This window comes from Malania oleifera, chromosome 13, assembly GCF_029873635.1.
Source record: "Malania oleifera isolate guangnan ecotype guangnan chromosome 13, ASM2987363v1, whole genome shotgun sequence".
In the NCBI taxonomy this organism is placed as follows: Eukaryota; Viridiplantae; Streptophyta; class Magnoliopsida; order Santalales; family Ximeniaceae; genus Malania; species Malania oleifera.
Genome location: NC_080429.1, coordinates 74,737,280 through 74,881,458, shown reverse-complemented (window position 1 = coordinate 74,881,458; position 144,179 = coordinate 74,737,280). Strand labels below are relative to the sequence as shown.

Below are 144,179 nucleotides of genomic sequence, written 5' to 3'. Positions count from 1 at the left end.
TTGTGGCTTCAATTGCATGCATGCGCTTGGTGATTTAATATGCTCAATAACGATTTCTGGGATTCTTTTGAGTTGGGGGTTTACCCGGTTTTCTCGCCATGCTTCATAACTTCCTTGGACTGTGGCAATTCCATCATTCAGGTCTATTAGGTTCACATGTTTCCATGCCACCCTAAATTTTCTAATCTGGTTTTGAGTGTCTCCTGTTTCATATGCGAAATCTGAGTCAGCCAATCCGTGAGTCATAGGCACAAACTGAGATGCCCCCAATTGCCTTCTGACCATCAAAGGGGCATATGCTATCCCTCCCCATGGGCCTAGCAATGGGACCCATGGAAGATTTCCATACCGATATATCATGTTAGAGCGGACCATCCATGGCGCCAGCCAAGTTACCCCTGAGTCGATCAAACCACACATTTTTGTGTTCCATTCAGATTTATCTAACTGCTCCTTTAATTGGTTATCCTCAAATTCAGCCAAAGGGATTCGGATCACTGAGAAAATACTACGGAAGCCCCCTTTGTTGGACGATAAGTGACCTACCATCCAAACATATAACAGTTACACACAACATTTTAAACGTTCTCGCCTCCTGATTCTGCAGTTGTTGAGTGATCTGAAGGTTTCTGCCAGGATGCCTTGATCGGGGTTAATCCCGTTTTGTACTTGTGCTACAAACGAAACAGTAGCTTGATCGATCATGTTTAGTTCTTTTGGAAAAATGATCAAACCGTAAATAGCTAATGCCATTATATGTATCTGAACCTCTTCTTTTTCTTCTTTTTCGATTATTTCTTTCAACTGCTTCAAAGAGATTTTCCTTACTTCTGCACCTCCCTTTGAGAATGTTTTCTGGATTTTGACCCCGATAGCATCGTACATCTCCTTCACGAACGAAACACTAGCATCGTGCACATAAGGTTTGTATGGTGTCTGTAACTTGACTAGATGCAAAAGCGAAATATACTCCTCGATGGTTGGTGTCAAGTCGATACCATTCATTGTAAAGCAACGATATGGTGGATTCCAGAACTCGACCAGTGCTTTTATGGCAGGGATATTTACCGATACATGCAACAAGAAACCAATGTGCCCATATGTTTGAGAGAATTTTAAACGGCGTGCCGGGGTCCATTCCTTCCAAATGACTTTTAGCTCATCTAACGGATTGGATCTTATGTTGATGAAAGTTCGAGCTGGTAGTTCGATGATAGATTTCAGAGTAAGACTGTCACCCCACTTGTTCTGTTGACTTTCTGAATATTGTTGTACTGTGGACTCAATCTCATGGTAAGTCATTGTGTTCTCCATGAATGATTCAGATCTCTTATAGAACCTTGATGAAGTAGACGGGATGCCTATGTGAATGCAGCATGTTAGTAAAGGTATCATACAACTCAAAACAATGCATGTAGTCATGACACCAAACTGAAAATAATGAAACTTATATCCCCCACCCGAGGTAGACTTATATAAAAGATTCTCCAAGGCTCTATCTTATGCATGGGGTGTTTATGCATGTGTGTACCTAGTGCACAAATACATAACAATAGGGATATTAACATGTATGCAGCCTATCATGCATGGCTATGCGTGTGAAATTATGCATGAATGCATGGATGCCATGAATGTTTGTGCATGGATGTAACTAGTGCAATTACTCATACAAATAGAGATATGAACATGCATGTGACCTATCGTGCATGATTATTATGCATGAATACATGGATGCAATGTAACCTAACTAACTATTTTGTCAGCATTCTAGAAAAAATCCACTAATGAGGGATTTTAATACAATCATCGATGTGCCACAATTTCAATTCAATTCTTCCCTCAATCATTATTTTCCTTGATGACAGTCCGTGTACCTCAGATTCTATGAAGGGTCAAATTATGATCTGAGGTTGGGGTTGACCCAGGTTAGTCAACCCACTGGATTTGTTCAATACGGGTTTGTGGACTTTAGCGTGCACTTGGGCCTCAAGTATATTAAAATATGGGCTTCAATATATTTCATGATGGGATCAGGCCCTAATTTTAAAAGGACTTGGGCTTGGATTTGCTTAGAAAAATGTTGGCCTATATTTTTAGACAATAGGGTCGAAGCCCACTTTTTTGAAATTTTGGGTTTTTGAAAATCAGGCCTGGGCTAAGTTTTTACTTAGGAAGAGGTCGTGCCTAAGTTTGCTTTTAAAGAGTTGGGCCCGAGTTATTTGAAAAAGGTTGGGCCGACCCATATTTTAAAATACTTGGCCCAAGTGCTTTATTTTTATTTTTTGAAAGGATGGGTCATGGTCTCATTATTGGGCTTTTTCAGAATACTAACTAAGTAGTATGTATGTCTAAATGTATGTCAAATGCATGATATAATACAAAGTATTTCACAACATATATACAATAGACAGCATGGGGATAAGGATGTCCCAACCCAGGGTAGGTATGTATATACAGGGTTCGTCATGACACTATCCTAGTTAGGGAAGACTATAGACAAGTACGTGCGCGTAGGCTCTAACCCTATTGACAAAAGGTTCCCAGTTTGGAATTCCATCCTCCCCCATTGGGGTCCGGATAAAACCTGCACTGAGCGGAGTGGTTCGCGGGTCCCATCAAGCTCTGCCACGAAGGGACTGACGCTATTACACTCCTATCTAGTCCTAGTAAGGAAAGCTCGGGTATAGAGCGTGAGAGTGTGTGAATTTAATTTTTAACCTAATCCCGCTACCCCCACATTTATTCACATGCTATAAACAATATGGAAACAAGATATCTACAATTAATATATATATTCAAAAGATAAAGGAACACAATATATGCAATTAATATGTTTATTCACAAAAAATTTGGAAACAAAAAATAAGGAAACAAAATATCGGTAATTAAGATGCTTATTCAAAATATCTTACAATTAATATGCTTTATTTGGAATATTTGGAAATAAAATATCTACAATTAATATTAACAAAATTAGGAAACAAAATATTTTTACTTAGTTAAGGTTATTTGTAAATTATGGAAGTAAAATATTTACAACTAATCAAAGTTATTTACAGATTACAACATTCACAAAATAAGGAGTAATTAAAAGATTTAATAAATTTAAACTTGGGATAATTTCTAATTAATTAATGGCTTGACTCTCTAAGTTCCCCAGTGAAGTCGCCAAGCTGTCGCGGCGTCCCGGGAACACGTGTGCCCCGGGCGGCGAAATTAAAATCATTTTAATATTTTCATGAAAAAACATAGATATCGGAGTCGCCACTAACCTTTAGTGCGGTTAGAACACATGATTATTACCCCGTTAGGGGTAGAATCGGTCTACATTACCAGAGTTGGGGCCGGGAGTTCGGTTACGCGAGGGGAAGGTACAAGCACCCCCTACGCGCCCGTTCTTACGAACGGTACCTAATTAATTTGAAATTATCCCTAAGTTAATCTAATAATTCTTTAAATTACTCCTTTTATGAGTTTATAAATACATAGGAAAAATAAATAAATAAATAAATATATACATATATTCCCTCAGAGTTTAGGGTACGTGATGCCCAAAGGCTCATACCCCCGTAATAAAATCATAGGGAATATAAAAATCAAAAATATTTAATAAATAATAAAAAATATATATATAATAAAATAAAATAATAATAACCATTATAATAATGAACATAATAATAATAACAATAATAATAATAATAATAATAATAATAAATAACAATAGTAAAAATAATAATAATGGTAATATAATAATAAAAATAGCAAGATGATAAAGTGATAATAATAATATTTTAAAAAAAATAATAAAAATAATAAAATAATAATAATAATAAAATAATAATAATAATATTATAACGATACTAATAATACTAATAATAGTAAAAATAATGATGATAATAAGGTAATAATAATATTTAAAAAAAAAAATAATAATAATATTGAGCCTGGGTAAAAATGAGGTGTCTACAAATTGGATTTTAAAAATTTCTTTTAATTCCTTTGAACACTTTATTTCTTTTATTTCGTTTAACCAATTCTTGACTTGTTTGTTTGATTTACCAATCACACAAGAACTTACTTCTTTTAATCCACAACACTATTGCTTATCCAAACAAGTAATCAACTAATCAATTAAACCAACCAATCAAGCACAATGTTCAAACTAAACAACCAATTGATTTGCCAAGTACAAGTTAACTGCAACACTATTTAGATTGATAAAAATTTTGCAAGATTTAGCACTCTTTGAAATATAAACACATTCCAATCAATATTAAACTTTAAACCATTCAACCATAATACATTAGATTCAAGTTTCAGCTTTTGTTGTCAGCTCTGAGTATATAAATTTGAATCAAGCCCTGTATATATGAAATGGTTTCTTCAATGCAATCCACAACTCAAATTCCAAACAACTCAGAATTTAAATAACCTCTTAGTTAATTTTTCTTTGGGTGTTAACCAACCAACGTACTTCCTTTTGAGGTTTCCGCAAAAGTTTGATCAACCAACGTACTCCCTTTCAGTTTTCGTAATCCCAAGTCAAAATTGAACCTTAAGTTTATTTAACTTCTAAATTACGTATTTTGTATGATTACCAATTAAACCATCCACGCAATTTTAAATATGTACTGAAAATAAAAAGAGTAAGGAAAGAGAGAGTGAGACTAGGATTTTTACGAGGTTCAGCTTATACCCAGCCTACGTCCTCGCCTTTGGCAAACCACCAAAGGATTACTAAATTCAGTTCCTTTGTCGGGCGGAACAATACCATTTACACACTCCTTCAGTAGGCTAGAGCCCGCCTCTTCAAACGAAGTATTCTCGTTTGGTCACTCCTTCAATTAGGTTAGAGCTCGCTCTCTAAGCAATATCCCCTTACTTAGCCAATGATCCAAACAACCCTTGGAATCGTCAATCTACAAGATACAAATCAAATATTTGTGCACAAAGAATTTGCTCCTACAAGAGCTAATTAGTACAACAATTCAGAACTATATACTTCAAAGAAAATAACAATATAGAATTTAACTTGAAACTCAATGAAGTATATCACCGATTAATTCTTTCAATGATTGAAAGATTTAGAATTTGTAGCACAATTCCGGTGGAAGAAGATCAGCAAAAACTCAGTTGAATTCGTACACAATATGTGAGCTTGAGAGCCTTTGAATGATGAGAACAATTGAGTGAGTATTGAGTGTTGAATTTGATTCTTGGTTCTTAGTTAATTAATTCAATGATTTTTGAGGCTTATTTATAGATGTAGACAAGTATTTAACTTGTTCCCCAAGTGACTTGGAGTATTTCCCAAGTTTTCACAAAGTTTGAGCTCCAAGCAATCTCATTTAAAAAATTTGTCCGTTATGAAAATTTCAAAACATCTGCATGACAGTTGACTGTCCATTTTTGGCAGTTGGCTTTCTAGTTAAATTAAAGGGACAGCAAGGTGGTAGTTTCCTGTCTGAACACGGGCAGATGTCTCAAAATGCACAGACAGTCGTCTGTCATGCTGTCAACTTCGAGCACCCTTCAGTATTTTGTCATAACTTTTTTTGTGTACCTCCAAATTTAACGTTCTTGGTGTCAAATGAAAGCTAAGAAAAAATCCTAAAACTTTCATGTTGAACACAGTTTAAAATAAAGATTGTTTGATAGAGAAAAAATTACATCAATGCGGATGTAGAAAAATTGACAGCAATTGGGAAATCCTCTTTTTGGTATTTTTCATTCCAAAAATGATTCTAACATTTTTGAAACAATTTTTGACCTTATAAAAGTATGTTAAAAGGTATCTAGGTCCAATAAATTAACCTAAGAGTTTCATGCATTCATATTGAAATTTTTTGAAGTACTTACATAAAATTTCCTAAACTCTTTCAAATTTTCAATTTTTGAATTCCTTGTGGCTTTTATACTTGTTTCATCTTTCTTTGAGATTTCATCAAGTTCTCTTTAATCCTAATGCTCTCATGATCTTCAAGCTTTATCTTTAAATTCATTTTTAAATCCATGCTTTAAGTTTCATTTTGATCATCCTTCTTTGAAATATAAGCTTTCATGAATTTTTTAACCTTGCATTCGTCATTAAGTCCTAAAAATACATCACTTAAACAAAGCATGTTAAGTTCTACTTGTTTGTTGGCATCAAAATAGGATATTAAGCCTTGTAAGGTCAACAATTCCCTTGAACCTAAAGATTAGTCAATTAACTAAATTTCATGATTCTGCGACCTTGTTTCCTTTTCATTATGTTATTTAGGATCTCTAGACGAAGATGAGGATTTGTGAAGGCCTTAAGAAGGACAACTTGTACTATTGGCATGACCTAGTTGATCCAATTCTTGTCATACTACTTACTCAATTTTTACTCATGGTGTTTCTCTTGATTGGTGGGATGCTTGTTTAGGTCATCCATCCTTTCAAGAACAACAAGAAGTTATCCTGTGCACAAGTCTATTTCTTGTTTTCCTGTGCACAAGTCTATTTCTTGTTTTAAGTGTCTACATGAGTTGGGAAAGTATTTTAGACATATTTTTTTATTTAGAATTGAGTCTCATAGTAAATCGTTGTTTTCTCTTTTTCATTCAAATAGTTGGGATCCTTGTAATGTCAAGAATTTGATTAGTCATCAATATTTTGTCTCCTGTGTAGATGATTTTTCACATATGACCTAAATCTATTTGTTAAAGGATCGGTTTGAATTTTTAATATATTTATTCAATTCTACTAGGAAATAAAAGATAAAATTGACATTGTTATTCAAAATTTTCAACATGATAATGCACTTGAATTTGTTCAGAATATGCTTTAGTCTAGTATTTTTGCTTGGCCAAAGGGATTATTTACCAAACTTCATGCATACATACCCCTTCAAATGGAGTATCTAAAAGAAAAAAATAGACATTTACTTGACATAGCAAGGTCTTTTCTCCTTTATATGTATGTTCCTAAAACCTTACGGACTGATGCTCTTTTTATAACTTGTTTTCAAATCAATAGGATGCCCTCCAATGTTCAAGAGGGACAAATTCCTTTATCTATTGTGTACCTAAAAACATGCATGTTTCTCCATTGTTCCTAATATCTTTTGGGTGCACATGTTTTGTTTATGTTAAACACAATAGTTAGGATAAGTTCTATCTTTGCCTTTTTAAATGTGCCGTTGTGAGGTACTTGATAATTAGAAAGGTTAGAGATTTTATGATCCCAAACTCTTAGGAAATAGGTTAGAGCATATATGACCTTTTTTTTTTTTTTGTTTTGTTTGGGAACACCTTATTTCTTTAGTGTAAGGTTCTTTTTGGATGAGTCTATTTTGAGCCCATCAATGATTTATAATCCCCTTTCTGTCTTAATCTTCTCATTCCTACTATTATCCTTCTCTAAAAATCTTCTGCTCCTCTTCTAAATCCATCAGTTATAGACCCAAAGAAATAATTGAGTGTTTATAAACGATAGAAAGCTAGCATAGACATCAATATCACTATGCAGCCGCCCATTCTATTTTAACTTCTACTTCCAAAGGCCCATCCCACTGTGACTTGGATTTGCCTATTTATTGCTCATCAGAAAGGTACTCAAACATGTCCTTAGCTATCATATTGCTCGTGATGTTTCAATTGCTCACCTTACAAGTCATATGCATTCTTTTTCAATTTCTATTTCCTCTGTTTCTATCTCTTCCTCACATGTTGAAGCGCTTGGTAATGTGCTTGGTAATGTTGGGTGGAAGCATGCAATGGATGTAGAAAATCAATGCTTTAGCCACTCGACAAATATAAGACTTGGTGGATCTACCTCCTAGTAAGAAATTGGTTAGGTGTTGTTGGGTCTACATTATAAAATATCTTCTTGTTTGCCCCATCAAACAAATTATGTCTTGATTGGTTACCAAGGGATACATTGAAACATATGACATTGATTATTTTGAGACCTTCACTTAAATAAATTCTATTAATGTATTAATGATGCCTTTATACCAGTTGGATGTAAAGAATGCCTTCTTGTATGGAGATTTGAAAGAAGAGATATACATGGTGTAATCTCTTGGGTATGTTGATAAGGGGGAGGATGGTAAAGTATGTAGGATACCTAGGGCCATTTTTTGGTCTCAAGAAATCTCCTCAAGTTTGGTTTGACAAATTTAGTATGATGATATCAGAATTTGGATTTATCCAATGGTAGCTTGATCATTTAGTACTCTTTGTTTGCAAAAATAAGATCGGTTTAGTACTCGTAGTAGTTTATGTTGATGATATCATCAAATTGGAAGTTATAAGAGTGGACTGCATATGATAAGTAGTGGCTTCAAGCTAATTTTTAAATCAAGGATTTGGGTATTTTATCTGCTTTCTTGGTATCGAGATTGTATGATGTAGGAAAGGGTTGAATCTATCTTAGCGAAAATACACATTGGGCTTACTAAGTGATGTCTGTGCCCATTTCGTTTGGGTAGATTTTCCACTAGGGAGTAAGGAAATCCAAACCCTGTTGTGTTCTTTGGTGTTTCTTTTGTCTTTATCTTTTCTGCTTTACTTTTGACATTTTTTACTATACCGGGTGAGTTTTGGGATAGTCCAAAATGGTAGAATGGGGTCCGACACTGATTTTGGCCTTAAGCAAGCAAATCAAGACAAAATATCTATCATCTTAGGTTTTTTGCCCTCTTTCTACCAAATATGATTTCACCAAGTGATTCAGAGTTGTTCAAAATGATGAAAAATAGGTAAAATCCTATCATTCTAAACTTTTTTGCCATCTTTTTTGTGAAATTTGACTGCACTTGATGATTTAGAATAGTATAAAATGATAAGAATATGTCTGACAATGATTTTCACTTTAAGCACTAAAATCAAACCCCTATCCTTCTGGGCTTTTCTATTTGTTTTTGGTCAAATCTAACTACACTAGGTGATTTAGAGCATTCTAAAATGGTAAGAAGAGGTTTGATTGTAATTTTGAATTTAGACACACATTTTGAGGCTAAAGTGTGTCATTTCTAACGTTTTTGGTTTTTTTTTTTTTTTTTCTGCCAAATCTAATTGTGTTGGGTAATTCGGAGCAATATGAAATGATAGGATAGTGTTCTTTAGTAATTTTACCCTTCAACACGAAAATCGAAGAGAAAGCTCCATCATTTATGCTTTTTGAGCCCGAATTTTGCCAAATCTAATTGTACCAGATAATTTAGAGTAGTTCGAAATGACTAAGAGGGGTCAAACTGTAATTTGACTTTTACATAAAAATCGAGGTAAAATTTTAGGTTTTCTATAATTTCTTGACTTCTTTGAATACTTTTGAAAATTTTGGCCATTATTAGTGGACCCATGTACATTTTTCTCTATTGTAATAAGATAATTTTTTTTTAAAATAATATAATATTATTTTTTTACATTAAAATATCTTTTAAAATAAAAAATTAATATAATTTTTTGACAAAAGTGAAAGTTAAAAAAATCAGAGTTGACGTGTGGACACATGCGCCAATGCATGGAAGGCCACGTGCACACGCATGCAGGCATGTGCAAGCCCCTCTAAAACAACATTGTTTTGATTTTTCAGAAAATAAAAAAAAAAAATTAAAAATAAGCAGGTGCATGTGTGCACATGCCTGCCATAGGTTGTTCTACAAAGATAGAAGGGGAGGGGGGGGGGGGGGGGGGGAGGGGGCTAAACAATGTCATTTTGGCGTCGTCCCCCTTCTCGTATCCTTCCTTGAACTTTGGTGGGACCCTTAGTCAAAGGCGCCATTTTTAAAGGCAAGGGCCTCTCGATTCCCCTCTCTCTCTCTCTCTCTCTCTCTCTCTCTCTCTCTTACACACTCAATCCCCCTTCCCTCATGCTTCCTATCACCATTAGATCCCTCTAGCCGCATTGGCAGTGCAGCTTTGGCAGCTATGCCAGAGCTACACCTGCGACCTTTTTTTTTTTTTTTTTAATTTTTAATTTTTCTTGGTTTTCCCTCCCCCTCTCTCTCTTGTTTGCCTATAGAAGGACACGAGAAGCCCTCCCCAGCCAGAGGCTCAACCCCAAGCTCTCTCCTTCACTCTGTCTCTCTCAAATACGTTTCTCTCCCCTTGCTCTCTGCCTTTTGTGCCTCTTTCCAACTCTATCTTTTGCTCTCTCTCTCTCTCTCTCTCTCTCTCTCTCTCTCTCTCTCTCTCTCTCTCTCTCTCTCTTTGCTTTTCTCCTATTTTCTTCCCCCTTTTGCATCCTAGAGCTAAGATTTGAATCCCCCCTTACCTCTTTGAGGTTGGTGCGCTCTCTCTCTCTCTCTCTCTCTCTCTCTCTCTCTCTCTCTCTCTCTCATTCTATATATATATATATGTGTGAAACCGAGTACGTATGTGTGTGTGTGGGTGCATGCATGAATGTTATGGTATGTGTATGATGAGAATGCATGCATAACCGTGTGGGTGCATGATTGTATTGTATGCATATGCATGTAAGGGATGATGATGCATGAGTATATGCATGTGAATCATGTGATGAATGATGATACATGGGTATATGCATGTGGATGCATGTGAGTGCATGTGTAAGCAAGTGCATGATATGTTGTATGTGTATGCATGTATATATGATGACAGCGATATGTTGCCTAATGATGCATGATAGATATATATGTATATGGATGTGTATGTGCATGGTAAAGATATGTGTATGCATGTGTACACATGATGATGCATATGGGTATGCATGAATAGATGCATATGAGCATGAGGGTGGATGTGTAGATAGGTATATGATACATGCAAACTTGGTTATGAATATGGATGCATGTATATATGCATGGATGATGATGCATGAATATATAATGATGTATGTATATATGGATGATGGTGCATGGATAAATAATGGTGTATATATATTTGATTAGTATTAGATGAATATATATATATATACTTGTGTTTATGCTATCATATATCTATGATTGTGTATGTGCATTAGTTTTTTGTATATGTATATTTTTTGTATTTATGTTTGTATATATGCATATTTATGTATATATGTGTATATGTGTTTATATCTAATTATATATATATATATATATATATGCGCGCGCGCACGTGTGTAATATGTGTATGATATATATGTAAATAATTATATCTATACATGTACGTATATATGCTTCTAAAATGCATGTATACTTGTGTGCGTGTGTGTGTGTGTGTGTATATATGCATGTATATATCTAATTTGTATATATCCAATATTTATAGGTAGACATTTGCATGTGTATAAATATGTATGTTATAGGTATGTGTATATATTTTCTATATGTATGTAAATTTACATATATGAACATAATATAATATGCATGTATCTTTAAATGTTATGTGCATATTCGTATATAGGTAATTGTATGTGTACTATTATATGTGTCACAATGTCCTTGAGAAGGGTCTGGAATGGCGATGGTAATAATAATAAAGATTCGATTCAGTTGCCACTAACTTGTTATCTACTTAGGTGTGATTGATTCACCTAATTACTACTCATTGTCTAATTGGTCTCTTGACTAATTCTAAGGCCAAGGGACCAGTAGTCTCAATCTACATTTACCAAAGTTAGAATCGAGAATTCAGTTATACGAGAGGAAGGTACTAGCACCCTATGCACACCTGTTCTAATAATGGTACCTAGTTAACTATAAATTATCCCTAAATTGAATCAAATGATCTTAATTAACTCCTTAAAAAAATAAATAATATTAAAATTTTGAAAGAAAACATGAAATAAGGTGCGGTTTAGGAATGTTTAATAAGACCTCCAAAGAAAGGGATTTTATTAGATAAACCCCTTTGAGAACTAATATATGTGTGGTTTGAAATACTTTTTTACCCTTTGTTTAATTATTGGGACGCACTCACATAAAATAAAATATATACAAATATTTAAACATGAACAAATTAATCAAAATCAAGCAAAAATTCTTTAAAACATTCCCAAAAATTTTTAAATCTTTTAAAGAATTTTTATGATTTTTTTAGCATTTTCTTGCAATTTTTTTTGGGATTTTTAAAGAAAAAATTATCATTTTATTTTTTTTTTGGTATCTTTGTTTTCCATTTTTTTGTTATCTGAATCAAAATGGGTTAAATGATTTTATTTTTTTTCTGATTTTTTTTTTTGTGATTTTTCCTGATTTTATACTATTTTTTATATATTTTTTTTAAAATAAATGATTAATTTTTGAATCCAAAAATAAAGTGAGCGGCTTAAGATGAGTCAGACCGATTCAACCGATTTGAACCGAGGTTAGTTGACTCGAGTCAACTGAATTGACCTGGTTCGAAATGGGCTTACCATGTGTCAGCCAACAATGTTGACATGGCACATTATTTTTATTTTTATTTTATTATTTTATTATTTATTGCAGAAAGGTGACGTTAGCGTGACGTCACCCATCACATGGCAGAATGTAATAGACACTATGCTTGTGACACGGATCATTGACATGGTAGTGGTTTGACAGTCTCAAGAAAACACAACTTGAATGGCTAGGATCACGCCATGTCACTCCTCGAGCACAAGGTCTTTGTTGTGCCACATGTCACTGTTTGTACGATGACACGTGTCCCATTTTTTTTTTTTTTTCCTTTTTTTGAACTTAATTTATATTTGTTTTTATTCCTTTCTTTTTCTTTCCTTTTCCTTTTAGATGCAGTACTACGCAGTGTAGCTTAACAGGTTATGACTGATATCGCCAGGAGTTCTAGAGAGCAGGGAGGCTCGTTTACAGGCCATGGGTGCACGATAGAGAAACTCACCAAGATGAATCCTCCAATATTTTCAGGAGGCGTTGATCCTATAGTCGCCAAAAATTGGATGCAGGTGATTGAAAAGGTTTTGGCAGTATTACAGTGTACGGAGGAGCAAAGGGTCCTTTTTGCCACCTATAAACTGACAGAGGAGGCTGAGAGGTGGTGGACTATTGTGAAACTTCTGGAGCAGCAAAGGATGATGCCGATAGTTATGACATGGGATCGATTTAAAGAAGTATTCTTTGACAAATATTTCCTAACCACAGTCAAGGAAGTTAAAGTGGAAGAGTTCCTGAATTTGAAATAGGGACAGAAGTCGGTCCAGCAGTACGCGACGAGATTTATAGAGATATCTCTCTTCGCCCCGTATATTGTTCCTAATGAAGTAAAGAAGGCAAGACAGTTTGAAATAGGATTAAGGCATGAAATATACACGCAGGTAGTAGTGTTGAAGATGCAAGATTTTGCTGAATTGGTTGACAGAGCAGCATTGACTGAGGCTAGTGAGCACATGGATGCAAAGTAGCAAGGACAGAAGAAGAGATCTATGCCTTTAGGCTTTCAGTAGGTATCTAGGCAGGGTCAGTGGAGGAGAGGAAACTATGGTAGAGAACAGAGGCAAGAGACTGGAGGTCGTGAGGTTCAGATAGTGCAGAATTTCCCTGTTTGTCAGACTTGTGGAAAGAGACCTTTGGGAGAGTGTCAAGTGGGAAAAGCTGTCTGTTATCACTGCGGTAGTCAAGGACATCTGATGTGAGATTGCCCTACACCACCTGGTACCGCTCCTGCTCCTAGACCTTACCGGGGAGGCTATTAGGCACCTTGTGGAGGCCAGCAGAGGAATGTAGCTGCTACGAGGGTCTATGCTTTGACGCCTGGAGATGCTGAGACGGCCGGTTATGTGGTGATAGGTATGATTAACATGCTTTTATTTAAAATTATTATATTATTTGATTCAGGAGCCACACACTTGTTCGTGTATATGGGGTGTATTAGATTATGTGGAGGCAGAAACACAGTTTTTAGACACTGAACTGTTAGTAACTACACTGATAGGGTTAGTAGTGAGGAGTAGTAAAGTGCTCCGAAGCTGTCCAATTGATATTTAAGGGAAAGTCTTGCCAGTTGACTTAATAGTATTGGACATGCATAGGTTTGATGTAATTATTGGTATGGACTTGCTAGTAGCTAATTACGCCAATATAGATTGTCATTTGAAAGAAGTAATATTCAAACCTCTAGGAAGATCAAAATTTAGCTTCATAGGGTCGCGTGTGCAATCCCCACCTCAGCAAATATCAGCCATAAAAGCGAGGAGATTACTCTTGGATGGTTGTTAGGGATTTATGGCCTTTGTAAAGGAGGTGTTGGAAAATGAATTGAAGATGGGCAATACACCAGTGGTTAAGGAGTTTCCTGATGTCTTTCTAGAAGATCTATCTGGGTTGCCTCCCGACCGTGAGGTAGATTTCGCTATTAATCTACTTCCTAGGATGGCACCGATCTTTAAAGCCCCTTATCGAATGGCTCCAATAGAATTAGGAGAATTAAAGGACAATTTGCAGGATTTTCTGGATAAAGGTTTTATTTGGCCCAGTGTATCACCGTGGGGAGCTCTAGTCTTATTCGTAAAGAAGAAAGACAGCTCTATGAGGATGTGTATACAGGGAGATAAACAAGTAACCATTAAGAATAGGTATCCTCTACCCCGCATAGATGATTTATTTGATCAGCTTCAGGGCACACGAGTCTATTCCAAGATCGATTTCAGGTCAGGCTATCATTAGGTGAAAGAAAAAGTAGAAGATATCTTGAAGACAATTTTCAGGACCAAGTATGGACATTATGAATTTATAGTTATGCCATTTGATCTAACGAATGCTCCTGCTGTGTTCATGGACTTAATGAATAAAGTTTTTCACCAATATTTAGATCAGTTCATTGTAGTTTTCATTGATGACATATTGGTTTACTCAAAGAGTTTTTAGGAGCATGACACGCACCTACAGCTGGTAGTACAGATGCTCAAGGAAAATAAGTTGTATGCTAAGTTTAGTAAATGTGAACTTTGACTAGAGAAAGTGTCATTTCTGGGGCATGTTATTTTAGGGGATGGTATTTCAGTGGATCCTAGTAAGATTGAGGCAGTGTTAATTGGGTCAGGCCGAAGAACATTCAGGAAATTAGGAATTTCTTGGGACTGACGGGTTATTACCATCGGTTTGTAGAGGGGTTTTCAACTTGATCAGGACCTCTCGCGTGTCTGACCAGGAAGAATGTCAGGTTTGAATGAGATGATGATTGCGAGTAGAGCTTCCAGGAACTGAAACAGAGGCTTGTCACTACACTAGTGTTGATCATTCCATCAGGGGTTGTTGGTTATGTAATTTACAGTGACACGTCTTTAATAGGGCTCGGCTATATATTGATGCAGCATAGTAGGGTTGTAGCTTATGCCTCTTGATAGTTGAAAGAGTATGAAAAGAACTACCCTACCCACGATCTAGAATTGGCTGCAGTGGTACACACGTTAAAGATTTGGAGGCATTACTTGTACGGTGAGAGATGCAAGATATTCTTCGATGACAAAAGTTTGAAGTACTTTTTCACTTAAAAGGAGCTGAACATGAGACAAAGGATGTGGTTAGAACTTATTAAAGATTATGCTTACACTATCAGTTACCACCTAAGGAAAGCAAACGTGGTAGCTAATGCTCTAATCAGGAAATAAGTGGGACCAGCACTGACTGCTATAGAGGTTCAGCATCCAATCCAGATTGATCTAAAGAGACTTGGTGTGGAGTTGGTAGAAAGTGATCCTCAGGAATTTATTGTCAGCCTTGTAGTGCAGCCTACTCTACAGGAAAGGATTAAGACAACTCAAAGAGATGGCGCAGAATTAGCAGAGCTGATAGCTAAGGCGCAAGACGGACGGGGAGATGAATTCAGTATTTCAGATAACAGAACTCTAAGGTTTCACACCAGATTGTGTGTACCTTCAGTTGCTGATATCAGTAGAACCATCCTTGAGAAGGCTCACAGGTCCTTGTACACGGTTCATCCATGTACTACTAAAATGTATAGGGATCTGCGAGAGTCTTACTAGCGGAGCGACATGAAGAGGGAAATTTCTGAGTTCATACAGTAGTGTCTGACGTGCCAGCAAGTAAAGGATGAGCACTAGAGGCCGGTAGGCCAGTTGCAGCCACTTTACATCCTAGAGTGGAAGTAAGATCATGTATCTATGGACTTCATGACGGGTTTACCGCCAGCACCGCATGGTCAAAATACTATTTGGGTGGTCGTTGATAGATTGACGAAAACCGCTCATTTCATTCCTATTATAGTCAACTACTACATAGATAGACTGGCAGAATTATATATTCAGGAGATAGTAAGATCACATGGTGTGCCAGTGTCTATAGTATCATACCAAGATCCACGTTTCACGTCATGGTTTTGGAGGAGCTTGTAAAAGGCTTTGGGGTCTCAGTTATCTTTTAGTACGGCGTTTCATCCTCAGACGGACGACCATACTGAGAGGGTGATTCAGGTATTAAAAGATATGCTGCGGGCATGCGTGTTGGATTTTGGGGGTTGTTGGAGCCAGTATATGCCGCTAGCTTATTCGAGATAGAATCAGTGCAGCTCAAAGTTGGCATAATAGCTACATAGATACTCGCCGCAGGGAATTGGAATTTAAAGTGGGCGACTATGTGTTTTTGAAAATAGCACCATTGAAGGGAGTCATGAGGTTTGGGAGAAAGGGTAAGTTGAGCAGGGTAAGTTGAGCCCTAGATTTATTGGCCCGTTTGAGATACTTGAGAAGGTTGGGTTAGTTGCCTATCAGTTAGCTTTACCACCAACTTTGTTCAGAATACATGACATATTTCATATTCTATCTTAATGAAATACGTCCCAGATCCATGTCATCAGTTATGTAGAATTGGAACTCAGTGATGCTCTAACTTATGAGGAAATTCCAGTACAAATCATAGACAGGAAAGAACATAAATTGTGCAATAAGAAGATTCCTTTAGTAAAAGTCTTGTGGATAAATTATGCGATATAGGAAGATTCATGGGAACTCGAGGATTAGATGCGACAGAAGTACCCGTATCTCTTCAACACGGACCATTAGTAATTAGGAAAAGTTACTAATGAATATGTAAAATTTCTTTTGTGCAGGTTGTTAGAAGTAATAATTTTCTAATAGTAGATAGTATTTTGGTTGTGAGACAATTTTATTTTATGTGTATATGTAATCTTCCAGAACCTTGAATGTAACCACAGTATTCCTCCACCACAAGTGAGGGTAGGTAATAAAATAAGTAGCCTATTTTTCTTTAAAAGATGGTGTCAATACATATAGTAAATTTTTAGGATGAAACTTTTATAAGGAGGGGAGAATGTAGAGATCCTGAAGAATTATAGTAATTAAAAAATAAAAGAAAGGAGAGAAAAAGATTTTTCAAAAAGGGGATTCAACAGGGTCTCGTCAACGAGTGAAGAAGTGCTTGTCAACGAGTAGGGCTCTTTGGCTCGTCGATGGGAACTCGTGCCTCATCGACGAGAAATTGCCAAGAGTTTCTTTTAGAGCCTGAAACTCATCGATGAGAAGAAGGTGTTCATCGACGAGACTACCGCTTGGACTCGTTGACGAGGAAATGTGACTCGTCGACGAGGCCATGTGGAGAACAATTCTATAAAAGGCCAAGACTTCATTTTTCCTGTGAGAAATGTTAAGAAACTCTCTCTCTCTCTCTCTCTCTCTCTCTCTCTCTCTCTCTCTCTCTCTCTCTCTCTCTCTCTCCCTCCCTCCCTCCCTCCCTCCTACGACTCTCTCTCCTTCTCTCTTCGATTTCAACTCCGTATTTCGTCAGTTCAACGATCCAAAGTCACCACATTACTCCTGGGAAGATTCTTTACAAATTTGCTGGAGTGATTCGTTGGTTAGGTCAACTTGGACACCATCTCAAAATTTGGGTAAGTTGATTATTTTAATATTTATTAAGGTATTTGGTATTTCTGGGTTGAGGAAGGTATTAAATGGGTTTATACTGAAGTTTTATTGGGGGAAATGTAATTTCAAGGTGTTGAGTTAGGGAACACATGGTGTTATTTTGGAGTAATTTGTGGGCTTTTCAATAAGTCAAGTAAGGGGATAAACTAAGTCAGTATTTCCATGAAATTATTTATTAATATTCAGTTTTTATTTTTAAGGAAATTATGTATGTTATAGAACTGAGTTTGGAAATACTGTTGATAACAGGAAAATGATTTTAATACCGTTTAGCAGGGAATATGATTTTGTGAAGATTTTATGAATAGAACAATATTCACTTTTGTGTGGCATGAGTATGAAATTATATAACTTTATCTAATATCAGAATATGATGTTTTTAGAATCAGCATATTATTATTGTATTCAAGAAGATATTAAAAACGGTACATAAATTATGTTTAAAGTATGGTATTGAAATAGTACAAGGATTTCAAACTATGTATGTTAAAATATATGCCGGCGTAAGGGTTGTGATTTTACATGTTATGATATGCCACGCATAAAGGCCATTGTTCTACATGATATGCTGGCGTAAAGGTCGTGGTTTTTATATGATATGCTATGTTGGCGGAAGGGTCGTGGTTTTCATGTTTTATTATGTTGGTGTAAGGGCCATGATTTGCATGATACAAAATGTCGGTATAAGGGTCACGGTTTATACGTATGATATGCAAAAATTCATGAAAATATTATTTTGACAAATATTATTGTGAAACAACTATGTATCATTATTTGAGATTTACTATATGTTATTAGAATTCGGATGGTTTGGTTTAGGCTTTCACGAAGCACGGTACCATAGCTATATGTTCACGATCATGTTTACGTTAGTGCTACCACATGTCATAAAGGACTGCGGGAGAACGGTAGTCGATGTGGTTTTATGGTAGTGTAGGCATCCCTTTGGTAGTTTAGATCAGGAGGGGCAAACCCATCATACTTACAGACTTATGTTGATCTAGCATGGTTGGTCAGCCATTGCTAGGTCCCGCCTTTGGACCACACAACCAAGTCATGTGGGGGTAAGACATGACACTAGCCAGCTATCTATCTAGGGTGTTATTTCATGTATAGTTATATAAGATGATTTCATGTATAGAAACTCAATATGTATACCATGCTATGATAAATTATGTTTTATTCAAATATGATACATACAGTTTTGCCAAATATGATTTATGTACTGTTATATGTATAACACGAAAATACTCACATTGCCTTACACTGATATTAGTTTATTTCCTGTACTAAGAGGTGTCTCACCCTAGCTACATAAATATTTTAGGAGACCCAAATAGAAGAGCGGATAGAGCTCCATGACTTTAGAGGTTGATTGTCATACCTTGTCAGAAGGGTAAGTCGTTATGCTAGGGTATGATGGATTTTTTGGTTGTGCCCTTAAGGCACTTTTTGGTCTTTTTAGGATGTGTATATGTATATAAATGTTTTAGTAAAACTTTGGTATTGTGTTGGTTGGATGATTTGGTATGTATATGATTTCATATTTTCCGCTACTTAGGTATTAGAAGTTGTATTTCAGGTATATCCCTGGTACCCATGGGTCCAGGTTGATCATGTTATATCAGTTTAACAAATATCAGGGTTATTATATTAAATGCCATTAGATAAAAAAAATTAAGGTAAAATAAACAGGTCGTTACATGTGTGGTGTTTTAAGTGCGGGAAAAAAGGGTATATCAAATCCGATTGTCCGGAGAGGAAGAAGGGGAATGCTGAAAACAAAGAACGGTCATCAAACATAGCGAATTTAGTAGAAGAAGGAGACTTTGGGAGCGGTGACGGTGATATGCTCTCAGTTTCATCTAGGTTGGATGAGTTTGCGGATTCTTGGATCTTTAACTCAGCATTGTTCTTATCATATGATGCCCAACAAAGACTGGTTCAGTATGTACTTATTGGTGATTTTTGGTTCCGTTCTAATGGGAAATGCTGTTGCATGCAAAGTTGTCAAGATGGAGACTATCATACTCAAGATTTATGATGGCGACGTTATGTGATGTTAGGCACATACTGGAGTTGAGGAAGAATCTGGTTTCATTAGGTACTTACGATTGTAATAGGTTTAGTTACAAATCTGAAGGTGGGATAATAAAGGGGAGTAAGGGCGTTCTGACCTAATGAAGGGGAAGAGAGTACCCGGGAATATATATACACTATTGGGTACTATGGTTGTAAGTGGAGCTACACCCGTAGAATCTGAGTTTGATACTATTGTTTTGTGGCATATGCATTTAAGGCATATGTGTAACGTCCTGACCCTCTAGGTGGGCCCGGAGTGCTACTATACATACATATCATACATATCTCTGATACCATACATATACTACTTGCCCAAATAAGGGAAATAGGGTGTTTCATACTGATCTTCATATTCATGCACAATGGAAGACATAAACATACATACATTTTCTAATAAAACTTACCAGAGTTTCTAACTGTTTCCTCACATACATCCGTTCATACTAAAACGTAACCTGATATTACAAACCCCAAAAAGGTAATCTGGCCAAAGCCCAATACATATACAGGAACTTACATGAACTATCAAAAACCTATACCCAAAATCCCTCTAGTAGTCTAGGACCGATTTCTTGCAGGACCTGAAATAAGATTTGTATATTGGGCTGAGACACTTCTTGGTAAGGTAGATCATATTACATCAGTGTGTGACTACAAGAGTTTATTCCAGTAGAAAACAATTATACATTTAAATCATTCTCAATCCTGTAATATAAAAGATATATATACAATTCCTACAAAAGATAGTTCGATGCATTACAAGCGAGAGTTTTCAAGATTAGGGTAAGGTACATGCCTATACACTGTACAATCCATCTGCTTAGTACTCGTGGCTGTGACTTTGCCCATTTAAGTTTCTAAATTATGTATATGCATATTGAACTCATCCCAACTTTGAAACATCATAACTATGCCATTTACTTCCCCCATGCAAGCGTTGTGCGGTCCATAGATCCTGACTAGCCCTGGCGGCCACCACACTAGTCACGTACTTTTTCTCCAGCTCGATTTGGCCTTCACCATTATGGTACATAACTAGTGGTCCATCGCACCAATCAACTATATAGATACCCACACTCAAGAATAACGTTTGGTTGCACTGTATCTCTCTTTCTAGCAATGGTACCGTGCTCTCTTAGTAAAAAGCTTTCTAAGGCGGTTCATATATCATACATACAATTTATAACATAAGTACCGTAACCTATTTTCATTCCATAAATCATTTAAGCAATTCCAGCATCTTTCACAATCTCTTTCATTCATTCTTTCATTCTTTCATTTACTCTTTGGTATAAACCGGCACACAAAGCTCTCGGTTTAACCCTGTACATAAATCTCTTGGTAATTAACCGGCATCTATTTTATACATTTCCTGATAGCAATTTGGAACTCCAGTTCCTATATCTCATACTCATATTTCTCAGTTCAGTATACTTACATTTAATATCCCATGCCACACTCATTTGGTTTAATATGCAAAAGTATAGTAAATGGTTCGTAAAATATCATTTAAATTGAAAACAAGAGTTTTAAGCATCTCCTACTTTAAGTTTAATACAAATAAAGGAGTTTTGAGAAGATTGGAGACCATACCCCACAACCCTAATTTTTACCAAAATCGTAAAATCAAAAAATCGGCAATTCTACCTGGTGAAACTTTCCAAATAAGCAGTCATATCGTACATATGAACCTAAACTACAGTTCTACCTGTTTAGATTTCGAAAATAATTGATGTAAACAAATCCCCTTACCTATTTCCTAAAAAATGACTTGAAACCCTAGTTTTTTGAATCGGTCGAACAACGAGATCCTAAGAGTTGGGAGAAGGGAGAGAGAACCGAGGAGCACTAGCGGAGAGTTCCTGCGGTTAGAGAGTGAGAGAAAACGAGATCCTATGTTGTAGTTAAACCTCATGATTGTCACACGCTGATTTAATGTATTCCATCCTTATTGAGATGTGTCTCACCCAATAGTTGAATTTCATCTTTTCAGGACCTTCGCAAGATCGAGCTTAGAGAGCTCGGGCTGTTGTAGCATTTTTGAGAGAGAGAGGGGGTATGGACTGATGGATATGTATATTTTTTTTTGGGTATATTTATGTTTTCAGAGTTGTGAATACTGGGTATTGGGTTATGTTTTTGAGATGTATATAGATGTAGAAACTTTGGTATATTATGGAAGAACTGTTATTATTTCCGCTGTGTAATTGATTTAGAGCCAGGTTCAAGTACATGGAACACGTGGCACCCGAGTCCCGCTTGATGGGTTTGAGGCGTCACGAGACGGTAACAAAGGTATATTTCAAATAACACTCCGGACCCTAGTTTTGGATTCGTGGTTTTATAGACTAGATACTTTAATATTCATAAAAATTTTTATAAGGTAAATCATTCAATTATACATAATTTTCTATAATTAAAATAAAATGATCATGTGAATTTAAATAAAAATATTAATAAATTTCTAAAAATTTTGAAAAGAAAAGTCACTTAAAAAATATTGTTATTATTCTGCAACTACCATGGATAATAAGATTATTCTTATTAAAAATTGAGTTTCAAATATAATACTTAAGTAAATAACATAATGATTTTATTTTTTTATTATAATATTTTAAAAGTTGTTCTCTTCTATATTTTTATTATTTTAGTAACATTCTTTTAACTATTATTTGATTCAAAGACAAGAACGAACATTTGTTTAATCAAATTTCTAACTTGTTCTAGTTTGAAAATATTAAGCAAATAGGTTGCTTATTTTTGGTTTTTAGTTTTTGTTTCTAGTTTGTAGTTGTCATTTCTAGTTTTGGTTTTCATAATAATTAATAGTGATATCAAAGAACGCTTTAATTTATGAAACAAATACATTCTTATGGCTTATGTTATTGTTTAGTAAAATCAAAGTACAAGATCAAATCTCTTCTAAGATTAGGCCAACTATTAAAGCTTGGGGCTTTTATGTTGAAAGCCTTAAGTTCAAATCTTGAGAAAGGTGACAAGGGAGTATAGGATTATAGATTGATTACTTCTTGTTGTGTAGTTTTTAGACTTAATGTGAGCCTCAAATGGAATTAAGAGAGAGAGAGAGAGAGAGAGAGAGAGAGAATTACATGAATCGCCTTGTGGTTTAAACAAAAAATAGTAAGCTACCCTTTAGTTTATGAAACAATTACATTATTTCAAATCTTGAGAAGGGTGACAAAGGAGTATGGGATTAGAGATGGAATACTTTTCAATCCTAATGTAAGTCTCAAATGGAACTGAGAGAGAGAGAGAGAGAGAGAGAGAGAGAGAGAGAGAGAGAGAGAGAGAGAGAGAGAGAGAGAGAGAGAGAGAGAGAATTACTTGAAGACCTTGTGGTTTAAACAAAAAAAAAAGTAAGCTATCCTTAGATTTTATTGTGTCCCCTTGTGTCTTTTTTAAATTATAAAAAATTTAACTACGTTAATCTTTGTCAACCTAAATATGTAAAAAAGTACTAAACTACCTCATATAATCAAAAGGCTTTCAAGAGGATTGCTTTCAATTGCAAAGAGAATACAACAAGTTGCATTCACAAGAGAGAAATTTGCAACAAGGTTAATTTTGAGTTCTTCTTCTTCTTCTTCTTAAATGGGGCCAATAGGACTCCAATGGTGAGGAAGCTAACAAAAACACCAAAAAAGAAGATGACTGTTTTATTCTACTTCTTGTGCTCTTGTTCATTAATCTTTTCAAGATTAAGGACTTTATGGTTGACGTGAGGCAAGGACATGCAGCTGCAGAATGTGGGATCTAATTGGAATTCCATACAAACATGCAATGGCCTCACTTCAAATGGAAAGAAAAGAACCAGAAGAATTGGTTCACTCTTATTATAGCAAAGAGACTTGCTTGAAGTGTTATGACATTGTCATTAACCCTATCCCTAACAAACATGATTGGGTGGCTGCTCAAATCGGGCCAATAGGACCTCCAATGGCGACGAAGCAAACAAGAAGACCAAAAAGGAAGGGAATAAGGGGACAAGATGATCCTAAGAACCCATATAGGAAGGGCTAGGAAAACTGTACATGTGGTAAAGAAGAGCATAATTCTGGAGGATGCAAGAATGGAATAATTAGGGAAATAACATGGCAAGATGAGGTTAGCTAAATCCAAACAATCAATGCATGGGGGTGCTCATTCAAGTAAGGTGAACTCTTATATTTGTGGTCTTAACTATTTTTAGGGAGTTAATTTTTTTTCTAATGCTAGTTTTTACTTATAGGCGACACTAGCATACGATGCTACTTCTATATGTTGTACTTTGTTGTATTATCACATATTTTATTACCCAAGTATATACTAATAAATCAAGTCCTTTTTACAGGATTAGGTGCATGTAAGGGCAAGCGGAGATGAAAGTGTCATAAATGGGATAGCAAGAGGAGGATTTCGACATTAGACTTAAAATGATAACAAATTTCCATCTCCATAACACATCTCTATAGTTTTTGCAACATAAAGTAGTTTTTAAATGATGTTTAGGCTTAAGACATATTTTGAATTACAGATTTTGAAATTATGATAGATATGGAGAATTGTGGCCATTTATTACATTTGATGAATTTATAAGCAAATATTTTATCTTTGAAGATAAAACTAGAAGGCCCTTTAGATCTTTATACTTGATAAAGTTATTGTTTGATCTGATTTCTATATTTGAAGAATTGTATTATTCTTAATCAAAATTTATAATGTATGATTTTGGTAATTTCAAACTGTATTTCACTTATTATAACTATTCTATTTAAACAGATAAATAACAATAAGAAACAATAATCGTAGAACCTAAAAATGAGTTTCCACATTTCAAAAAATAAAAGAAAAAAGATAATTAATGATCATCAACCCACATTAGATCAGATGCCATCATAAAAAAATGGATCAAATGATGTTAGTAAGTAGATTAATAGAATAAAATGGACCGGTGATGTCATGGATCATAGGGCCATGTGGTTTGTTTTTGTTACTCAAGGAGTAACTGCAGTCATGGATCCCGGGGGGCATGAGATATGCTAAAGAAGTAGAAGGCATTGGATATTCATGGATGCACCAAAATAAGGAATTAGGCTGCAAGAACTTATACACCTTCTATTACATGAAAAATACTCATTTAAGGGTATTTTTGTCCAAAATATAACATATATATATATATCTGTTGACTTTTTGAGTCCGATCCCTATTTTGATGCTGACAAAGTACCAATATCTTTTGTGTGCATTTAGTATGTGAACAAGTTTTCATTTCAACACGAATATAAGATATCGGAAAATGGAAGCCAAGGCGGAACTTAAAGCGTACACACAAAATTTGTATTACATTTAATTTTTTATTATTTGGTTTGTAATAATGCATGCATCTGCATGATATTGATGAATACTTAGAACGACCTGACCATAGGGAACCAACCAAAAGGTCAACCGACGTTGGATTTTTAGGATCAAATTGAGGGTTAAAATTGTACCTTTGAGTAGCCCCAGTTAACCGAACCATTCCGATAATAACCGGCTTGGTCAATCGAATACATTGTTGGCTGAAAAGACTAAATTGTGGTCGACTAAATCCTTGGTAGTGTAAAAGCCTTGGTCGATTGAACCGGTCAGAAGTCAACAAGTTGACTTCTCACAGTCGACCATTCTAAAATGAACGTATCATCATTAGTCGACCAAACCAGAATGTGTCTGACCCCCAACTGTTCAACCGACAGTTTGTATAGTTCAAATTGACCACGGTCGATTGAACCATATGAGCGGTCAACCAAACCTTAGCCATGATCGACCAAACCTACAAAAGATTCGAAATCGCCCTAAGACGGTCGACCAAATCCTTAGATCAAAATTGCCACGGTCAACCGAACTTATTAAAGTGGTCAATCGAACCTTGTATATGATCGACCGAACCTCTCGGGTTGGATTATTTTTCAACTCTAATTAAGCTTAATTTTTTCATTAAACAATCTGAAAAATACCAAGTGTATCCCCCAAATGGTCATATTTTCAAGAAGTCTATATATACCCCTTCATTTGCCAAAATTAGCAACTTTGAATAGCCAAATTTTCTCTCTAATCTTTTGAGCTAATTTTTATCATAGTTCTCCCAAACTTATTTTTCATTGCAATTTTTTTTTCTTTGGGGCAAACATTTTACACTCCATCAAAATCTCTTTCACTCATGCATTCATTCACTTAAAAAATCATTTATGAAGGAGAGTTTCTATTTAGGGCATTTATTTTCATCATCTGTATGCTTAGGTTTTCTCCCAATTATTTCTTTGATAAATATTTTTGGGAGAAAATTATTTATTACACAAATATTTTTCTTGAGCCTAAACTCTAGATTTTCCAAATGCTTTTATTTGTAAAATGTTTGTTGGAGAACATATTTGTCATTTACATATATTTATATATTTTTATTTGTGCAAAATTTGTTGAAGAGCAGAACCCTAGGTTCTCCTATACTTTTATTAAAATATATTTTTGGAGAAAATTTCTTATTAGGGTTTAAATTTATTTTGAAAACACTCTTACTCTACTGAGCACATTTCATGTCATTTGAAGTGTATGTATTGAGTTTTAATATGTACATTTTGTCCTGTATTTAGAAGCATGTTCATTTGTACACAAAATGTTTTTATTGCATCGATTGGGTTCATCCCGTAAATTGAACTGGGGAGTCTCATCCTCGTAAATGTGACCAGTTCGGTTCAGTACAAAAATTGAACTAAGAAATTTCTGCCTCGTGAGGGAGACAAGTTGGGATCAGCTTTATAATTGAGCTGAGGTTTACCTTACCCCGTAAGGAAATGTTGTAACGGCTTCTACTAACCCTTTAAGTAAGCAGGTTTAGTATAATTTTGGGGAGTATGCTCAAGACGGGGACGTAGACTAGTATGCCTAAACATCGGTAACAAATATCGTGTGTCTCTCTCTCCTTATCTTATTTAAATTTTCATAATTCAATTTTCGCATGTGTATGCTTTCATTTGCAGTTATAATTATTTACATGCACACATTTGAGTTAAATGAGATATATTGCACATGTATATTTAAACATATAGTTTCATCATGTTTCATACACGCTATTACATTGAAGGAGATATTATTTGTGGTGAATCGACAAATGTTAATTTAGTCAAAATATTTTTAAAATCCTATTCACCCCTTTCTTGTGAATACACCAATTTCAATGGTATCTAACATTGTCAAGAAAGCTAATGGAATTATAGTTTTTTCAATAAAGAGGTTTATTGATCACACAAAAATCGCAGGGAAGCTTATTATTTTTTGATTAAACCACAAGAGGGGTTTATGTAAATATATTTTTTTAAAAAAATTGAATATGTTAAAAAGATGTCCCTAGCTTATCGTTCATTAGTAACATTATCTTGTTCCTTGTAGTGGGCAAACCAAATAGGAGATAAGAATTATCACTAGTATATTTCTAGCAACCATTTTGAAGTGTTAAAAAATTGAAGTTAAAATTGTGTCAGTAGTGTTTGAGAAAAGGATGTCCTTCATGGGATAATTTAGTGGTAGCTAGAAAAGTTAATGTTGCATGTCTCATCACTGAATCTTAAAAGCAAGTGAAAATGGGTGCTGGATGAGAGATGATATCTTTTGTTATCTAACTCAAGAATTTAATCACTTATCATAAGTTATATATACTAAGAAAGTACACGACATTAATTAAAGGGAAAAGAACTTTGGAGTCTAATTGAATTATAATCAAGAATTTTGTTTGGGAAAAATAAAGAAAAATAAGAAAGAAATTAAATTTTCATTATATTTTCTCTTTAAATCAAATATTAAAAATAAATAATTATTTTAGTATGATAAAATGATTTAAGAAAAATAAAATGTTAATGCTGTATAATATGAAATATTTGTTCATTAAATTTTTCTTTTTAAAAAAAATTTCTCACTTTCCTTGACAACTAAATATGAAAAATGGAATGTTTCATATTTTACTTTCCTTTTCTCAATGCTTGCCAAGCTCCAAATAGACCATCAGTGAATAAAAATATTTGGAACATAAGAATTCTTACTCATGTTTGGAAACTTAAAATTCAAATAATCTTTTATTAGAATATATGTATATTTGGATAAATTTCATACAAAATTGTATGAGTTTCTTCACAAAAATATCTAAATATAAAGTTTGAAATATATTCTACAAATCTAATCATTTAGTTTCTAGCTTTGTGTTCTCCAAAATTGTGTGCACCAAACTTACACCACTAAAGATAGGTAAAAATAATACATAGAAACATAGAAATTAACCATGTCAAGCCTACTAACATTCATAGGATAGAAAAAAAAAATAGAATATAATTTTCGTACTAGATTAACATGAAAACACAAATAATTGTTTACATAATAATATAATATAATAAAAAATAGCGGCATTAAAAATCAACATATTTGAGCAATAGATTCAAAAGCAGCACGGGTCCGCATTGGACCAGAAAAAACAGAAGTATAAAACATTAAATTGAATTAAAAGATCAAATCAAACCAAAAAAGAATAATTGGTTCAATTTTGGTTTGAAATTTATAATTATTTTTATTTTAATTTGGTTTCTAATCCATTCAACAACCATGGTCAACCGAATCGAAGAGATACTATAAATATATAACTCGAACATGCGGGCTACTTTTTGACAGATTCAAGAGAAAGCAGAAACAAATGAGTTCACATGCGCGGTATGGGAATAAGGATCCTCCAAAATTGGCATAACACTGACATAAACCGCCCAAAATTTTCTCTTGGCTTGCATATTAGAACTTTTTTTTTTCTCAAAAAGGAAGTTTGGATCTAACCGCAAATGGGGTATACAGGCATTTATCTCATAATTCACTCACCAACTGAACCCACGTAGGTCAAAAAAATCAACACACTACGCAGGTCAGCCTGCAGTGAACCCAGGTTGAGCATACAATGAGGGTGGGGGAAGCAGTTCGGATATTACAACCCCCATGGAAAAATTTTGTACTGACCTCATTTCAACCCTATTCTCAAACATCACTGCGAGCCCTGCCATTGCCCTGCAAATAGAAATAAGGGCTCAATACCAGCAGCCGGGAGGAACATCCGCAGAGACTCACCAGCAGCCGCATGACCCCAAAATTGACGCTTGGTACACCGGCACCAATTTCTGACAAAATCTACACTAGCTCTTTTTCTAGTAGTTATGATACTTGATGTAACTTATGAAACAACAGATTGTGTTTTGCAAGACGATAAATGTCTGTAAATTTCGCTTTCACAGCATGTATAAGCATCACAATCATATACGAGGCAATTTACTCTTATTGCCACCATAATGTAGGCTCCCGGGAAGCAAATCTGATCCCATCCTCACACTTGATGTGGTGAGTAGGCAAGATTGCCCCTTTTCATGTGCTTAACCTTTCTCTTTTTCTTTATAATGCGTACAAAGGAAACAAGAGTCATGTCGTCATCATCTTCTAGACCTGAAACCTGGTTAGGACCAGGCTCGTCTCCAGTTATCAACCTTTTGGGCCTATCTTGCTGACAAACACCAGAAGGTTCCTCATTTAAGGAAGCATTGATCATGTCTACTGTTGCCGAGTTCTTTTCACTAACATCAACCTTGCCACATGCCTCAACCTCTCCACTATTCATGGTTGTGGATAATGAGGAATCCCAAAAAGGTGATGAATGATCTTGCACAGGTCTGATGCATTTATTCCTTTTCTTTGATGATGGTTTTGTCATCCTAATATTCTTTAATGTCAAAGCATCTCTACCAATAGTATCAGCCCCTTTAAGTTTGTCTCTTTTGGAATGTCGCTTGTGAGTCTCTTCCTTCTTTGTAAGATCCCCACCAAATGTCTCAACCTCTTCACCATTTGTCATCAACATAGATGAATCTGGACAAGGTGGTGAATGATCTTTTATTGGTTCTGTAGATTCATTCGTTTTAGAACATGAATTGGTTGCAGTTTTCTTCATTAAAATAAAACCATCACCCCCAAGTTTCTCGAGTTCACCACATCTCCTCCTTGAAGTTTGTCTATGAGCCATTTTTTTCCTTCTAGCATCATCCTTGCCACATGCCTCAACCTCTCCACTATTCACAGTTGCTGGTAATGATGAATCCCCACAAGGTGATGAATGCTCTTGCACAGGTCTTGTGCATTTATTCCTCTTCTTTGAAGATGGTTTTCTTATCCTCGTATTCTTTAATGTCAAATCATCTCTACCAATGGTATCAGCTCCTTGAAGTTTGTCTCTTTCAGAATGTTGTTGGCGGGCCTCTTCCTTCTTTGTAATATCCCCATCAAATGCCTCAATGCCCTCAACTTGTTCACCATTGGATATCATTAAAGCTGTAGAGTCTGGACAAAATAAAGGAGGATCGTTCATCTTTGAATGCAATGTAGTTGCACTCTTCTTCATAACATCATAACAAAAAGATGTCCCAGCCTGATCATATTCAGTCACTATTGGGACATACTCAGACCAGAATTGGGCTGCTTTTCTTGGCCTCTTGGATCTGGTCCTCTTTGGAACATTTCTAGAATCCAATCACAGGGCAACAAAAAATAATTAATTAATTAGAAAAAAATTTAGATAATGAACTTTGAAATCACATGCAAGCATAATATTAGGCATTGGCTATCACATGTTCAATAAGGTGCAGAGACTGGAGAAGACAACTTACTCAAAAGCTGTACATTCCGATTTCAGCATTCGTCTGCAGAACAAAATTCAGCAAAAAGCAAAAGAAGCAGTCATCACTAACTAAATTCACAAAAAAAAAATGCTAATAAAAATAAGAATTAAAAAATTAGAGACTTCCAACAACATACAGAGATTTCTTTTTTCGTCTTGCACAAGGATTTGTATTTTCAGGCGGAGAAATTGAATCAAGTGCTGGCAGTGGAAGGAAATCATTAGGACCAAGAGCAGGTCGTTCTGACTCCCGATCTACAAAATTGGATATGAGAGCAGCTTTTCTAATTTTTCTTGCTTGTTGAAGTGAAGTCACTTCATGTGGAAACAGCTTCTTCCATCTCCTGGTCATATGGAAAAGAGGCAGCAGAAATGAAGTTCAACTGAACTAGTTTAGGCAATAAGAACACCACAATGTTATAAAGCATTTAATATTATTAGACAAAATATATTCATTCACACAAATCATTATACCTAAGACACTGACTATCGGTGCGTGGAGGCACACATTTGGCAACCTTAGACCAGCAATGGGCATATTGTGTGCATGCTGCAATTAACCTTGAATCCTCTTCTTCAGTCCAAACTCCATCCACATTCAAAGATGGATTTAAAGTATTGACCCATCTGCGATCAGAAACAGCAACTTATAACCCATACTGCATCAAAAATCAATGCAACAGTAATCTGTGGTACCTTTCTCTACATTGTGGTGGACCTCGACCAGGCACAAATGCAGCAATTTTATTCCAGGTTTTGGGCCCCAAAAGCATCACCGCAATGGTCAAGCATTTGTCTTCATGTTGAGTCCACACCCCCTTCCTTTTTGGATGAAGTGATTTTTTCCATCTTAATTTCAGAAGACCCCAATACAGTATCAATTAGTTAATCAATAAAGCACACAGCCTAAAATAAAGAAGCATCTAAGAACAGGTATCATGCAAATTAGTCCTGAAAAAATAAACAAAAACAAACATAAATAATGAAAATGAAACAGGGAGTAATCCATCAAAGTCTTGCATAATCTGTCAAGATTACCAATCAAAGAAATCATACTCTCAAAAGTAATTAATTCTTCAGGAGCACTAAGAACAGTAGGCATTAGAATGTCCTTGATAAACAAAGAACACTCTAGATATCCTTAATAGATAACAAGTTGAGTTGTACTAGAACAAGAACAAAAGCTGAAGAGAATTGGAAGTTATGAACCATTCAAACCAAACCACTGTCTTGAAGATGAACAACCGATCACATTAAAGTCTCTTCATCCAACATTCAGAAACATATTTTAGATGCAAAAGAAAATTGCCAATTTTACTCGGCCCAAAAAAACCAGATGAAGACAAAACACGAGTATGCACCTGCAATATTCTGGCCTTCAATAGGCAAGTTTCAAGCTATAGAACCCTGCCAGAAAGGACCAATCCAGAAAGGCTAAGAAAGGAAAGTCAAATCCATTAAGGTGTGGATCAAGCGGTGTTCAACTAAAATTTGAACTTCTCAAGCTTTTAGTATTTTTGCATCCAATTAATTTGCAGAAAAAACAAATTCATTTATTGATAGAGACAATAAATGACCACATTATCCTAATGGCTTTGATTTTAGAAAATGGAAGCGTTTCTCCCAGTCTTTTTTTTAGGGAAAAAAAAAAAAAACAAGGCTGGACCACCAGACGTTGACACTACCAGCTTTTTCAAGCTCTAAGAAGGTCATATCCAAGTGTCTCAATATAACAGAAACACAGAATTTCCTTCTTTAACCACAGGAGGCCTCTCTAGCCCTTTGGTCCCTGTCTCCTTTTTGGCAACAAAGGAGGGAATAGAGGGCAGGAAAGGAAACAATATATTTGAACACCATATACATGCCCCTAAGTGCAACTGTACACCCAACGCCAATAATCAAAATGTCCACCAAATGGTCATGCTCACACAGCATATCGGGACCACTCTCTTCTCATTATTATGAACATAGAATATAATACATTAGATTAAGAATGCTTTCCAAAAGGTAGGTCATGCACCACATTTATTTTTTCGAGCAAGAGGAAAACAAATATGTAGCACCTACTTTTGCAATGAATTTATAATGCAGCAATAAGCATTCTCCCAATATATATGTATACACCTTAAACAATGAAATGGGTTTGGTCACTCAAATGATGGCAGCAGAGTCTTTCCATGCTAGGAAATGTCTTCTAATCAAAGCATTTGAAATTCAAAGTAGTGATGACAATTTTATAGATACAATCATACAAATAATAATATGTTTTCACAGGAAAGGTAAACTGAAATTAAAATATTCAATCAGAATATTTCCAGCAAACCCAATCTCACACTACCTAAAAATTTTAACTTCAAAACGATACCCTTCCTGCCCCACCTTCTTCCATTATCCCCAACTTCATCAAGTCAGCAAGGCAACATCCAAAATCTGATGACAACCAGTAAAAACACTCCACACATGAAAAGTTATATCAATCAAAATGCCACTCAACATGTTAAAAAGAACCTAAGTCAAAATTTTGTAACACTAGTAACCAAACTAATAGACTTGAAATCTCTAACCTTAATAGAAGTTATAAAACTAATCTTTCTTAGGCATGTGGGTAATAAATGTACAATTAATGCTCCTTCTGATGAAACCATTCGCCAAAAACTCGTCACACACTTTAATGAGTTCACATTTTGCAATATCCTAGTATCCCTAAAAAAATACCATGGTAAAACTGTGAGGCACAAAAGCCTTCAACTTCTCCGTCTCAACCATGCTTCCTCATTTTTCTTGAATGGTTTCTCCAACCACTACTCTTTGTCCTCAGAAATCAGACACCAACCCAAGCCCTCAATATTAGATCTAAAATAATCCTAGAAATAAGGAGTTCCATAAAAATTGGTAATATTCTTGGCAATTAAACTCCAGGCCCTTAATTACCATACGAAAAAATTCTCCAGCACTAAACAATTTTTTTTCCAATTCCTACCACTGGCCACCCTGTGAAAAAATACTATTATTGCAATTCCTGTAATTCAGCCACTTCACCCTAGTTTTTGGCCTTTTTGTAGTCTCCTCTCTCAAAATGTTATCCCCAAATTTATTCATTAACAAAATTATTCTACTAACCAGATCCTGAAAGAATTGTTCCTCTATCCAATCTAACCAGTAAATTTCTAATTAAATGTCTCTGTTCTTGATTCACACAAGACCAATTACCAAACACCTTTGCATTCCAGGATTTGCACTCCGGAAAGCCATCTCCTTGAAATATGGGATCAGGATCTGAGATCCCAAAGATGCTGGATTGGTCAGGCCGATGGAAGTCGTTGGCGGTCTGATCACTACCCTCTGTTCTTTCGGAAGTGTCAACGACTCCTGATGCTGTATCTTTAACAACTTTTAACTTCTCTTTCTCTCTCTCTCTCTCTCTCTCTCTCTCTATATATATATATATATATATATATATAATTCACACCTCTACAATTCACTCTTCCCACCAAACTTTAACTGAATCACTAAAAGCAACATAAAACTCACCACATTTTCTTCAAATCCACGAGAAACGAAACCTCATCTAACATGACTAGACTCAAGGACAACTAGACAATGATCAGAAACCACTTTACCAAGGATATCCCAAGTCAAACTATGAAAAGCCATATTTTGTAGTGGATGAGACAGCAATCTGAGTCATGCAGGACAGTGTCATGGATTTGCTGACAAGGAAGAAATTAGGAGAATTGGGGAGAGGAGGGAAGAGGAAAAACAAGAAAAATAAGGAAATAAAAAAAGAGGATGAAAAAGGAAATACAATTGGGAGAAAGAACACTGTTAGATTATTTTAGTAATTAGGTTGTGTGAATTGGGGGCATTTTTGTCCTTATACTTTATTATTAATAATATATAAGAGGGCAGACCTGGTGCTGTAAGTACTCGCCAGGAAACTGCCACTCAGTTTCTTTTTCTCCTCCTCTTCTCTCCTTTCAAAGCTCTATTCAGGAGGACCGAGGTTCCAGTCTTGTTGCCCGCATTTATTATGTGGTGCTTAAAAAAATTATTGTGTTCTCTATCATGAGTGTTATTTATACATCTCCACGCGCTGTCAGGCTGCACATGTGGGAGAGTCTTAAAGCTTCATATAGATTGTTGCCCACAACCTAACAGCTTAAGCTTCTAGATAAAAGTGATAAACTACATGGTATTAGAGCATTGATCTCCTTCAAGTCTGATTTATCTGAATTGGTTTTAATATTCTATTTTCGTTTTTTACTCATCCTCCATTAATTGGTCCTCAAATCTGACTTTTTGGTTGGTTTGAGAGTCATTTAAGGACACCACCCTTCCCCCCAGGGTTAGGTTGTGCAGCATCCTTGGCAGGAAGCTGTGTGCTTTCATAGTTGTTTGCTGATGAGAAGTCAGTTATACTCTTTCTACTATGCTGCTGCTCCTTCTCGTGACAAGTCAGCCATGGGTACTACCTCTAACCATAGTAGTAACGAGGACGAGGTCTGGATAGTGGTCATGGCAGTGGTTATGTATTACAAGGAGTTCGTCACGGCAATTCTCGCATTTGCACACATTGTGGCAAGGAAAATCGTATCATTGATTGCTGTTGGGATCTCTCTTTTTTTTCTTTGGATTATAAAAGAAGGTATATTAGATTGAAAAAGAGAAGTTACAACCTAAGGAGACAAGAGGTCCACCTGAAAAAATCAAACAGAAACAAAACAAAAAATAACAATAAAGAAGAAAATTAAAAAATAACAAATAAAAATGAAAAATAAAAAATAACCGAAAAGTACTCCTAACCAAGAAATTTTAAATCCCTTTCCATCATAATTCACTGAGCACTTTAAATTTGTAAGCTCCCTCTGACTCTTCTTCACCTTACACTAACCCCCATCAAAGCGCACTTCAATTCCACCAGCATCACACATTTCCAAATCCAATTTATCCATTATATCTAGGGCTTCTAAATCCTTCCTAGAAATCACCTCCACCAGTGTAGGTAAAATTCCATCATTGCACTGCATTTTATTATCCAACCCATCATTCTCAAATATAGGAACCCCCTCCAATTCTTCCATCAGGGCAGGTAACATATGATAGATCCCCAAGAACATCACAGGAATCAGAAACATATCCATATTGTTCCCGAATCTCATCCAACAGCAAACTACCACCACATTCAAACTCCCTGATGCATCACTCTTGTTATCTGAAAAATCTCCCCATTTCTTACGCTTCTTTTCTTTGCTAACTCCATCACTTGCTATATCCTTCATCTTAGCAAGTGTATCGTCCACAATGCTCAACTCTCCTGCAGAATCTCTCCTTATAATCTTTTGCTTTATCCCACTGGAATGCTCTCTTTCTGCTTCAAAAAATTTCTTCATTTCCGCACCCATCATTGCAGCCTTTCAACGAGCATACACCTCAGGACCCTTAGATTTTACAGAATTAGATCCTGAAACACCAGATTTCCTTCCCAATCCAGCTTCTTCTTTTTATTAATCCTGTTAATCCCTCTGCAAAACCAGAATCAACAGCCAATCTTTATTATCATCACTTTCTTCACAAACTGAATTCAAAACCAAATTAAAATCATCCTGATTACACTCTGAATGTTGATCCATTCTATTCTTATTTTGGGGATTTGGGGGAAGATTTTGTATTTCATTAACATCTTGCTCAATATCCACCTCTCCAGTATGTAAATTTTGACTAGGAGAAATGGGCTTGTTCAGGGACAGCGTCGTGCAAGGGAAGGGAGCAAACACCCATATCCTTGCCCTGGGCCTTTTAAGAAACGAGGCCCATCTGTGAAGCCCCCTTTTATAAGAGGCTTCTTTCGAATCCAGAGGAAGGCCCAAAGGATTCTTGTCAACACACTAAGCCTGTTCTATTAAATGGTCCAACTTTGTTAAAAACAAAACCCTGCCTTTCTCACAAACTTGGCCCAAATCCAGGATGACTCCCAGATGACCAAGCCCAGACTTCACTCCCATTGTCCCCTTTCATGGCCCTAGATATCTCTGCAAGATTAGCAATGACCACCGGAACCTAGTTCGCTGCATCTTATGGACAGTCACCTCCGATTGAGCAGCCTTATAATCTGATAACGGCACCCCTGATTCCTTGGATCACAGATCATCCCTGCAACTACGACACAATTTTTATGATTGTGAACTACTTGAGCAGCCTTCACCTATCATTCCTTCCATCCACCTTACACCACAATCTAGGTTACTGAAGTGCTTGCAACGCCTGCTCCTTCAAAACAGTGATGAATTTCCTTCGCAAAGCTTCACCATCCAATTCCTTTTACACCTCCAGGAATAAACACCAAGAAAATCTTACCTTTCTCCCTCGGCCCTAATTCCAAAAATTTCCCACCTTCATCCATCTAATCATCGTCTAGCAATGGAAGTTTGCTTGCAAATGCTTCTGGAGCCCCTTTCCAACTGAATGGAAGTAAATAAACCATCATTGAGCCAGGCAATTGTCTCCTTCATGAATTTAACCCACCTACTTAGAGAAACGTTATTCTCAAGCATGCACAGTAAAGAGGTCTCCCCTTCCTTTTCCAATCTCATATCAAAGGGTTTTCCTCCAATCTGCACCAAGCGCTGTAACACAGCTTCTTGCTAACACAACCATGTTCGTGTTTGTGCAAGGGTGAGAGTTGTTATGTGAGAGAAATAGAGACTCATCCTTCAAAGGCTTAAAAAGGCCTAAAGCCTTCCACAAAGCAAGTTCCGGCAATGGAGGCTACACAGCTACACTGTGTAGCGATGGCTAGGGTTTGAAGGCCGTGACCTCTAGCAATGGCTAGGGTTTGAAGGCTGCGACCTCTAGCGATGGCTAGGGTTTGAAGGACATCTGTTTCTTGCTGTTTGGGATCTCTTTGGGAAACCAGATCTAGCAAATAATTCTCTTGCAAAGGGTGATTCTACTATTGAAACTTCAAATGCACCTATCCGCTCCACTAGAGTTTAAAACATAATCCACTAGAGACGAGTCCAATAATCTTTTTTGCATGGTTCAACAACTCCAAATTCAATCTTCTGTTTTTACTGCTACTATGATCCATTCAGGTACAACTAGGATTTTTTCCTCTTCATCCTCCTCACCTTGCGTTATGGATTTTGGTGCCTCCTCTCATATGACAGATGGTCCCAATTTGTTTTGAGTCCTTGAACCCCACTACTTTCCACTAAGGTTACTCTTGCTAATGGTTCAGTTACACCAGTTTCAAGTTCTAGCAATATTCTCTCTATTCCTTTTATTCCACTTTTTTGTGTTATATGTGCCAAAATTTCCATCAGACCTACTATTAGTCAATTAACTAAGTCTCATCATTGTTTTATGAACATTTCCCCTTCTCATTGTGTTATTCAAGATCTCCAAAAGAAGAAGAATATTGGTGGCTTGAGAAGAATGGCCTATACTATTTTGATGTGTGTTAAGGTGTGTGCAAGTCTTGCCATACAACTTCCTCATGTTTACTCATGGTGTTTCTCTTGCTCACTGGTAAATTTGGGTCATCCATCCCTTCAAAAACTACAAGAACTTTTCCCTATGTTCAAATTCGTTTCTCATTTTGAGTGCTGTGTGTGTCAATTGGGAAAGCATATTAGGAACATCTTTTCCATCTCAAGTCGAATCTTGTAGTAAATCATTGTTTTCTCTTATTTGCTCAGATATTTGAGGTCCATGTAGAGTCAATAATTTGACTAGTCATCAATATTTTGTGACCCTTGTGGATGATTTTTCACATATGACCTAGATCTATTTGTTAAAAGATAGGCCAAAATTTTTTAATTTATTTACTCAATTCAACCAAGAAATTAAAACTTAGTTTGGCATCGGTATCCAAATTTTTCAAGTTAGTAATGCACTTGAACTTGTTCAAAATGAGCTTTAGCCTTTTTGCTTGGCCAAAGGGTTTATTCATCAAACATCATGTATGCGTAATCCTAAGCAAAATGAAGTAGCTTAACGGAAAAATAGACACATACTTGACATAGCACGGTCCATACTCCATATGCATGTTCCTAAAACCTTTTGGACTAAAGTTTTTCTTATAGGTTGTTTTATGCTCAACAAAATGCCCTCAAGTGTTCTAGCGAGACATTCCCTTTTCAATCGTGTACCCAAAAACATCCATATTCTCCATTGTGCCTCGTGTCTATGGGACCTCTTGGTAACCAACTCTGATACCATGTTAGAATACCACTTCACCTAAAAGCTTGAGTTGTTAGGTTGTAGACCAACAATGTATCAAGCCTTAACAGTTATAATCCTCATGCTCATAGGAAATATGTTAGTGCAAGTGTCACCTTTTTTAGGGGACACCCTATTTCTCCATTTTTGGGTCCATCAACAATTTATGGTCCCCCCTCTTGTGTTGATTCTCCTATTGCTATCCTTATCCCTATAAAGAAATTTTTTGCCCCTCTTTCAAATTCATCAGCTAGTGATCCAAAGAAACAATTTATGAACGACGAAAAGCAAGCACAGAAATCACTATAACCATGCAAGCACCTCCATTACCCATCACTATTTTGACTTCTGGTTATGGAGATCCATCCCAAAGTGACAGATTTGCCCATTGCTCGTCAAGAAGGCACTCAAACATGTGCTCAGCAATCCTCAAGTCTTATCCTATTGCTCATTATGTTTTAGTTCTTCACCTTCCTAATCCTCTGTGTTCTTTTGCCTCATCCATTTCCTTTGTTTCCATCCCTTCCTTGCATTTTGAAGCCTTTGCTAACCCTGGGCGGAAGCATACAATGGATGTAGAAATGGATGCCTTGACCTTTCGAGGGGCATGGTACTTGGTGGATCCTCCTCTTAGTAAAGAGTTGGTTAGATGTCATTGGGTCTACACCATCAAACATCTTCCTAATGGCTCTATCAAACGGCTAAGGCTCGGTTGGTTAGCCAGGGCAGCGCCCAAACATATGGTATTAATTATTTTAATACCTTCTCTCTTGTTGCTCGACTAAATTCTGTTCATGTATTGATCTCATTGGCAATTAATTTTGATTGGACCTTAGTTGAATGTGAAGAATGCCTTCTTGTTACCTTGGAGATTTTCAAGAACCGGTATACATGGAGCAACCTTCTGGGTATATTGCTCGGGGAGAGGATTAAAAGGTTGCATAAGGCAATAATGGACTTGAGCAGTCTCCTCGAGCCTGGTTTGACAAATTTAGTGTTGCAATCTTTGCATTTGGATTTATCCAATGCCACTATTGATCATTTGTTTTTTGCTTGCAAAAGGAGATAGATATGGTACTTATAGTAGATTATGGTTTAATGATATCATCATTATTGGCAAGGACCAAAGCAGGAGTACTGATGTTAAGAAGTGGCTTCAAGCAAAATCTCAAAATAAGGACTTGGGCATTTTGTGTTACTTTCTTGGTATTGATATTGTACAATGTAAGAAAGGGTTTTTGACTTTTTGAGTTTGATCCCTGTTTTGATGCTGACAAACCATAAGTATCTTATGCGTGTATTTAGTGCTTGAGCAGGCTTAATATTTTAGAATGCACATAAGGTAAAGGGAAATGGAAGCCATGAGACGCTTAAAAGCTCGTATCAACCTGGCACATTCCACAAAGATTGAAGAGCACAGAAAAGAAGACATATTTTATTTGAATTGTAAATGCATTTGGTCTGTAATAATGCATATCATGCATGATGGGATTGAAAGCTCAAACACAGGACCATAGACTGACCTTAGGGAACCTAAATTTGCATGGAAAACCCTTTACTCATATTTTCAAATTCATACACATAGGGTTGATAAGTTCCAAGGTCAAAACAGGGCTAAATCTTAAGTTTTAATTGACCTCGGTTGATCAGCCCTTTCATAGTTATATTCACCTCAGTCGACCAATCATGCCTAAAGGGCAAAAACGCATTTTCACTAAGACCAGTTGATTGAACCTTAAATGTGCTTCATAAGCTCAGCCGACCGGCCTTAGTACTCGGCCAATTTGCATAGCCTGACCAACCGACCTTTGTAGAACAAAAATGCCCCAGCCAATCGGCCTTCAAGCCCGGCCGACCATTTCTCGGTAATTTGCATATTGCCTATGGCCAGCCGACCGGCATCTTGCATAGTCAACTGAACCCCTCAGAAAAATTTGAATTTTGCCTTAGGACGGTCGACCGGCACACTCCCCAGCCGACCAAACCTCTCAGGTTGGTCAGATTTTTCAGCGCTAAACGTTGTTAATTTTTTAATTAAATTTTTCTAAAATGACGAGCGTGTCCCTAACGGTCAAAATTCTTGGCTGCTCTATATATAGCCCACTCCAAAGCATGATTAAGTATGAGATTAGCTTAGAAACTCTCTGAAAAATATTTTGTGCTATTATTTTTTATACTCCCACATACACAAGCTTACACTCATTCTCTTTCTCATACTCTTTGTTCAATCATCTTAAAATGAGAGCATTGATTCTCATTCTTCATTTGCAAATTGTTGCACTTGAAGATTGATTGAATATTCTTGTGGGCATTCATTACATTATTTAGCAAGCTTACACTCTCACTCATTCATTGAATTTAAAAATCCTTTTGGGAGTAGGCTTTGACTTTTTCCCAGATTATTTTATTGATAAATATTTTTTGGGAAAACTCCTCATAGCTTGTGATTCTTTGTGCACATTCATTGCAAGAATCAAAAGTTTATCTTGTGTTTATTGCAAAAATATTTTTGTGAAGCTAATCTCTAACTTCTCCCATACTTTATCTTTGAAAAATATTTTTGGAGATATTATTTGAGTTATTTAGATCTTTGATATCTCTCGTACTTTATCTTTGAAAAATATTTTTGGAGATATTATTTGAGTTATTTAGATCTTTGATATACACTTAGTGAATATTTCATATTTGAATCAAAGATCATTTTCATCATCATCTCTCACACTATTTCACAAATATACTTTTGAGAGATAAATTACATATACTCTAGAGCATAATTTCCCATTATACAAGAGTACATTGAGCTTCATTTTGTATCTCTTCTTTTGTAGAAGCATTCATATTTGTACGCAAATTTTTCATATCTTTGTATTCCAGGCGTGGCCTGAAGAGGAAGACTCCGCCCTGTAAGGAGAACCGTTTGGCTCAGCCCAGTTAATTGAGCTAGGAAGGCACCATCCTGTAAGGTGTAATCGGTTTGGCTTAGTCCGGTAAGTAAGCTAGGGAGACTCCGCCCTATAAGAAGAAATGGTTTGGCTTCGGCCGTAAGTGAGCTGGGGAGACTCCGCCCCGCAAGGAGTAGTGTAAACGATGTCACTCCGCCCGGTTAAGTGAGCATTTAGTGGAATCCTGAAGTAAGTTGACTTGAGACGGGGACGTAGGCATGATTGGCCAAACCTCAGTAAAAATATTATGTCATTCTCTCTTTCCCTACGCTATTTATTTTTCGCACTTGTATGCTAATATTTGATTTGTTGTGAATGTTATATCTGTTTTAAATATTCGCATACTTGATTGTTTGGGAATTGGAGATTGCTTAGAGAAGACTCTAGGTTGCAATATACTGATTATGGTTTTGAAATTAGGGAAAAGGTGACCTAGATTTTTAAATACCCAATTCAACCCCCATCTTGGGATTACACCATTCCTGTCAAGGTTGAATCTATTTTAGTAAAAATATGCTCCAGACTTGCTAAGTGAGACTAGTTTGTTGGGAGCCAAACCAGCTGATACTCCTATAGGTCCCAATGTGAAGTTTTCTAGGAATGATGGACCAGACTTTGAAGACAAACATCAACATAAGCAGTTGGTTGGAAAGTTGATATGCTTGATTGTCACTAGCCTTGACATATCTTTTGCAGTGGGGGCGGTGAGTCAATTTATGAAAAATTCCAAAAAACCACACTAGAATGTTGTCTGTAGGATTTTGTAGCATCTCAAAGGCTCTCCTAGCAAAGGTTTCATATGTAAATGTAATCAAAATTATGAGAATGTGGAATACTCTAATGCAAATTGGGTTGGATCTGTTGATGATCAAAGGTCTATTAATGGACATTGTACATTTGTGGGAGGTAATCTTGTTACTTGCCATACCAAGAAACAAACTACTATAGCAAGATCTAGTGCTGAAGTGGAATTTCATGTTATGGCTCATATGGTTAGTAAGCTTATGTGGCTGAAGTCTTATATGTCAAAGATAGGATTCTTGGTAGTGAAGCCAATAGATATGTTTTGTCATAATCAAGCTGCCATTTATATTGCTAGCAATCCAATGGTTCATAAGAGGACAAAGCATATAAAAGTTTACTGTCATTTTGTGAGGGATGTTGTGTTGATGAAGGTCATAGGGACTCTCTTTGTCAAACTTGTCAATCAGTTAGGCAATGTTTCTACCAAGCCTTTACTTAAGCCTACCTTGTCTAATGTTTGTTACAAGCTGCAGTTAGGTGATATTTATTCGCCCCCAGCTTGAGAGGAGGTGGGGTTTAGAAGAGAATATGTTATTTTAGTAATTGGGTTGAGTGAATGGAGATATTTTCGTCCTTAATACTCTATTATTAATAATAATATATAAGAGGGCAAACCTGAAGCTTCATGTACTCTCCAAAAAACTACCACTCATTTTCCTTTCTCTTCCTCTCTTCTTATCCTCTTCTCGTCTTTCGTTCTCCTCTTCTCTCCTCCATCTCTAACTTTACAACAAACACACATTCAATTCTAAATTAAAATTCACCTATAACTACCTCTTACATGGCTTATAAGAAGCCTATAATACAAGAAAATAGACATGTAGACAAGATACCTAACACCTTAGCGACAGCACTACCCGGGTCAATATTTGTCATTTACGGCTAGGAGTACTTGGCTATCAAAATGTTGCTTGCCTATTGCATCTTAGTAGGACAAAGATACTCAAAGGAAGTGATACTCTGAGTGTGTCTTTCCTGCCAATAGTGCTCGAATCCCACCTTTGATCCATGGAGCAATTCTTAGATAGCAAGCACCTTACCCCTAAAGATAGATGAAAAAACACACCCCTAAAATACAAAAATATTACAAACAAGCCCCCAAAACACATAATCATACTACAAGAATGTACACATATAATTAACAACTAATTAACTAAGCATAAATGGGTTTAAAACCGAACAATTAGTTGACCTTATTCTTTGAAATTAGCCTCCAAAGTGGGTCAAAATGATCCATCCAAATATCCCCTTCCCATCCTACATTAATCTATCCTTTTGGAAAGAAATCAACTCCATCGGGTTGAGGGAAGTACCAAGGAGTCCATCACTATGAATAGAATCATCTCACTACATAAGAAAGAAACCAATGATACACTTCAATTTGGTGAGTAGAAGAGCTCGAGATGGCATCAACTCATACTTTTTGTTAGAGGGAATAATAATTTTCATATCCATTATGCTTGACCCTCCTATCAAATAACTAGGAAGGATATCACATTGCATTGTCACCACAAATGAACCAATATTGAAGGTAAGCAAGCAGCAATCATGGACCTTCAAGTTGATATTGTTCAGCCAAGAAATTTTGTATGGATCCTTCCAAATTTAACTTCCTCATAGAAACTATACCTATACAACTACCAAAAGTACAAAAGCTACTTATGACAATCACCTAAGTTTGAAAGATGCTAGTTTGTCTTTAGACTTCTTTTTCTCTAACCTTGTGGAGAGAGAGCATATGTCAAAGTACTAAACAAATTTTAATGTTGCCATCATCATCTAACTCACTTGGGATTTATGTTCAGCTTGTACTATTTGAATGCTCTCATTATCATATCATCTTCTCTTTTTGCAATAGCCATGACTTGATTAGGACATTATGCAGCTCAATGCCCAAAGCCTTGACATTTGATTCACTCGCATAACTCCACAAGTAATCTTCTCAAATCAAAGGGTTGACGTAGCGCTAGGAGGACTCCAATGCATTTTCCTCAATCTAAGTAACATGTACTGTACTGCATCCCCAACTATAGTGAGATGACATGCAGCAAGCTTGAAGGCAAGAACTGGCTTCACCCTTTTCCTCTAACAAACTATCATCACACCCTCTTCCTATTCTATGTCAGCACGAGTAGCCAAATGATAGAACCTACTAGTGCACTCTGTCACTGTCTTTTCTTCTAGCCTCATTCATGTCATATCACCCAAAAATAGTACACCAAAGAATACACCTACTTATCAAATTCATAAGGAGAACCATCACCAGTAAAATCTGAAAATCATTGCTTGATTCCCTTGCTCAAATGATAATTTTGACCTTCATGCAACTCAAAGCATGAAGGACGGCAGCTATATTACTTTCCTGTTTGGTAGGAAAATCAATGGGCCTTTAACCCAAGGCTTTGTGCATTCCCGTTCAATTTTGATTCATCCAAACATAACTTCCTAGTCTCATTCATACCATACCATGAAAAATAGTACTCCAAAAAATACATCCAATCATCAAATTCATCAAGAGAACCATCACCATTAAAATTGAAAAATTCTAGCTTAATTCCCTAACTCAAAATGATCATTTCAGCCTTCACACAACTAAAAGCATGAGTGACAACAGCTATACCACTTAGGAAAATTGATGCTCCTTTTACCCAAGGCTGCAACTTTTTAGCAGTTAGCCAATTCAAAACATTGGCAATAGTCTCCAAGACATTCTCATGTTTTTTCCCCTACCAAACAATAGTTACAGTATCTATGCATGTATGTATGCTGCAATTATTTATCACCAAGAAACTTAAACACAAGTACCAACAATTCTCAGTTTATGTATGCAAAACCATTGACCTTATTTCCAATTTCTCAAGAAATTTATTCAATTCACCTTTAATCTTGAATATCATGCAGAAATTAAATAATTTCACTTAGAAAACTCACAACTTGCAGCAATTGATTGATTCTTGATGCTGGTTGTCACATTTTCTAGCTTTTTGTACCAAATTATTGCACTTGCTTACAGAATACCATCTCCACAATCAAAATATCGCACTGCAGATCAACATATCATTGAAATACACAAAATCTCCTGGGGAATTTCCAGGCGCATCAGCTTTTACTTTCTGATGATCAAACTCTAGGCAGGGGCAGATCTAGGTATAGTGATTGCAATGGTGGTGAAGTGATGAGAAAGCACAGGAAGTCAGGTTTAAGAGGAATGAGGGCTGCAGACTTACACTGATACATAGGGCCACACGTGGTCAGAAGGCGACAAATTTTGGGAGAGGGGCTAATTTGCAGTTTCTATTTTTAACGGTAGTGGCAATGTTATCAAATCATACTTGGGCAGTGGTCTATAAAAATGAAGGCAATGTGAACAGTTGCAGATGATTTTTTTTTTTATAAATTGTGGGTGTATGATACAGTTGTCAAGAGATTCATACCATCAATCAATCCCAAATGACAAGCACATATGTACAACAAACAAAATACAAAAGCATATTGAAATTTCAACAAATATGCATAGATAATGTCGCTAATTGGAATGGCGCTGGCCTTTGAAGCAAGGTCTGTAGGTCCAAATCCTACCATGATCTATTTTACGCAAACAAGTATTCATACAAAAGAAAAAGCTAGCCATATACAAAAAAAATATACCATAAACTATCCATTCCACCTCTATGTGTCATCTTAAAAAAAAAAAAAAACAGATATCAAATAGCCATCTCATAGAAAAAACAAAATAAACTAAACTCTAATGTCTAAACTATATATAGACTACTAAGAAATTTCTAATTTGCATCATCATTCATCATCATCTCATTCCCCTAGTTCAAGGTCATCATCTTCATTGTCTAACACAATCATCTCTTCTTGTTCCTCTACCTCTTTTCCTATCTCATCATCAATCATCAATCATCTCGACGTCATCTTCTTCAACATTTTTTTCTTTCCCCTACAACCAAATCTCATTTTCCTTGCTCCTACATAATTATATGACATTATAAAATTATAAATTATGACAATATTATTTTTAAAACTCCACTAATAAACTAATTACTTAAAAAGAGTAGTGAATATAAAGTCTTAGTCATACAACTCTTACCTCTCTATTTCTTTTCTTTCTACGTTCAATTCCTCCACTAGCTTCAAAACGCTCATTGACATCCATGCATGAAATGTCTTCTAGTACACAAGGGCCTTCCTTTTCAATGATAGTCATCATCCAATTCCATGTCCAATAAACAAATCGATTCATAAGTCTCACCATTTCATTGCCTCCTCACTTGCCTTGGCACTAGTTCAATGTAATATTTTACAAAGACAAGAGCATTTAATCTTTGTTGTTTCAATCAATTCCTTTTTCTGGGGTGGACATGGTCAAATGACTCCTCTCACATCTCTTCACATTAGACATAGGGCTAAAGCCTCATATTGTAAGCCTTTGAAGATCCTTGCACTATCTCCATATATCTCCCACCATAAATCTATATATACGATAAAAAAAAGAAGGAACAAACATCATTATATTTATGCTTATGAACTAAAAAAAAATAACTAAAAATTGAAAAGAATATAAAAAATTGAATACAAGATTGTTTCTTGTCTCTTGTTAAGGGTAGTCATGCTTAAACCCAACATCCCTTCAGCTTTTTTGAACTTCTCCAATCGTTGATCAATGTTGATCCTTGTTTCAACATCTAGATACATTCTTTTAATTGTGCTGTATAAACCAACTTTGACTTCCATGTCCGCATAAAGCCATCAATATATTAGATCCTACAAGAAAAAAATGTAATAAAGATAAATGAATACATAATAGGCTCATATAATATGTTACCAAATCTATTAAGTTTTTAGACAAAGCAACTCAACTTGGATTAAGGAAATATCCAACTGTGCGAAGTGGCATATGGAGTTGCAAACATGGTCTTAAAGTTCCATCAAATTGTCAAACTTTCCATAAAAATTTTTCAGTTTCCATCACCCTCAAAATTGAAATGGCAGTCGATTTCCATCTTTCGTAATTTTTGTTGAAATTTCAACGAATCATTCGAAATTTATCAAAATCTCGAATGTTTAGCGAAACTTGTTGAAATTCTAATTATAGAATGAAATTTCTTCAAAATTCAAATAAAAAATTTAGGAGTGAAGTGAAATTTCAATCTTAATTTATTTTATTTTATTTTTATCGAAACAAAAGATTATTACGAGGGCCTTTGAAATTATATGAAAAATTAAACTTACAACAACATTACATTTACCCATTCATGTCTAAATTATCATTATTTATATTAAATAATATTTATATGGCTTATGAATTTCATTTGTATTAGCTGAATATGTTTAATGCACATTATCTTACAAATATGTTTGATACAAATTATATTACAACTTTTCCACCTCATACAAAACATAGATATATTTAACTTGTAATATATTAGTTTTAAAACTTACATTATTATATCTATTAACCATGTCTAATGTTTCATAAAAAAATTCCAAGCTTTGCTACTGGTTTCCATTATTTTTTTAAAATCAAAATCGAAATTTCCATCAAAATTTCAATGCTTTTGGAGCTTCAAAATTTTAGTCAAATGGAAATTTAATATCTTGGTTGCAAATCCCATCTCATATCAATGATGTTCCAAATACAATCATACTTGGTCTTTTGATAATTAAAGGTTTGGGCAATTTGTTCCATTGCTCTATCCATTGCCTCATATGTATACCCCATTTCCGGTTTGGCATCACCATCAACAAGCCTAAAAAATTTCACAAGTAAGCTCGCACATTTCAAATAATTTCCAAAATTTACTATCATATATTAATATGGTCTCCACTTTCTTAGCCTCCAACCTCAAAGCATAGTGACACTTGGCCCATTCTTCCAATGCAAACATGGCTCAAAGAGAAAGCTTGTTTCATCAAGACTCTTCAATGTAAGTAAAAATGTAGCAAACCTTGTGACCCAGCTCTCCTCAATTCTTTCTTTCTAGGGAACTCCCTAAACATATTAAGCATCCATATGTGTCGGTAAATGAAGACATGCACATCCAATGTCATGCAATATTAAGTCATTGAAATGGGCTGCACATGGAGACCAATGTATATGTTTCCTCTTCTCCATTAACAACTCACCTGCACCTACATAATCAGAAACACTATCCAACACCACTTGAACCACATTTTCCCCTCCAATATCTTCCACCAATGAGTCAAGGAATTCATATAACTTATAAGCATCTTTCAGCAAACTTGAAGTGTAATGATTTAAGAAAAAATAGGGCCAATAGGACTAATAACAAGAAAATTTGTAAGATGCCATTGTTTTTTGTCAGTCCATCCATTTGACATCAAAGTAAATCTCGTATTTGCCCATCCTTTTTCTATATTTTTACATAATTGCTTTGACAGTTTCAACATCTATTTTCAAAAAGCTCACTCTAGCCTCATGATAAGCTGGAAACTTCAATCCTTTTCCACATTCCCCAACCATCTTCATCATTGATGCAAATAATGGACTCTTCACCAAGTTAAACAGTACAGCATGTTCATATAAAAACCGGCAAATGCTTTGAACCACCGACTCCCCATGTTTCACCATTGCATTCAAGGTTTGTTGTTTAAACCTTTTTTCCTAAGTCCTTTAACCTTAGTTACAAAAGCATTCATGTTGCCTCTTCTTTGTCCTCCCATAACTTGAACTTCTTTTTCTTCTCCAATCTGCTCTTGAAAATTTTCTTTTTCATTGTCAACATCCTTGTGTTTTATTCCTTCAAAAATTTCCCCTCACCCCTTTCAAACACTTCTTGCAAGGAGTTAGTTATCATGATTCTCCACAAAATGATGCTTCATTCTAATTGATAATAAAAGAAGATATATTAAGGAAGAGAATGTACAATCATAACGAGGATACTAAATCCTCAAAAATGAAAATAAAAAACAAAAGCAAAAACTCAAAAAGAAAAAAAGAATAATAAAACAATAAAAAAGGAAAAAATCTGCTTTGATCAACCAAGGAAACCCCTCATTAATTCCTTTCCATCACAGCTCACCAAATACTTCAAATCACTAAATTCCCTCTAACCCTTCTCACCTTGGATTTGCATTTCCTCCTTGATCAGACAACATAAGGCCCAAGTCATCCAACAAACATTGATTTTCAATGTCCTTCCTAAAAATTTCTCCTTGAACTAGAGTAGGTATAATTCCATCCTTAAAACTTTTGTTCATATTTAGGGACATCCTCTTCAAATATATTAATACCCTCTAAACCTTCTAAAGGAAGAGGCAACACAAAAGATAAATCCCGGAGGCGATCTATGGAAGAATCGGAAGAATATCCATACTGATCCCAAATATGATCCAAAAGTAGAACTTTTTCGCATTCAAAATATCTACTCCCTATGTTGTTGTCATCCAAAACATCTCTCAATCTCTTACTTTCCTTTTCCTCAATTTAGATCCGTCACCGATTGGCTCTTCCACTATACTTAAAACACCTTTAGAATCCCTTTTAATAATTTTATGTGTTTTCTCACAAGACAATTCTCACTTATATTCATTACATTTCCTCCCTTCAAAACCCATTTGCACTTCCTTTCGATGAACATAAACGTTTCCACTCCTCGAGTTATCCAACTGACTCCCTTACCAACTATATTTCCCACTAAACCAAAATTCAATATTGGTTTTCAAACTCACAAGAACTAAAACTCTTAAAAACAAACTTCCCATTACATCCCTAGAGCCTCCCCTATTATCATTTCCCCCCAGCCAAGGATAAGCATCATACCTTCCTACTTTTGTCGCCAACTCTTTACTTTTGTCAGAGCATCCCTCCTCATGACCACCAAGGATGTTATTCGAAGAGGAGCACAAACTAGGGCCAATCAAATCAACTTGTACTTCATTTGAAGATGAACAAAGTTCATCTTGCTTCTACTCTCAAGGATGGTTGAGTCCCATAACCTCACAAATTGTGGTCAGAAAGGCTTCCTTATGGTAACAGATTTGTAGTGACTTTTGAACCAGCCCAATTAATTGGCACGTTTGCACATCTGTAGCAACTTTCTCACTACCTAACTTAGGTCATAAGACTGTACTTGGGCCTCCTTAATCAATAAGCCTAGTGTTACGGTCCCATATTGGATGTGTACTAGGGAGATCTTGGGCTTATAAGGATGGTTTGGACTCCAACTATGTGAGGTGTCGTTTATAGGACAAATCCGTGAGGCCAGTGCGCCAAAGCAGACAATACCTCACTAGAGTTGGGTCCAGGACCATCACATTTGGTACTAGAGCTATCTTGAGGGTACTATCATGTGGGTGGATCCTACATAGTGGTGTAAGCCACTCTGACGAGGGCGTCAAAGATCGGATGGGAGAGCCTATCACGATACCACATTGGATGTGTACTAGAGAGATCTTGGGCTTATAAGGATGGTTTGGACTCCAACTATGTGAGGCGCCTTTTATAGGACAAATCCATGAGGCCAGTGGGTCAAAGCAAACAATGCCTCACCGGAGTTGGGTCCAAGAATATTACACCCAGCAAAGAGTTTAAGAGAATTTTGTCATTTTCAAATAGCAGGCCCAAGTCTATGTTGATAGACAATAAGCTAGGCCCAACGGACTCTTTAACTTCATCATCCCGTCTTCCACGCAAGAAACCCTAGTCTCTTTGATCTCAATTGCTTCAGCCGAAAACATTGTCCTTAACTTAGTTAATCAGTTGTGTGTGGTTGACTAAATGAACTCCTCTTGCAATCTACCCCAACAACAAGCATATATTACCTCCAACACACACTTAGAAATTTATCAACCTCCACCATCACCTACACTTTCGAAAACAACCTAACCCTGTGAGTGATTTTTGTAAATCTTCATACTATCTGCTCCATTAGAGATTGACCAACAATAGCTCTCCAAAGCAACAAAAGCATCGCCGAATCAAGACCACCCATCCCCCTTCAACCCTTCAAGAACAAAATGGAGTACCTTTTACCCCTCCATCCATGCCCTATTTCCATGAACTTCCTTGTCCAAGTCACATGAATCCCCATCCAGTAATCAACATATCCAAGGTCTTAAATTACAATTTTGACTCAAATTTTGAAGCTCCAAAATTATGGAAATCTCAATAAAACCTTCAATTTCAATGTCAATTTCGATTTTGATTTGAAAAAATAATGGAAATCAAAAGTAAAGCATGGTATTGTTTTATGAAACTTTAAAGATGGTTAATAGACATAACAATGTAAGTTTTAAAAATAGTATATTACAAGTTAAATACATCTACGTTGTGTATAAAGAGGAAAAATTGTAATATAATGTGTATCAAAGATATTTGTAAGATAATGTGCATTAAACATATTTAGTTAATACAAATGAAATTCATAATTCATCAAAATATTATTTATTATACAAATACTGATAATTTAGACTTGATGGTTAGATAAAATTATGTAAGTTTATTTTACATCTATGTTGTGTATGAGGAGGAAAAGTGGTAATATAATGTGTATCAAAATATTTGTATGATAATGTGCATTAAACATATTTAGTTAATCCAAATGAAATTCATAAATCATTTAAATAGTATTTAACTATTTATTATACAAATAATGATAGTTTAGACTTGAATGGTTAGATAAAATGTTGTAAGTTTATTTTTTTATATAATTTCAAAAGCACTCGTAATAATTTTTTTGTTTCAAAAAAAAATTAAGAGAAAATTTTCATTGTGTTCCTATATCTCTCATTTGAATTCCGAGGAAATTTCATCATATAGTTCATCATTTTGATAGGTTTTTCTAAAATTTCGAGATCTCGATAAATTTCGGATGAGTTGTTGCAATTTCGACGGAAATTATATAAGATGGGAATTGATTGCAATTCCGATTTTGAGGGTGATGGAAACTGCAAATTTTGACGAAAATTTTGACAATCTTGTGGAAATTTAAGACCATGAACATAACCCACCAAAAATCTCCAAAAGCCCTTGCTCAACCTACCAGCAAGAGACAAGAACCCTATGAAAACCATGAAGCTGCAACTCAAGACAGTTGTACCCACTGATTGCAGTTCCAATTCTTCTCAAGAACAAACAAAGATCCAACCTTGCCTCCCTTATCCAATCTCAAATTAAAGTACTTCCCTTCGATCTAGATAGAACAAACTTCAACCACCAAATCTAACTAGTCACAATATATCAAACAAAACAGAGATGTTCGAGGAGAGGGCCTTGCACAAGAGAGAAAACCATCACGTGTGTTCTCACTCTTCTTTTTTCCACTTCATTCTAATTATTTCACCCCATCTTTCACGCCCACAATAATTGCACTTCGAGTGCATTCTATTATCACTGATTCAAGAACAATGATCCCATGTAGCATCTTCACTCTTCCCATTCGAAACTCTTTTTTCCAGGCTTAGCGCTTGAAGTAGAAGCCATATTCTCATAATCCAACACTCAAATAAGCACAAACTTTTCAATTCAATTTTTAATTTTCAATTTTCAACCTACAAATAAAAATGAAGAACACATCAAAAAGAGCAAGAAACAATTAAAGAAATATAACATAATCCTGTATTGCTATGACTCTGTAATCAATAATAGTATAATGAAAAATTGAATATTATAAAATTTCATTGAGCCTATTATAATATTCTATTAGGCGCTGAATAGTTTACACAAATATTGAGCAATAGTAACATTTAACAAACAAAAAAAATCGTGTATGCATTTTAAAAAAAAAAAAATTAAGGGGGTCAATCAAGCAAAAAACTAATGAAAACTAAACTCTATGGATTTTAAGACAGTTTTAAGAGAATGTATCATGAAAAAAACCAACAGTAGTTTAAGATTTATTGTGTTTGATTAAAAAAAATATATCCTTTTTAATGCATTGGCTTTCTCTAACAACTAAAATAGGAGGAAGAAGTAAATTAAAAATACAAACAAAATTGATTAAAATATAAGAATGAGAAAAAAAAAAAGGCAACTAAGGTCTTTAAGTTATAAACCTACCCTAAAGTAGTCAATGGTACAGTGCTTTTCTTCTCAAAGCCCAGGTCTAGTTCCCTTCTCCACTGTCGAGACTTTGGCTTCTTCAATGGCAGAAACAGAGCAGGGAAAAAAAACAAAAACAAAAAAAAAACCTCCAGAACAGATGAAGAGGAAACTCTTGTGGTTTTTCTTCTCTGGCAAAGAAGAAGCAGAATAGAAGAGAAACGGCTGGTTTTTCTTCAATGGCAGAAACAGAGCAGAAATAAAGGTAGAAGGAAAGCAGAAGGGTGGAGAAGGGAATACCAAAGGACTCTTTTCTTTTCCCTTCTGGGACACAAGTCTTGTAAATGGCACAAGTAAATCATGCAAAAAAAAATTAAAATGGTTTTAAAACAGCTGGATCTGGACGTGACCCAAGAGATCCAAATGGCATCAATGCGATTTGTTTCAATTCATTGATTCACTTCTCCTTTGATTCAGGTGTTCATTTGATTCTCCATGCTATTCAACTTGTTTTCCCTTCTACTTGATTCAAATCGTATGATTCGAATCATGAAAAATCAATCAATTCTAACAACTACACTAGGAAAAAAATATTCATGAAGGGTGCAACATAGATGGAACTGATCAAAAGTGGGGATAAAAGGTTGTGGTTGAAGTAATGGAAGAAAAAGATTGTGCTGGTTCAAAGGAAATACAGAGAATGAGGCGAAAATATTAGAAGAGGAAGAAAAGGTGGATTAATGTTGGCTCTGATACCAAATGAAGCAGGACGACATTATCAATTTGCTGCTAAGGAAAAAGTTAGAAGAAATTGAGGAGAGAAAGGGAGAGGAACAAATAGAGTTAAGGAAGAAGGAAGAAGAAAAGAAGAGGAAGAAAGGGATACAATTGAGCAAAGGAACATATGTTCAATTCTTAATATAAATTCAACAACAACCACCTCTTACATGGCTTTCACACACCATTTATAAGAAATCCAATGGTACAATAAATTACACATATACCCATAAAGATACATGAAATTACAAAAAGATCCCTAAAATACATAAATATTACAAACAAGCCCCCAAAAAACATAATCATACTAAAGAAAACTAAACACACATAGTAAACTGAGAACTAATTAAGTACACTTGGGTTTATAGCACACGAATATATTAACCCTATTATTTGGAATTGGCCTCCAAATTGGATCAAAATGATCCATCCAAGTACCCGCTTCCTGTCCCACATCACCAAGTAACCATGAACAGATCACCAACAAAAAACCAAGTTGCACATTTGACACGAGAATATATAATCATTCAGATCAGAGTAAAATTAACAAACTTGCATATTCCCAAAGTAATTCTAAAGCTCCCATCCCCTTCCCCCACCCTCAAGTTTCTCACTTTTCAAAGGCTTTAAAATGTAAATTGCAAACCTAGCATCCCATATGACAAGAATACCCACAACGGCACCTTCTAAAAGGCAATCACTCCCCGTCCCTTAATCCACACTCCCAAACACTTCTAACCACCAATCCATCAAACATCCTAACATGTACTCCTGGAAAATTAATCATGGAGAAACTCTTTTGACTTTATTATGTCATGCCTACAAACCTGACACCTTATTCCCCCAAACCCCAAAACATTGTATACCTTTAACCCCTTATAATTATGGAAGTAACTAATTTCAGAAACATCTCCCCCATCTTCCCAATTAAACATACTAAAAGGTAGCACTCCTTACCCCACTTGATAATAGCAACTCACTAGAGTACTCCCACATATCAACGCCAGTGGCCCCGAGCATCCCCCCTTAAAAAAAGTTTCTGTTAAGGAACCACTTAACCTAAAAACTAAGTTGTGCCCAAGAAGAGCTTCTCTTTTAGCTAAAATGCCCCCTCACGTGCATAATCCACTTGAAAGTGTTGGGGTGAAGAAAAGGCATATAATTTACCAGGTGCTTAACCTGAATTAAAGATTGATAATGCTCAAGATTCAAACTCTAGACCTCTACGGCAATGAAGCTCTGATGTTATGTCGAGGACTCACTAAAGCCAGGTTGTGCTTAAGGGTCCAATAATATATTTTACAATCCCTTTTAGACCTAAATCCCTTCAGCAATTCAGATAATCTATTTCGTTGTTGATTATCTCAACATAAATAAAATTCCTTTTGCAAGATTCAATATTGCCCATAATAGCACATAAAGCCCACTAATAGTTAACTAGAAAACAAGAAAATAAGAACAAGGAATCGGAAAAGGTTAATGACAGGATTACCAAACAAAGAATGAGAAAGGGTATCATCCTAGCCACCACAATATAGAACTGTTCCGTACGGCTCCTAAACGGTCAGTACCATTTGGAACAGAAGACCATTTAAAGCACAATAAGCTAGTAAATGTTGTAGTAAGCTACTTGACCACATCTAATCCCTGTTCCTGATACTCCTCTGCAAAAAGGTACAATTCGGCCAAATAATAGGAAATTGAGGACTGCAAACATCTCCATGAATCCTTAGTTCCTAAGAAAATGGATCATCGCCTCCCTCAATCAAAGTATCAACCTCTACCTCCTCATCACACTAAAATAAAGAGAATCATCTCCCTCTTCCTGTTCAGCTAAGGTAGGAAAATCTGAGACATCTCCATCTTCACCAACTTTTACTCCAATATCTTATTATTTCCCTCTTCTCATTCCCTGCCAAACCTGATGCAATCCACTTTCTTGATCAGCAAAGTAAAATTCAAAGAAGTTCTCCTCAGACAACTCCCAAATATCTCCTTCGCCATCAACATCCCCTGCAGATCATCACAGATCAACCAAACACTTCTCAAGTTCCAGACCCAATGCTTCCCTTTCTAGAGGACAAACACAAGGCTCCTACAACTGCTGACCACCTCATGTGCTAAATGATTGACTTTCCGAGCAAGAGGAAAGCCTTCTTGACTCTTGCAGATGATGACAATGAACACTAGAGGCGAATGATTGATTGCCTAATCCCCTTTTGAACCCAGACACTGCTCAACCAAGGCCCATTAGAGTTTAGAAGTGTTAGTCTAATTATTAACCAAATGGACCAAACAATGCCAAAACATGCCCAAGCCCATCTGATCCATTTCTAATTAACACATTCCACAACACACATTTCAATTTGAACCAAACTTGCTCTTTTAATTGGACCAAAAATCACACCCAGATAATCTCCTCTTCCAAAGAAATTTCCACCTCAGTCATGAACTCCATCTCCTTCCAGCTGCAACAACAGAAATTTCCCCCGCCGACCAGCGACTCAATTTTTTTTAATGAATCAACAAATTCAGGCTCCTGAGAAAGACAGAATCTCTCAAAACATATTATAAAAATATATATATATATATCTCAAACTCCTTTTGCTGCTGCTTTCTAGTTTTTTTAGCATCTAGGATGTATGATATTCTGCATCAATCTCAGCTACAAAGGTTACAGCCCTTTTGGCTCTGTTAAATGTTATCATTCCTTAAAACCCAAAAAGACAAAAAGGAAGGAAACATGCTCCAAACCAAATTGCACATAAAAATTAAATAAGCCCCGCCTACACTGGGCAATGTTAAGTGCAAGCATAGTTATACAAAACTCCAGCATCAGAATTTTGTATTCCTTGCCTAGAGTGTGAATATCACCCAACAGGAAGAACTCTACAACCAAAACATGCTTCAAGATGAATCTACAATTATCTTAAGTTGTTCAAATTTCTATTTCTTAAATATATGTTGTATCAGATCCTCTCCGTTGTCTGCTACCAGTAACCGATTTCCATCTAACACAGTAACACTGCCCTGTTAAGGGGCCTGTACAACCAAAAAGTCAGGTTATTGTGGAAAACAAGACATACATGATTAAAAGGAAATCAATATTATATCGATTTCCATCATTATAATTATCTGCAGAGCAAGAAGCAAATTCATGCTCTCGTATAGTCATATGTTTCCACCTTAAAAACTTCACTTCTCTCTTCAAATGAAATGGTTTAGCTATATGTCATTATTAATATTTCAGTAGAGTTATAATAATTTCAACATTGCCAACTGACCTATTAGAGCACTGGGTACCTGTCCGTCCCTCTAAAGTAGAGGCTATATGCTGCCAATCACCCTCACCAAAAGTCTCCACAGCCTTGCGAAGTTCAGCATCCTCATCATCAGTCCATTCCGTTCTAATTATAAAAGCATTAAGGCTTCGTTGAAAACGTGCCAAGCACTGGAACGGGGTCCTATTCGTCCCCAGCATCTGTGCAATATCAATCCAATTATAACACCCCTTTTGCTGCAGCATATGTAAAAGTTTCCTATCCTCCATGCTAGTCCACTGACTCTGATTGATTAAGGGGTTTTCCCAATTCAACCACCTGTAGGAGGAAACCACATAGATGAGCTAAGGGCTAACGGATGCAAAGAAAAAAAGTCATGCTTCCATAGTAACCGTGAGTCAAATTAATACTCAGAAGCATGTTAAAGATGATGCCATACCAAATGATAGCTGCTGGGAAGAAATAAATAGTTTGTTACCTTGTTTCACATTCAGCACCAGATCGACCAACAACATTCATGGAGGCCAGCTGCTCCCAGTTTACCTTAGGCAAAAATAATTTGATATGCTCAGGGGTAATTTCAAAATCTGCAATTGATGACATAATGGCATCAAAATCAATCGCATCTCCAAAAGATCCTTCTGCGCCACTGTTAAGCATACACACAAATCAGGAAAATACAATAATAAACATCTTTATTAGAAGAAACACTCGAATATTTTAATTTTGCCAACAATTATCCAAATCTTGTGAATTTTACATTTCAAGATGTTAATATAATTTCATGAGCTTCAGACATTCCATCAAGAAGCCATCCCAGGCCTTTAGGCAGAAATTTAAACAATGCAGTTAAAAGGAATTTTCATAATTATACAAAGAATATTCTTGAGGATTTTCTGGTCCTCCTTTATCTTGTACTTCTTTTTCTTCTCTCCTAACATATTTCTGTTCTTGTCAAAAAAAAAAAATTTAAAATAAATAACATTCCATTTTTTTGTTTGGGTCCCCCCCCCCCCCCAACCACCACAAAAAAAAAAAAAAAAACAGGACTTATTTCTGCAAAATTAAAAGGTCATTCACGTTGATTATGTTTTTTTCCCTTAAAAATATAAAAAGAGATAGATTAAGAAAGACAAAGAAAATAGAAGAGCAGGAGAAACAAACTTCTAACATATATGAAAAAAAAAACAAAAAAAACTACAACAATTCTGCCCTCCAACTCTAATCCTTCTGCAGATTAGACAAAGAAATGAAGAAAAAAACACCCCTGACACTAAAGCCCAGTGAGAAGCAAGAAGAACCATTCTACCACACAGTAAGTAAGAAGGTGTAACCTTACATTGAAAAACTCCAGTAGTCCTTCAGTTCTCAAAAAAAAAAAAAAAAAACAACCAATTAAGAAGCTGATCTACTTCTATTTCATTGATATTCCCCAAAAATGGAAAAAAGAAAGAAAATCCCATGAAAAAGAATTCCCCTCAAAAGATTTAAAAAGGTGAGCAGAACATTATGAAGGAAGCGTAAAGGGACAGGAAACAATGCAGCCAAAGAAATGTCACCAACCCAAGGATCCTACCAAAAATGAATTAAAAACATCTCCAACCTTGTACCAAGTTATCAGTAAGGGGAAGGAAAAGGTTAGAACCTTGAGAGAGAAATTTCTTAGGAATCACATGCTAACAACCCAACCGTTCTTATCAAACTATCAACAGTTTCCAAAAAAGCTTCAAGTACACACACACACACACAAAGCTACTTTGATAGGGACCATAGCCTTCCAATGCAAATTAGCAAATCCTGCCCACCCATTCCTTCTCTTTACCAAAGAAAAAGACAAAAGACTTTACATAAGAACACCCATCTCTGAATGAGCCCATAGGGCACAAGCTTGCGCCCATCCCTACCTTTCAACCCCAGTGGCATAAAGGACCTTCATGAAACTGAAGCTCCATCAGTTTCATGTCCAACCTCACCCACAAAAGCACCATTGCAATTTCTTCTGAAACACAAACCCAACTTAACATGTCCTCCCTCTACAATATAATTGCCAATATTTTTTTTTTAGGGATAGCAAAATAGATTTCTTTAGAGAGAGAAGAATTCACAAAGAGGAGAAGAAGACATCTCCCAAGAAAATTCTGGAAAAATTCAAAAAAAAAAAAAAAAAAAAAAAAGATACTTTGAAATATCAAAGCGAAAAATTCCTCCAAGCTTGCCAAATTTCCAAAAAGCTTGCTTCCTCAAAGCAAGTAGAGCCAATGCACCATAAAGAAGCCAAATAATGAATCTTCTCACAAACCAGCTGCCTGCTCAATTTTATTCCTTAAAATATCCATGCATTTCACTCCAACCATAAACCCCACAACACTGCAAAAACTCCACACTTCCACAGAGCAGTCCTGAACCTTTTTCCTTCCAAAGCCTTCAAAAGAGATAGCCAACATTCCATCCACTGTCCCTGGACAAACCCCAGCTTCTCCCAATACACCAAATAGATTATTCCAAATGCTCCGAGCAAAATCACAATGTAAGAACAAATGAGGAGCTGACAAAGAATTCAAATAACAAAACACACAAACAACTGGACATAAGGCCATCAAAGGTCTCTTCATTTGCAACATATTATTAGTATTGAATCTATATCACAGTCAGCCAAATGACCGTGTTAATTTTTGGGGGAGCTTTGCCCTTCCAAATATGTGAAAATAGAGGTCAAAACCTCAAAAAGATATTTACAACAATAAATCCCTGAAAGATCCAAAGCCCAAGCCCAAATATCCTTATCTTAAGAAAAATGACTATTACTCAATAACGACGAGGAGGAAAGTTCCATCATCTCTCTATCATTTAGAGATCTTTTGAAATTAAAGTTCTAGGAAACTAGAGGGTTACCCAAATCGACCACATAAAAAAAAAAATTAAAAAAATACTATCTTGCCCCAAGCTCAATTGGAAGAGGCAAGGAAAAGATGTGGATAGAACATCATTCCTCAACCATGAATCTTTCCAAAAATGAATCCGAGAACCCCTAGATGTGAATAAGGGATAAATATGAGAAATAGGCTTCCACTGGCTCTCTGAAGAACACCACAAACTAGCAGTGGCATCCCACCCATTCACATCCAACCCATACTTCCTTTTAATCACTCTATGCCAAAGGGAATGATCTTCTAAGGGAAAATGCCGTAATCATTTAGCTAGGAAAGCAATGTTTTTAAACACCAAATTTCTGAGATCCAACCTTCCCTCTCTTTTAGAAATACAGACCTCCTCCCACATAACTAATGCTCCAAGCCCCCAATTCCTAACCATAAAATTCTCTCATCATTTTCTCAATCTTATTTACAATCCCCACTAAAATGTTTAAAATTGACAAATAATATAAGGGAATGCTAGATAAACAAGCTTGAATAAAAGTAATCCTACACCCAAGGGAAAAAAGTGCCCTTTCCAACCATCCAATCTCTTGGCCACTCTTTCCACCACCAAATCCCAAAAATCCATGAATCTAGTAATGCCCCATAAAGGGACCTCTAAATAAGTCAAAGGCCACTCTAAAAGACCACACCTCACCTCTAAAGCCTGCTCCCTAACACATTCAAGAGGCATATTAATATTGGTTAGATCACTTTTCCCCAGATTTATTTTCAACCCCAACACCATCTCAAAAATATGAAAGATGCCCAAAATACATCTGAAAAAGGGCCAATGATCCTCTAGAAAGAAGTTAGTATCATCCGCAATTGAAGATGAAAAATCAGCACACCCTCTCTCTCCATATAACCTTTCACCAGCCCCTGATCCACAGCCCTATCCACATTCTACTCAACACATAAGCTACTAGAAGTCTAGAACAACCAAAAACAGTGAGAGTTTGTCTCCTTGTCTAGTGCCTCTAGAAGCCTTCAACCAATACTTAGGTTCCCCCTTCGCAACAACAGAGAACCATACATTGGATAAACAACCCCTTAACCAACAGCACCATCGCTCACCAAAACCCTTTCTCACAAAAATATTGTCCAAACAACTCCAACTAACTCTATTTTAACCCTTCTCAAGATCCAATTTGAATATGAATCCCCTCTTCTTCCTCCTTCAAATATCCTCCACCGCTTCAATGGGCACCAAAATGGCATCCACTATCTGCCTACCCCCACAAAAGCACTCTCACTCAGCCATTGAAATGGTCTTATCAAGCACCAGACTCAGCCTATTAGCTAGAACTTTGGTGACAATCTTATAAACACTGGATACTAGGCTAATAGATCGATAGTCCTCTACCTTGATAGACCTAGATTTCTTAGGCTAAATGCCAATAAAACTATCCTTGTTAGAAACTAATCCATAGACTCTTTAAATTGGATTTTGAGGGGTATAGTTCAACATCGAACATCCAGCAAAACCCCACCCCAAAAAAAAAATAATAATAATAATAATAATAAAAGTTTTGCTTTGTCATCAAACCATTTTAGTGTAGCGCCATCACCATCATTTACAAATTGTTCAATGGAACTGCAAAACCACTTCATGAGAAAAATTACTAAGAATGCATCCAATTGATGAGGCATAATCACAATTCCCAATGTAACTAGGCAATATTTAAACACATCTTCCACAAAGCACAGAAATCACCTCTAAAAACTTTCAATCCTTCTAGCTATGGTACAATGCAATGGGAAGATTGATATCACCAAAGAAATGTTTATAGCACACCAAATTTTCAAGATCCACACCCATCACTCTCAAACTTGAGCCTCCTAATCACATCTAGAGCTGCATAGGAGCCAAGCCAAGCTTCAACATGTTCAGGCTCAGCTTAGAAGAATAGAAGCTTGGCTCGAGCTTGGGCCCGATTCAATTTGAGCTCCAAATTTCAAGCTCGAGCTCGGAACGAAAATTGGATAAGAGGCTTTGGCTTGGCTCGATATTTGGCTAGACCAAAACCTCCCACCGAAAGAACCAAACCAAACCAATTCAACATCTATCAAATTAAATTTTATAAATCTACGAACTCATTATAAATGGGCTTTTAAAACTAACGTTGGCCTACAAGAAAACAAGCCCACGCTTTAACAATTGAAACAAATAGGCTCGCAAGCTCGCAGGCCTAGATAGAGACAAAGAGGCGAAGAGCAACTTAGCATGTGCTTTATAATATGATTGAGGGGCTGGGTCTTTGCTGGAATTTCAATGTGGACAATGATCTTCTCCCACTATGCAACTATCTCCCTCGCTGACTCCATATTCTCACTTCCCAATAGGCTAATAGCTTTCTCCCCACTTCAACTCCCAACTCCTATTTTCCACATTGAAAGATGGAAGTCTCTCTAGGTATCTCCTCTTTGTACATAAACCCCCTTCCTCACATATATCCAACTAACCAACAATTGTCAGCCAATGAGTCTATTATTTTGCTGATTGTATATTAAAAATTAGATAATTTAACAACTTAAATAGGTAAAACATATATATATTGATAATAAACTGAGCCTATTATCGAGTCTAATCAAGTTGTTCTTAAGTTGAGTTCGTCAATGTTTAGGCTTGGCTCATTTATTAAAGGATGTTGAAAATTGGGCTTGGGAATTGCTCGTTTAGATAATAAACAAGCTCGAATGAGCTCTTATTGAGCCAAGCTCCCGTGCCAATCATGAGAAGCTTGGTTCGTTTGCAGCCCTAATCGCATCCCAGCTAACTAGGCAAACCCCTCCTGGCATCATCCATTCCAGAGCATCAATTTATCTTCATCTTCTCCAACCTCTTAGCCACACCCACAAGAAGCTTAAAGAGGGACTACTAAGAGAAAAGAGCACTCTAAAACAGTATCGCCAGCCAACAATGAAGAAAAAGGTGCATTAGTCACAGTCAACTCACGGCACAATATACAAATATCTAGGTTAGGGACCTTATATGGCCTCTTTACTATTAGGAGTCAAGGTCCATATGAAAGCCTGGATGTTAAAAGGAACCTTAACCTCCCAAACAACACAATACAAAGGAAAAGAACTTTGGGTTGAAGGATTCAAAAAGATGAGTAATCAAAGGCTTAGAGAAAAAGGGATCTTAAAAAGATCCAGCACACCTGGTAAAGAAGTAGTAGTGAGCTAGTGGCTAGTAGATTGGATAGGTTTCTATTTTGTGAGAATTGGGAGGATGAGTTTTAGGACCACGTCCTATCACTTTCCTATTTTGTTAGAATCCAATAAGGTGGTGCAGGGACCTACTCCTTTTAGGTTTGAAAATATGTGGCTAGATCATGCAACTTTCAACTCTCTAGTTAGGGAATTGCGGGTAGAGAAAATACATAGGGGGTGGAAAGGTTTTAGATTAATCATAAAATTGATACATTTGAAGGAGAGGCAGAAAGTGTGGAATAAGAAGAGTTTGGGGGTGTTACAATTAGAAATTTAAGAATTATGGGTGAGTTAGAATCCTTGGATAGGAAGGAGGAGGGTAATGTCATTTAGCTAGCAAGAATAGGAGAGTTTCCTAGAAGAATGAGTTGGAAGAGGTTATTTTTTAAGAATTGAGGAGTTGGAGACAAAAGACCAAATTTAAGTGGGTAAAAAATGGTGATAGTAACTCCTTTTTTTTCACAAGCTACCCAATGGCAGGAGGAGTAAGAATTGGATTAGGGAGTTAGACATGGAGATGGGAGAGTATCTAATGACCCTTGTCAAATTGCTTCCATTATTGCTAATTTCTTTCAAAATTTGTGCTCGAAAGATGATAATTGTAGACCAATGATAGAGGGCTGCATTTGAACCCTATCGCCAGTGATCAGAAGAGTAGATTAGAAAGACCATTTGAGGAGGAGGAGTAAGAATTGGATTAAGGAGTTAGACATGAGGGATGGGAGAGTATCTAACAACCATCATCAAATTGCTTCCATTATTACAAATTTCTTTTAGAATTTGTGTTCGAAGGACAATAATTGTAGACCAATGATAGAGGGCTGCATTGTATCACTGGTGATCAGAAGAGTTGATTAGAAAGACCATTTGAGGAGGAGGAAGTGAGCGGGAAAGATAAAAGTAAGGAGAGAGGAAGTGGTGGTTTCCCATCTCCAGTTTGTTGGTGATACCATTCTCTTCTTCAATGATCAAACATCGTAGTCCCTATTCTAAAAGAATTTTAGGTCTTCTTCAAATCTTCAAGAGGGTATTTGGCCTCAATTAATTCAGGGAAGAGTGGGTTAGCAGCTTTGAATGTACCTGACAAGTGAGTCAAGGAGTGAGCCACTGAAGTGGGGTGTGGATTTTGGTATTATGGATTGTCTTTTGACTTATTTAGGGGATTCTTTTTGGGGAGGGGGGGAATCCTAGAGTAGTTGAGTCTTGGACTCCAGTGGTGGAGAGGGTGACAAAAAGGTTAGATGGCGGAAGGGTCCTCTTCTCTTTAGGGAGAATAATTACTTTGATTCAGGCTTGTCTTTCAAGCATCCTCCTTTATTTTCTATCTATTTTTAAGATTCCAACCAGGATTGCTAGTGAACTTGAGAAAATCATAAGAGACATTCTGTGGTTTGGTGTGGGGGGTCATTGTGACCACTTAGATGGGATGCGGTTTGTAAGCCTAAAAAGGAGGGAGGGCTGAGTCTAGGTAAGTTGATGTCTAAAAACACTACCTTTTTAGCTAAATGGTTATGGTGCTTCCTTCTAGAAGAATCTTCCCTTTGGTATAGAGTTATAAGAAGTTTGGCTTGGATGAGAATGGGTGAGTTCGATGGGATACCAAGAGTAATTTAAGATGTTCTTTGGGGAGCCCGTGGAGGTCCATGCCTCAGATTTGTCCTTCCTTTACCCCTTACTCTAAACTTGTGGTGGGAAGGGGGAAACGTATCCGCTTTTGGAAAGACACTTGGCTGGGTAATGTAGTTTTATCCACTTCTTTCCCTCGTCTTTTTCGTTTAAGTGATGAGAAAAATAGAGCCACAGCCTTTTTTGTTTTGAGGAATTTAGTAGTCCTTTGGTTTCTTGGAATCTTCATTTTAGGACGCCTCTTAATGATAAGAAGATGGAGGAGTTGTCTTCTTTGCTATATTTGTTGAATGGTAGTGATTTTTCATCAAGGAGGATGCTCGCACTTGGTACTTGGATTAGTCGGGAGTGTACTCTTGCAAATCTTATTTTGAATTCTTGATTTGTTCTAATTCTTCATTTCTGCTCTTTTCCTATAATATGGAAGGCGAAGGCTCCCTGAAAAATTAAGGCTTTCACTTGGTTGGTTGTGCTTGATAAAATAAATACTAACAACTTGTTGCAAATCAGAAGACCTTTGAAGGCTCTTTCTCCCGTTGTTTGTGTGCTCTGTTTCAAGGAATCGATAGTCAAAACAGCTTCTCATCTCCTTTTACACTGTGACTTTGCTTGGAGGATTTGGAATAAGCTATTTGGTATTATGGGGGAGAGTTGGGTATGCCCTATATTGGTGGAAGACTTACTAGCCATTTCTTTTATAGGTTTTGGCAAAAGGAAGGATAGGGCAGCCTTATGGAGGTGTAGTCTATGTGCAATTTTCTGAGGGATATGGATGCATGGATATTCCCTGAAAAAAAATTGGGAGCTGGTCTGGGATAAGATCCAGTTTTTAGCATCACTGTGATGTGTTGAATTTGATTTTTTTTTTTTTTTTTGAGGAAATAGTTTCCAAAAGATTCAAATAGATTGGAGGAATGTGCTGGCTTGTTGAGCATTCTTTTTTCTGTAGGTTTTAGTTGTTTCTCCTGGTTTGTTCCAGATTTTCTTTGGGAGATATCTCATTCTCCCTCTTGTAAATTCTTTTCCCATTAATATAACTTTCTTTTGCTATTAAAAAAAAAAAAAAGTAAGCTCATTAATCTCTCTTTCATTAAGACTCCTAAAGAAGAAGAAGCCAAGAAAGAGAGCCCACCTCTAAAAGGAAAAAAGTTGTAATTGTTGCACTATCAATAGTTGATAATCTAAAAAACGAGGCACCAACAACTCCAGTGAAACCTCCCCGCCCAAATATCCTACCAAAACCAAATCCTATTGCTATTACCCATTTTGAACCGAGCAAGAGGAAACAACTAGCAAGCAGCCTCTTAAACAAACTTCCAAAGACCTTTTGCACTTCCTCTACTATCCCACCCATTCTGATGAACTGCAATGCATTTTACCAACACTTTGAACTTTTACATTTGAAAGGAAGTTCGCTGAAAAGGAGAGAAAAAAATTTTCTTTTTTCTTGGGACCCCGCCCCCGGGGGGGGGGGGGGGGTGTTGTTGGAACTACCCTAATGTACGCCTTATTCACAACCAAAATTACATGCATCAACCTATCTTGAATAAAAGCACACTGTCTAATAGACATACAATGCTTGAAACATCCTAAGTCTCCTAGAAAGCATGTTAGTCAAAGTACTAATCAGCCTAGAATGATCCTTCCTAGGAACAAGAGCAATAATGTGGGATTTGTGACTCCTCCCAAGCACACATAATATACTGTGAAACTAATGAAGCTGCATCATAATATACTCTTTATGAAAACCATTTATACCTGGAGCCTCATCTTTCTCCATCTCAAACATCGCCAACTTCACCACGACCACCACCCATCATAGTCATTGACCTAACCTGAACTTTCTTTATGTACGACTCCTATTAAAATCCACTAATCTTCTCACCATTTCGCTGTTGACCTCTAATGAAAGATAGGGATCTAACTCTAATTCCTTAATGAAACTCCTGTATTCTCCATTTAGCAAGATTATGAATGAATTGAGGATTACAGTCACCATCCTCAACCCACTTTCAAATTTTTTTTCCCTGACTAATATCTTCCCTCATAAGAATCTTTTCCTATCCATTCCTTAAACGAACTCTTTTATTACATTCCTCAATTCCTTGTCATTAAACAAAATATACTCCTCCAACCTATCAATACTCTCCATCTCTAGTAAAATGTCACCATCCTCTTTTTAAGGAACACCAAGTTTCCATATTAACCCCAAAACTGATGTTTTAAGCCAAAAGCTAGCAAAACTAAAAGTAATAGAGCTCCACTCAAATGTATTGGAATCCAAAGGCAGAAGAAAATGATCAGAAACAAACCTACTCAAAACATCCTAAACAACATAAGGAAAATAGAAATAGTTAGTGAAATAAATGTGTCAACAAAGGTGAATTGACCGTTGGAAAGAGGCCAAATCACCCAAGGCACACTCTATGACCACAAACTCTTGTTTTTTTTTTTTTTTAATTGGAAGAGGATTTACACAATGGAGAATAACAAATCTCCAGAAAAAAAAGCCAAAAACAATCCAAAAAAAAAAATCCAATAAATAAATAGAGAGAGAGAGAGAGAAGATCAACAAGCCAATAGGTTCCTCCAATCTCTTTGTGATTCCTGGAAACTAATTCCTCTAAAAAGTTCAAAACCATCGCACCACAGTGAGGCCAGATACTGAATTCTATCCCAAACCAATGCCCAATTTAATTTCTTCTCAATGACTACCTGTGCATTAAGCTCCAAGGATAAACCCATAAAACTGCAAGTATTCCAAACTTCCATAGAACTGCCCTTTCCTTCCTTCTTCCAAAGCCTGCTGAAAAAATAGCTAAAAACTCACCAAAGAAGAGCATACCCAACTCTCTTTTGAAATGCCAAAAAGCTTATTCCAAATCCTCCAAGAAAATTCAAAGTGCAAAATAAGACAAGAAGCTGTCTCAGAATTTTTGTGATAGGGCACACATACATTGGAAGCGAGAACCTTCAAAGGTCTCTTGATTTGCAGCAAGTTATTAGTATGAATTTTATCAAGCACAACCAACCAAGTGAAAGACTTAATTTTGGGGGCGCCTTGGCCTTTTAAATGATGTGATAGAGTGGGAAACAAGAATTGGAGAGTCAAGAATTCAAAAAAATATTTTCAAGAACACTCATGTCTGATCCAAAGGCCATGACTGAACATCCCTTCCCAAAGAAATTTTTTTTCAATTTAATAGAGATAACAAAAAAGACAACTCCACCAACTCCCTATTGTTAAGAGGTCCCCTAAAAAAGGAGATTTCAGGAAACCAATGGGCTAGTCAAATACCCAACAAAGAATGATATGAATCAATTTTTCCCAAAACTTGGTCGAAAGAGACAAACGAAAGAAGTGGTAAGTGTCAACACGTGCGGACCGGAATCTGATGCCTCAATGGAGATGGCTAACCAAAGAATGTTGTTAAATGTACTCTATCTTGTACTTTAACGTTTGCGGAGTTCCCAATAACCTTGTTTACCTAAATGTGGTTAAGTTCACCTAATTACTATTGATTAATTGGTCTCTAACTAATCCTAGGGTCCAAGGAACCAATAGTCTCTAGCATACGTTATAGAGTCATGTTCAAGAGTTCAGTTATGCAAAGGGAAGGTATTAGACACCACCTACATACCCATCCTTTCAAATGGTACCACAATAAGTTCAAGATGTTCAAACATTAATCAAGATCGACCTTTGAATCTTTTTCTATTTAGGTTGCCTTCGCTTTAAATATTGTTCCCCTCACAACCATCAAGCAATCTGTCAGTGTTGTGAGGCTTCCCTCAACTCAAAGAACTGCACAAATAACAACAGCATGTTCCTCCAAGATCCGTCATTGGATTCATTAATTTAGTTTTAAGAAATTGGAAAATGTAGATTTAACAATTGGAGCATACAACACATATCATCATGTTCAATCTTAAGTTGACACTAAATACACACAATCATATGCATACAATCCTGTAGTTGAAGATGAGCGCTTAATGTGTTTATTTACAATGCCATTAAATATTGTTCAACCTTACAACCATCGGGCAACCCATTAGTGTTGTAAGGCTTCCCTCACCTTAAGAACTGCACAAATAGCAACATGCTCTTTGAGGATCCATCGCCAAATTGATTAATTAGTAATTGGGATTTTCATATTGTCATTCATTCAAACCATTCATCATTTAGACAAAGATTCAATCATGGTTTCTTAACACGTCATAGTCAAATCATAACAAAGGAAAATCACATGTCATTAAATCATTATAGGCAATTCCAACCATAATGGGTTCTAACTAAACACCACAACAGCGTCAGGCCACTAAAATTTGGCACCATTCAATCATCCAAACATTTTTGCAAATCAGTAAATGCGCACAAAACGACATACTAGGAACCAACAAAGTTCAATTTTTATACTTTCTTTGACACTTACATTCAAATTAGGATGCAAAAGGGCTCAAAACATTTTTATAACCTCAAACACAGAATAAAAACCCCTCTATAAATTTTTTTGGTATTTTTAGGAATTTTATGCAATTTTTATGAATTTTCATCAATTTATTAAGGATTAAAAACACAAGAAAAAAAATTAATATGAGACACCTAAGAAGCCTAGAAATTAATCTAAAAATACCTAAAATTTGCAAAAGGGTTTACTAAATTTTCCAAATCGAAATTTGAAGAAAAACTACAAGAAAATATTATAAAAATAAATAGTAAACATATAAATAAATTATGAAAACATTTTTTCAATAAAGTAGAATTTTTTTTTAGATCGTCCCCTATTTATTTCATAACTTTCTAAGATCAAAGGTTTTTTTTATTGATTTTTTCAAATGAAAATAGATTTTTGAATTTTTTTTTTTTTTTAAGTTGTCAGAGATACTTTTGGATGTCTTCTCTGGGGAATCTCCAACGAAGACACTGAAAACCTAAACCTTCCAAATTCTATATCTCTTTCATTTTAACTCCAAATTGAGTGCCATTTTTTTTTTTTTTTTTTTGCTCGACTTCTTTCGACCCCAAAATCTTTTCCAATCAAAAAACCCTCAAAAACACACTTGTTTTAAGCATGGTCGGCTGTCGCAAGCGACCATGACAAAGGCTGGATTTGAGTTTTTCCAAGCCTTTTTCCTATGTTTTTCTATCTACTTTAACCCTAGGGACCTTAGTTAACCTATTCCCTACCTTTTTAACCCTTATGTACATCAAAATTCGATCTTTTTAAACGCTCCTACTTCCTCTATTTTCCCCTCCAGCAAAGCTCCAGTGAGCTTCTCCCTTGGAATTTTTCTGCAATTTCTAACTATTTTGAGTATTTTCCGAACTTTAAGCACAAATACAATGTAAAAACCTAAGCTTTATCGTTGTTTTTCAAGTCAAACATAAGCAACTTTATTTTAAACCACAAGGACGTTCAATCGTGTCTCAATGGCCAAGTATGTGCAATTTAACCTAAAAAACAAACCTTTAATATTGTATTTTGCAAGAAAAATACAACTTCAACTCATGTATTAAGGAACATATGAAAAACCTATTTTAACATACAAACAAAAGAAGTTGGATACACAAGAAATCATACACTTTCACAAGAGAGTTCAAGGATGAAATCTACCTTGGTCTTCTTGTAATTTTTTCTTTCTCCAAGCTTGAATGATCTTCCTTTCACGAGATCAAATCTTCAAGCTCTTCTTTTGGATTTCCCACTCTAGTTTTTTTTATTCTCTACATGTTGCCCCCTTCTTCTTACCTTCTTCCCTTGCACTCTCTCTCTCTCTCTCTCTCTCTCTCTCTCTTTCTCTTTCCCCCTTTCTCTTCCCTCTTTTGTCTTCTCTTTGGGAATGTACATACACTACCTTTGCCTCCTCTCTTGTGTCTTGCTTTGAAGCCCAAGCCTTTCTAAATAGAGCAAAGCTAGGGCATCCCTTCTTTTTCCCTTCCAAAAATACCCCTTATCTCAAAAGGAGCTTACTTTTATGTCTAGAAGTGGTGTTAGGGCCCTCTTTTTACCTTATTCTTGTCTAATTTTAAATTAAAATGAGGATAAACCCCTATTCTTGATTAAATGAGCCTAAAAACATGAAATTAAGGCTCCACAATTCTCTGATGTGAGATTTGTACATTGAAATGCAAGGAGAGAGAACATGTTTTCAATTAATTGTTTTTAAACTCTCATTCACTCTTAATTGCTCCTTAAACTCCAAATTAATCTAGATTTTGGTTCAATTGACCTTGAACAAGGGTGTCAACAGTAAGCATGTGTTACCCAGCCAAGGGTCTTTCCAAAAACATATACTAGAACTTCTCCCCACCTCAAATTTAGTATGAGGGATGAAAAAAGGATACATATGGACCTCTCTGGAATCCCCAGAGAACATCTTAGATTAACATTGGCATCCCACCCATCCTCATACAGCCTAAACTTGCTTCTTATTACTCTATGCCAAAGGGACAATTCTTCTAAAAGAGTCATAGCCATTTAGCTAAAAGAGTCGTATTTTTAGACACCAACTTTCCTACACCTAGCCTTTCTTCCTTTTTTGACCTACAAACCTCACTCCACCTAAATCGTCCATGTGATCCCCCTACACCAAAACACAAAATGTCTCTCTTAATTCTCTCAAGATTGCTAGCAATCCCATTGGGGTCTCAAAAATAAAAAAGAAACATAATGAAATGCTAGAAAGACAAGCTTGAATCAAGGTTATCCTTCCCCTTAATGAGAGAACAGCCCCCTTCGAACCGTCTAACCTCCTCATCTCCCTTTCCACTACTGAATTCCAAAAATCTGTTGTTGCGATATCCCCATTCCCAAACGAACCCCTAATTAAGTCATAGGCCAATCCAGAATGCCACAATCCATATTAATTTTATGGCCTAACACCCTATCAAAAATTTGAAGAATAACCAAAATTCTATTAAAGGAATGTTTATGATCAAGGAAAAAAAATGGTATTATCAACAAACTAAAATGGGAAACCAGCCACCACTCCCTCTTTCTACTCCGAGGTCTTTAACAAAGCCCCTCCCCACAGCCCTATCCACCATTCTACTTGAGACATCAGCTGCAAGGACAAATAAAGCAGGGGATAATGGGTCACCTTGTCTAGTGCCCCTTGAAGTTCTAAACCAAGATTCAATTCACCATTAACAATCACCAAGAACCACACAATAGACAAGCAACCCCAAATCCATTGACGCCAACGCTCACCGAAGCCCTTTCTCGAAAGGACTTTATCCAAGAAGCTCCAACTCGCTCTATTGTGGGCTTTCTCGAAACTTAATTTAAAAAGGAACCTCCTCTTCTTATTCCAATGAATGTTCTCCACCAACTCATTGGCCACTAGAACAACAACCACTATTTGCCTCCCAACCCCTCCCAATAAAAAATATATCTGGGCAATAGAAATAGTATCAACAAGCACCACAATCAAATTATTAGCTAAAACTTTTAATACACACAAGATACAAGACTAATAGTTCTAAAATCCTCAACTTTACTAGATCTCCTTTTTTTGGGCACCAAGGCTATAAATGAGGAATTGATGCTTTCGCTCAAAATTCCATTACCAAAGAATTCAGTGAAAACTTTCAGCAAATCACCTTTACAACCTCCCAACAATCTTGTGGGGAAAAAATTAAAAGCAATATTAAACCAATCCGGACCTACGGCCTAAACCCTTTCCATTCCAAAAACCACCCCATTCCTCCTTATCAAACAGTCTCTCTATTTAACTTTTCTGATCAGCAGATATAGGATTCCAATCTAACCCCTCAAACATTGGTCTACAGCAGTCCTCCTCCGAATACATGTTTTGAAGGAAGTTGGTAATAACAGAAGTGATCTAACCTTGATCATTAGTGACTTCCCCACTCTCCATATCTAACTCCCAAATCAAATTTCTGCCCCTATTACCATTAGCTAACCTGTGAAAGAAAGAAGATTTACAATAACCATCTTTAACCCATTTGAATTTGGTATTTTGCCTTCAACTCCTCCATTCCTAAAAAATTGCCTCTTCCAACTCATTCTTCAGTCGAAATCTTCTGGTCTCCTCGCTATCTGAGAGGTTAGCCCTTACTCATTCCTATCAAAATAAGCCAACTCAACCAATAGTCTAAATTTTCTAATCTTAACATCACCAAAGACCTGCTCATTCCAAACTTTTAGCATCTCCTTAAAATGTTTCAATTTTCTCACGAATCTAAAACCTTCCCAACCCTTATCCATTACCTCCCCACAAGCCTCCCTAACCAAAGGCTTGAAAGTCACATGGTCCAACCACATGTTCTCAAACCTAAAAGGAGTGGGATCCCACACCACCTTACTAGATTCCAACAAAATCATAGATTGATCATATGTGGCCCGAGGAGAGTACATTGAGTGAGGTCTTGAAACTCATCCTCCCACTCCCTACAAAATAAGAATCTATCCAATCTACTAGTGACCACTCCAGCTCAAAAGCATTTCCCAAGGGAGGTCTCTGAACGAATCAAAGTTTTGCATACGAGTAGGAACTCTGCCCCCCCCCCCTTTTTTTTTTCTTTCTTCTCTATTGAAAATCTTGCCACATTAAAGTCCCCTCCCACTCTCCACCAAGTAGCACAGAAACCATAAATAGAGTAAAGTTCTTCCCAAAAAGCACTCTTAAGAGTTCGCCTCAAAGGCCCACACACTAAAGAAACCCACCACTAACCCTTCCCTGTCACTTCAGATAACATAAAAATGGGGAAAAAAAACCGCCAATGTATCTACTCTAGATACAGTCTAAGAATCTCATATGACAAGGACACCACCAAAGGCACCACACAAGACAAGAAATTCCCAATCCCTACATTGACCACCCTACATACTTCTAACCAACCCCTCCCCCCCAATGGTCTACTAACTCCAATTTAATTTCCTAGATGAGAACAATGTCCAAGGAGTACTTTACCAATACTTTCTTAATCAAAATCCTTTTGCTAGCCCCCCAACCCTAACATTCCAACTATCTTCATAATTTGGCATGCTTACCTCCTTTCCCTAACCCTTTACCTCCCTCGTAGTTAGTCAAAGAAACAAGGTCTTTTAGCTCTTGTGGGTCTCGGTTGTCTCTTTTACCACCCTCAAAGCGGAACTAACTCATCCTCCAGACACCATTAGACAGATAACCAAATTAACCATAGGAAAGATATTTAGCCCAAGGCTGGGGTCAAAAAGCAAAGGCCCCTCAATATTTAAAGCTAACAAATAATCAAAATTATGATTAACAAAATGCATACCTACTTGAGCATTCTCAAGATCTGGCTGAAGACAATCTCTCTCAAATTTTTGGGGGAGATGGATTAAGGGGATTGAGACAGAAAGCAAAGCAATAAATGTGCTCACGACCTCTCTGGTTATAAGGGAAAGGATTTGAGTCTGGCAAGGATTGGAACAAAGGTATCACGAAGTTGTATGGGTGCACACAGTCTCTATGAAGGTTGGGAATGGAGTTTCGAATACGGCAACTATAATGGATATCACATGATCAATTTCTAGAAGAGAGTCCCCTAGAGGTTATAAAGGAGAACTCGAAGGTGAGTGGGCCTTAGGGAAAGTTCATTTTCGAGATATGGTTAGTAGATTAGGTTATGACTTTGAGAACAGCAGCAACAATGAGAACTTACTGGTTATAAGAAGAATTAGGAGGAAGGGGAGATGAGTCAGGGAGTAGGTTGCCATGCTCAAGGGCTCAAGGGATAGGGATGCAAAGAGGAGAGCATTGCACGGCCTTTTTCTTCTTGCTAGGCCAACTCAAAACACCACAACCTACTAATCTAGCAAAAGGACTCAAGTTTCGACCACAAACTGTAGTTAGAACCATAAAAACATAATTAACCAATCCTAAAAGGGCCCACCTCTAAGAGGAGAGATGAAGGGTAAGATCCAACACAATCACAAATACTAGCAACCAATTATCCAAAAAAACAATTGTAACCCCCAACACCCCCTACTAAAATAAGGAAAACCTAACCCTTAAACCTCAAAACCCGAATACTCCTCTCCATGGGGAACCGACTTGAGGCAACAAGTCTCTTGCCAAGGGTAAACACTTCGAATGCAAAGTCACTTCACTAGGGAGTTGAGTACATCATCTAGAGCAGTATAACAATCTTGTTTGCGTGGTTCAACAACTCAAAACTCAGTCTTCTAGATCTAGTGCTACTGTGGCCCATTCAGATACAGCTCGGCTTCTTGCTTTCATCCTCCTCACCTTGGTTTAGCATCCTCCTATATTACACGTAGTCCTAATTTACTTCAGTCCTCAACCCCTCCCCCCACCCCAACATTCAAACCACATAATTACTAAAATAGCATAATCTCTTCTAACAGCTCACAAAAACAATGACATAACACTGCCTCAGCCCCCAATGAACTCAGCTACCACTGACAACAATCTCATGCTATGGTACTGAACAATCATTGATGGAGTGTTGCAAGTGAAAATTTTAAAAAAAAGATCGGATTTTCGCACTAAAATCCATGACTCGCAACTTGATAAAATGATTTATAGAGGACTTCTTGAAAAGCCTCGTGCACCAGGGCATTGCTTTGGAGCCATCAGCCTTCAGCAGGTGCCTGAAGGTGCAAAGGGAGGCCTCTGGAATGGCTCAAGGACCTACAGATTACAGATGGTTTTGCAAAATCTCAAAAGGTGTCTATGGTCATGCAGCACTGTGCAGGAATTTTCTGCCAACTGCTGTGTTTTCTGGCAGCTGCCACTCTCCATGGTGCTAACATGCATAGCATAGTATGATTTAGGGCTCAGTCCAGTGGTGGCTGCAGCACTTAGGGTTTAGGTCTGATACCCCATTAACAGCAATTAGTAAACTGGAAACTCTAAAACACAGCAATGGGTCTCCCTTGCTCTATATATAATATATGTCAAGTACAACACATGACCATCATATCCTCATCAAAACTCATGCTTACTAACATGCAGTAATAAATAGTGAATAGTTGATAACACATAGTTTACAAGGTTTAGACTTATTTTCAGTGACCTTTTTTGAGCTCTATTAAAAAGATTGTTTTTTAAAGTAATAATTTGTTAAATATTTTAATTTCATAAATTACCAGGAATTTGAGCCTTTTATGAATGGGAAGCACGTGGAATAAAATTCTGTCTTGCCTATTCTACACATATAGCATGCGTTTACAAGAATAAGATCTCTTTTTAGGAAGAAAAAAAAAAACACTACAATATTCATGGCACATTGATATCTACTGCTGTATACATAGCATAAGTCTTGAAAAGCAAGCTTAATTTTAAACTCCTTAAACTTAAATTTTTTAAAATACTAATAAAATTTTAAAATGTAAAATATTTTCAAAATATAGATCACAAATAGGACCAGGAATCGTGATAGCCATTTTTAAGCTATGCCTTATGTGTAATTGAAATTGGTAAGATATTTATAAATGTAGTTATAATTAGAAGGTGATGTGTTTATTGTGAATATCATATATATATATATATATCATACTTCATGCATAACAAATTTAAATATAAATTATCTGCGCCTTACAGGTAATACCAACTATTTAAATGAAAATAGGAACTCAAAGGGAAATGAGAAATACAAAATATCTAAAGATTTTTTTTTAATATAAATAACTGAAGGAAAGGCTATTATGGAAGGACTGTCATAATATGCCCCAAATTTTTAATTTAAACAGTGGTTTATTTGAAAAATATCTTGTGAAATGAAAAGTGCTTGTGACGATCTGATGCTCTAGACATGATTATCATGAGTATCAATATGACAGTGTGTACCTGCATAACTCCACTGACATTTGGAATGACATTTGCTGAAATTGCTGTTTTATGCCCTTCTGAAGGTTTTCCCTTTCTTTATTCAACCACTTTTCCCGATCCAATGAGAGCGGAAATTTGGTCAAAGCCATTGTATAATTAGCCACATGAGAATTCTCTGCAGGTCCGCGATACATTGCATGGACCTTTTTATCACCGACCTGCAAAAGCAAAACCATATTATTAATGGTGATTGGTGAAGCCATCAAAAATCTAAGGCTAGTGAACCATTAAAACCAATCCCAGAACTCCCTTGTCCCAAAAGCATTGAATGAGCAACAAAGCACACAGGATCACACTAAAATAATGAAGCTATGAGGTCTAAGAACACACAAAATAAAAATTAACATAACAATGCAGGACTAATGCTTTGACAAGCTCATGCTCCTATGAGTCTGATAGCAAGTGAGGCTTGGAACTAGAGAGAAGGAATTAGTGTTTCCCCCTCTGCTCTTCATTTCCTGTTTTAAGCCACACAGTTAAAAAATATGATATCACCATCAGACAAAAGGAAAATCCCAGGAACTAGTGCATTCCAATGTTTTACATACACAAGCACCATTGAATTATTTTCAGTCACAATTTTTTTATTCGATAATGGAAATCAGACACCTACTTCAAGAGCATTGGCTCTTAATTCCTTGAAGTTCCAGGTAGAGGGTGAGGACTTTTTCTGGTAAAAGAATAAACATATATTAAGATAGAAAAAGGAATATGATACTTAAGGACAAGCAGTCAATTAGGAAATGCTAAAATGACCAAGCATTCATACTCTATTTTTTACTAAGGTACTCAAAGAATAAAACAAACAGTACTATTTACATGACAGTTACCTACCCATACACACAAGACAAGCTATCACAGGCACACATAATGCCCTATACAAGCTTGACTCATGACAACAGGTAATGTGCATGTGGGAAAATTTTTCCATGTCCTACCACTTTCAAAACCATCAGACACTTCCAGCCATTATTTAGAATTTTTCCTGCAAAAACCTCAAAATATGTGAACTCATTTGGTATAAGATTGATTGTTTTGAGTTTAGTACACATACGAGGGACCCATTAGTACCGCCACGCACCTGATCAAAATTGGACCAAATCACGGCAATTTTTAATTTGTTTGACGGTTTATTTAATTTATGCGAAATTGATGACAATTTTTTATAAAATGAGAGTCCAGTTTGTGGTTTTGCATAAATAGATTGAAAATTCTCGGCAAATTAAGTTAAGGGTCCTCGGTGATATATAGTTGCAGTATTTATAATTTTTTTTTTTAAAAGTCAGCAGCATGGTGACTACTGTTGAGTTCTCTGTAAAGGTGGAGTGTTGTCTGGCAGGATACATAAGATCGAGAATGTCTTGGGGAGCATTACGGATGGCTTTGAACGGACTAACAACTAAAGCTGCAGCCTTGGGCAAAAGGCCTGCTGATTTTCCTACCAAGCAAGAAAGTGGTATAGCTGCTCTTGCTCCAAATACTTTTGAATTGCATCTTTGTGTGGAGGCCGAACTGATTATTTGAACAAAGAAATTACATTAAAAGTTTCAGATTTTAATGGTGATAGTTCTTCCTACAAGTTTGATGTTTTGGAGTATTATTTGGACTACTATTTCCGATGGTATGATATAAGGTTATAAAATCATATTAGGCTGAATCAAAATTGAAGGGAACAACTCAAATTTTATAGATTGAACAATAGGAGATCTTCAAAAGAAGGAGATTTGGTGAGATCATAAGATTCATAACACAGGAGAGATGAAGCGAGCCACGCAGTGATGCAGGAGCATTTGTGCCTTCCGATTTCAAGCAGTGTTCCTTTGCTATTCTTTGATTTGCAGGAAGAAGACAAGACTAGCGGACTACATTAGTAGGTTCTATCATTTGGCTACTCGTCCTGACATGAAATGAAAAAAGATGTGACGGTTGCTTAAAATAAAGAAGGGTTGAAACCAGCTGTTGCCTCCAAGTTGCTGCATGTCGTCTCTTTTCCGTCAAAGATGCAGTACAAGTTGCTGCTCAGAATAATCTCAGGTGGAGGAGGATATGTTGCACAATCCTCCTAGAGCTACATTGACCTTTTAGTTTGAGAAGACAACTAATGAAGTTGTGCATAAGAAATCAGGTAACTAGTTGGATGAAGGAACTCAGAACTACTATCCCTTAAAAGAGTCGAGAGCACATTGGAAGAAATTCTAAGGCCCAACCGGCAATCAAGTCTTCATATGTCTGGGTTTTGGAACCAAGTTATATTACAAATAGTGAAAAGATTAGGAGAGTTTCCCTTAAAACAAACTAGAAGAGGTGATATTTCAGGAAATTGGAAGTTGGCGACAAAAGACCAAATTCAAATGGGTTAAGGATGGTGATTGCAACTCTTCTTTCTTTCATAAAGAACTAATGGGGAAAAAAGTAAGAATATGATTAGGGAGTTAGATGTGGGGGATGGGATTGTTTCTAATAATCAAGGTCATATTGCTTCTGTTATCACCAATTTCCTTTAGAACTTGTGTTCGGAGGAGGATCATTGTAGGCCAATGATGGAGGGATTAGATTGGAACCCTATATTTGTTTATCAAAAGTGTTGGTTAGAGAGACCTTTTGATGAGGAAGTTAGGGGGGTGGTTTTGGGATTGATAGGGATAAGGGTCCAAGGTCGGATGGTTTTAACATTGCTTTTTTTCAAGATTGTTGGGATACAATAAAAGAGGATTGTTGAAAGTTTTAGCAAGTTCTTTGATAATGAAGTCCTTAGTAAAGAGTATTAATTCCTCCTTTATAGCCTTGGTTCCAAAGAAATTTAATTCTATTAAAGTGAAGGATTTTAGACCTATTACTCGTTTCTAGTGTGTATAAGAGTACTACTAAAGTTTTAGCTAATTATTATTATTAAGTGTGCTAGTATGTTAATTAGTAAGAGTCGGTAAGGGTATCATTGTCATTAGAATGTATTTAATTTTTATTATAAATAAAGGGAGAGACCTATCTTCAAGTTAGGTCATTAAATTTAATCAAATCTTAACCTGGTATCAGATGTGATCCAACCTAACCCCTATTCCCTTCAATCGTCGCAGGAAAACATCTTTCTTGCGGTTGTCCATCCAGATCCACCTCCATCCCATATTATTTCACAAAACCAACCACACACCAATAAATAGAACCAGGTAGAGGGTGAGGACTTTTTCTGGTAAAAGAATAAACATATATTAAGATAGAAAAAGGAATATGATACTTAAGGACAAGCAGTCAATTAGGAAATGCTAAAATGACCAAGCATTCATACTCTATTTTTTACTAAGGTACTCAAAGAATAAAACAAACAGTACTATTTACATGACAGTTACCTACCCATACACACAAGACAAGCTATCACAGGCACACATAATGCCCTATACAAGCTTGACTCATGACAACAGGTAATGTGCATGTGGGAAAATTTTTCCATGTCCTACCACTTTCAAAACCATCAGACACTTCCAGCCATTATTTAGAATTTTTCCTGCAAAAACCTCAAAATATGTGAACTCATTTGGTATAAGATTGATTGTTTTGAGTTTAGTACACATACGAGGGACCCATTAGTACCGCCACGCACCTGATCAAAATTGGACCAAATCACGGCAATTTTTAATTTGTTTGACGGTTTATTTAATTTATGCGAAATTGATGACAATTTTTTATAAAATGAGAGTCCAGTTTGTGGTTTTGCATAAATAGATTGAAAATTCTCGGCAAATTAAGTTAAGGGTCCTCGGTGATATATAGTTGCAGTATTTATAATTTTTTTTTTTAAAAGTCAGCAGCATGGTGACTACTGTTGAGTTCTCTGTAAAGGTGGAGTGTTGTCTGGCAGGATACATAAGATCGAGAATGTCTTGGGGAGCATTACGGATGGCTTTGAACGGACTAACAACTAAAGCTGCAGCCTTGGGCAAAAGGCCTGCTGATTTTCCTACCAAGCAAGAAAGTGGTATAGCTGCTCTTGCTCCAAATACTTTTGAATTGCATCTTTGTGTGGAGGCCGAACTGATTATTTGAACAAAGAAATTACATTAAAAGTTTCAGATTTTAATGGTGATAGTTCTTCCTACAAGTTTGATGTTTTGGAGTATTATTTGGACTACTATTTCCGATGGTATGATATAAGGTTATAAAATCATATTAGGCTGAATCAAAATTGAAGGGAACAACTCAAATTTTATAGATTGAACAATAGGAGATCTTCAAAAGAAGGAGATTTGGTGAGATCATAAGATTCATAACACAGGAGAGATGAAGCGAGCCACGCAGTGATGCAGGAGCATTTGTGCCTTCCGATTTCAAGCAGTGTTCCTTTGCTATTCTTTGATTTGCAGGAAGAAGACAAGACTAGCGGACTACATTAGTAGGTTCTATCATTTGGCTACTCGTCCTGACATGAAATGAAAAAAGATGTGACGGTTGCTTAAAATAAAGAAGGGTTGAAACCAGCTGTTGCCTCCAAGTTGCTGCATGTCGTCTCTTTTCCGTCAAAGATGCAGTACAAGTTGCTGCTCAGAATAATCTCAGGTGGAGGAGGATATGTTGCACAATCCTCCTAGAGCTACATTGACCTTTTAGTTTGAGAAGACAACTAATGAAGTTGTGCATAAGAAATCAGGTAACTAGTTGGATGAAGGAACTCAGAACTACTATCCCTTAAAAGAGTCGAGAGCACATTGGAAGAAATTCTAAGGCCCAACCGGCAATCAAGTCTTCATATGTCTGGGTTTTGGAACCAAGTTATATTACAAATAGTGAAAAGATTAGGAGAGTTTCCCTTAAAACAAACTAGAAGAGGTGATATTTCAGGAAATTGGAAGTTGGCGACAAAAGACCAAATTCAAATGGGTTAAGGATGGTGATTGCAACTCTTCTTTCTTTCATAAAGAACTAATGGGGAAAAAAGTAAGAATATGATTAGGGAGTTAGATGTGGGGGATGGGATTGTTTCTAATAATCAAGGTCATATTGCTTCTGTTATCACCAATTTCCTTTAGAACTTGTGTTCGGAGGAGGATCATTGTAGGCCAATGATGGAGGGATTAGATTGGAACCCTATATTTGTTTATCAAAAGTGTTGGTTAGAGAGACCTTTTGATGAGGAAGTTAGGGGGGTGGTTTTTGGGATTGATAGGGATAAGGGTCCAAGGTCGGATGGTTTTAACATTGCTTTTTTTCAAGATTGTTGGGATACAATAAAAGAGGATTGTTGAAAGTTTTAGCAAGTTCTTTGATAATGAAGTCCTTAGTAAAGAGTATTAATTCCTCCTTTATAGCCTTGGTTCCAAAGAAATTTAATTCTATTAAAGTGAAGGATTTTAGACCTATTACTCGTTTCTAGTGTGTATAAGAGTACTACTAAAGTTTTAGCTAATTATTATTATTAAGTGTGCTAGTATGTTAATTAGTAAGAGTCGGTAAGGGTATCATTGTCATTAGAATGTATTTAATTTTTATTATAAATAAAGGGAGAGACCTATCTTCAAGTTAGGTCATTAAATTTAATCAAATCTTAACCTGGTATCAGATGTGATCCAACCTAACCCCTATTCCCTTCAATCGTCGCAGGAAAACATCTTTCTTGCGGTTGTCCATCCAGATCCACCTCCATCCCATATTATTTCACAAAACCAACCACACACCAATAAATAGAACCACCCCCCCCCCCCCCCCCCCGCGCCGGGCGCTCTAAAGCCTAACCCCCACAAAACCCCATCGCCGCAAGAGGCCCCACTCACCCCCAGGTGCCGGCACACAAGTGAAGTTTAGGCCACGTTTTTCTTTTTCTTCTCCTCTGCCATGCTTTGATTCCTTTTCTAGACTATATTATAAAGCTATAGGCCTGTTTTTTGCTCAAAAATTCAACCTTTTCAAACATGCACTCGCAGTATTCTGTCAATTTTTGTTCAAGGTTTGTGAAGGCTTCTTTGTGAGTTTTTTGGAGCCATGTCAGTGTTCATATGTTAAGTTGTTAGTCTGTGGCAGTGCTATATCCATCGGTGAATCGTTCACCTTGTCCTTGATTGTGTCAGTGCTTCACATAGTTTGTGATTGTCTCGATTAGTTTTGATTGTTCTTGTTTTGGGGTGATTTATGAATTGTGTGTTGCGATGGAATCAATGAATCCCAAAAATTTGTTTCCTACATCGCTGCGACAAACAACTCAAAAGTTGGATGGAAAAAACTATGTTCAATGTTCTAAAGCTGTTCAGATTTCTTTAGTAGGATTAGACAAATCTAACCACTTGCTCCAATCTAATATTTCTAATGAAAAGAGAAAAGACATGTGGGTTCAAGAAGATGCCTTGATTGTTTCCCTCTTATGGAATTCGATGGAGCAATAGATTGCATGAATATGTATGGATGTAGATACATGCAAGGAGATTTGGGATTATGTCAAACTTCTATACTCTAGGAACATTACACGTATGTATAATTTTATCCCAAGAGTACTTTCAATTACAACAAAAAGACAGGATTATTGCAAACTATTTTGGAGAGATGAAGTGTATCCATGAGGAGCTTAACATTGTGCAACCTACAACTGCCAACGTTCGTGGGGTACAGAATTAAAAGGAGCAGATGACAGTTCTTCGTGTTCTAGCAGGCTTGAGACCTGAGTTTGAGGCAGTCCAATCCCAAATACTCAGTAGTGTTGAGCTACCATCATTTGCTGATGTTTATTCTAGTGTCCTTCATGCTTCCTTTCGCACATATTCTCCTCCTCTTGCATCTGGCTCTAAGAAGGACGGCCTTTGCTATACAAGATGATTCCAATTCTCTACCAAACAACTTCAAAGTTAATGAGGTGGTTCAAAAGGTTGTAGTGGTAGAGACGGACAAGGTAGATGTACTCCTCGCAAGCGCACTCATTGTGGACGGAGTAATCATACTATTGAGCAGTGTTGGGATCTTCACAGCTGACCTTCACGTGTTGCCAATGCAAGCACCACTGCCTTCACAGCATTGCATCCATCACTGACTCCTCACCTTTGGAGCAGAGTGGGGGGCGGCGTACTGTGTCCATGTCAAAGGAAGAGTATTCCAACTTCCAGCAGTATCAAGCGTCATAACAAGCTTCTCTTCCCATTGCATCTCTAGCCCAAAAAGGTAATCACACAGTATGCCTGTCATCTAGTACTTCTCATCCTAGTGCTTGGGTCATAGACTCTGCTACCACTAATTATATCACAGGTATACCTAGCTTCTTCTCTACTCTACAATATCCTACAAATTTACTTTGTGTCACTCATGCTGATGGGTCCACCACTGCAGTCAAGGAATTGGGACTATAAATCTCACTGCATCACTTCTTTGTTTCTGCCAATGCTACCTTCTTTGAATCTACACCTTACTACACCCAATCACTAGGCACTTCTGAGCTCAATAAGTCTCTTCCTTTGCCTAATCTTCCAGATTCTACGTTGTTGTCCTTACCTAACCAACCATATAAGCCTACGTGTAATTCAAGTCCTTCTCATTGTCTTGATCATCCTTATTTGCAAGCATATTCACAACGGTGGCTCCGAGGAAGAAAGTCCCCTCTAGCTTCTACTACCAACCCTTTGGTTTCCTCGTCTAATGATCACACTTTGCTTGATGTTGATCCCCTTATTGTTGTTCTAAAAGGTAAACGGGCATGTACTCAACATCCCATTTCCAACTATGTTTGTTATGACTCCTTATCACCCTCCTATTATTGTTTTGTTACTGCTCTACCATCTACTACCCTTCCTAAATCTATTTCAGAAATCTTATCCCATTCTAGGTGGAAAGATAGTATGGTTGAAAAGATGAATGCTTTACATGACAATGGTACTTGTGACTTGGTACCTCTTGCTTCTCTCAAGTTTGTGGTTGGTTTTCTCTGGGTTCACTGAGAAAGTCAATCCTAATGATTTTGTGGCTCGTCTAAAGGCCCGTCTTGTTGCTAAGGGATACACTCAAATGTATGGTCTAGATTATTCTAATACTTTTTCTTGGGTTGCCAAACTTACATCAGCATGCCTACTCATCTCCTTGGCTACTACATGTCACTGGCCTTTGCATCAATTAAATGTGAAAAATATCTCCTTGTATGGTGACTTTGAGGAGGAGGTTTATATGGAGCAATCACCTGGGCTTGTTGTTCAGGGGTACTTCGGCTTAGTGTGTCAGCTCAAGAAGGCTCTATATGGTTTAAAACTCGCCAAGAGCATGGTTTGGTAGTTTTAATGTTGTCATACTTGATTTTGGTCTTCGAAGGTGTATTGTGGATCATTTCGTGTTTTATCGTCATACTTCATCGAGTAGGATCCTTCTTGTTATTTATGTGGATGAATTGTTATAACAGGTGGTGATGGTAAAGGTATTCGAAGTCTCAAACTATTTCTACGGACTAAGTTTCAAACTAAAGATTTGGGACCATTGAAATACTTCTTATGGCTCACACTGCTTATGAATTTGTCTGGTTGAAGAACATGACGAAAGAATTGGGTATTTCCCATTCTCAGCCTATGAAGTTGATGTGTGACAATCATGTAGCTCTTCATATTGCGTCCAACAAGGTCTTTCATGAGCGGACAAAGCACATTGAAGTTGATTGCCACTTTGTTCAGGAGAAACTTTTGCAGAAGCTCATTACTCTTGCTTATGTGAAGTCGAATATGCAGCTTTCTTATTAGTTTACCAAAACTTTGGAGGGTGCTCGTGTTAAATTCATTTGTAACAAGCTAGAAGCATATGACATTTATGCTTCAGCTTGAGGGGAATTGTTAGAGGTTATTTACATCTTTTAGTATTATTATTAAGTGTGTTAGTATGTTAATTAGTGAGTTAGTAAGGGTATTATTTCCATTAGAATGTATTAATTTGTACTATAAATCAAGGGATAGACCTATATTCAAGTTAGGTCATTCATTTTAATCAAATCTTAAGTCTTAACACAGTTGATTGCGGTGCTTGATGATGCCATCTCAAGTGCTCAAAGCATGTTCGTTGCGGGGAGGCAGATTGTGGATACTATTTTAGTTGCCAATGAGGTGGTGGAGGATAATCGTAGTAATAAGAAGAGGGATTTGTCTTTAAATTAGATTTCAAGAAAGCCTATGATAAAGTGAGCTGGAGTTTTCAGATAGACGTCTTATGAGAAAGGGCTTTGGTGTGTGTTGGCATTGTTGATGTAATGGTTATTTAGTCTTTTAGCATTATTATTATGTGAAGAGTTTTGTTAGTAATAAGTGTGAGTTAGTAAGGGTATTTTGGTCATTCTCATTGTACTTACATATATTATAAATAGAGGGAGAGACCTATCATTGAGTTTAGGTCTTCCATTTTACCCAATTACTCAACATGGTATCAGAGCATAATCCAAACTAAACCCTATTCTCCTCAATTGTCACCAAAAAACACCATTGTCGCGGCTGTCCTTCCTAGATTCACCTCCATCCCATATTATTTTGCAAAACCAACCATACACCCATAAACAGACCCCCTCCGATGACTCACCTTACAAAACCCCATAGCCGGAGGATCCCCCACGCAACCCCACACACCGGCACCTGAGTGAATTTCCAGCCACTTTTTTCTTTTTTTCCCTCTGCCATGCTCTGATTCCTCCTCTAGACTATATTATCAAGCTGCTAGGTCAGTTTTTTGCTCAAAAATTCAACCTTTTCCGACTATGCACTCTCGACATTCATTCCATTAATTTCTGTTCAAGGTTTGTGAAGGCTTCTTTGTCAGTTTTTTGGAGCCATGGCAGCATTCATATGTTCAGTTGTAAGGCTATTGCAGTGCTATATCTTTCAGTTAGTTGTTCACCTCATCTGCGGCAGTGCGGCACCCAAGGAATGGTTGTTTGATGCTTCGTGAAGCTGTTTATCAATGGTTATTGAATTTATTGGGTCTGAAACAGTGGAATTTGCTGTGTTTTTTTATTCAACGTTCTAATTCCTTCCATATACCAAAATATCAAACCATTGGGCATGTGTTTTTTTTCTCAAAGATCCAATCTTTGTCGTGACAATGCATTCATGGTAATTCATTAGTTGTTGTTCAGTGTTAGTAATGGTCATTGGTGATCTTCTTGGAGCAGTGGCAGTGCTCATAAGCTGTTCTTTTTTTTCTTTTTCTTTTTGTGAGGCTGTGGCAAGGTTGGTGGTGATTTGTTCACGGTAGTTTTGGTGGTTCACCTCTCCAATTGTTCCAGTGCTGAGTGTTGCTTTCTTGGTGCTGCATCTGAGTTTCTTAGTGCTATGGCAGTCTTGTACTAACTTATCTGTGACTTGTTCATGGTGGATCACCTTATTCATGGTTGTTCAAATTGTTCCAGCAATTAGTCTTATGATCATTGGTCTGAGTTTAAGATGATGGGATGGCGTTTGCAAATCCCAAAAGTATGATTCTTTCGTCAGTCACTTGTTTGAGTGAACCGTGTACTATGAGTATATCAGAGGAGTATTCAAGGTTTCTACAAAATCAATTGTCTCAACAGCATCTTATCACATTGCTTCTTTTGCCTAGAAAGGTAATCCTACAATCTGCATGTCATCTGGTATCCTTCCAACTAGTCCTTGGATTATCGATTCTGCTGCCACTGACCATATAACAGGTGCGACCGACTTCTTTTCTGATCTCCAATATCCCTGAAAATATCCCTCAAGTTACCCTTGCTGATGGTTCCACTGTTGCTTTTTAAGGGGATAGGAACAGCAAATCCTACTCCTATCTCTCTTTCTCCTGCTTTATACATTCCTAAATCTCCTTTCAATCTCATGTCATTTAGTAAGCTTACAAAGTCACTAAATTGTTCTATCACATTCCTTCCTGATTCTGTGGTTGTTCAAGATCTAAAGATGATAAAGACAATTGGCATAGGACGTGAGGCTCGTGGACTTTACTACTTTAAGTCGTCTTCTCCGCCTATTACCTGCACAGTCGCAGCTACATCACTTCAAATCCATTGTTGCCTTGGTCATCTGTCCTTGGACAAGTTGAAACAACTAGTTCCTACATTGAGTTCTGTGTTTAATCTTTAGTGTGAGTCTTGTCAATTGGGCAAGCATCATCATGTTCCCTTTGCTCCCCAGGTCAACAAAAGGGTGGTTAGTCCTGTCATGCTCGTCCATTCTGATATTTGGGGCCCTAGTCATGTCACACCAAAGATAGGATTTTGTACTTTTTTTAATTTGTTAATGACTACTCTAGGATGACTTAATTATATTTAGTGAAAGATTGTTCCGAGTTGTTTGATGTCTTTTGTGCTTTATGTTCCCCAACATAGACTCAATTTGATATGCCCGTCAGGATACTTCATAGTGACAATGCCATGGAGTACTTCAATACCCAATTCATACTTATATGACTAACTTTGGTATAATCCATCAGTCCTCTTGTGCCCACAATCCACAACAAAATGAAGTTGCAGAGTGGAAAAACAGACATATTCTTGAAGTCACTCATGCTATTGTACCAAATGAATGTCCCCAAAGTCTCTTGGAGCGATGTTGTGCCCACAGCTTGCTTCCTCAACAATAAAATGCCATCCTCTGTCCTTGGTGGTAAAATCCCATATTCAATTATCTTTCGTAAGGCTTCTTTGTTCTCCCTTTCTCCTCGTATATTGGTTATGTGTCCTTTGTCCACAAGTTATCTCCGAGAATGGATAAGTTGGATCCGCGTGCTATCAAATGCATTTTTCTGGGCTATTCCTATGCTCAAAAGAGATATCGATGTTAGTCCTACTTTACATCGATTCTTTGTCCCTGCTAATGTCAGCTTTTTTGAGTCTACACCAGACTACTCTGATTCCTTGAGGTCTATTGACCTTGATGAGTCTCTTCCTCTTCTTTGCCTTCCAAATCCAAACCTGGTATCTGTGCCCAATCCTCCGACATCTTCATCCAGTTTGAGTCCTTCTCATCACTTGAATCATCTCATTTTGCAGGCATACACACAACGACTCAAGGAGGAAGTGCCTTCTACTACTATGTCATCGGATGATCTTATTTCTCATGATGTTGATCCTCCAAAAGTTGTTTGCAAAGGAAAACGCACATGTACCCAACATCCGATCTCTAATTTTGTTTGTTTATGATTTCTTATCACCCTATTATTACTGTTTTGTTAGTAATCTGTCTTTTGATACACTTCCAATATCTATTTCTGAAGCCTTATCTCATTCTGGGTGGAGGACACCAATGGTTGAAAACATGCTGGGATTTGGTGCCTCTTCCTCCTGATAAGTCTCTAGTTGGTTGTCGCTGGGCGTGCAATGTAAAAGTCAATCATGATGGTTCTATGGTTCGTCTGAAGGCCCACCTTGTTGCTAAGGAGTGTACTCGGGTGTATGGTTTGGATTATTCAGACACATTCTTCCCAGTTGCTAAACTTGCCTCAACACATTTGTTCATTTCTTTAGCCACGACTTGTCATTGGCCGCTACATTAGTTAGATGTGAGGAATGCTTTCCTACATGGTGATCTTCATGAGGAGGTATATATGGAGCAACCTGCTGGGTTTGTTACTCAAGGGGAATCAGGCTTAGTATGTCAGCTCAATAAATCATTATATGGATCAAAACAATCTCCAAGAGCATGTTTTGGCTGTCCTAGTGTCATAGTACTTGAGTTTGGCCTTCATTGGAGTACAGTAGATCACTCTGTATTTTATCGTCATACTCCATAGTATTTTACTTATTGTATGTGGATGACATTGTGATCACTGGTGATGAGTATTGTGGCATCTAGGACCTAAAGCTTTTTCTACAGATTAAGTTTCAAACCATAGACTTGGGACCACTGATGTACTTCTTGGGTATAGAAGTGTCGAGATCTCATACGGGAATTGTCTTGTCACATAGGAAGTATATTCTTGATCTTTTTAATGAGACGCGGCTGTTGGGACACATATTGGTTGATGCATCATGGATCCCAATAGTAAGTTAATGCCAAATGTGGTTGATTTGTTGCATAACCCAAGTACTTGTTGGAAAGTTGAATTATCTCACAGTCACTCGACCAATTATATCCTTTGCAACAAGTGTTGTGAGTCAATTTCTAGATTCCCCGAGAACAAGTCATTGGGATACAGCAATTCGCATTTTGAGATATCTCAAAGGTGCACCATGGAGAGGCCTCTCATATCAAGATTGGGGTCACACTTATATTCAGGGATATACGGATGCAAATTGGGTCGGATCACCTTCCCATCGAAGATCCACAACCATGTATTGTATCTTTGCAGGTGGTAATTTGGTTTCTTGGAAAAGTTAAAAACAAAGTGTGGTGGCCAGGTCGAGTGTCCCAACACATTTGGTATTGTTCATCAATCATCCAATGCCCACACTCCTCAACAAAATGGGGTTGCAGAAAGGAACTCACACCTTACTTTATCAAATGCATGTACCTAAAGTGTCTTGGAGTGATGTTGAACTTATTGCTTGTTATCTTATCAATAGAATGTCATCCTCTATTCTTAGTGGTAAAATTCCCTGCTCCATTCTCTTTCCTAGTTTACCTCTATTTTCTCTTCCTTATATATATATATATATATATTTGATAATCTGGGGACTCCAGCCACCATCACGCTACTTTGGACACTATGGTGCAGCACCAAATCGGGGGAGAGGAGGGGAGGGGAGGGAAGCCACCCGCCCATTGATGCAACCCTAGTAATTCACCAGGGTAAACTCTCAAAGGAGAATCGAATCCGTGACCTTATGGTCACCAAAGTCACAAGTCGCCATTACCACTTGAGTCAAACTGGCTAGGCTTCTCCTCATATATTTGGGTGTGTCATTTGTTCATCAACTAACTCCTAGGGTGGATAAGTTGGATCCTTATGCTATAAAATGTGTCTTTCAAGACTACTCATATACTCAAAAGGGATATCATTGTTATAGTCTGAAATTAGGAATAGCTTCCCAAGAGGGGGGGTGAATTGGCTATTAAAACTTTCTTTTAACTTCTTTTAAGAATGCTTAACTTCTTTAAACACTTAACCAATTCTTTAACTTGTTTGTTTAATTTCATAAATCACACAACAACTTAATTAAACAACCAATCAATTAAACAATATCTTCAAGCTAAACAATCAATTTATTTGCCAAGTACAAGTTAAACAACAAACAACCAAACCAAGATATAAAGTATTCAGCACTTTGGTAATATAACAACTCAAGACAGTTGTTTGTTTATATTTACCAAATTTGAACCAAACCCTGTAGTGAATGAGAATTTATGCTTGCTGATGTAAAGCCCTGTATAGATAAATCAAATTACTCTTTCCAAATATTTAGAACTCAAATAAACTCTTGGTAAATTTATCTTTGGGATGTTAACCAAGTAACGTACTCTCGCAAGGTTTCCGCAAGATATGGTGTAACCAACGTACTCCCTTTCGGTTTCCGCAACCCAAACAAAAATTAAACCTTAAGTTTGTTTGATTTCCAAATATATATAGTTTATATGATTTTCAAATTTAAAACCATCCACACAATTTAAATATACTGAAAATAAAGAGTAAGGGAAAGAGAGAATGAGATGCAGATTTTTACGAGGTTCGGCTTATACCCACCCTACGTCCTCGCCTTTGGCAAACCACCAAAGGATTCACTAGTTCAGTTCCGTTGACAGGTGGAACAATACCGATTACAACACTCCTTGGTTAAGGCTAGAGCCCACCTTCTCCAAACGATATCCCCTCGTTCGGTCACTCCTTACATAGGCTAGAGCCCGCCTCTCTAAGCAATTTTTCCTTACTTAGCCAACGATCCAAACAACCCTTGGAACGTCAAAGAACTATAAGAAACACAAGATAAGATCTGCGTACAAGTATACTCTCTCAAAGAGCAAGTTAGTAAAATTTCAGCACTATACACTTTGAATGTAAAATATCAATATAAAATACAATGAAGCTCAAGTGTAGAATTCACCAATATCCTTCTTAGATGAGGATTAGAAGTAGGAATTCAGAGGAGGAAGGATTAGCACTTCAGAATATCTCAGCAAAAGAATTTTTCAATGAGTGAGCAAGAGAACTTTGGAAGAACAAAAATACTTTCAGCTTCTCAAAACAAATTTTTCAATTCTTGAATGAGTTTTGATTTGCAAAACCATATATTTATAGGCTTTCAAACTTGTTTCCATGTTGCAAAAGTTTCCTTTAAGTGTTTTCCAAAATTTTAGAAAGTTTAGAGCTCAAACGGCTATATTTTAAAAAACAAGAGTTTTAAAATTTTTGTCCGTTGAACAGTGTTCAGTTGACTGAAGTGTCGAGATCAGTCAACTAAAGTTCCTTAAACCCTTAAAAAATTGAACTGGATACAGAGTCAGTCAACTGAAGTTAGAGTTCAGATGACTGATGTCGCAAGTTCGGTTGACTGAAGTCACAAGTTCAGTCGACTGAACTCATTGCTGTAACTTTCTGCCTGTTCTGGAAATACTTCAGTCAGCTGAACTTGTTCTTCAATCGACTGAAGTCAGTTGTTCAGTCATCTAAAGTCCCTCCCGTAAACAATGTTCAGCTGACTGACAGCAGTGACCCCGCTTCAGTGTTTTAGCCATAACTTTTTATGTATAACTCCAAATTAGGTGTTCTTGGTGTCAAACGAAAGCTAAGAGAAAATCCTACAACTTTCATGTTGACCACTTTTCAAAATAATGAGGTTTTGATAGTGAAAAATGCACCTGAATACGGCAGTATAAAAACTGACAGCAAATGGAAATACCCTTTTTGATGCTCTTCATTCCAAAAATGACTCTAACCTTTTTAAAATAATTTTTGACTTTATAAAATTATTTTACAGATATTTTAAAAGGTATTTAGGTCCAATAAGTTAACCTAAGAGCTTCAAAATATTTCAAACGATATTTTAAACATTAAAGCACTTACATGAGACTTCTAAGATATTAACATTCTAAGTTCTTGAGTCTTCATGCTTTGTCCTTGGATTGAGTCCATCTTTTCTTCAAGCTTCCATATTCTTTAAGCTTTCTCACTTTGCCTTTCTTTGGCTCTTTGGACTTTAATATGCCTTGGCTTTCAACAACTCATTTCATGTCCTCATATTCTTCAAGGTTTCATATTTCATCTTTAAAACCATGCTTTGACTCTTTTAAGCTTAATTTGATCCTTGTGAGCACTTTGACCTTGTTTTCACATATATGAGCCCTGAAGTATCATTACTCACACAAATAAACTTGTTTTTTAGCATCAAAACAAGATAACAAGATTTTAAGCCTTGTAAGGCCAACATAGTCCTATGTTGCATTACCTCTTTTTTTTCTGCCAATGTTACCTTCTTTGAGTCTAAACCTTACTACACCCAGTCACTAAACACTTCTGAGCTCAATGAGTCTCTTCCTTTGCCTAATCTTCCAAATTCCACATTGTTGTCCTTGCCAAACCAACCATCTGAGTCTTCATGTAGTTCGAGTTCTCATTGTCTTGATCACCCTAATTTGCAGGTGTATTCATGACAGTGGCTCCAAGGAAGAAAGTCCCCTCTATCTTCTACTACCACACCTTTGGTTTCCTTGTCTAGTGATCATACTTCCCATGATGTCGATCCTCCTATTTCTGTTTGGAAAGGTAAACGCACATGTACTCGCATCCCATTTCCAAATATGTTTGTTATGACTCCTTATCATCCTCCTATTTTTGTTTTGTTACTACTCTTATCATCTACTACCCTTCCTTAATCTGTTTCAGAAGCCTTAGCCCATTCTAGGTGGAAGGATGCTATGGTTGAAGAGATGAATGCTTTACGGGACAATGGTACTTAGAACTTGGTACTTGGTACTTGGTACCTCTTCTTCCTAACAAGTTTATGGTTGGCTGTCATTGGGTTTACAATGTGAAAGTCAACCCTGATGGTTCTGTGGCTCATCTAAAGGCCCATCTTGTTACTAAGGGATAAACTCAGGTGTATGGTCTAGATTATTCTGGTAATTTTTCTCTAGTTGCCAAACTTACATCAATAAGTTTGCTCATCTCCTTTGCTACTACTTGTCGCCACTAGCATATGCATCGTTAGATGTGAAGAATGCCTTCTTTGCATGTTGACCTTGAGGAAGAAGTTTATATGGAGCAACCACCTAGGTTCGTTGCTCAGAGGGAATTAGGCTTGTCAGCTTAAGAAGGCTCCATATGGTTTAAAACAGTGTCCCAAAACATGGTTTGGTCGTTTCAATGTTGCAGTACTTGAGTTTGGTCTTCGACGATGCTATGGACCTTTCCGTGTTTTATCGTCATACTTCATCAGGTAGGATCCCTCTTGTTGTTTATGTGGATGATATTGCTATTACAAGTGATGATGATAAAAGTATTCAGAGCTCAAACTTTTTCTACAGACTAAGTTTCAAACCAAAGATTTGCGACCATTGAAATACTTCTTGGGTATAGAAGTATCTAGATCTCTTATGGGAACAGTTTTGTCACAGAGGAAGTATGTTCTTGTCCTATTGGATGAAACTGGATTGTTGGGATCTAAACCGGTTGATACACCTATGGATCCTAACATCAAGTTAGTGTCGAGTATGAGTGACTTACTACCCAATCCTGAACAATACCGGAGACTTGTTGGAAAGTTAAATTATCTCACAGTTACTTAGTCGGATATATCTTTTGCAACAAGTGTTGTGAGTCAATTTTCTAGATTCTCCGAGGACAAGTCACTAGGACGCAATAATTCGTATCTTGAGATATCTCAAAGGTGCACCCAGGAAAGGCCTTTTATATCTTGATCAAGGTCACACTTATATCCATGGATATATAGATGCAGATTGGGCTAGTTCACCTTTGAACAGGAGATCCACAACCAGGTTGTATCTTGGTTGGTGGTAAGTTGGTTTCTTGGATGAGTAAGAAACAAACTTTGGTGGTAAAGTCAAGTGCTAAATCAAAATATAAAGCTGTGGCTCACACTGCTTGTGAACTCGTCTGGTTGAAGAAGATATTGGAAGAATTGGGTATTTCCTTAGCCTATGAAGTTGATGTGTGACAATCAAGTTGCTTTTCATATTGCCTCCAACCTAGTCTTTCATGAGTGAACGAAGCACATTGAAGTTTATTGCCACTTTGTTATGGAGAAACTTGTGCAGAAGCTCATTACTACTGCTTATATGAAATCGGATATGCAACTTGCTGATTTGTTACTAAAGCATTGGGGGGTGCTTGTGTTAAATTTATTTATAACAAAGCTAGGAGCATATGACATTTATGCTCTAGCTTGAGGGGGAGTGTTAGAGGTTATTTGTCTATCAGTATTATTATTAGGAAGTGTGTTAGTATGTTAATTAGTGAGAGTTTGTAAGGGTATTATTGTCATTAGAATGTTTCCAATTTGTATTATAAATAGTGGGAGACATCTATCTTCAAGTTAGGTCATTTGTTTTAATCAAATCTTAACACATTCATTTAGAGTTGTTTGTCTGAAACAGGATGAGCTAGTCCCAATGCTGCTATGGTTTTATTCTCAACAATCTGAAGTTTACAAATATGACAATAACTTTCCAAATTGATTCATAAACACATAACAAATACCAATACCTCGCCACATCTAAAAGAAATTAATTAAAATATGAAATAGAAAAATAATCCTAAATCTCTAAATTTAGCATTATAGAAACAACACCACCTTTGGCCCATGCAATATAACTCAGCACAATAGCAATTGCATTTTATGTCTGAATCATCAGTCACAGCCTCTTAGTATAAATATCATAACACAGTCTGGTTACGTTTATAATTCACATAGTTTATGAGGTACAAAATATATATATATATAGAAGCAAATCAACACTGAAACCATAAGCATTTTAAAGCAGTCCAAAGAAATCACACTGAAAAAAAGTATATATATTTCAGAGCTGACCTTCGAATTTTTGGAAGCTTTCATTTTCTGTACTGAAACCAACTGAACACTAGGATTCTTCTTCTGGGACAAAGCTCGTCCGGTTCTTTTTCTGCAGGAAACCTGAAAGTCTTTGAGGACTTTAAAACGTTCCTTGAGTTTTTTGTTTTCCTCGAGCTTTGCTTCAATATGAATCAGCTTACTTCGAATAAATTTCTGACAGGATCTGTTCTTCTTAATGGCATCAACGAACAACTGTACATGCATTGGAAAGTTAGAATGATTGAGCCCCTCATGTGCATCTGTCCGATTCCACTCACTGGAACCAGAAGGCTTGTTCCTAGGAACCTTGTCACCAAAGAATTCCAAATTCTGGGCAGCAGTAGAAGTGTCTTCAAAATCTGGACACGCCTCGCAAGAATTAGTTTTACTTACGTACAAATTACTGGAAGTTTCTTTCTCCGAGGTAATACCAGTGACACGAACCTGCTCATGTTTCTGTAAATCATTCTCCGTGCTGATTCTCAGGTTATCTACATTGGAAATTCAAAATTAATGATGTTTCACAATTTTTGAGAGAAACAGTGCAGCTACAACCATATGGCGAAATGGAATGCAAGGAGTTTAAATCAAACTACATGTTTTTTAGAGCATCCGCAAAATTATTTAATTAAGAAGAAGAAGAAGATAATGTTGATGATGATGAATAAACAAAATTTCCCAAGATGGATCACCAAAAAATTGCGCAGTTGCAGCTCACTAAAGAATGTCGCATAGTAGATCAGCCAAAATGAAGCAGAATACGCTTAACCCATTGGAAGCGAATCCCTGATCTAATCCATAATTGATCTGCAACTTCAACAGACAACATGTGGATGAGAAGCATACTGTTCGCAAGTGAATTGGATCAGAAATATCCATAGGTATCCACCCCATCCACATAAACCAACTTCTGTTAGCTGTTTTTATAAAAATTACTTTGCTAGTATCAGATATTATTTCTTTATTATTCTTTCATGTTAATGACATGCATGGGAACTATTTTAAAATGTTGATTAGGACTACTATAAGTTATATCCCTCTATAGGGTACCTCATTTTTTTCTCTTCATGAACACATGCTGAATCACAGTTTTCAAATTGATATTTTCTCATATATATACATCCTATTTATGAAAAAAGTTGATTTTCTATGCTCCTTTTGTTTAAAACAACAAAAAAAAAAGGTTGATCACCATATTATAAGGTTTTAATAATAACATTCTGATAAATGGACAAATTTTTTGCTCAAACGAAGCATCACAATTCTGAAATTAGCTTAACATTTTAGAATCAAAAATCAAAACTAGTCACTAGCATTGAACAATATTCAGTGTATGACAAGCATCCACCAGTATGCAGCATGAAATAGAAGGTAGGCAAATCATTTAAAATAGCTTATACTAGCAAATGTCAATCAATACAGAACAATATTTAGAACCTTTTTAATCAAGTAATAGCACTGCACTTTCATACACAAGGTACCTAAATGCCTTGGCATTTGATTTGATACCAAGTTATATCATCTTCCCAAAAATATTTCTGCAGATATGTTGGCAGCTCAATGGAGGATCATGATTGGTAATTAGAGTCTCTAAAATGTTATTGTTATTACCAATAAAATATAAATGGTGACTCTTATTTATTTTGTATTTGTTTAGTAATTAAAATAATTTATAGCCTTAAACTTTTCCAGCAACCCTAAGGGCGGGACTTAATTTTATTGTGACACTTGTCATCAACCATTAGCCTAGGCATTATCAACAGAAAACATTCTATGAGTCTGTTTGTGTGCTAGCTATTTTTTAGATTTTGAAAACATAATGAAATTTTTGTATTTCTTGAATTCAATCTTCGTACATCCCAATTTACAATATATATAATACAATCGAATGTTCTAAATATGGAAACAATCTCCCTCCAGAATCACTCTCAATAATATACAATCTTCTATATTTACCTACTTTCCAAATTTACTCAATATACCAAAGGATACTCGGGATTTCAACACTCCCTCTCAACTTCGATCATAGATATTGATCATATCCAACTTGCCAATGAAATCATCGAAGTTCTGCCGTGCTAACCCTTTAGTAAAGATGTCTGCAGTTTGTTCCTTGGTAAGTACATAAGTCGTACAGATGGTTCGTTCTTCAACCTTCTCTTTGATAAAATGTCGGTTCACTTCCACATGCTTAGTCCTGTCATGTTGAACTGGATTGAGAGAGATACTGATGGCTGCTTTGTTGTCACAATAGAGTTTGATAGGGAATTTCACCGGAATTTGTAATTTTTCCAACAGTTTCCATAACCACATTCCTTCACATATTCCTTGTGCAACTGCCCTTAATTTAGCTTCAGCACTACTTTGAGCCACTACATTCTGTTTTTTGCTCCTCCAAGTTACTAAATTTCCCCATACAAAGGTGCAATATCCAGTGGTAGACCTTCTGTCTTCTGTTGATCCTGCCCAATCTGCATCTGTGAAGATTTCTGCTTCCTTGCTTTCACATTTCTTGAAGAAAAGTCCTTTACCCGGAAAACCCTTGAGGTACCTGAGGATCTTATCCACAGCATCTAGATGAGTCTTTTTTGGTGAATGCATGTGTTGGCTTACTACACTTACCGCAAATGCAATGTCGGGTCTGGCATGCGATAGGTAAATTAGTTTACCAACCAATCTCTGATACCTTTCTTTTTCAACTAGTATTCCACATTCTTCGACCTTTTTCACGGCTGCAATCAGAGTTTCACTAGGTTTGCAACCAAGCATGCCAGTTTCGGTTAGGAGATCAAGGATATACTTTCGCTAAGAGACACTGATACCTTTTTTTGATCTAGCAATTTCCATTCCCAAGAAGTACCGCATTTGTCCTAGGTCTTTAACTTCAAACTCAGCAGCTAGAACTTTCTTTAATCTTTCCATCTCCACTGTATCATCTCCTGTTAGGATTATATCATCAACATACACTATCAGAATTGTTTTCTTACCACTTTCAGACTGTTGGAAGAACATAGTGTGATCTAATTGCCCTTGTCGATATCCCTGATTTTAATCACTTTTGCAAATTTGTCGAACCATGCTCTGGGAGATTGCTTGAGTCCATACAAGGACTTTTGAGATTACATACTTTGTTTTCTTCACTTTTCTTACTGAAACCTAGTGGTATCGTCATGTAGACTTCTTCTTCTAACTCACCATTTAGAAATGCAATCTTAATGTCAAATTGTTGTAATGGCCAATCTAAGTTAGCTGCCAAGGACAAGAGGACCCGAATTGTATTCAATTTTGCCACTGGTGCAAATGTCTCCGTGTAGTCAATGCCATAAGTCTATGTAAATCCTTTTGCAACGAGTTTGGCTTTATATTTTTTAACTGTCCCATCAGCTTTATATTTCGCTGTGAAGACCCATTTACAACCAACTAGCTTCTTCCCTCTCGAAAAATTCATAACGTCCCAAGTTTCATTTTTCTCTAGGGCCCACATTTCCTCCATGACAGCCTCCCTCCATTCAGGAACTTCCAGGGCTTCCTGAATATTCTTTGGAATTTTCATCCTGTCAAGGTTAGAGGTAAAAGCACGATATCCTGTGGACAGGCTTTTATAAGATATGTATTTTAACCAGGAATATTAAGTACATGTCCTGGTTTGTTTTCTAACTGCAATGGGTAAATTGATGTCATCAAGTGCAGGCTTATCAGAAGGGAGCTCATGACCATCTATTACCTGATCGGGATTGAGCGTGGACTCATGGTTGCTCAGAGCTATCACCGGTTCCAACTCTCTTGGTGCCTCAAGTATGAGATTCTCCCTGTTCTTTGTGTTTGGCTTTCTTGAGTAAACAAGTATTTCTGTGTTGTTTTGTTATTCTACATCTCCCCCTAAGGTTAAGTGATCTTTCGTACATGACAGGTCAGGAAATGATGCAATGGGAGGCTGGGAGACTTAGAAGATTGCACAGAATCAACAGTAGAGAAATCAAAGAACCGATCTTCACTCCATGTTTCCCCCTGAAGAGAGGGTTTTGGGAAGTAAGGAGTGGTTTCAAAGAACGTGACATCAAGGCTAACATACAATTTTTGTGTGACAAGATCATAACATTTGTAGCCTTTCTGAGTAGGAGAGTAACCAACAAAAACCCACTTAATGGAACGAGGATCCAATTTATCTCAATTGTGAGCATGAACATGAACAAAGGCAGTACATCCAAAGATTTTTAGAGAGAGCTTGGAGTAGAGCCGAGAGTTGGGAAAACATTCCTCGAATTTCTAGAGAGGAGTGGCGAAGGAAAGAACCCGACTAGGCATTCGATTAATGAGATATGTAGCTGTCAAAATGGCATCACCCCAAAAATACTTTTTCATATTTGTAGTTAATATCAATGCCCGAGCTACTTCAAGAATATGTCTATTTTTACGTTCAGCCACCTCATTTTGTTGAGGGGTATCCACACAGGAACTTTGATGAACAATTCCATTTTCTTGAAGATAATGTCCCAAGATACCATTGAAATATTCCATACCATTATCGGTACGTAAAATTTGAATGTGAGTTTGGAATTGTGTTTGAAGCATGGAGTGGAAACTGACGAATATGGAATGGACTTCGATTTTATCTTTCAACAAGTAAACCCAACAAATACGAGTATGATCATCAATAAAAGTAACAAACCATCTCGTGTGAGTGCGATTAAGAGAGCGTGAGGGCCCCCATAAATCACTGTAAATCATAGCAAAGGGTCTAGATGGTTTGTATGTGGATTTGGGAAAGGAATTACGCTGGTGTTTTGCAAGTTCACAAATCTCAAACTGAAATTTAGAAGACGTTTATTTGAAAAATGGAAGGAAACAAACGTCTTAGATATTGAAAATTTGGATAACCCATCCTAGAATGCCATAATAAAATTTCACTATCCTTAGAAACAGATGCAGAATCACAAATAACAGTTTTACATTGTTTACTCACATTCGCCTCCTCAAAGTAGTAGTCCATCACACTCCTTAGCACTGCCAATAGTCTTTCCTGATGATAGGTCCTGAAAAACACAATGACAGGGAAGAAATTTAGCATAACAATTGGAATTTTTAGTCAACTTGCTAATGGATAGTAAGTTGAGGATAAATTAGGAACATGAAGAACAGACTCTAGTGTGATGGAGTCAGAGAGTTAGATATTCCCTTTGCCTGCGACAGACGAGAGTGACCCATCTACAATTTTAACTTTCAAATTTCTAGCACAGGGTGAATATGATGAAAAAGATGATAGGCATCGGTCATGTGGTCAGAGGCACCAGAATCAACAATCCAAGGAGTTTTGGATCTAGAGGTTATATTTAAAGCTTGCAAAAAATTACCTCTTTAGGCTAAAAGACCCGAAGAAATATTTGTGAAAGAATCAACTGGCGTAGCAATTTCATCGAATTGTATCGACACAAGTGCGTCAAAAAAAAAAAAATTCATTCAAGACACTAGGCTCCAACAGTAAACAATCATCAAAAACTCATTTCAGCCTCCTGAATTGGCCGGCATTCCGCCTCCTCTTTAGACTCTATTCTCAGTTACTCGTCAGTGCTCTGAAATCTAAGAACAGAGGTCAGAGAATGCACAGTCCGAGACTCCGTACAACAATCGCGAGCCAGAATCATTGAAAAATCGATCAACATCGACGGAGCTCTCAACGCAGGTGACTTGAAATTTGTCGGAGCATCAGGCCCCCTGAGGCGCAACGCAGTCGTATTGTATACCATAGCAGCCTCTTCGGGCGTGTCGAAAGTCCCGAGCCAAACCCGCGATCTTCGGATAGGATCTCGGATCTCCGGTGCCCATATCCCCCACAGTCGCTATCGGACGCCACGATACTTCATCATCATTGTTAACCGCTGCTTCCCCAGATGGCGATTAAGCAGATTCTTCGAAGATTTTTGACAACTCAATTTGGAATTAAAATTCGCCGTTTGGTTGAGTCGCTCGATTCTAATCTCATTGACATGCTTCTTCACCCTCTACGGGTTCTTCTGCAAGCAATCGACGTAGATCTTATTCGCCGGCTGCAATTGGAGTTCTTGAAGTCGCCTCGATTCCGCCATTGGACCCGATCCAAAAGACCCCATGATGGAGGTGGCTTCAAAGTAGCCGTCGAGAGTTTCAAAGGAGCTTGACCCTCTGCTGTTGATAGCGCCATCGGCCATTGCTAACTATGGTTTAGAAACCCTAGCTTTAATACCATGAAAGCAGAATGAAATTTTTGTATTTCTTGAATTCAATCTTTGTACATAGCAATTTACAATATATAATACAATCGAAGGTTCTAAATATGGAAATAATCTCCCTACAGAATCACTCTCAATAATATACAATCTTTTTATATTTACCTACTTTCCTAATTTACTCAATATACCCAAGGATACTCGAGATTTCAACAAATTTGATACTTAATATTGTTACTGTGGTATGTTAACAGAAGGTTCCACGTGTTTATACACCCATAATACACGACACGCCCCCCATGTCTATTTGTGTGTGTATAGGCTATCACTGATTGGATTAAGAGGGAATAATATAACTGGATAAAGGCTGCTTGTAAATCATTTAAGCAATTGGTGCAACATATGTGCAAAGCACCAATCTTGCAACGATCAATTTTAATTAAGGGTTTGAAATTGCTATTGATGCTCCACAAAAAAGAATTGGTGGTGTTTTTGGCTAAGGAGAGAAGTTGATTGCATATTATAGCCACTATAGCAAAAAGCTTAATATAGCTAATCAAACATACACTACCTACGACTCAAAATCCTATCATTCCTATACTATTGTTCAAGTCATTAAGCACGGGAGGCATTACTTCTACTGCCCATTTGTCCTATATTCTAATCACGGAGACCTGTTGGTCTGATTTATTCTTTTTTTAATAAAAAAAGAAGAATTCACTAATAGATAAATAATTTACAAGAGGGAGAATGAGATCTCTCCCAAGACACACTGAGACACTCCAAAACTTGACAAATAGAAATACCCAAGAGAAAAGAAATTATCAAGACAGCATATTCGTCCAATCTCTTTGAAACTCCTGCAAGCTTGTCTCTCTAAAAAATCCATAACCGACACACCAAAGTGAGGCCAAGTACTTAATTTATTTCCCAAACCAGCATCTGGTTTAATTTTTCCCTAGAAAATATCTAGGTATAATGTTCCATCCATAATCACCATAATACCGCGGAAAAACCACACTTCCATAAAGCTGCCCTATCCTTCTACCTACAAATCATATATCTACAAAGTCTTCCACCAACGGAGGACAAACCCAGTTCTCTCCCATAATGCCCAAAAGCATATTCCATATCCTACAAGCAAATTCTCATTGCAAACGAAGATGAGAAGCTATCTCAGAGTTCTTGTAACAGAGCACACATACATCAGGAGAGAGAGCCTTCAAAGGTCTCCTAATTTGCAACAAATTAGTATTTATATTATTAAGCACAACCAACCAAAGTGAAAGCCTTAATTTTGTGGGGAACCTTAGCCTTCCAAATAGTAGAACATAGGGGGGGAAGAAGAGTTGGAGTGAATCAAATATTCAAAAAAAGATTTGCAAGAATACACTCCTGACTGGTCCAAAGACCAAGAACAAACATCTCTCCTCGAAGAAAAGTTACTCCAATTCAATAAAGATAACAAAGAGATCTTCCTATCATTGAGAGGTCTCCTAAAGTGGAGATACCAGGAAACCAAAGGTCTGCTCAAGTCACCAACAAAAAAAGAAATGGCTTTATTTTGCTCAGAGCTTAGATGAAAGAGACGAGGGAAAGAAGTGGAAAAATGGTCTTTTCCAAAAACGGATATGAGAACCCCTCCTCATCTCAAGTTTAGTGTGAGGGGTGAAAAAAGGACAAATCTGAGAAATGGACCTCCACGGACTAACCCAAGAACATCTTAAATTAACATTGGTATCCCACACATTCTCATCCATCCCAAACTTACTTCTTATTACTTTATGCCAAAGGGATGATTCTTCTAGAGGGAAGCACCACAGCCATCTAGCTAGAAGAGCGATGTTTTTAAACCCCAGCTTAACAAGACCTAACCCCCCATCCTTTATAGATTTACAAACCCCTACCCAGCTCACTAGATCGTCCCTATGACTCCCCCCACCAAACCACAAAAAATCTCTCATAATCCTCTCAAGCTTGCTCACAATCCCCACATAAATCTTAAAAACAAATAAGAAGTATAACAAGATACTATCAAGACAAGCCTGAATCAAAGTAATTCTACCCCCAAGAAAGAAAAGGGATCGCTTCCAGCCATCTAATCTCTTCACCACCCTTTCCACTACGGGTTCCAAAATTTGCGGCACTAGGTTATCCCCCGAAGGGACACCTGAGTCAAAGGCCAATGCATGATATCAAACCCCATTCTCGTAACCCACTCCTTGACATGCTCAACTAGCACATTCAAAGCCACTAAACCACTCTTCTCCAATTAATTGTAAGCCCAGACACCCTCTCAAAAATGTAGAGAAAACTCAAGATTCTCCTTAAAGAAAAACCATGATCATCCAAAAAGAAGATGGCATCATTAGCAAAGTGGAGATAAGAAACCGCCACACCCTCTCCCCCCCCCCCCCCCTACTTCTAAACCTCTAACCAAACCCCTCTCCACCACCATATCCACCATCCTACTCAAAACATCTACTACAAGAACAAACAAAAAAGGGAATAGAGGGTCTCCTTTGTCTAATACCCCTTGAAGCACCAAACCAAGATTTAGGCTCACCATGCACAATCACTGAAAACAACACATTAGACAAAAAACCACTAATCCAATGACGCCAATGCTCACAAAACCCTTTCTCGCAAAAACTCTATCCAAGAAACTCCAACTCACTCTATCATAGGTTTTCTCAAAATCTGGTTTAAAAGCGAAACCCCTCTTCTTGTTCCTGCGTGTATCCTCCACCATCTCATTGGCAACTAAAATAGCATTCACTATCAGCCTCCCCCCTCTCCTCAACAAATGCACTTTAAATTCTAGAGATGATATCAAGAAGCACCACACTCAACCAATTAGCTAATTATATACACTAGAGACAAGACTAATAGGTCTAAATTCCTCAACCTTAATGGATTTAGACTTCCTTCGGCACCAAGGCCTCAAAAAGAGGGGTTAATGCTCTTGCGAAGAACTCCATTATCAAAGAACTCACTAAAAACTTTCAACAAATCATCCTTTACTACTTCCCAACAATTTTGAAAGAAAGCAATGTTAAAACTATTCAAGCCTGGAGCCTTATCCCTCTTCATCCCAAAAGCCACCCCCTAATTTCCTCCTTTGACAAAAGGTCTCTCTAACCAACACATTTAATCGACAAATATAGGGTTCTAATCTAAACCCTCTATCATCGGTCTACAATGATCCTCCTTTTAATACAATTTTTGGAAAAAAATTTGTGATAACAGAAGCAATTTGGCATTGGTTATTAGAAACCATCCCCCCCCACCCCCCCACACACACACACACACATCTAACTCTCTAGTCAAATTCTAACTCCTTTTCCCATCAGCTAGCCTATGAAAAAAAGAAGAGTTGCTATCAACATCCTTAACCCATTTGATTTTAGTCTTTGTCTCCAACTACTCATTTCCTTAAAAATCATTCTTCTAGCTCATTTTTCAGATAAATTCATCTAATCTCCTAACTATTTGTAAGATTAAAGTCCTGCTCCTTCCTATTCAAAGAAGTTAACTTGCCCAAGATGTTAGATTTTCTAATTCTGACATTGCCAAACACCTCCTCATTCCAAACTTTCAACTTCTCCTTTAAGCATTTCAACTTTCTCATGTGTCAAAATCCTCCCGAACCCTTTTTCATTTCCTCTCTCCAAGAATCCCTAACCAAAGGCTTGAAGGACGCATGATCCAGCCACATATTCTCAAACCTAAAAGGTGTAGGACCCTAAGAGACCTAACTACACTCCAACAAGATCAAAAAATGGTCAAATGTAGTCCTAAAAAGATCACTATGAGAAAGATTTGAAAATTCATCCTCCCACTCATTACAAAACAAAAACCTATCTATTCTACAAGCCACCGCTCTAGCTCCCCCAACAAATCATTCCCCAAGGGAATCTCTCTCAAACCACAATCCCTAATAAACATATCAAAATTCTGCATGCTATTTGTAGCATTACCACCCCCTTTCTTCTCTCTAGGGAATCTCACTGCAAGTCGCCTCCCACGAACCACCTAGGGGAGTAGAAACCAAAAACATAATATAGCTCTGCCCAAAAAGAACTCCTAAGAGTTGGTCTCATAGGCGGCCTATACACAGAGCATACCCACCACTAACCCCTCCCTCTCACTTCAAATAACACAAAAAAGGAGAAAAAACCAGACAAAAGTATCCAAGTTGGAGATAGATTAAGAATCCCACATAACTAGGATACCACCTAAGGCACCGCACGAGGATAAGAATTCCTTTCCCTGCAACGACCACTTCAATAACTCCCCCCATCAACCTCTTCCAAGTTAGTCCCCTAGATAAGGATAATATCCATTGATTATTTGTCCAGGATTTCCTTTATCAAACTCCTCTTCCTAAACCCCCCTTGGCGCTCTAACATTACAACTAACAAACTTCATAGTTTGACTCGCTTACCCCCCCCCCCCCTTCCCGATCCCTTTTCCATACCCCTAATTAATCAAGGAAACAAGAATTTTAAACTCTTTCTAGACTTTCTTTTTCCTCATCTCTTATATCCTAGGACTTAGGCCCACCTTCATCAAGTTCCCAAAAAGATCTAATAGCTCCATTCCTAGGTCCCCAAGGAGTTTTTTAGTGGGTCTAGGTTGCGTCTCTCACCACCCTCACAAATAAACCCACAAATCCTTCCTGCTATTAGAGTCCTCCTTGGGCATAAATTTCCCAAAGAAAGAATGGGTTGGGTAGGAATACGTATCATACCTTTACTAATTCTAGACGGATAAGGGTCCTCCAAAGGAAGATCCCCCTTCCCCAATAGAATCCCCCCAACATCAAAAGAAGGATTGATAGAATTATCCAAAGGAGAAAGATTGAACCCAGGGCTAATATTAAAAGGCACTGGCCCCTCAAAATTTAAGATTTTCAAGTGATCAAAATTATAATTAATAAGATTAATACCTACTTGAGCATTTTCAAGATGCGGTTAAAGGCAATCTCTTTCCGTCTATTGTGATATCATTACTAACTTGAAACTCGGTCATCTCCTCCCACTCAATCTCTTCATTATACATCCCACCGACTGACCTGAATAGATAGTTCTATTCCCCGTCTCCGGAGAGATAACCTCCAGCCTTAAGATTTCGCTTCCATAACAATCCAAACATTCAAGAATCTCAGATTTTTCGAGAACTTTCAGCTGAGAAGAGCTCAAACACACATCCTTGAATTCCCAAATTTGTCCCAAAAGCAAGCCATTTTCTTCTTCATTCCAGTCTTCCAATTCAGTTTCAAATTCTTGCAAATTACATCTCTATTTGACCTTACAAAGTTAGTCTGTATTTTCCACAATATTTTGAAGGATTTCACTCTTTTTAACTGCAACTTCCATATATGAAGACACTAAATTTTCTTCTACCGTCCTCTCTCCATCAGAGCAAAGTAAGAGGTCAGCATCAAACTTTTCTTTTACTCACATTACTGTTTGCAAGTCTCCCTTGTTGGACAGAAGACAACAAGATTCCATCTCATCGATTACTGGTTCCTTCAGCAGGTTAAGAGTTAAATATTCCAAAACGTATCTGGCTTTAAAATCTATAACTTACCCGCATAGATCATAATGTTGCAACTTCCCATTTTGCACTTTCTCGCTCCACCTTCCTTTGAGTCTTCCACAAGCCCTTAGGCTCCATCTCTCCTAGGACCAACTCTACTAAACCCCCTCCAATTAAACGAAGCCCCTCAGCCATTCCTAGGTTCTTAAGCAAACTCGATTTTTCTTTTTCCACCTGCGCTGGACCCACTAATCCAGCCCGTTTAGATTTATTTGGGCCTACCGGAAAATCAAGCTTCAAACCAAGATCACGATGTTCACCTCCCAGCACCATCCCCCTGCAAGAAGGCATCTATGGCAACTGCAAATAGTAAATTGAAACACTTGCTCGATTGATCAAACACCTGAAGCTTCATCAGCAAATGCTTAAGATTTTGTTGGATGCATTGCTCAAATTCAAAGGGTGATGAGAAGAAGAAATGTTCATGGAAATGAAAAATGTAAAGCTTAAGCTTATAGTTGTGTCATGCTGACTTTGAAGAAGGTGACCTGGCCATGGTTAGAATTGTGCTTGAACAATATCGAACTTTCTTCCACTTTGACATCATGTGGCTCAAGCACAAAGGTTTTGCTGACTAAATATCTTATAGTGGTCTACTCTTATTTTGAAGGGCAAGCAAATGTTGTGGCTGCCTCAAAATTGAAGGGGTTGAAAGAAAAATTGAAATGGTGGAAAAGTGATCCTTAATAACCTGAAGAAGCTTGATGACATAGAAATAGATCCAGGTCTCAATGATGAAGATAAAGCAAGGAGACTACTTAGAAAAGATGTGATAACCACACCCTTTAAGCCATGGTAAATGTAAAGTAATTTCATAAATTGCATGGTTGCTGCATTTCTTTTCATGTGTAAAACAAAACTTCTTTTTTGGATAGAAGACAATTTTATTAAGAATAAGGAACAAGGCACATAATGAAGGGAAAAGAGTTCTCTTTGGATAACAAATGATACAAAAAACTACAAACTACTAAAAAGAACCAGGAAAACAGCACAAGTATCAATTACAATAGCGCTGCCCTCCAATCTATTGTGAGGTCAGACAGTAATCCCCGAAAAAATCCAAGAGAGTGCACCCAAAAGGACGCAAGTAAAGTTGCTCTATCCCGAAGTAACTATGTGTGGGTTGAGTGACCTATAAAAATCCTAGCATTCCTTTGAATCAACAGGGTCCAAAGGATGGCGAATACAGCCGCAAATCAAAGAGCTCTTCCATTTTTATTCTTTCCAAAACCCCTGAAGCAGACCAATAACAAGTCTCCCACCTTACTTGGGACCACCCACAATTCCCCACAAAAGAAAAAAAGGGCATTCCAGAGCTCCAACTCTACCATGCAATGCGCAAAAAGGATGACATTTCAATGCTTGCATGACACAAAAAATGGGCATTTGTTTTACTGCTCACGTGACACATGAAGCACATGTTAAGACTAAGAGCTTTATGGATCTTCTCCTCCAAAGCAAATCCCACATCTAAATCCTTTCCAGCATCATGGTCCAGCCAAAAGCCTAGACCTCCCAGGGACCTTAACCCTCCAAAGAATATGGTCCCAAGGAAAAAGGTTGGGGGAGAGAGGTTTTAAAAGGTAATAAAGAAAGGATTTAGAAGTGAATGTACCCGAGGAAACATCCTCCCACCCTCCCATCCTCATGAATGTAGGAACATGACGTTAAAGCAAGGATTTAGAAGTGAATGTACCCAAGGAATCATCCTCCCACTCTCCCATCCTCATGAATGTAGGAACATGATGTTCTAGAAAAGAAAGACAAATAGTGAGCTCTTTGACCACTCTTTCATTGAGATTCCTAAAGAAATGGAGATATCAAGAAGGACCCCCCCTAGAAAAAATGAAGGAGCTGATGGGTGCGTTATGCAGCGATGAAAGCTTGAATATATGAGAAAATTTCAACTCCAACAAAGACTCCCCCACCTACACATTCTCCCAAAAGCAAAATTTTTTTCCATTCACCACTTTGAACTGGATAAGAGGAAAGAACTACCTAGACCACAAATTTCTAGGGTCACACGTCAAAGGTACTATTGTAGCCTCTCATCTCCCACCCGCTTCGTTTGATCCTGTACTTGCTCTTAATCACCTTATTCCATAGGGAGTCAACTTCCAAAGGGAACCTCCTAAGAAATTTGCCTATAAGGGAGACTTTGGATACCACATTCCTGATGCCCAAATCCCCAGTCTATTGACCACTTCCCAACTAACTAGATGGTCTTTCCTACCCTCACTGAAACCCGACGAAAGGAAATCACACACTAGCTTCTCTTGCGATTTGGCTACTCTCGAGGGAATTCTAAACAAGGCGATATAACAAATAGGAATGTTAGAGAGTCAGGCATTGTTTAAAGTGGTTGTGCCCTTAAAAGAGAAATAAGGCCTCTTCCAACCCTTCTGTCTCCTAGCCACCTTTGCTAACACAAGATCCCAAAAAGACTTCAAAGTTTGGGTTCCCTCAGAGGGAGGTCGGGATAAGATAGGGACCACTCAAGGGAGTTACAACACACAAATGAAGTGAATTTCTTAAGAACTCCCTCCCCTGTATTGATGCCTGCTATCCCACTCTTTGACAAATGAAATTCTACAAAGTTTGTTGTGCATTAATTAAGGTAAATTAATAGATATTGGAATTTTGTTAAATTTATTAATGGAAGAAGAGGCTTAGATGAAACAAAACTAAGATTGTCCAAGTTACAAAAAGTATTATAAGAGGTTGGGGTTAAAATAGAAAAACAAACGAGCGGGCATGCTGGTGTTGACCTAGGAGTGAACACCCAGCAAAAACCTAGCAGCAGTGCAGAGCCCACTAGGCACTTGTTGCAACTTGCTGCTACAGTTATTAGTTTCCAGCTATATCAACACCAACAACAACTTTTTGTGCCAATGCTAATTCTACAGAGACCCCCGACCCCTAGAGGTGGCTGAAAAGAAGGACCATCTTGTGAGCTAGGAGTTACTTGGTGGGCCTAGGAAGGAAGGAGGCTTAGATCTCAACAATTTAATGTCAACATAGCTTGTCATGAGCCAAATATTTCACACCTTTGTGAAAGGACTGGGCGGCGCTAGCTAAAGCCCTCTTGTTTTAACTAACCAGCCTAGCGTTTATCACAATTCACCAACAAAACGCTTTCATTTTCATTCAAACAAATATAAGTGGAAGCAATAAGCAACTTATGAAAGCAATGGCACTTAAGCAGTAAACATTGAAGCAACGTAATTCATTATCAACACCTCCGTTAACAGTAAACATTGAAGCAACGTAATTCATTATCAACACCTCCGTTAACAATGTGTGTTTAGCGAGGGAGGCGAGTAGGCTAAACATGTTGACAATAGCTAGTAAGTTTTACAAGTTGATGAACAATCACCCTCCCCTTAAGAGCTTTCTATGCTATTCTCACTCTAGCACTAGGAATCATCAATATGACCAAGGAGTCATACTCCCCTCTTTAGCCTAGAAAAAAAACTATAGGAATCATCAATATGACCAAGGAGTCATACTCCCCTCTTTAGCCTAGGAAAAAAAATTATCTCTGAAAAATAACCCTACACTAGTATTTACATGATAGAAACTCACCCCAAACGCACAAGACAAGCGGTCATAGACAAGCATAATGCCCTAAACAAGCTCAGTTCGTGACACTCCCCCACTTATGTGGTCAACGTCCTCATAGACTTTGATGCTAGGTACACTTCAACTTTGTCCATGAACGGTTGCAGATCTTCCAACAAAAACCTAATTGATTACTTCATCGCCAACGCCTTTCCACTTCACTAAGAACTCCTAACGCTTCTTCCTCAAGGATGTCAACACTTTGTCTGCAAGGATGTCTTCAACTTCTCGTCAATCGGGTTGCACTGCCTTCAATTATGCTCTAGTTGATTGACTCTTGCTTGGATCTTCAGTGTCTGCACTAAATGGCTTGAGACAGCTGAGGTGAACACAGGATGCACTTTCATCTAAGCCGAAGGGTCCATTCTATAAGAGGCCTTCCTGAATTTGGTGACGTAGTCTCCTATCTCATCTCCGTAGTGACCTAATCAATTCAGGATTGAGCTTAACAAGCATCAAGTCACCTAAGTTGAAGTGTTGCGAGCTCCTCCCCTGATCTGCCCACTTCTTCATTCACTTAGAAGTTTTCTCTAGGTAGGCTCGGGCAATCTTTGCATTCTATCTCCATTATTTGGTGAAGATGTATGCTTTGGGGCTCTTTACTTTGTACAGCTCATCCACTATGTGAGGTAATAGCGGCTACAGGCCTGTAGCAAGCTCAAAAGGATTCTTGTTGGTTGTCGAACTCTTTTGGCCATTAAAACAGAACTAAGCCACATCAAGTAGTTACACCCAATTCTTCTGGTTGACGTTGACAAAATGGCGCAAGTACTCTTCTATTAGCTCGTTAAATCTCTCCGTCTATCCGTTTGTCTATGGATGACAACTTAAAGAGATGTCAAGTTGTGATTCTGTGAATCGAGGATTCTAAAAAGTTATGTCCAGAAGTTGTCGGTGAATCTTGAGTCTCGGTCACTGACAATATCTTGGGGAACACCCCAATATTTCACAATACTCTTAAAGAATAGTTGTGTCGTCTCCTCTACAGAGCAGTACTTCGATGCAGGTATAAACGTACCGAACTTTAAAAACCTGTCTATAACCATAAGTATAGACCCTGCATATCCCACTCTAGGTAGGTTGGTGAAAAAGTCCACTGAGACACTTCCCCATGGTCTGGATAGTGATAGGGGCTCTAGCAGCCCTGCAATCTTTTTCCGCTCCGCTTTGTTTTGTTGGCAAGTGAGACAAGTTCGAGTATAATCAACCACATCATCACGCACGCACGGCCAATAAAACCTCTACTTTAGTAATGTTGAAGTGTTCTACCACCCTGGATGTCCAGCCCACTGGTATCTTAAGACTCTCTTAACAGTATCTTCCTCAAATTTCCAACTCGTGACACAAAGAGCCGGCTACCATGGGTCATTAGCAATCCATCTCCCATCCAGAATTGATGTGCTTTCCCCTCTTCTATCAACTTCATAAGGTTCTGCGCAACTATATCTTTGGGTAAATTCTCCTTGGTGCACTAGCGCATTGTCATGGTAACAGTACTCACCATCAAGTGTGTTACCATCTATAAGGAAGTTAGCTCAGCCTTCCAGCTCAATGCATCAGCAACTTGGTTCAGGCGCCCCGCCTTGTGCTCAAATGAGAAATTAAATTCTGCCAAAAATTCTTACCACCAGCCCTAATTGGGTGTCAACTTCGGTTGTGTGAAGAAATGGCTAACACCCGAGTTATCCGTGTTCACCACAAACTTTGACCCTAGTAATGTCATCACACGCGAAGACAATGTATCACCACTAGCATCTCATTCTCCTAAGCTGTGTACTTCTGTTCCGCTTCACTAAGCTTACAGCTCTCGTACCCAACAGGTTGTCCTTCCTGTAACAAGACTCCTCCACGGGCGTAGTCCGATGCATCTGTTTGTACCTCGAAGGGTTTCATAATGTCTAGAAGAGCAAGTACCAGATCTATCATCATGGCATCCTTCAAGTCATCAAAGGCTCTCAAGCACTTCCCTATCCAATTCCACCCTTGACCCTTCTTCAGTAATTCTATCAAAGGAGCAGTTCTCCTCGAGTACCCCTCTACGAACGTTCTGTAATAGTTGGCAAGACTAAGAAAGAAACGCAACTCCTTCACTGTCATTAGGATCTTCCATTCTTGAATAGCTCTCACCTTCTCCATATCCATCCTGATATGACCTTTGCTCAATCACATAACCAAAGAATTTGATGCTCCATTGAGTCAAAGAGCACTTCTCCTTCTACCTATACAACACAACTTGGATAGTCGTAGGCACCAGCTTTTGGCCTACTTCTTCCTCTACCATCACCGTGGCGAGATACATCTGTTCACCCCTTCTCAATCCCTTCTTGAGTTGCATGGCTGAAAGTAACTTCTCATCGTCTTCTTTCCTTGCAATGACTTGCACCATGCAAGGGTAATCTCCCATCAAACATAAGGAACCAGCAAAAGGCATCGGTACTGCCTTAATCTCCCTCAGGAATTCCATTCCCTTATTCTGCATGGTTAACCAACTAGAGCATGTAGCATTCACCCTGCCTACCCTTTGGCGCTTGGCATAACATCCTGCCTACCCCTCCTAGGCACTTAGCATGGCACTCTGCATATCCTCTTGGGTGCTTGGCGTAAACCATTACCCTTTCTCCTTAAGATTAACTTACCAGAGCATGCAACATTCACGTTGCCTACCCTTTGGCACTTGGTGTGACACCCTACCTACCCTTCTTGGGCACTTGGCATACCATTACCCTTTCTCCGTTGTGTGGTGGAAGTCCTCCGACAACTCCATCATCAAACTTTGTTTATCTCTTTGGCATCCCTCCACGTTCCTTCAGTTGGGCCATTACTTCAGCCACTTAGTTGGTTGACGACTCAACCTATGCTTCCAACGCATTAATCTCTAGGGCATTGGTCAGCATGGTCACTTACCAAAGTGTTACCAATCCTACAATGAAGGCAAATGAATTCACCTAGAAACTAACCAAGCTCTGATACCAGGTGTCATGGGCCAAATATTTCACACCTTTTTGAAAGAATCGTGCGGCGCTAGCTAAAACCCTCTTTTTTTAATTAGCCGGCCTAGTGTTTACCGCAATCACCAACAAAACACTTTCATTGCCATTCAAGAAAATATTAGCGGAAGCAATAAGCAACTTATGAAAGTAATGGCACTTAAGCAGTAAAAATTGAAGCAACGTAATTCATTATCATCACCTCCATTAACAATGTGCGTCTAGCGAGGGAGGCAAGTAGGCTAAACACGTTGACAATAGCTAGTGAGTTTTACAAGTTGATAAACACTCACCCTCCGCTAAAGAATTTTCTATGCTAGTCTCACTCTAGCACTAGGAAACATCAATATAACCAATGACTCATACTCCCCTTTTTGGCCTAGGGAAAAACTATTTCTGAAAAATAACCCTACACGAGTATTTATATGATGAAAACTCATCCCAAATGCACAAGACAAGCAATTATAGGCAAGCATAATGCCCTGAAAAAGCTCGGCTCGTGAAACTTTGGTAGGTAAATGGTAATGGTGGTTTCCTTCAAAAACTAACTCTATTTGGCATAGGGTTATCGAAAGCAAGAGAATGGAGGGATGCCAATATTATAGCCAGAGTTTCACGCATAAGCCAATGGAATTCATCTCAACAACTTCTTTTTTCTTCCCTTGCATCAAGTATGCCATGGGAAATGGGTTTGTGGTATGGTTCTAGGACATTTGAATAGGGGATATTTGCTTTTCTATTAGCTCTCTTTTCCATTTTCCAGCTCTTGTTGCATCCTTTATCATTTTGTATGGAACTAAAGTTGCTTGGGATATTCAATTCTATCATAGCCTTAAGGATAAGAGAGTTGAGGAATTGTCCTCACTTAGGGTTTGTTGCATTCTCTTAGCTATCGTCGTCGTAGGAATGTTAGGTTCTAGTCAGGTGTTATCTATTATAAATCATTTTATGCTCATCTGAATAGGTATATTCATTCTTCTCCTCTTCCAAATAAATTATGGAAATCTGTATTTCATACAAAGTTACAAGCTTTTGCGCAGATTGTCATTCTCAATACAGCTAACACCAATGATTTTTTGCAAGCTAGAAGGGTTTGTCCCCATATGTTTGTGTTATGACTCAAGGTACTAATGAGGATCATGCTTATTTATTCTTGCATTCCATGTAGTTTGATGTTTATGGAACAAACTTGCATTCCAAAGGTACAAGCTTTTGTGCCTTATTCTTTGGAGGCTTTCTTAATGGTTATTTTAGAGGTTTTGGAATGTGTAAAAATGGCAAGACTTTGAAAGCTTTTCTACTCTTACTGTTATTCTAGTCATTTGTTTGGAGAGAAATGGCTACACCTTTCAAGATTGTGGGTGTACTGTGGATTTGAATGGGACCGGATTGTGTTCTTAATGTCCATGTGGGTGTTTTTGTTGATAAGAAAAGAAGATGTATTAATGTAGGGAATGTACAATCAGAGTGAGGATAATAAATCCTCAAAAAATAAACTAAAAACAGCAGAAAAACACAAAAATAGAAAATAAAAATAAAAAATAAAAGCAGAACAAAAGTAAATGTCCATGTGGGTGTTCAATGCAAGCGTTTTGGCAATACAGATTTTGCTGATATTCATCACAGTTGGATGGCTCTTTTAACCTAGTCTTGGTTTTTCTGTTTCCTTTAGGTACTATTCATGGATTTCTCATCTTCTTCGTACATTCTTCTTTTCTTAATATATTTCTTTTTCTATGCAAAAAATAATAATAAATCAAGAAATAGACTGAAAATTTTAAAGCATGTCGAGCTTAATTATCGTCAATTAACGAAAAAAATCAATGCAACTAACTTAACATTCAAATTTGTAGCATCCTTCAGCAAGCATTGTGGAAGTATTTGGCAAAGTTTCATTGGTTTTAGCTATTTTAAAAGCAAACACGTCTTCAAACACGCTAGATCAAACCGACCCAATGTAACCAAGAGAGCACAAAAAACAAAGCCATTAAACTCAGATTAGACTACCTACCAGAACCGTAAGTCGCAAATCTTCGCTGAATTGCACGGAGCGTTTCAAAATCATCTTCCTCTTCGTCAGATACGGATGTTGGAATCGAACTCGGGGACTTTAGAGAGAGAGGGGGAGCATGGAAGCGCTGCTGTATGCTGCGGACAAATTCGAGGTCATCGAAGTCATCCTCGGAATCAGCAGCCGCAGAGGTTGTGGCCGCCGCGGCGGAAGAGTTGTCGGTGGCGGTGGTGGCTCTGTCAAGGTCGGCGGCGTCTGTCCCGGTGAGTAGACAGGCTCTTCGTAGAGCTTCCATATCCTCGTCGAAGGAGCCATCGTCACTTGAGAATTGCTCTTCTACTTCTGCTTCTTCTTCTTGTTCTTCTTCTTCCTCGGAAGCTTTGCAATGAAGAGCCATTGAAGAGAAAGCGAAAGCTATGGCCCTGATATGCGTCTGAAGAGAGGGTTAGGATTGGGAATGTGGGAGGCGATACTACTTGAGCCTGTCCTGCGTTTAACGTTTCAACAGTGAGTCGGCGATGCGGACGAAGTGGGGGAGGATGGATTGCATCTCTGCTTATATAGCTCTCGTTTAAAACTCTAGTAAATTCTATTTTTTAAAAAGCCAAAGATTAGAATATTTTTAATATTATAGCAAAATGTGTATATTCGTTAATTGTCTTATCTTTTATGAATATCTACAATTTCTAAATTTTCATAAAATTTACGTCATATTGTAAAACATACATATTTATGTGAATGACTATTTAAATAACAGATTACAGCCTTTGATATGCTTGATTCATTATATGGTTAACTTTAAGGATGTCAATGTATTTGTTTATATAAGAACATATTTTACAACAAAATAAGATAATAAGATCATTAATAACATCTAATTCCTGAAGAACTAGACTGTTTAATTTCTATAGTTCTATTTTTTTTTTTATTTCTTTTTTATTTCATTTATAACACGTTATCAGCACGATCAAGTTTCTAATGGTATAACAAGTTTCGTTCGTATTATTATAAGGTAAAAATTTTGTTTCCTTTAACATTTGTTATCTATATAACTTTAATTTTCCGTCAAACTATATTTATATGTTAACTATATCTCTTAACTTTAGTACGTATCCTTAAATATTTTTATGTTGAGATATATATAAAAATAACATTTCCATTTAATATTTACTTAACTTTGAATTTTTATTTGTTTTCAAAGTGACTTTATGATATCAAACCTCACAAAACTTAAATTCGCTGTCCTTAATATTTTTGGAAGAAATTATTTGTCATGGGTACTTGATGCTAAGATTCACCTTAATGCTATAAATCTTAGAAGTACCATTGAAGAAGGAAATCAAACATCCCTGCAAGATTGCGCAAAGGCAATAATTTTCTTTCGATACTATTTACACAAAAAATTGAAAATTGAGTATCTTACTATTAAAGATCCATTAGTCATCTGAAGCAACTTAAAGGAGATATATGAATACCAAAAAACGATAATTCTTCCAAAAACTTGATATGATTGGATATACTTGCGACTGCAAGATTTTAAAACTGTAAGTGAATATAATTAAACTTTATTTAAAATTAGCTATCAATTGAAATTATGTAGAGAAAAAATTACTGATGATATGTTAGAAAAAACATATTCGACTTTTCATGTCTCGAATGTGTTGCTGTAGTAGCAATATCAAAAGCATAGATTTACAAAATATTTTGAGTTAATTTATTGTTTATTGGTAGTTGAACAAAATAATGAAATTTTGTTAAAAAAACATCAATCTCACCCAACTGGCACACCATTCCCTAAAGTGAATATGGTTTTTTCTTAAGATCGTGGATGAGGTCATGGTGGTAAAAAGGGTCGTGACAAGAAAAATTGTTGGACTTGTGATGATCATCTTTCAAAGTTTGAAAGCAAAGGTGCTAAAAATACTCAAAGGAAGTGGACAAAGAATAAAGAAAGCTCTGAACAAAATAACAAAGTAAAAAATAATGATAATATTTGCTATAGGTTTGGAACAAAAGGTCATTGGTCTCGAATATATCACACTCCTAAACACCTAATTGATCTTTACAAGGCATCGTTAAAAGGAAAAGAAAAAATGTTGAAGTAAATTTGTATAAACCCATTGATGCTAAGTATGAGTCTCATTTAGATGTTGATTTTAATTTTTTTGAGGATCCTAGTGACAAAATTGATCGTTTGATTTGAAATGGAAATGTTTACTATTAAATTATCTTCATGTTTATGTTATTTTGAAAAAATTAACTTATGTTATTTTTTTTATTAAAAGTTTTACATATAATATGCTTGGTAGTATTTTGTTATTTTTCCTAATTCTTAAATTTTACTTTTCATTTACTAGATCATACAAAATAAACTTGATAAAATGAAGAATGACATGTGTTTGGTGGATAGTGGCACGACTCACACAATTTTTCGTGTTAAAAAATATTTCTTACTATTCACATTAGCTGAAATTAATGTTAATACAATATCTGACTATGCAAATGTAATAGAGGGCTCTCAAATAGTTCACATTATGTTTCCAAATTAGACAAAATTGTATATTGATGATGCGTTATATTCTAGTAAATCCCGAAGAGATCTACTATGTTTTAAAATATACGTCGCAATGAATATCATGTTGAAACTAAAAATGAATGAGATATGAAATATCTTTTTATTACATCTACAGTTTCAAACTATAAGATCATATTAGAAAAAATTTCAAGTTTTTCATCTGTCCTATATTTCATAAAAATAAATATGGTTGAATCAAATTTTATGCACCGGAAGTGCCCCAAGCTTAGAAGTTTTATACTTTGGCATGATCATTTTGGTCATCCTGGTTCAACTACGATGCGATGAATCATTGAAAATACACATGGACATCCATTAAAGGATCAGAAAATTCTTTTACCTAGTGTTTATTTGTGTACTTCTTCTACTTAAGGAAAACTACTTGTTAGACTTTCTCCATCTAAATTATCTTTAAAGTCTCCATCTTTTATACAAAGAATATAAGGAGATATTTGTGGCCCAATCCATCCATCTTGCGGACAATTTCAATATTTCATGGTTTTAATTAATGTTTCCACTCAATGGTCACATATTTGTCTACTTTCAACTCGTAATGTTGCTTTTGCTAAATTTCTTGCTCAAATAATAAAGTTAAGATCAAGTTTTTCTGATCATCCCATTCAAACTATCCGTTTAGATAATGCAGGTGAATTTTCTTCAAACACATTTTATGACCATTGCATGTCAATAAGAATAAGTGTTGAACATTCTATTGCACATATTCATACACAAAATAGTTTAGCGGAATCCTTCATTAAGCGTTTACAATTTATTGCTAGACCTATGCTTATGCGATCAAAGCTTCCTACATCTACTTGGGGTCACTCACTCACATGTTCTAACTGCAAATATTCCTGCCAGATTGAATATTCCTGAAGAACACCCAATGGGAATAACAGCTAATGAATCTAAAGTGCGCCAGAAGCATGGTAGACCAATTGGTGCAAAGTATACTGTTCCTTGAAAGAAAAAAGAAATGAATAAAAGTGACACTCCAAATAGGTCATTAACACTCAATAAGAGGTTAAAAGAAATACAGATCAACAATCTCATATTTCCACATAAGCAACACCATAAGTGTTTCCCGTACCAAAAAAATTATGAGATCTTATTAAAATTTGGAAATATGGGGAGAAGAAATGAAGTTGTTGTTGACAATGTGTTTGCATATGCGATTGCTTCAGAAATTATTAATGATAATGAGTCAGAGCCTCGAACTGCAGAAGAATGTCGATATCAAAATGATTAGCCAAAATAGAAAGAAGTAATACAGGCTGAGCTAGACTCATTAGCCAAACGTAAGGTATTTGGACTAGTAGTTCAAACACCTGAGAATGTTAAACTTGTTGGGTATAAATGAGTTTTTGTACGTAAAAGAAATGAAATGAATGAAATTGTCAAATACAAGGTGCGTCTTGTAACACAAAGTTTCTCCCAAAGGCCTGGTATAGATTATAATGAGACCTATTCCCTTGTTATGGATGCAGTGACCTTCAGATTTCTGATTAGTTTAACGGTTTTTGAAAAACTTGATATACGCCTCATGAATGTAGTAACAGCTTACTTGTATGACTCATTGGATAATGACATATATATGAAAATCCTTAAAGGATTTAAAATGCCTGGAGCAAAAAATCCAAAACAACGGCAAATCTATTTTATTAAATTACAAAGATCCTTAGATGGATTGAAACAATTTGGACGAATGTGGTACAATTGTCTAAGTGAATATTTGTTGAAAATTTGATATGAAAATAATCTTATCTATCATTGCGTTTTCATTAAGAAGATAAATTATGGATTTTCTATAGTCACAATTTATGTTGTTGACATAAACATAGTAGGAACTCCATAAGAGATCTCAACGACCGTTGACTACTTAATGAAATAATATGAGATGAAAGATCTTGGGAAGACAAAATTTTGCCTTGGTTTTCAGGTTGAACATTTAACAAGTGGAATTCTTATTCATCAATCATCTTATATAGAACAAATTTTGAAACAATTTTATATGGATAAATCTTAACCATTAAGCTTCCTTATGGTTGTTCGTTCACTTGATTTAAAAAAGGATATTTTTCGTCCTCAAGAAGATGATGAAGAAATCTTTGGTCATGAAGTACCCTAACTTAGTGCAATAGGAGCACTCTTGTATCTTGCAAATTGCACTAGACCAAATATAACTTTTGCGGTAAATTTGCTGGCAAGGTTTAGTTCTACACCATCTCAGAGACATTGGAATGGAGTAAAACATATTATTCATTATCTTCGCAACACATCTGATATGGGTTTTTTTTACCCAAGGGGAGTAAAGTCTGTGTTGAGAGGATATGCTAATGCTGGATATCTTTCTGATCCTCATAAAGCTCGATCACAAATAGGCTATATTTTTACATGTGGTGATGCTGTTATCTCATTGTGATTTGTTAAGCAAACAAATACTGCTACCTCTTTAAACCATTCAGAAATATTGAAAATTCACGAAGCAAGTTGTGAATGTGTATGGTTAAGAACTATAATCTAACACATTACAGGGACAAGTATATTATCACTGGAGAATGACACGCCAACATTATTATATGAGGACAATGTAGCATATATTGCACAAATCAAAGGTGGGAACATAAAAGGTGATAGAACTAAACATATTTCATCAAAGTTCTTTTACACTCAAGAACTTCTGAATAAAGGAGATGTTGATATTTGCAAAATTCGTTCAAATGACAACCCAGCAAATCTATTCACAAAAGCATTGCTAACTTCAATTTTTAATAAGCATGTACATAACATTGGAATGTGACAACCTAAGGACATTTCTTAATTGATTGTATTTTTTACGTAAAGTATGAATATTGTACTATTTTTCCTTTGTTAAGGTTTTGTCCCACAGGATTTTCCTTAGCGAAAGTTTTAATGAGGCATATTCATGTTGTATAGTCATCCAAGGGGAAGTGTTGTAAATATGTATATTTATGTGAATAATTATCTAGATTTTGGGTTACAACCTTTGGTATGGCCACATAATGGTTCATTATGTGGTTAACCTTTGAGATGTCAATATATTTGCCTATGTAAGGACATGTTTTACAACAAAAAAAGATAATAAGATTGTAACGCCCCGACCCTCTATGTGGGCCCGGAGTGCTACTAATCAATTCATTTACCTAATAACCCACATTCCAATATCATGTACGCAATGAAAAACATAAATATAATCTCGCAAAAAATATAATACCAAAGTTTTCTAAATCTATCTACCAACCATAATAAATTAATCATCCACATGTATTCAAATATATACATATCTCCAAAAACATAACCTACACTTCCAGTATTCACAATACCAGTATGTTTCACAATCACTCATAATATCTATAAGACTTAAAACATAAAACATAAAAATATTTGCATTCCCAAAAATGTCATTAAAATGTTTATACCCCTTTTTTCTTATATCTCCCAAAAATGCTATAAAACCTCGAGCTCTCTAAGTTTGATCTCGAGGAAATCCTGAAAAAGATAAATTCATATTTAGCTGAGACACATCTCAGTAAGAGAATAAACAATATATTAAAACAGCGTGTGGCTAACATGAGTTTATATAACAATATAATATTTAAAATTTGAAAATCGTTAACATAATTTCTGAAATCATTCTCTGAATCTACTCAATCAAATGCAAAAGATTTAACCCACGAGATTACCCAGTGATAGGCGTGATTATCCTCCCATACAAGTAGCACCCCTCTGCTCTGATACATTTGGCAACCCGAAGGTCACTACTAAAGCATATCAAGGCACTCACCTTACTCAGTAAACCCTCGAGTATTAAATTGATCTCGTACTCACACAGTTCAAACAAAGGTTTACTGGCGGAGGCTCCCAAGAATAGAGAAATCTACCTGCCCATACAAGTAGGTTCCCTTTGCCCTACTACGTTATGCAGCTACTACCACATATGAAGTTATTAGCACACTCGCATTTCTCAGTAAGCCCTTGGACAAAGAGTATGCCCCACCCAATCATAACATGTTCTACAAGCATAGATACTTCTAGTATCATAATACATTGTTCTTTCTGTCATTACTCAATCATTCACATATGTTCATAATTGTAACTTTAACATTCAATTTCATTTCACTTTAAGTGACTCTTTCCCATTTTCCGCTGTTCACATTTCACATTTCCTTTTCGTTTCATTTGTTTTCATTTTCATTTCATTTCATTACATACCCAGCATCTTTCAGCTGTTTTACCCAACATCTTTCTGTTGTTTTACCTAACATTTTTCAATTGTCATACATTTACCCAACATTTTTCAACTATTTTACCCACCATCTTTCAGCTGTTTTACCCAACATTTTTCAACTGTTTTACCTAACATCTTTAAACTGTTTTACCCAGCATCTTTCAGCTGTTTACATGGTTGACACACACAAGTAACATAGTTCATATCATATTTTATTTTCAATGCATTATTTACTTAACCTGCATCTATTATATTTAATATATATTTGCACAGAATTTACATTCACTCATGCCACACAATTTAACAATAAAATTCATACACTATCTGTAAAATAAGTCAACCAACATTTAATGTTTAAATACTGAAAACACCTTTCATTTCTTACGTAATTAACCTGAAGATATTTTTCACTTTCATCAGTTCATTTTCGCATATACGTATCTAATACACAATCCTAAACTTAAAAAAAAAACATAATTTAAATGGTTGGCATTTTAAACTCATACCGAAACATATACACGTATATATAACACGATTCATTTTCCATTAAATTCATAAAAATTATGGTTTAATATATATTTTTCCCCTTACCTAGTTTTTTGAACTACATTAACAAGGACTCTGAAAAATACCTACGGCGCTCCCAGACTTTGAATCAAAAATTTTAATTCCATTAAATCGATCATAAATAAAATATTATTTAAATATTTCCTAGGTCCTTAAATACCAAATAAACAGTTATACCCTCAAATATAACCAATTTGTCAAATTTTCCAAATCTCACTCTCACTTTAGAGTGGGGCCTAAAAAGCCCCAATTGGAAATTTACTCATGTCAAAATAACGATGATCACGACTAAGACTCCATGGTGGTGCCTGATCGTCGATTTAATAGCAAATTTAACGAGAAATTGAGAAATTATGGAAAAGTTACCTTACCCTAGGAATGGTGTCTACACTGCTTCCACGACAAATCCACTCAAGTAGAAATGTCGGTGGAGAAGTTAGAAATCCAATGACATCTTCCGTTTCTCGATCGGTGCTCGTTAGGCCGACGAAATTAAGGAGAGAAAGAAGCAGAGATGGAGAGGCAAGACGGACTGAGAGAGAGCGCAGAGCTCTCTCTCTCTCTCTCTCTCTCTGCAATTCAGGAAGCTTCAGGCTTCCTTATCCCTTTTTTTTTCTTTTCTTTTCTTTTTTTTTTACTTACTTTATCTAATAATATTATATTATATATATATATATATATATGTATATATATATATATATAGATATATATATATCATATTATTTATTCAACAAATCAAATTTAACAATACTTAATTAATTAATAATAATAAATAAATTTAATTTAATTTAATTTTTTAAATTCCTTTTAATTGTTTATTTAATTAATTAATTTAATAATGTTCAATTAATTAACTAATCAATAATTATTCTTAATTTAATTTATTTTAATTTTTAATAATTTTTTTTTCGAGTTATTACAAAAATGATTAGCAACATTTAGTTTTTGAATAACTAGACTATTGAATTTCTATAGTTCCAGCTTTTTTTTTGTATTTCTATTTTATTTTATTTACAACACGTCAGGATTACTTAACAATTTTAAAATTCGGATAACTTAAATTCATTTTTATTTACTTTGGCTCTCTACTATTTATGTTGACCCTTTTATCTCGGTTTTCCATTTTTTTAATAAAAATCAGATGCAATAATTACATGCATGAAGATTTTGAGTGCTATATTTTTTGAAAAAAATTGTTTTGTGATGGAATTGTGAACAAAAATTAAAAATTAATTACTTGCATTCATGTTTTGAAGTGTAAATACTAAACAATTCATAAATTTGTAAAGCTAGTAAATTTGTCATCAATTTCAAATGTGATTACAAGTGAATAATTTTGAGTGCTATATTTGAAACTTTTAAAGTGATGTCATAAGTTTATTATTATACTATTAAATTTAAATAAGGACTTGTGCTTACTAATTTCACACAAATATTTTTGTTAATTGAATCTAAAAATAGTAGTAACATTCCATTAGATATATAATATTATTTGTTATGGACTTAGTGCTGTCAAGATGTTTTTCTTTTAGGAAGTGATTATAGCTTCAAGTACATTATTAGCATAATAATTCAAAATAGCATATAATTTTTTTTTTCATAAACAATGATATCAAAGCCCCAAATGAGAAGGCATAGGGGTCTTTCATTAATTTACACTCTCCAATTCATTACGAACTTTAATTAAATAAAATAATAAGTACACGTATAAGGACTTCGATTTTAGCTAGTAGTATGAAGATCAACACATCATTTCACTCAAAAAATTATATTGCAAATTTGGCATTTAAAGAAATTTCTTATTAATAAAACGGCCACAAGTCATCAAACATTTTTGGGTAAACAATCCGATTAAGCTAATTTAGACACTTACGACTTAAACAAGCTAAGCACAAGTTTGAACAAACAATGTCCACAAATCACTTGATCTAACCTTGTCAAAAGATATATGAGATAGTAATAATACAGTCATGAGAATATATGTTTCAAACTTTTACTTCGTCAACCCAATAAATGAGTCCTTACATGAGCTTCTTTGACTCGATGAAAGTAAAATACTTTAAGCATACTTGGAATAGTAAATGTAATAAATTAAAAGTTCGCTCTCTTCTTAATAGCACAAAGCAACATCAGCCTTCTCAAGCACAGATGGACTTTCAAAAAGTACAAGCTAAATGGAACTCAATGTCTATGAAGTGATATGATGAATTTCACATAAATTTTCAGAATGCTTCGTGTTGATCTATTATTGTGTATAGCTATGTAAGATGATCCAACAAATATAGAAGACGCTTTTTGGTTCCAACCTCCTGATAAATCAATCTACAAGATCAACAATACAATTAGGATTGGAAAAAAAAAATCAATTTACTAGATGTTGATCAAAATTGCTTTTAAGTTCAAATTTGAATTACTGCGGTTAATAAATTTGAATTATTCATGCTTGGGAATGATGTTTAGGAAGATACCATACCTTAGTAAGATCATTTTACTTCAAACATTATAAGTCAATCAATCAAATTATTTTTTTTCCAAAGAAGCTTGATCCAATCAAAATTTAAATAAAGATTGGATCATTCAAAAATATATTATCAACAAAACATATGCAAAATATTTTTCCAATTCATAATAGAGTTAACTAAAAATCAACTCAATTTAAAAATATTTTTGTATATGAAAAGTATCATACGACGAGTATGACACTATGTTTAGGAAAGCAAAAAAATAATTGCATGAGCCTTTTGTGAATTTGATCTCTTTTGTTGAAATATTGGGTTGATAGCCAACTATCATTGTAATTAACTTTGGAATTCTTTCCTATTATAGAGACATTATAGTTGTCCAGTAGGTGTGGACAAATTCATTAAACATGTAGATTGATTGTTGGAATAATAACTTGATTATAGGATCTATACCTCTAACCCATCTCTATGTGTACTATATGAATTCATTGAGAAATAAAGTTCAAACAAATAATCTTCTCAAACTCTATTCTTCAAGTTGGTATCAGAGCGGTTCCCAAAGGATCTTTTTTTTTTTTTTCTCGATTGTGTCCTCCATTGATGCCACACCAAAAAAAAAAATTGAAACCTGCTTATGTCACCATAAGCAAGTCAGATTCTAAAGCATCTAGGAACAAATCTACTCCTATCATTGTTCAATTTGAAGGTTCATTCTTCAACGCAGGAATTGTACTCAATGAGACAAATTATGATGTGTGGCCTAAACTCATGAAGATGCATATTGCAGCGAAGGAGAAACTCTCTTTTATTCTTGGAAACTCACAACTACCTACAGAGAAGGATGATTAATATGAAAAGTGATACGCAGACAATCAAAAGGTCAAGCGATGGCTACTAATGTCTATGTCCTCATAAATTATAAAGTGATACATTCGCTTACCCATTGTGCATGATATTTGGAAAGCTCTTTCCAAAACCTTTTATGATGAAAGAGATGAGTTACAAGTTTTTGCCTTAAATCAAAAAGCTTTCTCTGCCAAACAGAATGACATAGTACTCCATGTGTATTATGAAGAAGTAATCGAGATTTTTAATGAGTTGGATCATCGTGATAAGGTGATTATGGTGAGTGAGAAAGATGTTGAATGTTACCAAAAATCAGTTCAAAGACAAAGGGTGCTTATTTTTCTTGTAGGATTAGATGGTGAATTTAAACAAATTCATGGTGAAATTTTGCGAAAGGAACCTGTTCTTGAATTAGAAGAATGTTATATACTAGTCTACCATGAATTTGTTTGATGACAATGAATGAAGAACTTGCAAAATCTGAAGCTTCAACCTTGGTGGCTCGAAACCAGCCTCGTCAAAACCAGTAGTATTGAATAAAGTCTAGACATCACAAGACAAATAATGGTGCCAACAAATCCACCTATAAATGCACTATTTGTGATCAAATTGGTCATACCAAAAGTCGATGCTTTGAACTTGTGGGGTATCCAGAATGGTGGGATCACAACTGTGATCCATGGAAGAGGAATCCCGAGAAGACCTCTACTGCTGCGATTGTTGAAATAAAGACAGAGGATGAGGTTGTTGAAAAGATCTCGGCATGGGTAGTAGTTGCAAGTAATGGTGGTAAGGTTTTAAAATATGTCTACACCTGTTTCTAATAATGCATGGATAATTGATTTTGGTGCTACGAACATATGCCATTTGATTCTAGACAGGTCTCAACCCTTAAACCGTCTTCACAAATGTTTGTTTCCACTGCCAATGGAACTTCAACCCCAGTTATTCCTTGCCCCTCACTGATACTTTGAATTTAGATTTTGTTTTAGTTGTTCCATCTTTGAACTATTATCTTTTGTTAGTTTCCCAAATAACCGCTGCCTTATTTTGTGTTGTAATTTTTTTTGCCTGAATTTTGTGTGTTTAAGGACATTCGAATGCGACAGGCGATTGGTTGTGGTGTTAGGCAAGGGAAGCTGTATTACCTGGACTTAGTGTCAAAGAGTTTAGACAAGTCGGGTCAAGCTTAAAAGGTGGATGGTTCCGAGGAAGAAAAGAAAAAATCTGACATCTTGTTATGACATCAATGTTTGGGGCATACTTCTTTTGGTTACCTCTCAAGAAATTATTTCCTAATTTATTTGCAAAATTTGATGTTGTTAGTTTCCAATGTGATGTTTGCGAACTTTCAAAGAGCCATCGTGCTTCATTTCCATTAACTTTGAATAAAAGTTCAGTTTCTTTTTATGGTTATACATTTTGATGTTTGGGGTTCATTCAAAGTGAGTGTCTTGGATGGATCGTGTTGGTCTGATACTTTTATTGATGACTGTACCAGGATGACCTGGGTGTGCTTGATGAAGTCCAAAGAGGAAGTGAACTTGTTATTTAAAAATTTTCATAAAATGGTTCATACGCAGTACAATGCACAAGTTCAGGTCCTCCATAAAGACAATGGAAAATATTTTATGAGTTCTGATTTGCAGCAATATTTGGAAGCACCCAAAATTATTCATCAAACTACTTGTTCCTAAACACCCTAAAAGAATAGGGTAGATGAGCGAAAAAATCATCACTTATTGGAGGTTGTCCATGCTTTATTGATTGAAGATCAAATGTCATTGTCTTATTGGGGCGAAACACTTACTTCTACGACATATTTGATCAATCGAGTACCCTCGAGCACCATTAATTTCCAGACACCATCCCAAGCTATTTCTAAAGCGATTGTTGCCCCAACTATCCTAGACTTACCTCCTCATGTCTTTGGTTGTATAGCATTCGTACACCTTCATAGGCATCAGCGCAACAATTTGACACCTCGAGCATTGCGATGTGTCTTTCTTGGGTACACTACTCATCAAAAGGGGTACCAATATTATCATCCTCTAACTCAAAGAATGTTTATTACTTTGGATGCTGTTTTTTCAGGAAGACTCCATGTATTTTTCCTCCGAGCCTAAACTTTAGGGGGAGTACTAGAAGGAAGTTTAAGCTCTCAACTATGAGTTCACATTTCCAAAGGGAAGCTTGCTAAACATGGAAACGGTAATGTGGGTGATTACGCGTCTAAATTGCGTAATTAGGCATTTAAATTCGTTCGTTAAAGGTTATAATTTTAATTAAATGTCTAATTATGTTCAATATTTTAACATTGAGCTCGAAGTATAATATTTAGATATTTTCTCAATAATTTACGAATTTTTGGTAACTTATTATTGCAGGATAAATTTTTGGACATTTAAGCTGAAATTAAAAGTGTACGTAAGGTGTACGTGAGCTGGAGTCCGAATTAGGGTCGTGTGCATGAAGCCGAATACCTAAGATCAGATCGTAAGCCACATGCATGCAACTAACAAGCATTTTATGTGGGTCGTGCGTGAGATTAAGCCCGCGAAGAAGCCTTGAAAAAGGAGCTAAACAATTGTGAAGAAGTTGTGTGTGTGAGGGTTTCATGCTTGTGTGCGCTGGGATAGAAATAAGAAGTAGCAGGCCCGTGAGCAAAATAGAAGAAGCATGTAGTGGGTTGGGACAGTTGGGCCTTATCGTGTGAAGAGAGTGTGTTGGGGACCTTCGTTTGGGCATGCATTGAGAACCAAAGAAAAAAAAAAAGAAGGTCGGGTCATGATGTGACCCAACCATGCAAGAGGGAACCCAAGTGTGCATCGGAGTAGGGCATCTTGTGGGGGTCTTTAAAAGCAGCTTTTCCAGACAGCACAAAAGCAACCCTCCTTTCCCTTCCCCTGTCTCTCTCCCTCTCTCTGTCATTCCTCTCCTTTGAGTCTCTTCTTTTTTGTCTCAACTCTCTCCCTCTCCATTCTATCCTCTTTTATCTTTGTCTCCCCTTCTCTCTCTCTCTCTCTCTCTCTCTCTCTCTCTCTCTCTCTCTCTCTTATCTCTTCTTTTTTATTTTCTCTCAATCCCTCAATTCTTAACTCCCTTTGTCTTCTCTCCTCTCGTCTCTCCTTATCGATTTTACACCTCTCAGCCTTCTTATCTCTAAATTTCTCATCTCCATCAAGTCCTTCTCATCTCTCTCTCCTCTCCCTCAATCCCATCTCTCTTCCAAAACTCTCGGCTTCTCTCTCGAGTACTCCCCTTGCTACTGTGCTGCAACTATGCTGCAAACCGAGGTTGTTGTTTGCTGCTGCTAAATATCCCACGAACCCGAGAGCCTGCTTCTAGTGCTGCTACTATGTGCAGACTCCTCAACCCACACGACTTGCCATACTCTTATCTCCCTCTCTCTCATCTCATCTTTCTCTTTTTTTGAAACTGTTTTAAAGTTTATTTATTTTTTTGGAGAAGTATTGAGATTTGATTAGTTTTCTCATTTCTTGCTTTAAAAAAATTGTGCTTTTCAATTTTGTTTGGGTTAGTTCAATTTAATTTGTTTTTCTTTTATTTAAATACTGTTTTAAGTTTCAATAGTTTCTTTGGGTATTTTAGTAATAAAGTCATTGTTTTTATTCTGTAATCCTATTAGAGTTTAATCTTGTTTGATCTTGCCATTAAATTTAGTTTATTTATTTAGTTAAGTTTTATTTAATATCTAGTTTAGTTTGTTTTCATTTAGTTGAGATATCGCAGGGCTTATTTATCTCGTCGTTCTTGTGTTGGGTTGGACATTTAGTTTTACGTTAAAGTTGAGTTTGATTTGGTTATCCTTATTTAATGGTGAGTTGATTGGTTATTTTTATTTATGTTAATTCTTTAGGATTTACGTAGTTCTCTTCCAAAAATATCAAAAATCTCAGGAACTCGAATCTGCACTGTGTTGAGTAAAATTTTTATTTCTTATTTTCTTTTAGAATTACACAAAATTTGGAACTAAACTTTATTCCCTGAGCAGACGATTTACCATTGGGTTAATTATTATACAACTGAACTCCTATACTTGGGATAGTTTCCGAACTGCTCATTTTTAGAGTGAGTCAAGTTTTTGGCGCCGTTACCGGGGAATGCCAGATTTAGTTTCAAATTAGTGTTTTCCCCTTTTATTTATATTTTCTTCATGAAAAAAGGTTTTGAAAAAAAAAATTTTTAAAATATAATAAAATATGATTGCACCACACAATCTTATGGATTTTTTGCAGTCTACATGCACCACTGCACCATCTTACACTGTTTTGCCTAATAACGCACTTAATTTCATGATTCAGAGTGGGAGGACATGTAAAGACTCGAAAAATTTATAATAATTAAATAATAGAAAAGAATAAGGAAAGGAAAATTTCAAAGAGGACTCATAGGGTCTCGTCAACGAATACAGGGATTTTGTCGATGAGTATTCTTTTAGGGATCGTCGACGTGGACACATGTCTCGTCGACGAGAATTTACCGAGGGAGGGTTTGCAGAGCCTGAAGTTCGTCGACGAGGGATTCGTGTTTGGCAACAAATTCCCTTTATGGACTCGTCGACGAGGTGATGTGTCTCATTGATGCATTTAGGTGTATAAGTAAGCCTAAATCGAACTTTTTAGCAAGAAATTGCGCAAGAAAATCTCTCTCTCTAAAAACCGACTCTCTCCCCTTCTCTCTACAATTCCAACTTCGTTTTTTGCTAGTTTGACGATCGGAAGCCGCCATGCTACTCTTGGGAAGATTCCCTTCAAGTCTACAGGAGTAGATCGTTGGTTAGGCTAACTTGGGTAATATATCAAAATTTGCGTAAGTTGAATAATTGGGTATTTTCAGTTGTATCAGACTTATTTGAGTTTAGATTTTAAGTTATATGGGAATATACTGGAGTTTTGTGAAGTAAAATTTGAGTATTATATTTTTAGGAATAGGGTGTTTCGGGACCCTGCAGATATGGGTGGGGACCCAGTGAGTATTTTTAGAAATCCAAGTAAATTATAATTCAGAAATTTATGAGTATATAGGCTCGGGGAAATATAGTTGATTTATTGGAATATGTATATGTGTATTATTTTAGGATTTTGGAGATAGTACGTTGTGAGCGTGAGGATTAAGTTGGAGGCAAACCTCCCAGCCTGTTAGGTAAGGGAAATATTTTATGCTAAGAATTTTAGAAAGTTTACCAAAAATTTATGTATATATATCAGTTTATTATTCAATTTTTCCATAATATGAGTTGTATTATTTGTGTGGCCCGAGTAGATATTTGTCTGATACAGAATTTATGTAGTTTTTTTTTTTTTTCAAAATATCACGATTTACAATATATATATATATATATATATATATATATATATATAGACAAATATATTTACCAGACAGATATTTATCAGACAAGTATTACAGATATTTTACAGACCAGTATTTTACAGTAATTACAGAATGCCATGTTTTCCAAAACCATAACACTCAGACATTACAGATTATTCAGTCAAATATTATAGTCAGACATAAAGTTATAATAGTTAGATACTACAGTTATTTTATTCAAATATTACAGTATTTACATAAAAGATTTATAGTGTTATGGTTATTTTGGAAACATGATGAAAACAGTAGGGTAATTATAGTAATAGTATATACAATATCAAATCCCTGATGAATTACTTCAGACAGATTCAGTCAGTAGAGCATGATATCGTTGGCTATTTTCACATTAGAGTGCAACCACATATCTCAGATAGTATGTGAATTTTGTTAACCGTGTCTAGAGAGTTTGTAGTCTCCCAAGTACTCTGGTTTGATGGGGCTGATTTGACGAGGTAGTTACCAGTTCCGTGCCTAAGAGAGGACGTTGTTTGGCCAGGCTAAGGATTGGTAGAGTACAGTTGACTTACCTAATAGGCCAACTAGGATTAAGTCCCGCCTACAAGCCACACAACCCTATCATGAGGGTTTAAATCATGACATACAGTTTTCCAAGGTAAAATCTCAGTTATGTATATGAATACAGATTTACAGAATTTTCAACAAATATAGTATGATACTAGAAGTATGAAAAGTAGAAAACACAGATGATACAATTATACTTTAAACTATGATAAATATGAGTTATACTTTATATTGATTTAGCGGCTTATATAGTTTCAGATATTGTCATTACAGTATTTATGCAACTCGGTCGCCACACACTAGTAATAGCATATTTCCACTTACTGAGCGCTGTCTTATCCTAACGGAGTTTGAGTTGACCTGCAATACTTTTTTTTCCTAGTGCTAGAACTAGTGAATTTACTAGACTTCATTTATTTACTTCTTCTTTGAAGGATAGAGCGAAGATGTGGTTTAATTCTTTGGGACCTCACTCTATCTCTAATTGGGCTGATATCGAATGTAAATTTTTGCATAAATTTCTCCCTCATGAAGAACTCAATTTTTGCAGGGACAGATCATTCAATTAAAGCAAAGGGCTGGCAAGAAATTTCATGAAAGCTGGGAGATCCTTGGGGGCAGTTGAATACTCAAACAAAGAAAGGAAGGACATTTTGAAATGTCAACATTTGTGGCCTCATATTTTGTTGCTTTTAGTTTTTTAAAACTAGGGTTTCTAGGGAGTTTTTTTTTGGCTTGCTTCTCTTGGAGGGGGCTAGAGGAGGCACCGTACAACAACTTGGGAGCTACAATTCTCTCCACATCTCATGGCTTGCTCTCTCTCTCTCTCTCTCTCTCTCTCTCTCTCTCTCTCTCTCTCTCTCTCTCTCTCTCTCTCTCTCTCTCTCTCTCTCTCTTCACCTTGTTTTCATCTAATTTTTGTTTGAGTATTTTTAGTGAGGACATTTATTTTGCTTTAAACTCATTATCACAATTAAATTAATTAGTGTGTTTAAATTATTTTATTGTTGAAGACTTTTAATTAGAATTAATTGTGTTTAAGCTTAATCTCTCATCTTTTCTCTTTCTTACTCTCTCTTTAGTTGCTTTTAATAAAAATTTATTGTTGGAATTTTATTTTGGATTGGTTAATTTTTATCAAGTTAAGTTTGTTTATTTTTAGGACACTGTTGAAGTTGAATCTTATTTGAGTTTTCCTTTTTGGAATCTTGTTTGCATTTAAATATTCTCTTTGGGCATTTTTATTATTAAAGTTAGCATTTTTATTTAGTTAGAGTTTATTTTTGTTCGGTTTTATGTTTGGAGTTAGTATTTTTATTTATTTGAATAATTGCAAAGTTATTTCTTTTGTTATTTTGGTATTGAATCTGAAGTTTATATAGTTATTATCATGCATCTTAAATCTTTAGTTAGGGTTTAAATTTCATTGCAAAAATCTCAAACATCTCAGGATCTGAATCTAAATTGTGTTAAGTAAATCTTCTTTTTCTTAATTTCTTTTGGGATTACACAAAGTTTGGAATTAAACTGCATTCCCCAAGGAGATGATCTAGCCCTTGGGCTAATTTTTAGAGTCGATTCATGCAAGCAGTTGATGAGACATTTTATGAAACCTGAGAGCGATTTAAGGATCTGGTTAATATGTGTCCCTACCGTGGATTTCAATCATGGCGTCGGGTCGACTATTTCTACTCTACGTTGACTCCTGACTCAAAACAGTTCATCCATACTATGTGTTCAGGAAATTTCTTTGACAAGGAGCTTGATGAGGCATTGAGTTTTCTAGATCATTTAGTTGAAAATGCTCAGCAGTGGAACACTAGAATTGACAGAAGACCAATTTCAGTTCAACCTCTAAGAACAATACATGGTGGAGAGTGGTATGAATTGAAGGATGATTTTGACATTAAGGCATGTATAGCTGACCTTACCAGAAGATTGGCTGCTATGGAGATAGAAAAGGAGATTAGCACAGAGTAACTTTGGAATTAACCTTTCTAGTCCTATGCACCCCCTTATCAGCAGTCATATCATCAGACTGCATTTCAGCATTAGTATTTGCCACAACAGATCTCTTAGAGCTATGCATCTCAAAGGTTTCAATCTAATGTAGCACGTGCTCCACCGGAGAATTCTTTCGAGGATACACTTCAGCAATATACTCGTACCATAAATGAATTGCGGGACACCATTAATAAGATGAGCATGCAATTGAATATCTTAGAAAAAAAGGAATTTTTGGCACAAACTCAGCTTAATCCTCAAGAATACCGACAACAACAGCAACAAGTACATAATGTCTCAAAGGATTCTCTTGAGACAGCGGAGGTCGTTATTATCTTGAGAAGTGGAAAAAAAGTTTCCCAACCTAAGATACTCATCAAAATACAAATAGTTGTCCCGACACCTGAATTTACGACTGAAATAGACGAAGTGAAAGAAAAATCAGAGTAAGCAAGCCTAGAAGTGAAGAGGTCAGTTATTGAGAAGGCCGAGACTAATAAAGAGTACCAACCTATGGTACCTTATCCTTAGAGATTGACAGTCGTGGAACCGTCACTCCCTACTGGTGTAAATTTCAAGGAGTGCAATGTTAAAGCAAATCCCTGCAGTGGTAAGGTGATTCGTACACCTGATAACGAAGTTGAGTAGAATGATGAGAGTTTAAATTTCAAGGAACCAGGTAAAAATTTTAATGTTGATGTTGACTTTTTGAGTCCGTCTCCCATTTTGATTATGACAAACCATAGTATCTCATCTGTGTCCCAAGTGTATGAACAAGTTTGCTTTTCTAAGCACGTATGATAGATGACAAATGGAAGCCAAGAAGCACTTAAACGAGCACATATTTCGGCGCAATCCATGCTATAATAGAGGAGCAGAGCATGAAGTTCTTTCACTTTTCTATCAAGTTGTATTGTATTGCGTTATATTTTCTTTGGGTTCATAATAATCCTTGGTCTATAATAATTAATGCATGGCATGCATGATAGGACTATAAGCTCAAATGACCATAGGGCAATCAATGACCATAAAAAGTTGACTGGCGCCAGGTTTTGAGGCTAAATTATAAAGCCTAGGTCATAGACTGACCATAGGTCCCTACACATCACATGAAGAGTCCCCTATAACTTAGAAGTTATAATTATGTGAATAGGGGTGACTTCAAATAAAAATCAGGACTTAAATGCACACTTTAAGTGTGTTCGGTCGACCGAACCCAAACCTACATAGAAGCTTCAGTCAACCGAACCTAACAGAGTCAACCTGTTGACTATTTGGTCAACCATTTTGAAATGAACTTGCATTGCACGATCTACCGAACCAACACGTGGGTGATTTCCAACAACCTAGTCGACCGAACCTTAGAATTTGGTCAACCAAACATGCCTTGGTCGACTGAACCTTAGAGGGTTTAAAATCACCTTAATATGGTCGACCAAAACCTCAGTTCAAAAATCCGACAAACCACCAGAATTAGTGATATGGTCAACCGAACCTCAAATATGGTCGACAGAAACTTTTGAGGTGCTTAATTTTTACCGAGGTTAAAACGGGGTTATTTTTTATTAACCTCACTTAAACTTTTCAAAAATACAAGATGAGTCCTGAACGATTATATTTTTTGGAGTGTCCATATATGCTTCCTCTTTTGGTTTGATTAGCAATTGATTAGCAAACATCATTAGAAAAATATTCTCCAAAATTTCAAAAACCTATTTATCTCATACAAGCTTCAAAAACCTACTCTCACCCATTCCTATTGCAAGATATCCTTTGTGAGTGTTTTTAGAGATTATACATATAAGCTTATACTCTCATTGTTGTGATAGCTTGCTAATTTTATTGAGAGTTAAGAAGAAAAGTTTTTCCCCATAGATTTAATTCATAAATCCTTTTTGTGAGGAAACTTTTATTAGCTTGTGAGTCTTTGCATTTTTATTGCAAGACTCTTGAGCTTGTCTTGTGTTTTGTAGAAAATATTTTTGACAAGCTTGTTTGCTAAATATATCTAGTGCTTAAACTTTTGGAAATCTTTTTTGACATATTTGATTATACTCTTGAAAAACTTTGAAACCTTATTTGTGATTGAAATATTTATATATTTTGTTTCAAAGAAATTTGCTAAACTTACTCTCACACTTTGATTGCATATTGACATTATATTGAGAGTAGTTTCATATATCTTCACTGAGCTTATATTTCCTATCATATTGAAGTGCATTGGTTTTTGGTTGTGCGTATTGGTACAAATCTGCTTGTGTTAGAAGCATCTTTATTTGTACATAAAATTATATTGATTTTCTGTTGTATTTCAGCGTGGCTTGAAGGGGTGTTGGTGTAGCCCGTAAGGATTAGTTGTAAAGGTTGAGGTCAGCCTTGATAATTTGACTTGGTATTGTAACCGGTTCTGCTCCACCCATTAAGTGAGCATTAGTGGAATCCTCGGGCTTGCGAGCTGAGGAGGGGATGTAGGCAGTATTGGTTGAACCTCGATAACATATTGTGCGTGTACTTTATATTTTCACAATTTATTTTCTGCATTTTCATTTTCAGCACATGTATGTTGTATGTCTGATTCATTATATGTTGTACACGTGTTGATTGGGTTTACGATTATATAAATAGACCCTAGGTTGTGTATTATTGCTGCTGATTCGGATAAACCTAGGAATAAATTTTTAAATACCTAATTCACCCCTCTCTTGGGAATACACCAATTCTAACGGTTGATGATTCTGAGGAACCAAAGGTCACTGCTCTGACAACTTTGCCTCAAAGACTGGTTCTTAAAGAAGTGAATTTCCTAAAAAATATACTGAATAAAGATCCTTTCTTATTAAAACAAGGAAGGTAGTTTGCATATGTTTTGTCTGGTACCTTAGAACGTATTGATTTATTTGAGGCTAGTTTTTGTGCAGGTAAAAAGATTGATTCATTATGGAGACTCAAATTTGGAGACTCGCCAGTTCAATTTATAGACCTGCACCAACCAGATGAAATTCCTCCAAAGCCTCCGCCAGACAGATTGTAATGTTTTTCTTTCTTTTCTTTTCATTTCGTTTTACCTTACTTTATTTTTAGTTTATTTTCAGGTATATTTTTCCTTAATTTCAGTTTTTTCTTTTCTCTTACTTCTCCACCGAAGTATGTCTCAACTTCCCTCCCTATGCTTTCACGTTGAGGACAGTGTTTCATTTTAGTTTTTTGGGGGGGGGAGAGGGAGAAAATTTGCATGTGCAACTGGGTGCTACTCATTTGATGATATAATTAAAAAAAAGAAAAAAAAATTATTGAAGATGGATGATTATGCCATGATTAACACTGACTTATACCCTTCACAAACTTGCATATAACCTAGGAGTTATACACTTAGGTTATTTATGTGTAGTTTCTTTTTATATGACTAATATAGGAATTGTAACTCTATGTAGGTTGACTAGTAGTTCATTCGTGTTAATCTGGCTATATATACTCTTGTATTTATATGGTATCTCATGAGACTAAAAATACATGTTCACGTGACTTGTAGCACGTAGGATTCCTTGTGAACACTAAAAGAGCGCCTGTGGTGACTATGATACCTCATGAGGTATTGTTGAGCCATTTATCGTTTTTTTGAGTTTTTGACGTCAGCTCAGAGTTCATGAAACCCAACTTTCCCTTTTTTCTAGATACTCTTTGTACACTAGTCTCTGTTTTTGACTTGCTAGCATAGAGGCGACATCTAGTGGGGAGATAGAAACCTAGGTTTTGTAGCCTACTCAAGATGTGAAGGCTGAGCCACCCCTAGAAATAAACTTAGTTCATTGACTCCTGTTTGAGCTTAATTTTCATAGGTGATATGAAGACAAAAAAAGAAGTGTAATGATTGTCCTAACTGACCATGAAAATAAAGAAATTGAAGAATGAGCAGAAGAAAGAAAAAGAGAAATAGAAATGCACTAAAGTGAGGTGAACAATTAATAACTGCTCCACACAAATACAAAAAATAGTCAGAGACACAAAACATGTTCTCCATATATGAAGACTCTTCAACTGCCTAATGTCTCAGATGTATTCATGCTTGGTTCGTGAATAAGTTGATCTAGGGTGGTCTTGGTTGGATATGGCGAGTAGGTGAGAAGATGTCAGGGTGAAGGACTCAACAACTCACAAATAGGCTGGATTCTTTTCATATTAGTCCACTGCATACATTTAGCATTGTTTTTGCAACATGTGAGATGTTTGATCATAACACTCCTCCTCACATATGACAAGTGAACCCATCCTTTTTGAGTGTTTTTTAGGGTATACCAGTTAGACCGAGTCAAAACGACCATTCTGTAGGTGTCTACTAGTATCTTGGGTGTAATGAGTTACGCACATTACACATGCCTCAAGATTTGCCTATTTATGCTCAAATTTATATGGCTACATTAACTCTAATTTGTATTTACCCGTTAAATCTATGTGAGTATACTCTTTTTAATGGCTATATAATAAGGAAAATTGCATGAGTGACTTGCTTGAGAGTTGTGTGACTTATGTACAAATAAGTTTTGTGTGTAATCTAGTTGTATTCTTGAATGTGAAATGGTATGGTTGTGTTGCATGTGCATTCATTGGAATTGGTATCCGTGGGTATTGCCCTAAATTGCATTCATGTTATTGTCTAAATTGAGCAATTAGGCGTTTAAATTCATTCGTTAAAGGTTATAATTTTAATTAATTGCTTGATTATGTTCAATATTTTAACATTGAGCTCAAATTATAATATTTAGATCTTTACTCGATAATTTATGAATTTTAGGTAACTTATTATTGCATGATAAATTTTTGGACATATAAGCCCAAATTAAAAGTGTACATGAGCTAGAGTCCAAATTAGGGTTGTGTGCATGAAGCCGAATACCAAGGATCAAGCTATAAGCCACATGCATGTAACTAACAAGCATTTTAAGTGCGTCATGCGTGAGATTGAGCCCGTGAAGAAGCCTTGAAAAATGAGCTAAACAATTGTGAAGAAGTCGTGTGTGTGTGTGTGGGTTTCATGCATGTGTGTGCTGGGATAGAAACGAGAACTAGCAGGCCCGTGAGCAAAATAGAAGAAGCATGTAGTGGGCTTGGACGTCTAGGCCTTACCGTGTGAAGGGTGTGCGCTGGGGCCTTCATGTGTGCGTGTGTTGAGAACCAAAAGGAAAAAAAAAGAAAAAAAGAAAAAAAAAAAAGAGGTCGGGCCATGATGTGACTCGACCATGCAAGAGGGAACCCGAGTGTGCGCTGGAGTAGGGCATCTTGGCATGGGGCTTTAAAAGCTGCTTTTCCCAACAGCACAGAAGCAAGCCTCCTTTCCCTTCCTCTATCTCTCTCTCTCTCACTGTCTTTCCACCCCTCTGAGTCCCTTCTTTTCTATCTCAAATCTCTCCCTCTCTATTCTATCCTTTCTTCTCTCTCCCTCCCCTTCTCTCCCTCTATTCTCTCTTCTTTTTTATTTTCTCTAAATCCCTCAACTCTTAACTCTCTCAACCCTCTCTCCTCTTTTCTCTCCTTCTCGATTTTCCTCCTTTTAGCCTTCTTCTCTCTTAGTTTCTCGTCTCTATAAAGTATTTCTCATCTCTCTATCCTCTCCCTCAGTCTGCTCTCTCTCCCAAAACTCTCTGCTTCTCTTCGAGTACTCCCCTTGCTGCTGGGCTGCAACTCTGCTGCAACCTAAGGCTACTGTCTGCTGCTGCTGAATATCCCATGAACCCGAGAGCTTGCTTTTTGTGTTGCTGCTGTGTGCAAACTCTTCTCAACCCACACGGCTTGCCATACTCTTATCACCCCCTCTCTCATCTCATCTTTCTCTTTCTTTGAAACTGTTTTAATGTTTATTTATTTTTTTTGGAGAAGCATTGAGATTTGATTAGTTTTCTTATTTCTTGCTTCAAAAAAATTGTGCTTTTCAATTTTGTTTGGGTTAGTTCAATTTAATTTGTTTTTCTTTTATTTAATTACAGTTTTAAGTTTTAACAATTTCTTTGGGCATTTTATTAATAAAGTCAGTGTTTTTGTTCAGTAATCCTGTTAGAGTTTAATCTTGTTTGATCTTGTCATTAAATTTAGTTTATCTATTTAGTTAAGTTTTATTTAATATTTAGTTAAGTTTTATTTAATATCTAGTTTGTTTTCATTTAGTTCAAATATTTTAGGGCTTATTTATTTCGTCGTTCTTGTGTTGGGTTGGGCATTTAGTTTTACGTCAATGTTGAGTTTGATTTGGTTATCCTTATTTAATAGTGAGTTGATTGGTCATTTTCATGCATGTTAATTCTTTAGGGTTTATGTAGTTCTCTTAGAAAAATATCAAAATCACAGGAACTCGAATCTGAACTGTGTTGGGTAAAATTTTTATTTCTTATTTTCTTTTGGAATTACACAAAATTTGGAACTAAACTGTATTCCTTGAGGAGACGATCTAGCCCTTGGGCTAATTATTACACGACTGAACTCCTATACTTGGGATAGCTTTTGAGTTGCTCATTTTTTGAGTGAGTGAGTGGGTAACTTGGATACAAGTGGTATAAGTTTTGATGCTAGTGGTGATGAACACTAACAACTTGGGTCAACCAATCAAGAAGTGGGTGAATTGGATTTAAGTGCTATAACTTTGGACCAAAGTGGTGATGCACACCTAGAAATTGAAGTTGTGGCTCCACCTTTGTCCGAGTCTCTCACACCACAGACAACTGATACACCAAACCAATCGCTTGCTGACGATGTTCCTGAAATAGTTAGAAAACAGCTACCAAAGCGTCACACCAAAGGTATTCCTAGACCCACATATGAACTCGATCCCTCTAGTAAAGTTAAATATCCTATGAGTCACTTTGTGTCTAACCATCGTTTTTCAAAATCAAATCAGACATTTGTAAATCAATTATCTACTCTATCTATTCCTAATAGTGTGCAGTAAGTATAAGCTAACGCAAGGTGGAAACCTACTATGAACGAGGAAATGAAATCCTTGCAGAAGAATAAAACTAGGGGACTTGTTGATTGTCCACTAGGAAATAAACCATTTGGATGCCAGTGGATTTTTACTATGAAGTACAACGTAGATTGTTCAATTGAACGATTTGAAGCAAGATTTGTTGCAAAAGGATACACCCAAACCTAAGGATCGATTATACAGATACTTTTAAACCTGTAGCTAAAATCAACATAATTCGAGTATTGTTGTCTTTAGCTATGAACTTGGATTGGCCATTACAACAATTTGATGTAAAGAATGTCTTTCTACATAATGAGTTGTCGGAAGAAGTCTACATGGATCTCCCACTAGGATGCATGATACCAAAAATACAAAGTCCGAAGGTGTGCAGGTTAACAAAATCATTGTATGGGTTGAAACAATCTCCAGGAGCATGGTTTAGAAGGTTCACAAAGGCTATAATAACCTTTGGCTACCATCAGAGCAATTCATATTGTTGGCTTTACAAGGCTTAATATCTCTTAATATACTATTTTGATACTAATAAACAAGTAGAACTTAACATGCTTTGTTTAAGTGATGTATTTTTAGGACTCAATGATGAATGCAAGGTTAAGGAATTCATGAAAGCTTATTTCAAAAGGATGATCAATATGAAGCTTAAAGCATGGATTCAAAATTGGATTCAAAGATAAAGTTTGAAGATCATGAGAGCGTGAGGATTAAATAGAAATTGATGAAAGCTCAAAGAAAGATGAAACAAGTATAAAGGCCTCAAGGAATTCAAGAATTGAAAATTCGAAAGAGTTTAGGAAATTTCATTTAAGTACTTCAAAGAATTTCAATATGGATGCATGAAGCTCTTAGGTAAATTTATTGGACCTAGATACCTTTTAACATACTTGGAAAATATTTTTATAAGGTCAAAAATTGTTTCAAAAAGGTTAGAATCATTTTTGGAATGAAAAGTACCAAAAAGAGGATTTCTCAATTGTTGTCAATTTTTCTACATCTGCATTGATATACATTTTTCTCCATCAAAAAAATATTTATTTTGAAATGTATTCAACATGAAAGTTGTAGGATTTTCTCTTAGCTTTCATTTTACACTAAAATCTTAAAATTTGGAGTTACACAAAAAGTGTTATAATCGAACGACTAAAGGGTTCTTGAAGTTAACAGCTTGACAGACAACTGTCAAGAACTGGACAGCTAACTGCCAGTGCACTTTGAGGCATCTGTTCGTGCTTGGACAGCCGACTACCACCTTATTTTCCCTTTGGTCTAACTAGATAGACGACTACCAAAAATGGACATTCATCTGTCACGCGGTTGTTTTGAATTTTTTCATAACGGTCAAATTTTTAAATGAGGTTGCTTAGGGCTCAAAATTTGTGAAAACTTGGGGAATACTCCAAGTCACTTGGGGATCAAATTACATACTTTTTAAAGTTTATAAATAAGTTTCAAATATCACTGAATCAATGCACCAAGAATTCAAATTTTGCAAAAATTCAAAATCTCTCTCATTTGCTCTAAAATTCTCAAGGCTCTCTCTTGCTCTCAACTTGCACAAAGCTTAGTGAGTTTCTTCTGATTTTACTCACCAATTTTGTGCTACAAATTCTAAATATTTCAATCATTGAAAGAATTAACTGGTGATATACTTCCTTGAGCTTCAAGTTAATTTCCATATTGTTATTTACTTTGAAGTACATTGTAGTTTTGAATTGTTGTACTAATAAGCTCTTTTAGGAGCAAATTATTTGTACAAAAATATTTGATTTGTATCTTGTAGATTGATGTTTCCAAGGATTGTTCTGGATCATTGGCTAAGTAAGGGGATATTACTTAGAGAGGCGGGCTCTAGCCTAGTTAAGGAGTGGCCGAACGAGGGGACATCGTTTGGAGAAGGCGGGCTCTAGCCTTAACCAAGGAGTTTTGTAAAGGTATTGTTCCGCCCATCAAAGGAACAGGTTTAGTGAATCCTTTGGTGGTTTTCCAAAGGCGAGGATGTAGGCTAGGTATAAGCCGAACCTCGTAAAAATCTC

General features: G+C 36.5%; 2 protein-coding genes across 2 annotated transcripts in view; both read right to left on the bottom strand.

The window, feature by feature from the left end:
• The window catches only part of LOC131145908 (uncharacterized), a 1,473-nt gene extending 159 nt beyond the window's left edge, over nt 1-1,314 (bottom strand). The window contains exons 1-2 of the mRNA XM_058095085.1: nt 585-1,314; nt 1-542 (exon numbers count right to left, since the gene is read on the bottom strand). The exon at nt 1-542 is cut by the window's left edge and continues 159 nt beyond it. Coding sequence (XP_057951068.1) covers nt 1-542; nt 585-1,314 — 1,272 coding nt within the window. The remainder of the gene's footprint in view (nt 543-584) is intronic.
• A 27,185-nt stretch (nt 1,315-28,499) lies between these two features.
• LOC131146820 (uncharacterized) lies at nt 28,500-117,088 on the bottom strand. The gene is made up of 10 exons (XM_058096616.1): nt 116,558-117,088; nt 96,111-96,622; nt 77,192-77,391; nt 58,108-58,278; nt 57,633-57,947; nt 31,294-31,446; nt 31,072-31,224; nt 30,735-30,941; nt 30,587-30,619; nt 28,500-30,439 (listed from the first exon to the last, which is right to left on the bottom strand). Exons 1-10 carry the CDS (start codon nt 116,952-116,954, stop codon nt 29,257-29,259), a joined length of 3,324 nt encoding a protein of 1,107 aa, XP_057952599.1. The 5' UTR covers nt 116,955-117,088; the 3' UTR covers nt 28,500-29,256.
• Nucleotides 117,089-144,179: the final 27,091 nt, after the last annotated feature.

Excerpts from the sequence above, each read along its gene's own strand:
- LOC131146820 (XM_058096616.1), bottom strand. The coding sequence starts at position 116,954 with ATGGCTCTTCATTGCAAAGCTTCCGAGGAAGAAGAAGAACAAGAAGAA. Across the intron at positions 57,948-58,107 it reads GGTGCTGAATGTGAAACAAG|GTGGTTGAATTGGGAAAACC; the intron begins GTAACAAACTAT and ends TTCCTCCTACAG. Across the intron at positions 31,447-57,632 it reads GGTACCCAGTGCTCTAATAG|ATGGAAAAAATCACTTCATC; the intron begins GTCAGTTGGCAA and ends TCTGAAATTAAG.